This window comes from Antennarius striatus, chromosome 21 (genome assembly GCF_040054535.1).
Source record: "Antennarius striatus isolate MH-2024 chromosome 21, ASM4005453v1, whole genome shotgun sequence".
In the NCBI taxonomy this organism is placed as follows: Eukaryota; Metazoa; Chordata; class Actinopteri; order Lophiiformes; family Antennariidae; genus Antennarius; species Antennarius striatus.
The window spans coordinates 4,946,939-5,091,117 of NC_090796.1; positions in this window are offsets into that span (position 1 = coordinate 4,946,939).

The window sequence follows — 144,179 nt, forward strand, 5'->3', positions numbered from 1 at the left end:
TGTACGTTATTGCCTCTGATGCTCTCCGGCTATTCTTGCTGAAATAAAGGAAATGGTAATGTGTTGTGGAATGCAACCTGTACAAATAAATGACATATGAAATAGGCTTCTGCATCAGTTTGGATTTATTATCATCTTAATTTTGTGTATTTTTTGTTAATGGATGAATTTTTTCATTTCAAACATTTTCATTTATAAAGAACGGCATCTTTTTTTGGTATTAAAACATTGTTTGATTTAATTACAGGGAGCTGGTTATCTAGATTAACTTTTAATTAGATGTAGTATGTCATTCGCAGCTTGTCTCAAGAGTAAGAGTCTACAATTTGAGGCAGTAAGGAGACCAAGTATGGCAGGAATCTTCTCGAACATTATACTGGGAGGAGGTTGTGTAATAGCAGAGATTAGCCTTTGGTGCGAACGAACATGCATCCAGCGCTTCCCAAGTTTCTAGGATGAAATCAAATTATTTGTAAAGTAAGGGTGCAGTTTTCTTGCCAAGTCTTACTTTGTACAATACAATTCAGAGGCCAAACATCTGAAAGTCCTTCTGGTCTAATTCATTGGTTAAATCGCACAGAGGCAATCGATCAACCTCTGGAGAGACAAAGTGTTTCTAGAGGTTGTGAGTGCTAAGAATGAAATACAACTGGGAGACGCTGAACTGTGAAGGCAAGGGGATCCAATCAAATACATGTAGGAAGGAAAGAAAATATGACACCGACACATATTTGCACACATGGGCAGGACCTTTCAAATGGATTCACTGCATGTGGATGAAATTTGTACTCTTTCGTACACTGGTTGCCCATTTAGATAACGTTTGGGAGACAATTTTTTTTCTTTGTTTACCAAAAGCTGTGCTTTTTAAGAGTAAATTGGATGTAGTTTAGATTAGAGACAGGATATAAGCATATCCTTATCCTACTACTGTAACTCTATGTGCAAAAGCTCACACAGCAGAACATTTACTGATATCTACAGTTTGAGCTAAAATGGCCAAACAGGAGAAAAAAAAGGATAATTTGAATTCACCTCAGTTTTTGATTCAGCTGTAGATTCACTAGCCTGCATGCTCGATAAGTCCAAAACCACACACAAACATTGAAATGCTTTCAAAGTTTGAGAGATTAGCCACTTGAACTCCAGCGACAGTCACAGACCAGTAAGTCTATTTGGGCTCATTTGTCACTGCGGTTGATCCTGTGGGGCCTCCTCGTTGTTCTCAGATGTGTTGGGGCCATGTAAAGTTTGAATCAGAACAGGCGCCCGACTAAAACCACTGGGGTAAAATTAGCCTTGATGACCAGCTTTCTTTCACAGATCTTTTTTTAGTGGATTAGATGACGCTTAAAGTTATTGGAGGACTAATATGCATGATTAAAACGTCTGATTATTGTGTAAAATAGCACTGTGTTTTAATGGGCTCACCTCAAGACATGGGGCTGCAGTTTGGGGGAAGGGTGGTCCAGAGGGCTTTGGGTAGTTTTACAGGCTCTCTAAAGGTCCAGGGTGGGATTATAATGCCTAATTTAATGCTCGATCTTTGGATAGCAGGCAGTGAACTATTTGTGAACCCTCAGGGAAGATATTAGAACAATGTGTATGAGTGGTGGCTCGCCATTTAGTTACCTTTCGTAGTCTTAGAGCAGTGTTTTCATAGAATGACCTTATGGCAATAAAAGTTACCCGTGGTATCATATGACAACAATGGGCCCCCAAATTAAATGAGGGCAACCCCAGTCTGTAAACTAGTCTCTATCAAGGTTAGTGGAGATTCCTCTGGACACACACTTCTGCCTTTTTCCTGTTTTCTTCCTTTTTGCATGATGTCCAACAAAATATTTTCATGTCAGCTTGATTGAAAGCAGTGTCTGAAACTGAAAACAGCCAGAAAAAGGTGAAAGTTGCTCCATGTTCCTGCTAGCTATCAAAAACATCTGCTAAACCAGAAAGTCTTGTTGGTGGCCCTAAATAATAATAATGATGAAAAAATAAAATACAAATAAAAAAAACAGTCTAGAGAAACACTTCTGTTTATTAATTGGGTCAGTAGCCGTGCTAACAGAGTGACATCATTTCATCATTAACAGGTGCCTCATCCGGTTGGCAGTTCATGGGAAAGCTTTAATTAAAGCCTCTCAGTCTCTCGTCAGCATCGGTGCATGCTAGCGATTAGTTGCTAGTTATGGGCTGTTGTCAATGTTTATGAGGTGGCAGGTGGACACAAGGCAGGCCGGTTGCTACTCTGCAGGGTCAAAGTCAGAGGTCATAGAGTGAAGGGATGGAGGGGGGGTTGAGCAGAGCAAAGCTGCAATAAACCAGGGGAAGTGATGCTGACTGTTGTCACAGCTATCCCTGTTAGCTTTACCATCAAGTAATAAGGTCAGTACTGTGTGCTATTCACTATCAAGTTATTTCAACATGTTTTTGCTGGTTGCATGTGTCACACTGTACTTTATTACAGGATAATTAGGTTTTAGTTTGTGTGCATGTGATAGCATTTTATGCATGCCATCTTGAAACATGTCCTTGATTTATGTTTTTCTTTGTGCATATAACTATGGAATGAAAGGGGTTCCTGACATGGTCAATGTCAGCTGTTCAATGTTGACAGGGACATTTTTATTATTTTGCTCATATCATGTATATTCTCTTTAGTGTTTTATGAAGACCAGTTTGCTTTGCTTCACTGAATGGCTTCTGCACAGTCCTAAATTGAGAAAATGCAGAGCTAGAATCCACAAGAGCACAGAAGAAAGATAGAGCACCACAAGATGGAAGGGACAACTCTTGTTGGCATTTGTCCTCTTTTCTATGAGGGGGTCTTATTTATCATGGTCAGAGCAGAAAGATAGCATTCATCAGAGCCAAACCCTGGCTCAGTGCTCTGTTTGCAGGGCTGTTGCAAACTCTAAACATCCCCTGTCTGGCTGAGCCAGTTAACAGATGTAAAAGGGGATCCTGTGACGCATAAAGAATACACAAATGAGCAATCTGACATCTTGCTGTGTGCGTCTGACTAACCCTTGTTGCATCAGCATTGCTCCTTTTTGTATTTATTTACAGTTTGAAGTCTTAGCTACAAACTCCGTTGGAGACTAAATCAATTCATGAGGACAGACAAACTGGGTCAGTCCTTTTGTTTTTGCCCTCCAGGATGTAGCTCATCCAATGAGAGTTTTTCTTATGCCTCCTAAATGTGCAGGCACACTCGCACTCAGCATTTGTCTGTCCTTCATTTGAGTCGGTTGGTCACTCAGCCACATCTCCTCTGTATGATCTTTCTCATACTCCCAATCATCCTCCTCCCATCCACCTCTAACCTTGCTCATTATATTTTATGTATTGCAGTAACAGATCCAGATTTCCCTGTAAATGTTGAATTTGGTCATTGGCTGATGTTAGCAATTGAAGCTAACCAAAGAAATTACAAAGCTTCAGCTTATTAAATGTGTGTTAGCTACAGTACACGTATATTACCAAACCAACAGTTCTTCAAAGTGTAAAAAATGGAATAATTTTTTCGGGTAAATGATGACAGTCCATGTAAACACAACACTACATTGTAAGCTACTACTATACAAGTTTTGTGAGGCAAAACAACCCTACATCAAAGTTATACAAAACGTTACCAACATATATTTACTATTAACTAGTTGGACAAGGAAGATTAGGATTAGGTGGTTCAGGCAAGAATCCATTAAGGTTATGTGTGGATATGGATAGAGAGGCAGAATCGACATTGGTCAAACATTTTCTTTTAGGCGTCAGGCAAATGGAGACTATCAATGAAATCCTGTTTATATAGTTTTGATATCTACTGTATATATTGTAACCCACTTCTAGTGAATACACCTCTAATCCAGGTTCGTAAGGAGCTGAGGGAGTGAACTGTAATAACCATACACGAAGGTACATAGACCAGATAAATTGTGCACAGTTTCTTTTTACTAAGACAAATAGAAATTAACAACAGGAAAATTACATATGAAAATACATATTGACAAAACAAAATTGGGCCCTTCAAATAATAAATCTTCTTTTCGTTGGTGATCACTTTTAAATCTACTTTCTGTAGATTCTTAAATGTTTTAACAGTTTCTGAAACAGAGTGCACTCTTTTCACTTGTGGGTGAAAGTCCAGACGACTGGCACCACCCTACCCCACATGGAGTATTTGATGAATCCCTTTAGTCCAGGTCAAATCATGCTGGGAGGCTCGCCATCAATAGAACTGGATCCCGAAGTGGTCCTCACTCTATCCAGACCTGACCTGTTTGGTTTTTTGTTACAAACAGGACTTTAAAATGTATTCTAACCAAGTTGTTCAATAGTTAAACTCGTACAATAAATTGCGTAGCACGTGTTGCTAGCTTACCGAGCTATATCACAATTAGCATGTTAAAATGTGTTGGTAGCTTACTGAGATATATTGTAGCAAGTCACAGGGACTTCTCAACTCACGGTGTCTTCTAAAGTGTTCAAATATCTTGCACGTTTATTGAAAAACTTGCAAAATTAAGTTTTAAAGTTTTTCAAAGCTGCATCAATTTGTTCTCCGCTTGTCCTGAGCACGTCACATCTCTCTCATCCCATCACACAGATTGATCTGTCAATCATGTCCACTCGTAGGCGGAACCTAACCAATAAAATACAATGATTGGCTTATCGGCTCTCTATTTTTAACCCTTTATTGTCACTGGGTTTTATATATATATATATATATATATATATATATATATATATATATATATATATATATAAATGTCCCTCTCACCCTTTCAGGGTGGTATCTGTGTGTCATCCTCAAGCTCGGGTCCTCTACCAGAGGCCTGGGAGTCTGAGGGTTCTGCGCAGTATCTTAGCTGTTCCTAGGATTGCGCTCTTCTGGACTGAGGCTTCAGATGTTGTTCCAGGAATCTGCTGGAGCCACTCTTCCAGTTGGGGGTCACTGCCCCAAGTGCTCCTACTACCACGGGGACCACATTAACCTTAACCTTCCACATCTGTTCCAGCTGTTCTTTCAACCCTTGATATTTCTCAATCTTTTCGTGTTCCTTCTTCCTGATGTTGGTATCATCTGGAATCGCCACATCTATCACCACTGCTCTCTTCTGCTCTTTGTCCATCACCACTATATCCGGTTGGTTAGCCAGTAGCTGTTTGTCGGTCTGGAAGCTGAAGTCCCACAGGATCTTAGCCTTGCCGTTCTCAACCACCTTCGGTGGTATGTCCCATTGGGATTTGGGTACTTCTAGTCCATACTGGGTACAGATGTTCCTGTACACTATCACAGCTACTTGGTTGTGCCGTTCCATGTATGCTGAGCTGGAGAGCATCTTACACCCTGCTACCACATGCTGGACTGACTCTGGGGCTTCTTTACATAGCCTGCACCTTGGGTCAGATCTACTGTGGTAGATATTGGCCTCTATTGCTCTTGTACTTAGGGCCTGTTCTTGTGCTGCCATGATCAGTGCCTCTGTGCTGTCTGTCAGTCCAGCTTTATTCAGCCATTGGTAGGTCTTCTTGATATCAGCCACTTCCTCTATCTAACGGTGGTACATGCTGTGTAGGGGCTTGTCCCTCCATGTCATCTCCTCCTCCTCCTCCTCTTCCTCCTCAGGCCTCTGCTGTCTAAGACATTCACTGAGCAGTTCATCTGTTGGGGCCATCTTCCTGATGTACTCTTGGATTTTTGATGTCTCATCCTGGACAGTGGCCCTGATGCTCACTAGTCCTCGGCCTCCCTCTTTCCGCTTAGTGTACAGCCTCAGGATGCTGGACTTGGGGTGAAACCCTCCATGCATGGTGAAGAGCTTTCTCATCTTGATGTCTGTGGCTTCTATCTCCTCCTTTGGCCAGCTTATGATCCCAGCGGGGTATCTGATGACAGGCAGTGCATACATGTTGATGGCTCGGACCTTGTTCTTGCCATTCAGCTGACTTCTCAGGACTTGCCTTACTCTCTGGAATTATTTGGCTGTGGATGACTTCCTTGCGGCCTCCTCATGGTTGCCATTAGCCTGTGGGATTCCAGGGTATTTGTAGCTGTCCTTGATGTCTTCTATCCTGCCCCCTGGTAGGTTGACCCCTTCAGTTCTGATCATCTTGCCTCTTCTTGATACTATCCGGCCACATTTCTCTAATCCGAATGACATCCCTATGTCGTCGCTGTAGATCCTGGTGGTGTGGATCAGTGAGTCAATTTCTCGCTCATTCCTGGCATACAGCTTGATGTCATCCATGTAGAGGAGATGGCTGATTGTTGTCCCGCTTTGGAATTGGTATCCGTAGCCACTCTTTGTGATGATGTGACTGAGGGGGTTCAGGCCTATGCAGAACAGCAGTGGTGATAGTGCATCCCCTTGGTATATGCCACACTTACTATTAACTTGGGCAATTGGCTTGGAGTTAGTCTCCAGGGTTGTCTTCCACTTCCCCATTGAGTTCTTGATGAAGGCTCTTAGTGTCCTGTTGATCAGTTCCAGACATTCCAGTATCCACGTGTGTGGCATTGAGTCATAGGCTTTCTGGTAGTCAATCCAGGCGGTGCACAAGTTGGTCTGCCTATTCTTACAGTCTCTGTGTACTGTTCTGTCCACCAGTAGCTGGTGCTCGGCTCCCCTGGTGTTACTACCAACTCCTTTCTGTGTCCCGCTCATATATTGATCCATGTGCCTACTCATCTTAGCTGGCATGATGCCTGACAGGAGCTTCCATGTTGTACTGAGACAGGTTATTGGCCGGTAGTTGGATGGGGTAGATTCCTTCTGTGGGTCTTTCATGATAAGGACTATCCTGCCTTCAGTCAACCATTCTGGGTGCGTCCCATCCCTTAGCAGCTGGTTCATCTGTGCTGCTAGACGCTCGTGGAGTGCTGTCAGCTTCTTTTGCCAGTATGTATGGATCATAATCCGGGCCCGGTGCTGACCAACTCTTCATCTTTGACACTCTTTCTTGGATGTCTGCCATTGAGATGGTTACTGGTTCTTGTTCTGGGAGGCAGCTGTGGTCAGTCTTCAGGTCCACTAGCCACTGGGCATCGGTGTTGTGTGATGCTTTTCTTTCCCATATGCCCTTCCAGTATTTCTCCACCTCAGCTCTTGGTGGGTCTGGCCGGATGCTATGTCCCTGCCACTGAGAGTACACCTTTGCTGGTTGAGTGGAGAAGGTCTTCTTTATTCTCCTGGCCTCAATCTCCTTGGTGTATCGCTTTAGTCGGGTAGCCAGAGCCGTTAGTCGCTGTTCTGCAGTTTCGAGTGCTTCAGGTATGGAGAGCTTGCTGTATTTCCTGGGTGCCCCTTTATTCACCATGTTCCCTTTCTGTAGCTCGGCTAGCTGGCTGACTTCTCTCCGTGTCGCCTTTATCTTGGCCTCTAACCGTCTCTTCCATGGAGGGTATTGTTTGTTATGCCCTGTGTTGATCTTATATCCCAGCATCTCAAGGATTACTGTTGCTGTGCTGTGGATCAGCTTGTTGGTCTCAGTTATGTTCCCTGTGGGGATGGTTCTTATTGCAGCATTCACATCTTCTAGCAGATCTTCTGAAGGTACTTGACAACTTAGCTTCGGTATTTGTCGGAGGCTCCAGGTTTCCATTTGGGTCACGATCTTCCTTCGCAGGTCAGGCTGTGTATGTCTTTTGGGGCTTGGTACCCAATCACGGATTGTGAGGGGGTGATATCCCCCCACTGACCTGGCGTCCTGGCTCCCCCTTGCCGTAGCATTGTTGTAGTATTTCATCGATCTCTCGTTGTGACAGCAGTTTTCGGTTACGAATGTTGGAACACTGAGCTAACAGCTGTTTCTTTGTTAGCCTTGATTGATGGCAAGCTCCGAATTCAGAAGCAGTAGTATGGGCGTGCATTGAGTCACAGATCAAGAGAGATGGCGAAGCGTGAAAAAAGCCAAAACAACCGCGGAACTCATAGCCTGGAGTTTACATGTTGCGTCGTAAGCGTGTCTCTTCGCTGACGCCATTGTCGGGGTCTTTGGCCAAGCAAATGTGGTGATGCAGCATACCTGCGGCACAGTACTGGCATACACTGTACTGCATACCGGGTACCTACTGGAGGTGTGCCGGATGTTGCCTCGCGTCATGTTCTCTAATTGGTCTATCGCTGCCGACGTACGTAGTGACATAATACGTCCTATGTCAGTGGACAATGCCCGATCTGGCGGATTCCTGATTACAATCACACAAAAACCTTTTTACAGATTTTGGAACTCAGTGTACACATAAGATGCTTAATGTTAAAAGGCACAGCGTTGATTTTTGAGAAATTTTAAGGCTTTTAAGCGTGTCTTATGGTGCACAAAATACGGCACCTACATATTTATATTTACAAGGTACGTTATTAAGTGGTTCAGGAACTTTATTTTTTTGTTCTAACCGTTTCAGGAACGTCAATTTATGGGTGCAACGCAAAACTGGAAACGTTATAATTCCGTTTCTGTTCGGAACGAACCGATTGGCAAAAAATTCTGGTTCAAAGCCCTGCTGTTAAGATGTTTGAGAAGTCACTAGAGCAAAAAATATTATCGCCAAAGTCTCTGTTCTGCTGACTCAGCTTTTCACAAAAAGCTTGTTTTGTCAGTTTTTTTGGTCAAATGTTGGTGCTCTTGGTGAAAAAAGCCTAAGTTCTATTGTTGACTGCCAAAGCATGGAAAGAAAAACTGGACAAAAACTTTTTATTTCCTGATGAAAGAAGAGATATTGCTCTTTATTTTGGTCGTTTTGGTGTTTGCACAGCATGTTACACAGCATTATGTAGGCTTTAAGACATTGTTTTAAATCATAATGGACATAATGGAGTGGACGCGAATATTCTCTTTTTGGGGGTCACAAGGACAAGTATCCTGAAATTATGTTTTGTGAGATGACTGACAGGATTACCACTCCTGAAAATGACATTTTCCACACTGTGGACAAAAATGCAATAAAATTGACAATGGGGATTGCAAAGCAGGGGAACATAGTGTGGTAGTGGAGTTTGGTTGGAACTCAGGGGCAGGACAGAGAGAATGTGGGTTGAGTTTGGGGAGGCGGAGTCAGTCGTGGAGAGTTAATTATAACAGGTGTTCACATTACACTAATTGGGGTCTCTAACTTATCTGCAGCCGTGTGCTGGTCTGAAGATGTGAGGCCAACTTGTTTGAGACAGAAGAGGCAAGGTAAAATAAAAAGACTTTAGATTTTATTGTCAAATTGAGATGTATTCTTAAGCAAGGACTTTTAGGACCAAACTGCAAACTTAAGAAATACTCCATAATAATCATATTATCCAATCTCTGAAGTCAAACAAATAATATCAAATATAATTGTACACCTGAAACAGCAGCTTATTTCAACAGACCTGTTGGACACAGCCAGCTCCTTATAGGGGTGAAAGTCATCCTGACAGGCCATGCAAAATCAGCAAGACACATCAGTGAGCAGCACACCAGTTTAAACCATATGTAGAGACAAGATCATCCTTTGGGATCCATTTGGCAACATGTCTAGATTTAACAAGACTGACAGAAAATATATTATATATATATATTACCTCTTGCTCTGCAGTCTAGACACACACACACACACACACACACACACACACACACACACACACACACACACACACACACACACACACACACACACACACACACACACACACACACACACACACTCCAGTGACTGCATGGGATAAGTAAGCAGATCCTGGTCAGAAAGGATCAGCTCAAATATTGATACGAAAAATTCATTTCTGTTTATTGATCAGACAGCTAGAGCTGAAAACGCCAGCTTTGAGCTATATGCCTGAATTTATAATTTATCTAATTCACTGCATTAATGAAATTGTGGTTCTGTTGTTAAAATATTGGGACTTTCCTTGTTCTCATTCGGATAAAGTAACCCTCAAAACCTACATAAGTTACATGACAACCAATGAGTTCTTGTTTCTTAGCTGTAAAAATAAAAAAAACAATTCATCTCCTGCAGTTGAAAGCAAAATTATTATACCATTTTATATCAGGTTTATTATTAGCATATGCTATTCATCAACTGTTTATAGCACAAAAAGGCAAGTGTCCCTTTTACTTTTTTGTCATCTGTCTCTATGATAACTTGAGACCAGAATTTAATAGTGTGTTCAAAGTAACTGTTTTCTCCTGTTTTAAATACCTTCACCTCACAAAGCGATGCCATTTTTGGGGGGTCAAACTAATTTATTCCATGCACCATGTTTGACCTGACTTCATGATTGTCCTGCTTACTAATAGAGTTATCCATAATTCAAAAGCTTGGGGAAAATGACTTCTACTGTTGCATATTCAAACCTCCACGAAGTCACACACACACACACACACACACACACACACACACACACACACACACACACACACACACACACACGCAAAAACACACACACACACACACGTGCGCGCACACACACACACACGTGCGCGCACACAAACAAACACACAAATACACAAGAGCAAGATTGATTTGTTCCTCCCACTTAGAAACCTGCTGGAAAGGTCTGCTGACCCTGCGCTTGCACATACATGAACATGTGAGCATGTTGGTTATGCAAACACTAGTAACCAAGGAAATGAAGGGTCAGCTGGCTTTGCTAACCTTTCCCTCTGCAGACTAGAAAATGTGCAGACCTCATCTTGATACAGGAATAAGAGAAAATATGCATACCCATGTTACGGATTTGGCTTTAAGAGTTCCTGGTTGGTGAAACAAGTCACCCCAAAAAACCTCTGTCCTCATGTGACCTTTATATACAGTAAACAATGGAGCTGTAGCCATCAAATGATTTTTGATTTTTGTTCGATTTGAATTATACCACTCGTAAGTTTAGACTTGTCAGGTGTTGTATTACTTTGGCTTATTCACCCACATCTCCACCACTCTCTTCTGAATGACCAAATGAACTTGCTTTATTGGAGTTCTAGCTGGATAAATTTGACATGGCCCAGGCTGATATCCGATTGGCCCTACACAGTGCCTCATAATGATTTTATAACTATTCCTATTGATTATCCGAATTATCAGTGTGTTAATGTATTTTTAGGTAAAAAATACCACCTCTTTAAAGTTTAAAAATAGCCATAATTACATCCTGCTTCAAAACAGTGATGTATTGTAATTGTCAGTGTTTGTGTGTTAGTCCATTCGTTTGTCTATTCGTCCGTTAGTCCACCAAATATCTTTACAACCGATGCAGATAGAAAGATGAAACAAAAAGTACATCCCAATTCAAAATGGTAATGTATTGTAATTGTCTGTGTTCGTGTGTTTGTCCGTTGGTCCGTTTGTATGTCTACCAAATATCTTCGTAACCGTTGCAGATAGAAAGATGAAACAAAAAGCACATTACTCGGGCGGCAAAGGGGATAAAAATGAGATGATGACCTTGGCCTTGGCAAAACTAGGTAAAGGTCAAATTTAAACTTTTGAACACTCAGGAACTGGATAAGATAGAAAGACGAGGGAGAAGGCCAGCCTGAGTAAGGTCATAGATCAAAGCTAGTGCTTTGATCTATTAAAGTAGGTCAAGGTAAAATTATGAATTCAGGGGCGTCATGGGATATTGTAGTCTCTGACTGCCTTAGTTCTAGTTCATACTGCATAAGTTATGCCAAACTTTAGTCATGCCCATATGTAACAACTTAGAACTGTTCACAACTCTCAGTTTATCTATGAGGTAACAAGTGTACTAATCAAAACTGACACACTCCCAGCCTGTCGCCCGTACTCCACTGGGATAGGCTCCAGCAACTCCTGTGACCCACAAGAAGTGGCTGTAGACGAGAAGAATATGGTCGCATGTAAGACTGGAGCTAGAGACACTTTTCACTGAAATTGTTATTTTACTCAAGTTCCATTAATGCACCATTGTTTTATTTGTTGCATGTGATGTGTCAAACACCATGAAGGCGTGTGTTTTTTTTCTTCACAAACATGACCAAAAAAATCTAATCCAACGTCCAGTTTGGCCTACTGTCATCATTAATCTGCAGATGTGATCCGTGTAGGATTTGGAGGTCTGTCCAGTCCACCGTGATGCACGAGGACAAGCAGCAGTCCATTGATATATAAACCATGTGTGATAAATCCTCCCAGACCACCAACATGACATCACCACACTCTACAAATCTCCAGACAGGCATGCACCCCCACCCCATCTTCCGCTTCTGTCTTCATCCAACCACTGTTGTCTTTTTTTAAAAATTAATTTCCCAAGAGGACACAGAAGAGGCACATATGTTCCTTCTCAGCATCATTCTGATTTACACTTACACAATACCAGACCTACATGTGCTGAAGAAAACAGACATGTCTCACTGGTTGCATGAACTTCCAGTTAATTATAAAAAGAACATCAACTTTCTATAAGTTACCTGTTCTAACATAATGGCAAAATGTTAGCTTTATACATATATACTGTATATCACCATCTCAAACACAAATGTAAGTCATTTACAACTTGCAAGCATAGGAAATGGAATGATTAATAGGGATTAGCGAGTACACCACTATCTGTATCTGCATCTGAAACTGACATGGATTGATCAAAAGTTTCTATATTTATTGTTTAACTTAAAACTATTTACAGAACAGCTCAAAATCAATGTTTTTGATCACAAAAGTAAGAGAAGTATTTACAGAACAAGTTTTTTTATGAACTCAGAACATGAAGTTAATTAATGAATACAATGTATGCAATAGGAAACAAGGCAGTCAGAGACTGCAACATCCTACAAAGGGTAGGTCAGGGTACCCTGAAAATAGTACCTGACAAGTGCATTGCTTTGACCATAGATCAAAGTTAGTGCATAGGTAGATTAAAGCACTATCTTTGATCTATGGTCTTAATCACACTAGCCTTCTCCCTCGTCTTTCTATCTTATCCGGTTCCTGAGTGTACAAAAGTTTAAATTTGACCTTGACCTAGTTTTCTCTAGTTTTCTGTTAAATCTGTCTGTGTCAGTGGTCCCCAACCACCGGGTTGCAACCCGGTACCGTGTCTTGGGACATTAGGTACCGGGCGGCACGGAACAATTGACTTTCTTTGTTTTTTATTGATTACCAGTCCAAAGATGTTTTATTTTGAAGTGTGACGTCTGTGCGGAATGACGCACAGATGAATGCATGCGTCTGTTCAGCTTGACAGGTCTCGGTCACGTTACAGGTTACCAGTCGTCACTCCTAAATTAAGCACCCACAACAGCACCAGTGTTCTGGATTAAAGTCAAGGCAGATTTACCTGAGATCGCCACAAAAGTATTGAAAACCCTGCTTCCATTTCCAACCTCCTGTCTTTGTGAAACAGGATTTTCTGAAGTGACCAAAAAGAAAACCCAAACTGCGGAGTAGACCGGACGTCCGGAACACACTTCAGGTGTCATTGTCTCCCGTTACCCCTAGATCAGCGGTTTCCAACCACTGATTCTCATTATTGTGATTAGTATTATTTGATTGACTTGTTCATCCTTTTATTGGAAATGATCAATATTTCTCCAATGTTGAATGCACTGATTGTAAGTCGCTACATTTCAAAATAAACCTCATCAGTGCAGTCAATTGAAATGAGTTTTTAAATCTAATCATTTCTTACAATTATTTCGTTTACAGGTTGTTTATTGTCTGTTGATGTCTGCAATTTACATAAAACCACTGCAAATGATTTATTATTAGACTACAGACTACAACTATTATCGAGCAAATGAAGGCAGGTCCGTGAAAACATTGTCTTAGATGAAACCGGTCCGTGGCACAAAAAAGGTTAGGGACCGCTGGTTATGAGGATTTCCCTTCAGCACGATCATTATATTGACGAGTTTTACTTGTATCATGCTCGTACTCGTCAAAAAGGCTTTATCCATACCGGATACTCATCTGAAACGAAAACCCGGCTCAACCCTAATAATTAATAATCTTAGAAGATGATGGACTATGCAGACATAATGGCATAATATATGGCATCTGCAGAGACCTACAAGAGTCTGTGAATGAAGTTTGTTATGGATATAGAGTTGGTAACAAGAAGTAGGAAAATTAAACCCAGGAAGTCATTTAAAACTCTTTCCTTCCAAATACTGAATGTACAGAAAAACAGTGTGCCAACCATGTAATGCACACCAGTGTACTTGTCATCAAATGCTTTATGAGATACTACAGTATAAGTAAATAAGTTTGACAGAAAAGTTTTTAAAATGTTCAGATGAACAGGTAGCAATATTAAATGTAAATGACAAGTTTTCTGCAAATTGGGGTAAAGAGAAAATTACATGTTAGACATTTTTTTAGTTACAGCTAAACCACTTGATGGATTAACAAGAAACTGGGGAAAAGAGTGGGACTTGTGCCATTGAGGAAATTATCAGGTTCATGGATTTCTTTCATTTCCTTCAACATTGCAGGCCACACCCCTTTCTATTTTTTTTTTTTGTAAAACATTTCAGGAAAAATGGGGGAACCCACTTTCGTGCCACATGTCTTTGAATTAGGATAGAATTTATTTCATTTATGGAGATTGTTGGGACTTGGCGGTGACATTGGTCCTACTGAGTATCCTTCTCGTTCATCTTTTTGGTTTTGGTCTCTCTTAAAAACCAATTGATTGATGACGTTTAACTGAGGTTTTACTCAAGTGTGAAAGGCGTATAACAAACTACCAACTAACACTTCACATACTGATCCAGACTGAAAGGAAATCAGTCGTGACGCCGACGACTATGTGACACATAATTTCAAAGTACAATTAGCAGTTTGCCACTTGTTTCCACTGACCTCTAGTGGTTTCTGGACAAGCAGTGTCGTTTCACTGGAAAACATGAGTAGTTGTCTTAGAGCGACTTCATTCTGTCGAATCTAATAGTCAACAAGCTGTAACCACTTACTGCCTGCATTGTCCTTCAGCCTACAGCACTGGTGCTTCACATGGAAGCCAAGTTTAGGGGTTTATTGTAGAAATTTCAAGGCCAAGAGTTGAGCCACTAAGCTAAACAGATGTTGCCATAAAGCAAAGTACAATGGTGATGCATTCAGCCTGTGTGTCAGGGAGGAGGTGGGGATAGATTGATGGATTGTAGAAGGAGTGGAAAAGATGGGAGGGAATTGATCCCAGACTGCCAGAGAAGTGGATAGATGGACAGACAGAAGATGGAAATGGAGGACTTTGAAGACCTGCATACTGTCATGGAGGAGGAAGGTGAAAAGCACAAGACCAGCAGACAACAAGTTCACCTAGGTTCTTCTTTGGGATTTTTTTTTCACAGGGGTCTCCTCTCCCACTGCACTCACAATCACACACACTTGCAGTGCTGCAGGCCACATTGAACTTTCTCCCCCAGGGTCATGCGGTGAAGGAGGACAAAGTGGTATCTGTGTTCTGCAGTTCATATTTGTGTTGGAGGCGCCACGCGGCCTGAGCTCCATGTTAGTTTGAGGTAATTACACCTATACACCACCAATATCCCCTCCCATTACTGCACACTAATGGGCTACGCTACTGCACACACACCAATGCAAATACAATCACAGTTACACACACCACTTTGTCCGGGTGGTAGGGGCCAGTGACAACATCAGTTAGCTTCGATCTGTCACGTCAACCTTGTTCGTGTTTTTCTGTGGTCTGCCTCAAATCTCCACCAATATTTCTTCAAGTGTGTGTGTCCAAGTGTATTTGACAGTCAAATGAGGGATTTCTGTTTGTCACCGTGTTCACAAAAGTTAGTTTTTATGTTTTTGAAGTTATTTCACTTGGAAACTTGGTCAAGAAATGAGACAAAAAGTCCCTGAAAATTGCTTGCCTTTCATAGACCACGGACAGCAAGGATGGATGACAGATTTTAATTTCTTTAAATTTCCAGTTTATCTTGCTGAAATGAAGACACCAGTAGCAGCAGAAATAGCCACGGATGCATATGTCATTGCTTAAATAGCACCAGACAGGTTGTTAATCTTGAGAAATTCATCATCTGGGAAAACAAACTGGAACAAACCCTCGTCTCCTCTTGGATTCCTCCAATATAAAACAATTTTAAGACTTTGTGAAGTATTTGCAGTGTGTTTTATGGCTGGGAAAGGTTTGATTAGGCAGTAAATAACTGATGGTTTATGCAGTTGGAACCCCTGTCTGCACCTCCGCATCTCCTCCACAAGTGGGGAATCAAAGCCAGGTATGTGCCGATGTTAACCGCCCCCCATCTGATACCCACCTGATCCACACTGCTGCAGCTAGAGTAAAAGATTGTAAAGAGATGATGCTCCCTGAGCACGTGATAAGTTTTAATGAATACGCGTACACACACACACACACACACACACACACACACACACACACACACACACACACACACACACACACACACACACACACACACACACACACACACACACACACACACACACACACACAGACTACTAATATACTCATATTCTCACAGATGGGAGTGGAGTTCTTAAGCTTTTGGATGGGAAAACAGTCTGGAGGTCAGATTTTACAAACTGTCTAATAGGAAATCCAGCTGACTATAGAACTCATCCATGCTGCATAGACAATAAAACTCACAAGCATGCACTTTTAGGATATGTGAGTGTGTGCATGCACCATGGAAATGTAGTAGAATCAGAGGCTACATTACTTTGTTGTGAAAATTGTCGTAAAACGTGTGCAGCTTATGCTCAGAGCAAAGAGGACATACAGTACACACAGAACAGGCACGTGGTAGCTTCTGTAGCCAAACATCAGGGTGTAAATGCAACCGGCCTGGAGCCATGATTGCGCATTAAATATAACAAAGTGTTAGCCCAGCATTGAAAGATCTGAGGCAGGGGTCTCTCTCTTTGGGCCGGCATGAAAAGGCCAACAAACACACTCCGTTGCTTAATTGAATGCTCATGTAAATAAATCACAGACATTAACAAACCAATGACGGTTTCTCTCCCTTCTGTTTTGGTTGTGCACCTCTGCTGGGAGTTCTGGTTAGAGTCAAACAGGGGATGGTGAGGGACATTCAGATTGCAATAACAATAATATAGCATGATCATGGAAACTGCACATGTATTTACTCCTTTGCAGATCAACAGCAGCAGGAAGAGGTGTTGGTGAATGTTAAGGTGGTAGCATAAAACAAATGATGTCATGCTATGTATTTATTTATTTGAGTAGACTGTGCTCTGTGTCTGCCTAAAAAGTTCTGTTCCCTGATTTACAATCATGTGATTGATTTAATTATTTGTAATTTGAAGTTGAGGCTTTTTAAAATTATTTTCATATTTTTTCTATCTGGGTCCATTTATTTTCATCAATCACCATTCCCATTCCCCCTGGAATATTTTGACTTGTCTTAACTTAAAAAAGGAACATTCTAAAGGGGTTTTCTTCTAATGGGAAGTGCACCACACCATTGGTCACGGCTGGTATTGATACCACTATAAGTTACTTTATGGTCATGAGAGGAACACTTTAGAAATGTCAGTATGGGTGTTTACTTATAATTATATCAGGTGTATATCAGGTCTCACATGTCGTCCATCTCTGTACTTGCATCTGCTTATCTGAAAACCTGGGTCAGGTTATATTCACTCGCTGAAAATCCGTCTCAGAACCAGTAACAATAAGCAGATGTTAAGCAAATGTGCATGTTTACCTTTGTTTAGTCACACAAGAAATGTTGGAGGTGGGCTGTGAGGAGACTGGCTTTAGAGACTTTCTCATCGAATCATGTGTCCTATCACTATTAGGTGTTTATTTCTGCAATTTTGTTGACATATGATAAATTTGGTAATATATTTAATGGATTTTAATGATCTCTGCAACCTAGGTGGTAAGCAATTATGGTTAGCACTGTTGCCTCATGGCTAGAAAGTCCTGAGTTTAGTTCTTGTGGCTGTTTTGTGAAGACTTTGATTGTTGAGAATGACCGTCATACACTGGCAGTTGCCTTAGCTGGAACACAGGACCAAACCGGAGGTGCTTCTGGGATAAGGTCATGCCACAGCCAAAACTAATAATACATAATAAGATTTCAGTCAGACAACAAAATAGAGCACTGCTTTCTTTTTTTTCCCCTCATCTCAGTCTGCTACATATCCTCTATCAACTTTTCCCTCGATTCCTTCATCTTTCATTCCACCCTCTTTCTTATGAATTTTAGTACTATACTCTGCAGTCCCAGGAGGTGCTAGAGTTCCCTTTATTTATTATTTTATTTATCTCAATCTCAAAAACGGAATCCATTTCAATGAATGAAAATGTTTTTATTCCAGAGGTAACACTGACTGTGTGTACATTTCTACAGGACATTCAAGATATCAACAGACATACACTGCTTGTTGTCACAGGAAGTGAAAATGTTTCACATATTGCAAATGACTGTTGTTTTGTCAGATCCTCTTGTGTTCACACCCTGCTGCCATTCTAGACTGGCCTCCTTCGAAGGAATGAGAGGTGTGCTTTCTTTCATTTTGTAGCAATAAGAGAAACATAGGTGTTAAACTAGTATCAAAGGTAATGTCAGGTTTGACCTACATCTGGACAACCTTTCCAAAGTAAGATGAAAGTTGGAAATGGTCGGTGTGGGTATAAAGTTGCCACAAATGGACCATTTTTATCTTCAGTTCACGTAGACACTAATTTCTCCCTGGACTTCACCATTTAACTTCTACTGTATTTGTAATGCTGCTAATTCTGAAATGTATTGAACCTCTCAGACTGATTTGTGCCCTCGTTTTTATAGCTCTCGCCTCACTTTACCTCATTATTTTCAATGGAAATAGTTCTGTTACTATTGGTTTCTGCCAACCAAGTACTTAAAAACTCTCAGTGTTTAACACCATAAAGTTTTTACAGTAGATTTTCTATAGCTGCTTGGCAATGGGAGCAGTGACCAGCACCTCCAGCACCTTGAACATGTTTCCTTTAAACCAAAAAGAGGAAATAAAAAGATCCCAGTGGAGAAAGTCTAGAGTCTAAAACTTCCTGTCGGTGACTACTGTCGGTGAAGGACGCTCCACGACCTGGAAAATCCAGGTCTTTGGAGTCTGGGAATGAAATGGACATAAAAATAAAGGGGAAACACATGCATAAGGCAAATATGAAATTTTATTGCAGAAAAAAACAACAACATGTTTGCCTTTTCCAAGAAAAATTGAAAACGACTTCAAGTAATACATGAGGGAAAAACAATATTCTATTCTTGGTATTTCAGGTTTTTAATTCCCAGGGAATTTAGATTTCTTATAATGTGCACATTAGAATTTTATCTGCAAATACTCCCAAGCAACATCCTTTACACATATCCCCGATGTCCACCACAATCATGTCTGACTATTTTTTCCCATATAATCCCAGCCTTACTTTCTCTCTTGTCCTTACAGCACAGTGAATGTTGTGTTTCAAGCTGCTGGAGGCTGGTGTTCATTTTGTGGCAGACGTCGAGATTTCCCCATTTATTTGTATCTAGGATAACTCATAAGGTGACTAAATCAGGGGATGAAGTGCATAAGTGAGCTTTATACTTGGTGGAGGTTTGTTCATAGGAGAGTACACGCACATATGCAACATAATCTGGCAGGATATAGCACTGAATTAAAGGGGATCCAAACAAGTGACCACCCGCTGTGTAGGTAGGAACCTGAATAGTTCAGGGAAATCTGCTGTTCACTTAAATTAATTCTGGTTTTCTTAGTGCCTTACACATTGTCTTTTTAATTGTGAATAAAATTGATGCTGTCTAAAAAAACACCATGTGCAAAGAGGAAAACAACTTGACTGCTAGTTTTTAAGAGATCACAAAATGCTAAACATTACACTGGTTAAATCTAATTTGTTAACATTGCTGTGGCAAAACACATTTTTATCCATTAACCTTTAACCTATACACCTGTTACATCACAGTAGCCTAATTTATAATAGCCAGATGTATGCTGATGCCGTTTTTAATTGATTTTCAGACTAAGTGAAGGTAGAATCATATTAGCAGGCATCTCTTATGTTGAGCTATTTTTGTATGAATTTGTTTATTACAAAAAGCAGATAAATAGTAAAATTATGAATTATTATTATGTTGCCACCAACGTACAGCCATTTCTCACCCATGCAGTTTAAGGGTCATACTGCACATCTATTTAGAAATGCACTAGCAATTCCTCCTCTTTGTGGTTTAATATCAACGGAACCTCTTTTACTCACAATTCACTCAAAAATTATAGCCATATCATATTTTCTAATGGCAAGTTGGCCGTTCTTGGAATATGTCAATTTTTTATCCTAAACATGGTGCATGGAAAAAAAACGTCAGCCATAAAGACCCTGATCAGATTGAATGGTGTCACTGAAAGCTGACCTGTACCTAATGATAGATAATCACCGTGTTAACATGATCGATTACATGATTCAGAAATGGAAGGTGACGAGGAAACCCAGATCCAAATAGAACCAAAATGCACACAGATGAAATATTTCCAAATGCATAGAAGCATAAATGAATGTATAACCATACCATGCGTCCACCACAATGGAGGGAACAAACGCGTAGGGTTTGCTTGACCTTCAACCTATCCATTGATTCAAAATGATGCTTTCAGTAACGGGCCTCCTCTTCCAGTAAACCCTCTCCTTTTCTTTCCCGTAATGGCTACTTTGTGTATACACGGTCTTCAAACCACAGAACGGCACGTGACGGAAACCAATGAGAAAAAAAAAAAAAAAATTCAAGATGGAGTGACTAGTCATGTATTAGCTGGGAAAAAATTGACATGAAGCATTTTGTCCAAGTCTTAAAATACAATGGTTAGACATGATGAACATGTTGAATCGATTATAACCAAATGTTGTGCTGCCATAAAAGGAAACTGTGCCATATTCCTCCCTTCTTAGATTTTATGCTGGAAAAGCAATTTGAATCTAGTTGGGACATTTTTTTTCCCCCAAAATATTTGAAAAGTATCAGAAAACAAAACAAATTCCATCATTTTTTAATCTAATGCTGCGTAAATGTTGGTCACCAGGCTGCGGTGTGACCTCAGCGGCAGGGTCATTAACAAGCAGTGTGGCTATTGGCTGCCGGACGCAGCAGCAGAGGGTTATGGCTCCTTTTAAATCTCTGGGGAGGGCTGTAACAGTGCAGAACAACAATAGGGCTGATACTGTGTTTAGTCTGCGTCTGCGGGGGCTTACAGCAGATTTTGCACTTTGAAACAAGACCCCAGCTCTCCACTAAAGACTTTAAGACTCTCTTGCAGCTAGCTTATTACATCTGAGTTTACTTTTCATCTGTGTCCAAGGTACGCACAAACACACATCATCATGATGGGGCCAAAACCAGAAGCAGAAGTTGATACGCAGAGCTTCCCAATCTCTCCTGGCCATCTCCTGATGCTGCTTTGCTCTTTTCAGAGACTGTACAGAAGTTTTAGGTGGGAAGAAGGGATTCAGTCTAATGGTTCAATTTTCAAGACCCTCCCCAGCAATATTAATATTTATTTTGGGCCCTACCCTTGACTTTGAAGAAAATTCCACAATTCCTCATTCGAGTATCCCAAGAATGGCAGTTAACCAGTGAACTCAATTTTCCTTTAGTAAAAAATATATTGCACACACACGGTTTAAACTGATTTAATCATTAGTGTATTTCTACTTTTTACAGGTAGCCTGACTACTAGCAGTGTGTTGTTGAGAAGAATTATGGGAAAGCAGATTTTACAAGATAGAAGAATGCTCGGTGATAAACAGACAATAAATCTTTTTTCTGTTGTTGCGTCAATTTTGTAGCATTTTTTTTCTATATGACATGAAATTTTTGACTCATCCATCCGTCCGTCCGTCCGTCCATCCATCCGTCCATCCATCCATCCATCCATCTTGAAAAGGACACAATTTCAGTCTTGTCTTTAGCTGCTAATCCACCCTGTGGGTAATGGGTCACACCAGAACCTACCTCAGCTCAGGTACAGTTTAGAGACAGGGTACACCCTAGACACATTGCCAGTACATTACATAGACATAGACAGACAACCAGCCATGCACACGCTCACACCGATGGACAATTTGGAGTGATGAGTTCCCTGAAGTGCTTATTTTTGGAGGTGGGAAGACGCCAGAGAAGTCACTGTGCCACAGTTCTGCCCATTTTTACAAATCTAATTTCTAAAAGTGAAAGCTGCAGGTAGTGCAAAGGAGAACATTTTGATTCTTAACTTTGACATTTTTGAGAATATTTGATATGTGCCACAAAATATTTTTCACCTGTGGTGGACAAAGGCATATTTTTTTGCTGATACTCTTATTCTTTTCCTTTCGGCTTTTCCCTTCAGGGGTCGCCACAGCAAATCAGTTGCCTCCATCTAACCCTGTCCTTTGCATCCTCTTCTCTCACACCAACTACCTTCATGTCCCCTTTCACTAAATCCATAAACCTCTTCTTTGGTCTTCCTCTAGGCCTCCTGCCTGGCAGTTCAAAACTCAGCATCCTTCTACCAATATATTCACTATCTCTCCTCTGGACATGTCCAAACCATCTCAGTCTGGCCTCTCTGACTTTATCTCCAAAACCTCTAACATGTACTATCCCTCTGATGTACTCATTCCTGATCCTATCCTTCCTGGTCACTCCCAAAGAGAACCTCAGCATCTTCATCTCTGCTACCTCCAGCTCTGTCTCCTGTCTTTTCCCCAGTGACACTGTCTCTGGACCGAACAACATCGCTGGTCTCAAAACAGTTTTGCACACCTTTCCTTTCATAGTATGACGTTTTTGTTTCTAATTTTTGAAAATAAAATAAAAACTGTAAAGATGAAAAATTAAGCTTTAACTCATTTCAGCGGGAAGAAGAAACAATAAAGTATAATCTTAGCTATTCTACTCAGTTATACATACCTAAACAATATAATTATATAATTTAATGTAGAAAAACTGGATTGTAATACAGTATTTGACATTCACACACAACACACACACACACACACACACACACACACACACACTCACACACACACACACACACACACACACACACACACACACACACACACACACACACACACACACACACACACACACACACACACACACACACACACACACACACACCTGCACACTCCTCTCCCTCATCTTTGGGTTTTGGTGACTCGTCGGCAGGCCAGAAGGAGACTTGTCAAAATAAATATCAAAATATGAGCGGGGTTTTGAAAAACCTGCAGCAATCAGCTTTGTCAATCATGTCACGCATCTGCCCCCTCAGGGTTACCAGAGACAACTAGGGTGGGCTTTTCCACATCTCATTCTCTCCATCCCTTCTCCCATTCTCCTGCCCTAACAATGGGGAGGAAAGTGGAAGTCCAAACCACACAAATGATCAGGTGGTGAACCTCCATGGCACTCTTGTCTTACAGCTCAGCCCACAGGCGTAACCGGGCAGAAGCCCAAACTCACCTTTCTGTGTAATTTTGGATACGTTTTTTTAAAACTGGCTCAGATAAAATGTACGTATGACTTCTAGTATAAACCCATATTAAATCCTACCTTCTCTTTTCCACTGAGGTAAATCAGGAGGAGATGGTGGACACTGTCAGCTATTAAATATGTGTCTGTCTTGTCCTTTTGTCCATGTATGTATAAAATAGAATTATTTGATATCACTTCTAAAAAGTTAAAATTGATTCTAACTGAAACTGACATCAACACTAACTCTCTATCCAAAAGAAAATGAATGAACAAATGAATGAATGGATGAATGAATGAATGATGGATATGTAACAAAATAAAACCATATGTTAACTATTATGTTATTCTTGCACCATAAAGATAGACTCAATTATTTATCTCAATTGTGTGGTGTAAAAAAGCAATTAGGCGGTTACGATGGGTGGGTGGATGGATGGAGGGATGGATGGATAGATTTGGATAGTTGTATGTACTTCCAAAATAAAAACTGCTGAAATGTGAAGTAACTGAAAACCCAGAAGTAACATTTTTTGGCATCCACTTCAGAATCTATGAATATATGAAATTGATTCTCGGTGATAAATGACTCCTTTGTAGTGCAAAGATTAAACATCATGTTAGGAAGTTCATTCTGTTTTCATAATTTTCCGAGCACCTCTGTCCTTTTTTTGCACAGAGAGTTGTCTTAAAAATGTTGTTGTGTACTCATTCTATTCTATTCCATTCTTTTTCTATAAGACAGATGGATTTGCTTGCACTCAGGTATACGAAGGGCACTACGTTGGTGTATTATTTTTTAAAACAGGGTTGCTCATCACAATCATATTGTGGAATGTAAAATAAGAAATTATAATGTCTGTGATGTATAAACTTTTATCTGTACTCTTTGCTATCAAACTTTCCTCTTATTGGGTCTTAATGTTCATCTTTAGTCTCAGTGCTGGACTAATCTCCAGAGGTGATGTGATGAGCTGCCGCATATTTCAAAAAGACATCAATCTGCTTTAAAGATCAATGCAAGTTATGTTCAGCTGCTTCAATCTATAATTCATTGGCAGTTTTATTACATAATGATAAATTACTACCAGGTTAACACCCTGTTTTGATGTGGTATCACACAACACTTTTCACCATGGCTGGAGGCCACCTTCCATTTGCTGCATTCAAACCCAACATCTACCTCACTGGTAACAGAGCGATTGTGGGTTCAACCATGTTGGCCTCTAAACTAAATAGGTATTTTCCTTGTTGAATACTCAGACAGGAACCCACACCACATTCTCATGCAGTCCAATACACTCCATGAATATGGCCAGTCTGGGTTTTAGTGATCTCTGATTAACGGTGTCACTCATAAGTCACAGGGTTGATTTCAGCACTAAACCAGACCTGAGGCTGATTGGGGAGGCATGAAGCAAATGACTTAAAGAGAGGGAGTGAGGGGTTGGAAAGAGAGTTAAGGGAAAAAGGTAGAGTGGCTAAGAGAAGAGGAAGAGCACAGAGAGGGGAAGAAGAGGATGACGGACCGCAGCTACATAAAATAAAATAAAAAAAATGAATGAGGCAAATGCACAAATTTAGCAGTAATAATGACAGAATTATTTCCTTTAACACATCATTTCACTGAAAACCAGCTAAATCAGAACACATTTCTCTGTGATGTTTCAAGATGTCAAAAAACATCCACTGCATGGTAAAAGTTTTCGACAAGAATCAAACTTGACGTCTTGAATTTAATTAATTTGTCTGTACACATGTTCCCACTTAATTGTGAACTCTGATGACCGCACTAAAACAGGCACAGCAATTGGGTCAAAACCAGGACGCCTAATAAAACTTGCCCAGGTAGAGAATGAGAGAGAGATGGTAGGTTTTTGTAGATTAACTGTTCATACATACAGAGTGAGGCCATCAATTCGATTCCTACAGAGCTTAATGGACTCCATATTTGAAGCTACAAGCTAAACGCTAGTTGGTCATTTTGTCCAGCTGATATGTTCCTGTATCGGAGATGTGATATCCGTGCTGTTTGGGAGTGCTCGGCTGGCTCACAATAGGAAATTTTAATGAAGACTGACAATTTAGTTCCCAGAGAGGAGTGGTGACGGTCACATGCATGCATTAAATATATAAAAGATGTTGCTGCAAGACTAAAATAAGCATTGACCTCATAAAAGGTTGACCCCCTTTTATGGGGTTAAACTATGAGAATACATGCAGACAAGAAGAAAAGAAAAGAAAAATGTCCTTAGATTTTCTGTTACGGGAATGTTAACCATAGATGACAATATGTTTAACGACTTGTTCAGTCTAATCTGGTCAACACAAAGGTGCATCTTTCCTTCTGTGTTAATGCTAAGATAGGCTAATCATCCCATAGTTACAGCTATTTATTAATGGACACTCACAGCTAAAAACCAAATAAGTGTACTTATTAAACCAGAGCTTTTATCAAATTCACCTGATGTCTTGAGCCAACAGACTAAATATAGCAATAATATAACTAAAAGCATCCCACAAGCTGGAGCAGTAAAACACTGTGCAGGAACAAAACTGACTTCTGTTTTCTCAAACTAAGAAAGGACTTGTTCTGGTAAAATTGCTGATGTCATAATGTTGGTCCCTCTGACAATCTATCCAAAGAAACAAAGTGAAGCAAGTATTGTGAGGCAGAGAGGTGTGAGCAGAGAGAATAACGGAGGGAACGAGTGAAGGAGAAAGTGCTAAAAAGAGAAAGAGGAGGGGAATGACTGGCAGCAAGTAGGAAACCTAGGTAAATGCGTCAGTTTGGAGGGTGACACCTCTGGACCTGTGAAAGTTTCCACTCCACAGACGCACAAGGTAATACACACTTGTATTTGGGTTGCTATGTGTGTTTGTTGGGCAGGGTGATATATGTGTGTGTGTGTGTGTGTGTGTGTGTGTGTGTGTGTGTGTGTGTGTGTGTGTGTGTGTGTGTGTGTATGTGTGTTTTGTTGAAAAGGAGTGGCAGACTTCTAGAAGACACGGTGACTATGTTTGTGGCATTGGGTGGGTATAGGCGGAGGCATGGGTGTGTGTGGGGTGGAGTGATTGCGTGTGTCAGGGTGTGCGAGGGTGTGCGAGGGTGTGTGTGTGGGCATGTGCGAGGGTGCGGTATGTAAAAGTTTGTGTTTATGTCCTGGTGGCACGCAGCAGCCGTCTGTGCATAAAAAGGTGCATGTCAATGGGCCGTAAAGTGACAGTGATGTCATGGGTATTTTTCCAATATGTGTGTGTGTGTGTGTGTGTGTGTGTGTGTGTGTGTGTGTGTGTGTGTGTGTGTGTGTGTGTGTGTGTGTGTGTGTGTGTGTGTGTGTGTCCTGGTGATTTTGCAGCATCATTTAATGTTCTTGTTTTCCCCTTTCTTTTTGCCAGGGCCAAAAACCAACCTCATCCTCATCTTTGTTAAGAATATAAGTCTCAGTCAAATCAGACGTGCAATGACTGCCTCTATGGTTTTATTAGGAGATAAAAATGTTTCAACCAAAGCAAAACATTCGCACAAAATCACAATGTTTTATGACTTCTGTCATAATTATACAGCAACAAGGTGAAGAAAAACGGTGGTGTGGCATAAAATCAGAGAAAACACCCTATCATCACATTCTAAAGGAGAAACCGATATTACATGTAAAATAATTAACAAGTTGTCATTAAGAACAAGATTATTCACACTGAATATCAGACCTAACGATCAATATGTAGTGCATAGAAAGCCATATTCTCACTCACTAGGTGAATACAAAGCTGCAAGGTCAAACAATTTCACACCAGGCAACATATACAGCATGAAAAACAATATTTGTTTTTATTGCCACTTTTGCCCAAAAATGAGATTTGTATTTCTACTTTGGTGAAATATGCCTGTGAACCTTTCTTATTAAAAAAAAAAAAAAACTATCAGTGTTGAAATTCTCCAGATGTCGCATGTCTGATGGAGAAGGTGATGTCATGAACCCAACTATGGCGGCATTCGGTTTTCTAACATTTCTCTGACTTCCATAATATGTTGCCGCCAAACGAGAGGTGGCAGAAGTCTGTAGGGCTTGAGAATCAGAGAGTGGCTGACTCAAGTCCAGCAGGGTCCACAGAATGGAGTGTGAACTTTTAATTCCTGGACAATGCTTAGTTACCCTTGAGTGAAGCACTGAAGCCACTTCTTCTTCTAAAGAAAGGTGTGTTTGTGTGTTCTTCAGCAGGATAGAAAGAAAGAACTTACATAAATGTCCATAATATCCAAAAGGGAAGACCAACTATTTTTCCATTTGTGGAAGTCATGAAAAATGAAAATATCCCGCTGTGAAATTCAGGTGAGTGTTGGGCGTAACATTGACTTTGAACATCTTGAATGATAAGATGGAGTCCTTGAAAACACAATTATCTTTGTCTGCAGTTTCACAAACTCATAATATACAATTTAAACATGTTTGCAGGACATATCGGAGTGTTGTTGTAACCTGTGAGAATCTGAAGTGCCTCTTCTTGTCAGGCTGGCATGGCACATCTAATCAGCTGGCTGTAAAGCTGTCAGTCGGACCCTGGAGGTGCACAAGGCTGAGCCCTGTTGAAACTCCACAGATCGCCCTGCTGGCTTTGTTTCCGACAAAACAGTTTTTACCTGCCCAGGGGCATGTGGTTGTGGCAATTGAGGGGGATTAAAGGAAAGTGTGGAGGAAGAGACTCAGACAAATATGTTGTAGATGTTGCGTGTAATGCTGCTAATCCCCTTTTATAAGCCATAAATCATCACGTTTTCTTTCCGTAAAACAAAAGTAGCTCCCTTTCATTGTTTACCACAAGGTTTTTGAGAGACTTTCTACAATGTGAGGCTATTACCTCAGGTTTCAATCAGCACTCTCACTGGTCATATTTCTCTCAGTGAATAATTGTGTCTGCTTGCAGCTAATGATTTGTGTAAACCTGAGCAGGCTACTGCTGCTGGCTTTTATAGGACATATTACTTATTTTAAATGACGTTGAGCGCAGCAGGAAAACGGTAAAGGCTAGTTAAAAAAAAAAAAGGCTGACACACTGTATGTGTGTGTGTGTGTGTTTGTGATGTTTTGGGGTAAGTTTGAGACCATTACACACCAGCAAGCTAACAACGGAGAGTTCATTCAATTGTATAGCCAATAACCTGGGGATACAAAGCTATAGACAGTCTGTACATAAATTGGGGGCAATTTTTTTTGTTTTTCGCTTAATATAACTGCAGTAGTTTTGAGAAAAAACAAAACAAAACAAAACATGCAAACAACAAGTTCAGAAGTAGCAAACAATACAATAACATTCTGAAATGTATTTTATCATGTTTTTGTTGAATAGAAATTTCAGCCCCTAAATCTTCCATTACTTTCAATAATTTATTAATAATAATAAAAATAGTTATTAAAAATAATAATAATTATTGTTTATCTTTAGCTGTAAAACTCTAGCTGCTCTCCACACATACTGAAGGTCAGTATGGCCTCATTCAGACCGGTCGCCTATATCCGATTTTTAGCCCATCCAGATTGATATCAGATATCTCTTTTGTAGTCTGAACAATCCCATACCACATAATATCCGATGTTTGCAGGATGGATTGAAACAACATTCGGGAGGTAGTTTCATATTGGTTCATCAGTCTGATCAGCTCCAAACACTCCAGTCGAACATGGCTGACCTTGACGTCATATCCGCGACGAGACAGCAAGGTGCCAAAAGAACGAGCATCTTGCATTGCGGAGCAGTAAAAAACGGAACACATTACACGCAATGAACGACGACTCCGCCCCTACGTCGTTGTTACGGCAACCTGTCAGATGAGCCGATAATGTGGCCCAGTCTGAACAGAACCAGATCAAAATTGAACACTTGCTAAAAACAGTGTGAACAGTATTAAAGGTATATTTGAGGAAAAAGTTCGACAGTGCTTTTCTACATGGAATAGATAGATATTGGTGTGTTACAGTTTCCACTTTTTTCAGCTATTTCAACCAAAACTGTCAACAGGAAATTCACGTAATATTGTTCGGATAACCCAAATGCCTGTGACGTCCTCAAAAATATTAAGTTAATAAATATAATTTGTTTGCACATCATTCAGTATGTCCTAAACACAGAGGTTTCTCTATGTAGTGTTAACATTGTGTTGATGAAGAAATTCTAACATTATTTCCTTTCATTTATTTTACTTTCACACATCAATCAATTTGTGACAGTAGTTGTTCCTTTTCCATGTGGTGAATATCTCATTTTGAAAGGAATTACTTGTATATACTAAAAATATGCATATGAAGTTGGAGAGTTGTTGCTTTTGTAGTTTTGGTGCAGAACAGAGGTGAAGTCAAACAGACAATCTGCAGAACACCGCCGCAGAGCACAGCATTACTCTGCCAGGCACTTTGATCAGGGTTGCAGAGAGACCCTGAGCAGCGCCTCTCGTGCTGCTTTTATGGGCGTAGGTCCCACTTGACATAAAGACATTAGCAGTTATTACTGCTGTACCAAAACCTGCAATGAAATGGCGCCTCTGTGTGCATTTATGTGCTTTACGATTAGTTCATCAGTCCTTCTTTTACTGTAACATTATTCACAAGTAGCTGAAAGCTCTGAAACTGTGAATTTTTCGTTAAGTGTGAGCTCTTTGCCAATTTAAATGCACACAGCGTTGACAGACTGGGAACCAGCAGGACTGAATGTTTAGCCAATGTGGGAATTTGAAGGTCAACACTGATATGAATACTTCTGTGTTGACATGTTTGTATTTTGTACAGACATACACTCATTAAAATCCTTCAGAGATTTTAAAATCCTTCAGACATTCAAGTAATAAGTCAAACATCAGGGAGTCCAACCTTTTCATCTGATTTTACTGTACCATGAAAGACATACATTAACCAAACTACAGCTGGAAAATTTATGGAGGGAAAGTTGTAAATGTGTTCACTAAATCCGGCACACATTACAGCAGAATCGAGCTGAACTCACCTCAATTCACCCCACCAGGGATCTGATCTGGAACTCTGGTAATAAGACGTTTACATATTGAGCCTTACATCTACTAATACTGTCATGAACTTGACATGACTGTCCCCAAAACATCTGATTGTGAGATCAGATATGGATGCTGATACCAGTACTTTCTGTGTGTGTGAGAGAGAGAGAGAGAGAGAGAGAGAGAGAGAGAGAGAGAGAGAGAGAGAGAGAGAGAGAGAGAGAGAGAGAGAGAGAGAGAGAGAGAGAGAGAGAGAGAGAGAGTACAGCAAATGAGGTCTGTTTGTGTGCTGGGAGTGTACTAAAAGTCAACAGTACTTTAGTTATTTCATTTAGCAATTTAAAGGTCCTATATTATTTATGCCCTCCTTGAGTCGTCACCTTATCCCTCCTTGAGTCGTCACCTTATTGTGGTGGAGGGGATTGTGTGTCTCAATGATCCCAGGAGCTAAGTTGTCTGGGGCTTTCTGCCCCTGGCAGGGTCAACCATGACAAACAGGTCCTAGGTGAGGGACCAGACAAAGGAGGACTCAGAGACCCTTAATGATGACCACAAACAATGGACCATGTTTTCCCTTGCACAGATGCGGGTCACCAGGCCCCCCCTCTGGGGCCAGGCCTGGGGGTGGGGCTCGAAGGCGAGCGCCTGGTGGCCGGGCCTATACCCATGGGGCCCGGTCGCGCGCAGCCCGAAAGGACAGCGTGGGTCCCCCTTACCTTGGGCTCACCACCTGTGGGAGGGGCAATAGGGGTGAGCTGGGCGGTGGCCAAAGGTCGGGACTTTGGTGATCCGATCCCTGGCAACAGAAGCTGGCTCTTGGGACGTGGAGTGTCACCTCTCTGGCAGGGAAGGAGCCCGAGCTGGTGTGTGAGGTAGAGAAGTTCCGACTAGATATAGTCGGGCTCACCTCTACACACAGCTTGGGCTCTGGTACCAGTCCTCTCAAGAGGGGTTGGACTCACTTCCACTCTGGAGTTGCCGATGGTGAGAGACGCCGAGCATGTGTGGGTATACTTTTGGGCCCCCGGCTTGGCGCCTGTACATTGGGGTTCACCCTGGTGGACAAGAGGGTATCCTCCTTCCGCCTTCGGGTGGGGGAACGGGTCCTGACTGTTGTTTGTGCTTATGCACCAAACAGCAGTTCGGAGTAGCCACCCTTTTTGGAGTCCTTGGAGGCGGTGCTGGAGAGCGCTCCCACTGGGGACTCTATCGTTTTGCTGGGGGACTTCAATGCTCACGTGGGCAATGACAGTGAGACCTGGAAGGGCGTGAATGGGAGGAACGCCCCCCCCCCCCAATCAGAACCCGAGTGGTGTTCTGTTATTGGACTTCTGTGCTCATCACAGACTGTGCATAACGAACACCATGTTCAGACATAAGGGTGTCCATATGTGCACATATGGGCACCAGGACACCCTAAGCCGCAGTTTGATGATCGACTTTGTGGTCGTGTCATCGGACTTTCGGCCACATGTCTTGGACACTCGGGTGAAGAGAGGGGCGGAGCTGTCAACCGATCACCACCCAGTTGGCTCCGATGCTGGGGGAAGATGCAAGTCCGACCTGGCACACCCAAATGTATTGTGAGGGTCTGCTGGGAACGCCTGGCGGAATCCCCCGTCAGAAGGAGTTTCAACTCCCACCTCCGGCAGAACTTCACCCACGTCCCGGGGGAGGCAGGGGGCATTGAGTCTGAGTGGACCATGTCACTCGCCTCCATTGTTGAGGCGGCCGACCGCAGCTGTGGGCGTAAGGTGGTCGGTGCCTGTCGTGGCGGCAACCCCAGAACCCGTTGGTGAACATCGGCGGTAAGGGATGCCGTCAAGCTGAAGAAGGAGTCCTATCAGGCCTTTTTGGCCTGGGGGACTCCTGACACAGCTGATGGGTACTGGCTGGCCAAGCGGAATGCAGCTTTGGTGGTTGCTGAGGCAAAAACTCTTGCGTGGGAGGAGTTCGGTGAGGCCTTGGAGGACGACTTCCAGACGGCTTCGAGGAAATTCTGGTCCACCATCAGACGTCTCAGGAGGGGGAAGCAGTGCAGCATCAACACTGTGTATAGTGGGGATGGGGCGCTGCTGACCTCAACTCGGGACGTTGTGACTCGGTGGGGAGAATACTTCGAAGACCTCCTCAATTCCAGCGACATGCCTTCCCATGAGGAAGCAGAGTCTGGGTTCTCTGAGACGGGCTCTCCTATCTCCGGGGTTGAGGTCACCGAGGTGGTTAAAAAGCTCCTCGGTGGCAGGGCCCTGGGGGTGGATGAGATCCGTCCGAAGTTCCTAAAGGCTCTGGATGTTGTGGGGCTGTCCTGGTTGACACGCCTCTGCAACATTGCGTGGACGTCGGGGACAGTGCCTCTGGATTGGCAGACTGGGGTGTTGGTCCCCCTTTTTAAGAAGGGGGACCGGGGGGGGTGTTCCAACTACAGGGGGATTACACTCCAGCCTCCCTGGCAAGGTCTATTCAGGGGTTCTGGAGAGGAGGGTCCGTCGGGAAGTCGAATCTTGGATTCAGGAGGAGTAGTGTGGTTTTTGTCCTGGCCGTGGAGCAGTGGACCAGCTCTACACCCTCCGCAGGGTCCTTGAGGGGGCATGGGAGTCCGCCCAACCAGTCTACATGTGTTTTACGGACTTGGAAAGGCGTTCGACCATGTCCCTCGGGGGGTTCTGTGGGGGGTGCTTCGGGAGTATGGGGTACTGAACCCCTTGATAAGGGCTGTTCGGTCCATGTACGACTGATGTCAGAGTTTGGTCTGCATTGCCGGCAGTAAATCGGATTCGTTTCCAGTGAGTGTTGGACTCCGCCAAGGCTGCCCTTTGTCACCGATTCTGTTCATAACTTTTATGGATGGAATTTCTAGGCGCAGCCAAGGCATTAAAGGTGTCCGGTTAGGTGGCCTCAGTATTGCGTCCCTGCTTTTTGCAGATGACGTGGTACTGTTGGCTTCATCAAGCCGTGATCTTCAACTCTCACTGGAGCGGTTCGCAGCCGTGTGTGAAGCGTTTGGGATGAGAATCAGCACCTCCAAATCTGAGACCATGGTCCTCAGTTGGAAAAGGGTGGAGTGCCCTCTCCGGGTTGGGGACGAGATCCTGCCCCAAGTGGAGGAGTTTAAGTATCTCGGGGTCTCGTTTGCGAGTGAGGGTACGATGGAACGAGAGATCGACAGGCGGATCGGTGCAGCGTCTGCAGTGATGCGGACTCTGTATCGGTCTGTCCTGGTGAAGAAGGAACTGAGCCGAAAGGCAAAGCTCTCGATTTACCGGTCGATCTATGTTCCTGCCCTCACCTATGGTCACGAGCTGTGGGTCGTGACCAAAAGAACGAGATCCCGGATACAAGCGGCCGTAATGAGTTTCCTCCGCAGAGTGTCCGGGCTCTCCCTTAGAGATAGGGTGAGAAGTTCGGTCATCTGGGAGGGACTCAGAGTCGAGCCGCTGCTCCTCCGAAACGCCTCCCTGGTGAGGTGTTCCAGGCACGTCCTACCGGGAGGAGGCCCCAAGGACGACCCAGGACATGCTGGAGAGACTATGTCTCCCGGCTGGCCAGGGAACGCCTTGAGATTCTCCGAGAGGAGCTAGACGAAATGGCTAGGGAGAGGGAAGTCTGGGCTTCCCTGCTTAAGCTGCTGCCCCCGCGACCCAACCCCGTATAAGCAGAAGAAGATGGATGAATGGATGGATATTATTTATGATAGTTGGTGTGAGAGAAGAAGATGCTGAAGACAAAGTTAGATGGAGGCAATTTATTTGCTGTGGTGACCCCTGAAGGGAAAAACCTACAGGAGAAGATGATGTTAAACTCTTTTTAATCAATTTTGACCCCATGTTACTAACATGAAACTTGCTTAAAAAGCCGTTGCAGAACGGACTGGAGTTAACTAATTAGCCAAATACAAGCTGACTTCACCATACTCACAGGCAAGATAAGATTGTTGCAACACTTACCTGTAGCCCAGGTGAAATTATTGGGTCACATTTTGTTGGAAGTGATCAATTTATGAGGGTTAGTGTCGAGACAAAACCACTTTTATACTGACCTTCATTGCTGAAACACACACAAATTTACAGGGAATGTAGCTGGCACTTTTATCATTAACAATCCAATGCAACCATGGTCTGTTTAGTTTTTCATTGGATGGGACAGAACACTTATGCTAATTTTGTACAAACCAACAAATGAACAACTTGCGTTCTGAGACAACGACTTTGGGGGCCCAGGGTTTACAATCCACTCATTTCGCTATGTCACAAAAGGATTGATTCTGATCAGGGTGTTTGAGCACTGTTTCAATTTCTGGGCTGTACCGTTGATGGAGAACCCATCTGTAGTACCGATTCTTGGAATTTGTGGGATTAGAGAGGAACACAATATACATAGAGACCAGAAAAAATGTGTTATTCATGACCTGTCATGGCTCGAACAAGACCAGTGGTGAGAACCCAAAAGCACAACAGTGAAGCAGACGGGTCCAGTCCAAAAACAGGTTTAATAGGACAAGCAGGGGTCATGTACAGGCAGAACAGGAACAGCAGCAGAACCCGGGTTGGTCGGAGGCGCTGCAGGAAGTGATGCGAGATGTTCAGATAGCCTCAATGATGCGCTCCAGGCAGGCGTTGTTTGACTGCATAGCTTCAGACAAGAAGGAAAGGTGATGGTCAAGGAGCTGGATCTTGTCTGAGTCTATGGAGGACTCGGTCTGGGCGGGGATGCTGTCGGCTGGGTTCATAGTGGCCAGGTGGTGAGAACCCAAAAGCATGACAGTGATGCAGGCGGGTCAAGTCCAAAAACAGGTTTAATAGGACAAGCAGGGGTCAGGTACCAGGTAATCAGTCCAAACAGCAGACGAGTTAGGTAGACAGCAAGCAGACAGGCAGAATCCAATTATCGGGCAATTCATACACAAAAAGCAATCCAATAAACCAGGCAGACAAATCTGAGAAGGGGTAGGCAAGCAAGCAGGGTCCGGGGAAACAGGCAGAGTCAAACACACAATTGGAATACGCGGGATACAAATGCTGGAAGGTCAGGACGAACACTAACAATCTGGCAGTGAACAAAAGGCAGGGCTGGCATTTGAAGAGTGGTGGCTGATTAGGGGAGTGGCTGCAGGTGAGCGAAGGGAAGGCAGGTGCAGGGAATGAACTGAATGCAAATGAGACCGGATCTGAAATGATATGTTAGTGACAGGAAAAAACAAACAGGAAGTAGTCCAGAGACGTGACATGACCCCTTTAATATCTATAACTATTTTCATCATATGTACATATTAGACATTGAATCTCTTCATAACTAGATGTCACACCCTCTCCGTCTCAACAGGCTGTGTTCAGGCATGTCAGGATCCTGGGATTTGTGTTTGACATTTCCTGATTCATTTTTTTGTTGAATTCTTGTGTTATGTCTTCTGCTGTCCTTTTCCTGTGTTCATGTTATTTATGTTTCCCTCTCGATTTAACCTCTACTGTGAATATCTGATTGTTTCATCCTGACCCCGCCCATCTGTCATTGTGTCATCACTGTGAGTGTTTATTCTCTGTGATTCCTTTTCCTCCACTGTCAGTTTGTCTATTTGCCACATGATGTTCCTCATGTCTTTGTAAGTAATTTTCTTTGTGCGTTTCGTTTTTTGATGCATTGTTCAATTTTGTTTCATAGATTTATCATTTAAATACTTGCAATGGTCTTTCTTTTTCTTGTGTAGCTGTGTTTTGCAATTGCCTTTTCTCAGCTTTTTGTGTTTTCTGAGTCCTATCTTTGAACTATAAGTACACAATTTATTTCATCTACTTTCTATTTCTATTGACTGACAGATCTCCCAGGTATAGAATCTTCATGATATATCATTAGATTTAATTGGATTAAAAACCCTACAGTCATTTCCTAGTTAAAACAATGTCAAACCTCTTCTTGGTTTTGTTTTTTTCTGAGATGATGACAAAAACATCACACTTTTAAATCATATATGAAAGATATTTATCAGAGGAGGATTTCACAAAGACTGCAAATATTACATTTACATTCTAATGGGATTATGGATGGTGCTCCGCATGGATTCATAACTGAAGGATCACCTACTAGCAGCTACTGAAACGGATTCAAGCTTCTGTGTAACCTTTAAACTGCACAAAACTTTGTCAGTTACACAATCGCAGGATTATTCAGTGTCAGTTCTAGCATTTGCAAATTACTCTGATCGATAGCAGTTGCCAGGGTATTAGGTGGTGCTTGTATGCAAGTGAATACTAACAGATACAGTATAATCTGATTGCATCCATTCTGCTACCATACAGCACAAGAAGCAAACTGTTCCCAGGCAGAGAGCCACCTCAGATGAAGATGGATGTGGAGAAGTTTGCAGCCAAACCTGCACTGCCTGCAGGAGAGATAATCAGAGCTCCTGCTCCCAAACAATCAAGGACTTTCTGTTTTTGTGTGTGTGGGCAGAAACGGGCCAATGGTAACGGCTCCAAACACTCATCTGAGGCAGGCAGGGTGAGCACGTCTCTAAGTAAGAGTCAGATAAGGCCACAGAGTGTGTGTGTTTGTGTGACTGCATGTGAGAGTGTGTGCATGTACTTTTATAGGGAAAAAGTTAAGTGTATCAAACAGTGATTGTTCAGAGTGTGAGACGAGGAGAGAAGAATTTGATCAAACTAAGAGTTTTAACTAACAAGTAACTCATGACCTCAATTATTAACATTCGAGTAAAAGACTTACACATGCACACAGAGTACACACATCCATTCATGTGCAACTAGTGCAACAATGCTGTCAATGTTAGCAGTAAGACGGGCTTGGATGCAGCCTGATGCTGTCTGTCTGCCACCTTGTCAAATAAAGCTTTTACAACCCAACTTAACCGCGTATGGAAAAACGAGGATAGACGTTCCTATTTTGTGTGCACAGATGGTGTGAGGGAAGCAAATCCTAATTGACACCATATATACCCGTGGCCATCAAGAGCATGTAATCGGCCGTGTGTCTGAGCAGATACAGACAGGGGAACTGGGCCATTCAGGATGGTTCGAGATGCCAAGTGATGCACAGGGTGACTGCGTTGAACAAGAGATCAAACAGGAGTGAAGTTAAAATTGTTTCTTCTCCAATTCCCACAGTGATAATCGTTGATCATGTCTGATGTGTTCATACTTATAATTTACTGAAATCCAGTTTATAGTCTGAAGTAAAGGGAATGTAGTATCCTCCTCATCACCAAAACTCAGACTGTTTTATTTCAGGTATTTCTCTGAAAAGCTGTTTCAGTTTCTCACTGTTCTGTGAGTTTTGCTGGTGAAACGCGGATCTGATCATGAAGTTGTCTAATTTGCCTAAATGTATCCACTAGGTGTCAGCACTAGACATTTATCCAGTGCAGTGAGAGACTCAACTCCTACTGAGAGGGAGAGAAGTGATGCCTCTGCCTCAGGATGTCCACTGCAAAGTCAGCCCACTGTGTCCAGGAAGACTACCTCCACACCCTGTGTGGGTTAATAGCATGGGATGCTGAAGTTACTGCTTGATGATGAAATTGCTAATATGTGGGCTTTGGTTGTAGAGCGTATCGAATGGTTGGACGTTTGTGTCCCTTGCCACACACCCCACTTTGGTCCTTGGGTGCCTAACAGCCAGCCCACAGCTCCTCAGGAACTATTTTAAAATAAATATTATGTCAAGATATTTTAATAATAAGGGATGTTTGCTTTTAGTTACAAGCTTTCTGTTAAGTTCGTAAATTATGTGGGATACATTGCCTATAAATGAGGTATGGTATTCAAAACCTGGCCTATTCTGTGACCACCTGGATGAAGGCTGGACAAAAGATGAGAGAAATTATGTCAGCCAAATCTCCCTGACAACCCAACTCCACCAATGACACTTCTGGTGTGGGCCACCATAACTACAATAAGACCTGATAAAAGTTATGAGAAAAGCATGATGTCGTGGTTGATCAGAGTAATATCTCACTGCAATTTACATTTCAGTTCAATAAAGCATTACAAAATTTGATATTATTACGGACTAGTTACCAAGACCTTGAAGTAAAATATGTGTGTTTTTGTCCTGGAGAGATGGAGCTGTTACTGGGCACCTTGTCTGAATTGTGTAAATTTTCCTGCTACTGCAGCACTAATGTGGCTTTATGAGTAGTGTGTGGCGTCCCACAGGACAAATTAGGCCCCAGATCACTACATTTAAGGAATAAAAGTGGCATTCAAAAAGCAGATTGTTCCAATTTTGTCATTAGTTTTACTGCTAGCCATCGAGAGGACATCAGGAGCTAGCCTGTAAAGATTATATGTTAGAGGGATTTTAAAACTCTGTTTTAAAGCCATGCAGGGGGAAATAATGTCCCATTGAGCCCACATTTCAATAATGTTCTTTTCGATATTGATAATATCTGATTACAATATTTTGGGCTTGAAACCCCTTAAAACAAAGGTACACATACAGGCTGACCTGCATGATCAAACACACAGAGTCTGTCTTATAGATACACACTATCTAAGGATTACATTCAACTCTTGTACAAATACACAAAAAAAAGTGGCAGCAGGCTCCCACCAATGAACACTAATTGTGTGTGTCATTCCTCTTATAAAGAAGCAGTTCACCAATTCATGTGGAGCTGTTATTGCGTAGCTCGCAGTCCTTGTGAAAATGTTATGGTAGGGAGGCTCTGGATTAGGTGTCAGCACGGTTACTGGGGTGGCGGGGTGGTACTGGAGTGGTACTGGTGAAGGAAATGAATGAATTGTCAGTTAGTGTGTCATGGTGTGTGTATGTATGTGTGTGTGTGTGTGTGTGTGTGTGTGTGTGTGTGTGTGTGTGTGTGTGTGTGTGTGTGTGTGTGTGTGTGATGATGCCTTTGAACACATAGCTCTACCACACACTGATCGGTTGTATTCACTGTTTTTAATGCTTTCGAGCAGCAGTGCATCACATTGTGATTTTGTGTTCAGATGATGAGCTATACAAGGGAAATATTTGAGGTTAAAAATGAAATTGTTAGTAAGAACAGAAAATAATTAAACTGATCCAGTGATATTCACAGTCAGCATTGTGTGAGGATGAGATCACCGTTCTCCTGCATGACATCACTACATGATCTACTATATTCATAGGAACATTAAATGAAGTCACAGCTAATCGTACAATACAGCATGTCAAACACTGACAAAGAAATTATAGATTTTTTTCCCTCATCAGTTTTGTTTAAATCCTTAAAAATTAGTATAGTATGATCTGCTTTGATGAGCATAATAAATACAATTGCAAAAAAGTAATAAGCCTGATCCTTTTTTTTTGGAAAGTTGGTCCATTTGTATTGTTTTAAATCAGCCAAACTGATGGTCAAAGAATGTGATGTTGCAAAATCATCAACAATACTTGCAATTGCTGTAATAACATGTCTGGAAAGAAAAGTTGGAGTTGGAGGTGTTGGCTCACAGTTGGAGGTGTCAGCTCACCTCCCAGCCACTGCCGAGGCGCCCTTGAGCAAGGCGCCGTCCCCCTCACAAGCTGCTCATTGGGGCGCACCCCCGAAGCTGCGACCCGTCCCTCCACCTCCCTGTACTCGTCATTAACTGCATGCCTACAGGCCCCTAGTGTGTGTTGTGTTCAGGGGCCTGTATACAATGTTTGTGTGTGTATGCCGACTAACACATATATATATGCATGTACAAAAAAACTGGAGAGGAAAACATAATTTCCCCAATGTGTGGACTATTAAAGGTGGATTATTATTATTATTATTATTAAAAAAAACAACAACTGAATAAATAAACTGTGCTGTCTAGAAAGTTAAGTTGCTGACCAATGAACTATAACTTCCTGATTCAAGAAACTACTAGGATTTCCTTTGCAAGTCACAACTACTATAAAGTTGGTGCTATTCTGCAGTCATACAACACGCAAAACATGGACACTCATTCATTAGTTCACCAACACCTTAACTGTAACTGTAGTCCAAATTGGAATCTGGGTCCGACTTGTGGGAAATTAAATTACTAAATAAATATGTTTCAGTCTCAACGTAGATATAATATATTTAGAGTAAATGCAAAAACCTGTAAATCCGAATTAGCTAAAAAAAAAGTGGTATACATGAATGTTTGAGCCACATGTCAGCATATGGTAGACTTCTTTAAAACAGCTGTAACTGTATAATTAATGAAATCCTCGTCCTTAACTGAACACATTATTGTCCATCAACAGTGATTCTCTGCACAGCCTCACTAGCTGGCCTGTCAGCAGTCCACATGGTGGAGACGTCCCGTCAGAAATCTCCCCTCTCTCCTCACCTGTATGATACAGCCAGACTATCAGACTCCAAGAGCACTGGGACCCCCCAAACTTCTTCATTCCCCCTCCTCATGAGTCAAAGAGCCCTTCTTCTCCATGCCAGCTTACTGCAGGAGTGATGGAGTGGGGGTGGGTGTGAGGGGGTTCTGTGAAGTGATACAGTGCATTCATGTGCTCCTCAGATTATGCCAATGTGTATATGATCTAACAGCAAAACAATAGGAAGGCAAGCTGAATTTTACTAGCTACATGTTTAAACTGCACGTTTGTAGTTTGAAACATAAAGTAATTTGTCCCAATAGTGCTGTACCAGAGGGTTCTTTAAACACATATACATTCTGCTTTGCCTAATTTGTAATCAGGTTTAATGTTATTCACGTTTCAGATAGACAATAAGGCTTACAGATAATACCTCAATGCAAACTGAATTCTCCCTTCAGATAATTCAAATTTCAAAGTTTTCTGATACACTGTGAATGGATCATTCTTGTCAAGGCCGAGGTAGTTATTGTAGTTTAAGGGATCACAGTAAAGATTTAAGTAAAATATTCACAACTACTCTGTAATACATGCTGGTAGATTTGATTCTACCTCTAGAATCTCTATACTCCTTTTATTAGGTGAATTTGAACCTAACCATCCACAGACAATATTAAGGGACACATAATTAGTCTTATGAACTATTTCTGTAAGAGAACCAACCAAACAGTACATAACACTAGAGCTGACATGTTTCAATCTGCAGCAAAGGAACTAAACTATACGGGAAACGATCAGCTGAGGATGGTGGAGCCATTTCCCTGTCATGCTGCTTTCAGCATGAGATCACGTCTGTAACCATCAAGCCACATCACCCATCACGGATTGTGTGAGTGACAGCACATCTGAAGACGCTTGCATTCAACCTGCTTCCTCCTTAGACTTGAGCAGCACACATGCACATACACACACACACACACACACACACACACACACACACACACACACACACACACACACACACACACACATGAACACGCTAAGCCAATCATTCATTTCCATCACACAGCTCGTAACGCCTGAAACTCATAGACAAACAAACACACGTCCAAAGTGTTAAAGACGAGACCCACCTGCTAATTAATCAGACAGTGCAGCTACTATAAACTAAGACACACATAAAATTAGCAAACACACCAATTATGACAGTGCACACACTCTCCACGAGCACCTCACACACACACAGAGAGCAAGGCGACATTTCACCCCATGTTTCCTCCCCATTGGCTGGAACATATTTTGCAGCACAGTGCGCCCTCACAGCCCTTCCCTGAACAAGCACCACTATTTCTAATAAACCAGAAAAATAAATACGGAAAGTCAGATTACACTGACTCATATTGCATCGTGTGTTGAATTGTCACACAATAACACGTCATTCATACGGGCTACCATGTGACTAATAATGTGAACGTTGATTAATGAAATGGGATAAAAATACTCGTTCTGTGCAGGCTGTTCAGATCAACTTTCAAACTGACACACAATAAAAAATAAAATGAGAAAAGCGGCGAGGAGAAACATTTATTTTTGTGTAAAAAGTATGAGGAAGCTTATGAGTGGGCTTGTGTGTTTGGAGGAAAGGGATGTTGGAAGTTTGACGACTGAAACTCCAGAACAGGATGCATCAGGGATGTGTCAAACCTGAGACTGATGGAATAGCTGGCACCCTTTAGACATGTAGTAGCACAGGGACACACACCCGTATGCAAATACACACAGATACACGTTTAGCAGCTAGACGGGCAGGCATCCATCACTCATGACGCTTCTATCCTGCCTCTCAGGCCCTGGCATATTAGCAGGAATTTGATCAGGAGGGCTGATTGTTTTCTCTTAAAACGGGGCCTGTTTTTGCTGGGAAAGTCTCTCTCTTGCATGAATATTGTGAAAATGGAGGTGAATGGAGGCCTTCATAAGCTCCGAGGTGGCTGTGGTCTCGGCTGCCATGCTGCCAGCCACGCGTCCTCTCCCACAGCCTTTAAAACCGAATGGCCCACCTAGAGATGGGACTCTTCAGGGCCACAGCTTCAGCGAGCATCAAGCAGCTGATGAGTGGTAAAACAAAGACAATATTAATACGTAAAGTAATCTGTTCTGTCTTCTTTCATGAAGTGAAGGCTTACTTTTACTATAAATATAAGACAATAATTACCAATTTTTCATTACCCATGACCTTAACTCTCCTTTTTATTGGCATTGATGTTATATAATATACCCACAAGAGGGCAACAGCGAAAATGGTGAAAGAGGATCACGTGACAATTTGCCTGCTGAATAAAAAAGTGCCAGAAACACTTGACAAAGTTGACAAAATTCATTTTCAATGGACACTGGAGCAAATGTCTTTGTTGTTGTGTTTTAGTTATTATTCACTGTCTCACTTCTTTTATGGATGTTAAACCTGTTGGTTTCTGGTGGTTTTGCTTAATTTCGAGAAAACAGACAAATGAAAAGTTCTTACCATATCTATTACTAATATTGAGTATAATGGGCCATAAACCAGACACATTTATGGATATGAATCCTGATTTGTCACGGTACATGGTAGATATCACTTACATTAAGCAGAATATGTATAACAACTAAAATAAAAACATACCTATATATTTATTTGGGATAAACTCTGCAAATCATGGAACTACTCAAAAGGCATTACCCCAACACAAGCTCAGCTGTTTCAACTGTTTCAACATCAGATAACACTTTGTAGTGGCTAAGTAGTTATATAATAATATCAAGCATGATATTTGTCTCACTGATGTTCACAAATGTATTGATAAAGCAGAAATAGCTGCACAAATGTTTCTCAATATTTTGCTTGAAGTAAAGATGCAACAGGAGTTAGTGAATGCAGAGCAGAGAGATTTTGTGAATCGAAACAATAAGCGTAATTCATTAATTTGATCAAAGTATCTATGTTAAATTTTGTACTACTTTGGTGTTGTTTTATATCTTATTTCCGACACATTTACTTGTCTTTTTCTGTAATACATATCTTGTTATTAATTTTAAGTTTAATATGAAATTTATATATATATATATATATGCTGCATGAGAAAATGATCTTGTTTGTTGTTTTCAGGGTTTTTTTTATTTTTGTATAGTGTCAGACTGTCGGTAGAAACCTTCAAAACACAATGAAGTTCTGTCGTTAACTTTCAGACACTTTTTCAGTTTTGTTACAGGAATTAAATAAAGCTAATAATTCCAGAGCTGTATCGTAGCCACTATGTTGTCTGTTAGGACAAGTGGACCTCCCATTCTCCCTTCAGAAATAATGGTGATTCACGATCACTCAGTGACTCACATTCTCACCTGGGAGCTGCCCAGTAACCACAGTCCTCTGCACTTGGACCGTAATAGTTGGTCGACTGCCTTGCTTAAAGGCAAGAGACTCCCTTTAAACACACACATATACTTCACCGGCAAGGTTTTCGCTATTCTTGGCCTCTCATACTCACTAATTCAGGCCTGACATTTCTATTAATCACATTCACATCCTCACTAAATCTCCTTTTCTTCTGCTCTCCCTCTAGTTTTCCAGTAAGAGTTGTCTGTCCACTGTCATGTTCTCCATAGTGATCACCATGTGTGGCAGCTGTGTTTGCATGGAGGTTCTAATGCCGTTAATGAGAAAAGAATTAACGGAATATGAGAGAGATTTATGGATATTTTCCTTTTAATGTCAGAAACATAAAGTGGTGCACATGGATTTATTGATGTCTGAGTTCTATATCAGCTCTGAGTAAAACGTGTGTGTGTGTGTGTGTGTGTGTGTGTGTGTGTGTGTGTGTGTGTGTGTGTGTTTAATTACGGCCGACCACAGCAATAGCCATACATAATGTATCAGCTGTTTCCACCACATATGAGCCATGTGTGTCGAATTTTCACCATGCATGTTTGAAATATTTTTTCTATGTATTTTTAAAATCTATTCAATAACATAGCAGGAAAGAGCCTTTTTTTTTTTGCGTGGGAAAGGGATCACAGTCAGTAGAGTAGAAGGTAAACCATGGTTTGGATTGATTTTATATTCAGTGTAAGGATTTTTTTTTTATTTCACTCATTAAATAAAGGAGTTCTGAAATATGGTTCTGTGTACATAAGCAAAGAAAGGCACAAAAAGAGAAAAAATGTTTAAAAAATAAGTTTAAAAGTAAAATCCTCTGGTTTTGGATTCCAGAAGATTAAATAAATAACAATACTAAGATGCAAATAGTTCAATACACACTAAAAATGTAGAAAACACACATTGAACAGTCAAAGTTTCAATTGCATTTGTCATGTCAGGTGTGATGTTTCTCCTCAGCATGACAAACAAAATCAAAGTGAACATTGAGCAGCGCCGACATTTGCAAGATAATTTTTTTGTCATGACTGTGTGATCTTCACCACAACCTGACGGTGTGTCTGCCTCCAGGTGTTTCGCTGTGGCCCAGTCCAACCAGTGCCCAGTGTGGCAGCTGCTGGGCCACTACAGGAACCAGCTGTGGTGTGTGTGTGTTACCATCCCACCAGCTGTGAGGAGAGTGAGAGGCCTTTTCCACCATAGTCAGCAGCACCTGGGCCAGTTCAGAACAGCACCGGCGGCACGGCCAGGCCACCCAACTTATCCTGCGGCCCATTAGTCCCAGGCTGGGTATTGTTGTTTTAAGGAAAAATCCCCCTCAGGTTCTCATACACTGCTCATCAGTCTGCTATGTTTGCCACATTCCACGGCTTCATATGAGATTAAGTTGTGTAACTCACTCCTTCAGCTTCCTTCAACCTGCTCCTCTGTTGTCCTGCATTTACCAGAATGTCATTCATGATGTCACAAGCAGAGCCTAGAGGAAGGTTTAGGAATAAATGTCATGTCAGGTAATTAAAAGATTAAATGTTTCATCAGAGTCTTATTTATTAACAAAGATAGATGTCATTGGAAGCTGGCTTTTTAAACATTTAGATATTTAGTGATTATCAAAGCAGCTGGATGGAACTCTTAATGTCAGTTCAACATCAAATAAAAGAGGGCACTAGAAAAAAATCAACCCAATCTGCCTCTCAACACCGAAAATAATTAAGTTTTGTTCTCAGAAGAAAAACATTATCAGTTTCTATGTATCACCAGTTATCTCTATCTCGGTAAATAAGAGGTGGAGGGAGCTTTGTGTACTATTTGCTTGTTTTTCTTCCCATTTTTTAAAATCTTTTGTTTATATTGTATATGTGTTTATAAGTTGGATGGTGCCAAAATTTCGTTTGTGGAAAACTTTTCTTTGAAAGATAAACACGGAATTAGCTAGTGAGGCTTATCCAGAAAATGGTTTGGATTCAGCTTTAATTGTTTTTTTTTCTATAACTTTTATGGTGATGCTGTGACCCATCTTTCTCTGCTGTGACACCTGCCCTCAACTTCAAACAGTTTAATGAGAATCGGTTCAGTAAAGAATGTACATGTACACAGTGGTACCGGGATTCTTCTTTTGCCCTTGCTTGACCCTGGTGCCAGATTTTACTGTAATAGGCCGGTAAACCTCTTTGGCAGAGGTAAAAATAAAAACATTAGCATCTTTTATTGCCGTATTCTTGTCCACGTTATCAGCGAACTCCAAAGTACCATGGAAACAAAGGCTCAACGTCCAGCATAATTAAAAGAACTACTTTATTGAAGAACCAAATGTAAACTATTTAAAACAAAGTGTTGATGGTTTTGGTTCTTTAAATGAGATTAATTTGAATTTAATGGCTAATTCCTGGCTTTTAAACTGTTTGAAATCAAACAAATATGCGATCCTTTCGTCTCTGAGAGACTTGGACTTTCAAAACACCACCAGGAAGTAGCTGTTTCAGTTCTGCTGTCAACCTGATGACATATTGGCTTGACACCCAAATTCTCCACCATTAATTTATCCTGTATTTGCTGGCCACGACACAAGAGTGTTGAATCACTCCTTCAGTTGCAGCTCTAAAAGTATAATCTCATTTCTTCCCCCTTGGTGGAGAATTGGTGGTTCAACTGTGCAGATATCAGCCCAGGAGAGAATATGTCTGTATCTAGTGCAATCAAGAAGCCATGAAAACCCTTGCTAAGGGAGAAAGCAGTCCTACTGGCCCTCTCCTCTCTCTCTTCTTTTACCTTGGATAAACAGAACACAGCCTGCTATTCACGTAACACCTTGCCAGTAGCCATCACCTCGATGGGAGCCAGTGCTCCGCGAACAGTCTGGTGTTGAGTTCCACCAATAGGGACAGGTTACCGGCTCCCAGTGCCAACAATGTCCATGGAGTGCAAATGTTTATTTAAAAAGTTATGTTCGAGTATTGATTTTATTTCATTTTCCCTCTTCCAAGCCTGCCTGCTCTTGGCCCAGGTAAAGTGCCTGTCCATCATGAGGTTTTCCCACTGGAGCCAGGCGTGTTGTCTGTCTCATAAAAGCCGCTACTATAGTATAATGTAGCCCCGTGCCCCGAAATGTCCGCCTTCCTTCTCCAAGCACACTGTTCTTCCACAGAGGATGTGTGTCTGGGTGCGTATGTGGTGTGTATGGAGTGTGTAGGCACACTCCAAGAAAAATATGTTAGGAGGCCTCACTTCTTATAATAGTCTGGACACAGAATATCTCACCTACTGGTAGGGAAAATATAACAGTTAATATTAATACCTGATATGTCACTTTGCCCACTTTTCCTATTTTATGCCCTGACCCAATATTTGCATTCAATTTGTTTTAAAGGGGTTTGTGTTAAATATATAGAGTCACACTAGGATTAATAAAATATATCATCTTTCACTCTTCTTATGAGAAGGCCTGCTCACTCTCTGGGTGCTTACTGCTGGCTGGTTTCTGAAAGAGCTTTGTCGCCACACATGACGAGATCCAGACATCCTGTCAGGCTGCGCCACAGTCATAAAGCCTTACTCAGACAAAAGAGAAGGTTTTAATGTCTTGATGGATGAGTTTCTGTTTATTTCAGTTTTGAGTGGTAGATGAAAGTATAGAGTTCCTGAAAAATCCTCTAAGGTGACCAAGGATAGCTGGAGGTGAAGAAGCTGAAAGTGGGCAGTGGGACATCAAGAGATATGTCAGTGTAGCTGACTTCTAATGATTTAGTGCGATGTTTGTAATACATTTTTATTCAGAATCTCCGCTGCTCTGTTTCTTGGGTCACCACTACTAATTTCATCCGTCATTCATTCATCTTCTTTTTTGCATCTTCTGCTTTTGTGTGTCACTGTGGTTGGTGGAGCCCATCCCTGCTAACTTGTGGGTGAGAGGCAGGGGACACTCCGAGTGTGATGCCAGTGCTCTGCAGTGCCACACAAAAGACAAACAACCACTCACGCTCATATTCAAACCTATGGGCCATTTGGAACGATCCAATTAACCTGAAGCGCATGTTTTTGAAGGTGGAAGGAAGCCGGAGAACCTGGAGAGAACCCACACAGACACGAGGAAAACATAAAAATCTGCACAAAAAAAAAAAAAAATCGAACCCATAAACTTCTAGTTGTGTGGTGACATACAAATCTTTACACATGGTCCCCCTGTGGGCTTTACCTTCATTACGTGACCTTCATGGCTGTCCTTGTTTAACATCTTGTTTAACACAAAGGGAGGCACCGGGCCACAGTTCACACACTAAGCTACATCTTTATACATGCATAATGTACAGTGTATGGATGTGCAAGCATGCATTCAGGCAGAGCCACACTACATGCATGCAAACCTGCACTCATTCATGCATGCTGCACATTGAGATGGACAAATACTGAATGTGCCAACGCTGAGGCTAATGAGTTTGCAAACTGTTCTTTGAAAGCCAGTTTTCTTTTGAAAAAACCTCTACAGACATTTTATATATTTTTTTAGATATCACATGATCTCTTTTTAAATAAATCATTTCAAATGAAACCTAGTGCATTTGCAATCATATTGCCCCTTAAATCTGATTAGTTTACTTATTTTGGCATAAATATTGTTCACAATTCTCAGCATTGGCTCATAAATTGAGCAATTACAGCAGCAAAAATTGCTGTTTTTGTCTGCCACTGAAGTTAATAAGCCAATCAGACAAGCTTTTTAACAATTTCAGAGTCGCCACATTATGCCTTCTTTACTTCTCATTTTCCCCAACATTTACAGCAAAGACTGTGAGAGAATCCTTCAGAAACAATGTCAGATGAAGCTGCTACAGAGGTCAGCCTATATGGTCAACACTTCTGGCTTATGCTGCTCGTGTTAGACTCTGTTAGTACATCATCTTGGATCTTGGATCTGTTAATTCACCGTAAGACGTTACACTTGTTGCATAATAATTAGTTTAAATTTCACAAGTGTCAGACTCATTATACAGTGACACAATGCTATGTTATTGTGTTATAAAAATTTTAATTTTTTAATCAATATTGCAGGAAAAGAAAAAAATAAACGACCTTTAAAATGTGCATTATTCATGGCTATGAAGATCATAGTGGGGATACCTGCATTTAGACTTTTGGTAGAGATTGGGTTCGAAAGTGCATAAACATTTTTTCTGTTATGCTGCAACGGGGAATAAAAAACTTAAAAAATATATGAATACCTCGATTGAAACTGTCATCACACTACCATTCACATGCATCCTCCATTTCCTGTGAATCCTGGCAGGTGACAAAGTAATATTTTAGTTTCAGAGTAAGTAGGAATTACTCAAAGCAATAGTCATTCCAAGTGATCCCACTCACAGTGATGAGTGAGCACTTCCTGACAGTACGGTATGACATTTCTCTAAGCTAGAAAGACACAGAAGTGGTGATTAAACTTACAAAAGTAAGAAAAAGTAAAGTGGAGGTAGAGAATAACACACGTAATATTAGACAGAGTTATGGGTGGGACTTGGTGAATGGGATGTGGCCCATTGCCTGTAAATCAGATATTAGCCAGCCACTGATGGGAGAATTAGGGAGCAATTATGTGTGTTAACCAGCTGACAGACATCACTAGTACAAAGGAGCACAGAGTGTTCAGAGCTGGCACACTGGAGCTCTTTATAAGCACATTATATCTGATCACAAAGAAATACTCTCTCGCTCTCTCTCGCTCTCTCGCTCTCTCTCTCTCTCTCTCTCTCTCTCTCTCTCTCTCTCTCTCTCTCTCACACACACACACACACACACACACACACACACACACACACACACACACACACACACACACACACCACTTGCAACCATGATGATAATAAAGATGATGATGATGATGATGATGATGATGATGATGATGATGATCTTTAAAGATTCCATTTCTGTCTCACTGGATACAGATTATAGATCTTGAAGGTGGGTTCTGTTAGGCCATCTTGGTGACTTATGGGATTTGGAAAATGTATTATGTTTCAGGTATTTATCATTAGGTATGCAGTTAGCCTTAAAGGTAGCAGAGTTCATGGTTTCTCTCTGGTTATTGACTGTTAAACATATTTTTTGTACTGATTATGTTACAGTATATGTCATCCCATTTTAGTTATGCATAATCTGTTCTACATGTCAGCCTTGTGAAGAGCTGGTAACCTAACCAGGGTGTACCTAATGTTGAATGTCAGCAAAATAAAGAAAATCATCTGTGTCCCTGAATTAATTGTTCTGTCAAATACATGTGCAAAACGTAATTTATGAGTATTTTTGTTTGAGAAACTAACTTGTCCCCCTTTTCTTTTCCAAGACTGTGGTTTGGGACTAATTCATTTCTTCCTGTGTTCCACATCCTGATCAAACAATATAGGTGAATACGGTGCTGAATGGATTCTACAGTCTTTTAAAGACTCACATTTCCAGAGACTCAATCTCAGTTAGCTTTACCTATAGTTTTTAGTGGTTGGCTCAAATCCCTGAATGAGTTTATCGAATTTCTTACATATGTATACCCTGCCTATTCCACTTAAAAATATGGTACATCACTTTAAGTGGATCTCCGGTGATTTGGAATGGTTGTGTGAAGCCTTTGGTGGCTCCAGAGGGAGCTCTGCTGTTTGATAAATGGCTGACTCAATTGTCATCACTTGAGTCTGTCTGGGCTAAGTGCTGTAAGTTTTGTTTTTGTTCAACACATTTGATTCTGCGTCAATAGGCAAAGATAAATTGTGGGAAATTGAGACACTGATTTGAGTGATGAGCAATTTAACTAAAATATTGTTTTTAATTAATTAATTTTGATTTTTATAATAAAATATAAAAAACAACAACAAACAAAAAATAAAATAAAGTAACAACGCTATGTTACAATTACAATATTTAATACTTTATTTTATTTTATTTTATTTTATTTTATTCACAGTATACTTTTCCTGCGAGCAGGAGAAACTTTCTTGCAGAGGCATTAAGCGATTAAGAAAGAAAATGTAGCTGTAATACAGTTGGCAAAAAGAGTAAGCATCACAATGTGGTGCTAGAGGCCCTATTATGAAAATCACACTTTTTCAGGTCTCTACATATACATAGAGGTCCTCCCTAACCCGACCAACTCTTAGAATCTGGTAAACAAATGCTCCCTGCATCAATAGATATTTGAAGTTTTAGGAAGTCATGACTCTGAACAACTCAAATCGATCATATTGCGGTAGAATAGCCATTCTTGACGTCAGACTAGACACTCAGTGCTTTGGACAGAATATTGGACGATATGGATTGGTCGACATGCCCAAGGGCGTGGTCATCCTCAAGACGGAGTTCTTTGCGTCAGACGTGAGGCAGCAGTCTGTTGACATGGCGTCTGTGAGAGGGAGACATGAAAGTTGCTCAGTTGTTGATTGTACAAATCAACACCAGTGTTAATTTTCATCCCATCCAAAGAAGAACAGAAGAGACTGTGGTTGCATTTCCTTTTTAATGGCAATGTGCTGGCTACATCACCTGCACATTTGTTTGTGTGTGCGAACCACTTCACTTCAGCCTGTTTCAGCAATGAGGGTCAGTCCAGACGGGGCTTTGCCTCTCATATTTTCTTTCCTATTATCTTTCAGCATAAATTAAGTCAACTTATGCTAGGCTAAGTAGGGAGTTGTGCTTTGTTTCGTATTGTGTGTGTGCGCGCACGTGTTAGAGTCGATTGTTTGTTCGGCGTCATAGCAACGCACACAGGTCTGTCCTCCTTATCCAAAATCAGAACACTGGTGTCCTGAAATTAGTGTCCCTCTTCCTTGTGCATCCATTCAGCCAGCAGCTCCGAAGGACGTGGGGTGCCAAACTGATGCAGTGGACACTCATACTGTTGGTACACAGCTGTCCTTCAGGACTTTTCATTCCCACTATAGAAGTAACGGTATGTACAGTCATATTAAATGCAATATGTCTTAATAAAATTTTTTAAATAGACTCATTTTCTAAATATTGTTGTCTATAGGTGTTAGTGAGTGCACGTGTTCATAGTACAGTAGTTCAGTAAAAAATAATAGTGTTGTGTATTAGAATATTCCAGCAAGACAGTAAGTGAACTGAAGAGTTTAGTATACAAATTTTGAGACAGATTCATGTATGTCATATGATATTGTTTTGGCTCCCTATTTTGTTACGTTTGGTCTACCCCTCTACAAGATCCACTTTCTGAAGGCTTTTGAAGGGACAATGCAGAGTCAAACCTCACAAGACAGAGCCAACATTCTGTTAGTGTTACAATATTTCAATATTTCAAACAAACATGTTTTGAAATTCTGTTGGTAATTGCTCACAACAAAACACAGTAAAAAGTAACCATACAAATAAATAAATCAGTAGCAAGTACCAGGATGTATTTTGAGCACAATTTTTCTAAAAAAAGAAATGAATCAAACAATATCAATAACAGTAAATATATATATATATATATATATATATATATATATATATATATATATATATCTGTCCACAAGAATCTGTCTGCTCAGTATGAGCGTCCGGACAAGGAGGAGGTCATTGCCACCTACATGATCAGGTTCAAACGAGACCCAGTCTAAATCCAGGGTAGTGGCCTTTGTCTTCGGGAACCCCCGGCGTATGCGAAGGACCACACAGGCTGGAATGACAACCCGGATTCTGCAATCTAAGTAGCCCCAGCACCAGCCAACAAAGGTGCAATAGGCCAGATGTCTGCACCATCTACAGAAAAAGGACACAAATTTATTCATGTCGCAATGTTTTCAATCCTGAGTGAAAAACATGGTAAAGGTCATTTGAATTTATAATTGAAAAAGTAGCCAAATAGAGACATAACTTTGTGGTTTAGCTGTGAGCTTGCTACCTGTGGTATCTCCAAACAGCAGATGTTTTCTGCTTCTGTTGGCATCCGTTCAGTGTCCACAGGAACACCTGTACAATAAACAGAAGGTGAAGACATCTCAAAATAGAGTAGATAAAGGCATCACTGCAATATGGCTACATCAATTCACCATTAACCCAGTGTGATGGTGGCAAGTGTTATCTCTGTGTGTCTTGTCACAGAGGACTGCCTCAAGTATTTTGCAGCTTAGTAACGCATTAAATCAATGTCATATAAAAATAAAGTAACTTAGCCGTGAGCAGAAGCTAGTATTAGCCACATAACTATCAGAACCACCATCAGACTTTACTGTCACTTATAGAAGTAAAGGAACATTTTAGCAGTCAACACGTCCTTATATATACAAAATACATAATAAGACAGATATGACATTATTACTGTGCGATAAGAGGCAGGAGTAGAAAAAAAGTAGCTACCAGACGATGCTCCCGTCCTGTGATGACGTAGGTTACAAAACAAAACACAATACAGAACCAACTAAGTAAATAAAGTTCACACGTACTAACCATTCAGAAATGTCCTGCTGCAGCCATACAGTCGGTGTTTCTTCAGGAGCCTCCGCTTCTGGGTCATAAACTCAGGGTCATAAATGTACGGCCACACGATGGGGCCTCCGAACGCCATAATGATAACAAATGTAATGCCGGTCAGTGTCCCGTTAGCCTAATGCTCTCCTTCAGAGGGGCGTGACCCAGGTGAGGGAGGCGTTGACCAGCGGAGCTCATTAGCATACTACAGCCGCAGGCCTGAAATGAAGCGTTTTGTTAGTAGCTCAGAGGAGCAATTTTGAAAAGCTGATATTTAGGACCACAGATCACTTTAGGTCAAAATATTTCGAATACAGCCTAGTTGGACATCTGGCAGCTGAATGACATTAAGTTGAAAATACATAATATGGGACCTTTAATGAAAATGGAAGTCTTCTCGAAATAATAATAATGTGTTTATCTTACATTTACAGTTTATTCCCTTTAAATAACTTGTACAAGTTAATGACTTCAAGATTTATCAAAAAAATATTTGTAAATGGACTTCTCCAGAATTCGTTTTAGTTCTTAAGTGACTGCGGCAACAAATGAAATCCATCTGTGATTAATGCCCCTGTAGTCACTTTATTAATTGAGCTGACATTAAGGGAAGATGAAAGCAGTATCCCACCAGCTGACAACCAGTGTTGACAGCTCACCGATCTTCTCATGCACCGTCTATAAAATACATACTCCTCAAGCTGATCTATGAGGATGTAAATGTGTCTGTATGCCTCAATGTGTTTCTGCAATAAATAACATATTTATCGCAGACATAAGCTGCAGTAGTCCTCTTGAAAACCAGCACTTCCTTTAAATAAACTCAAAGCAAGCTGAGAAAACTTCAGTCTTTTCCACAGCTGGGCAGCTCTGCATATTAGAGTTGACAAACGTCATTAAAATTCACCGCTCCAAATAACAAATCTTTCAGCAGCCGCACATACACACATGCGCAAACACTCACACAGGCCATATAACCCTGCACAGACACACATAGGCAACTCTCAGCAACTCAGCCGAAACAGGGATATGCTAACCTTGACAGAGGATGTCCGTTGGGACGTCGTGGCCAGACTTAGGTTTCTCTCCTGGGACCGACTCTGGCTAGCACACATGCTAATGTTTGGATGTCTCTCTGGCCTCTCCTTTCAGTTTTCATAAAATAATCGGCTTCATCTGGCCATCTGACCAGGCTTTTCACCATCTATTAGTTCTCAAAAGTGTGATGGCAACAAAAGAAGTGTTTTGACAAAATGCCAAAACAGATTGTCACAATGCACCCGTTTTCAGAAAAGCCCTTCACCCTACCAGATAACTATATCTGACAGGAGAGCTGATTAGGAGTCACTTGAAGAAACTAAAAGTCAGGAATGGTCTGCGAAGGATTTTGGTTATTCAACCCAGCAGACAGTCAATAACATAGAACGGAGACAGAGCAGTTTAGGTGTTCGAGCCACTGTGTCTCAAGAAGAGCTATCTGTGTAGTTGCACCACAATCTCTGAAAAGCCAACAACAGTCGAAGCCATTCTGCTTCAACCAGGGTGGAAAGTTGGCACTATCTAAAGTTAGAAAAAATAAAATCTACCTCTACACGCCCTACAGGAACTTTGTCATCATCGTACACTCAGAAAAATTATTTTGGATTGTCTGGTCTGGAACCATGGGCGGCACGGTGGCGCAGTGGTTAGCGCTGCTGCCTCACAACACGGTGGACTCGGGTTCGAGTCCCGCTCTGTGCGGAGTTCGCATGCTCTCCCCGTGTCTGCGTGGGTTCTCTCCGGGTTCTCCGGCTTCCTCCCACCTCCAAAAAGCATGCGCTTCAGGTTGATTGGCTGGTCCCAAATTGACCATAGGAGTGAGTGTGTGTGTGAGTGGTTGTTTGTTTCTATGTGGCTCCGCGGTACACTGGCGTCGTGCCCGGAGTGTCCCCCGCCTCACGCCCTGAGACTGCCAGGATAGGCACTGGCTACCCCGCGACCTGCGTTAGAGGATTAAGCGGGTTGGAAGATGAATGAATGAATGAATGGTCTGGAACCAGCAAATTATGTCAATTTTATTAAAATACATCTAACCTGCTAGGTGCAGCTTGCTCTAATGCAAGTTGGCCCAACAATTTAACTTGGTCACACTTCACTTATAGAAAACATATAATTCCTATGTGTGCCTGGCAAATTTTCCTAGGAGAGCAATGCATGTTACATGCAATATATACAATATATTTTTGAATAAATACACAGTTGTGCTGTTGTAGCAACTTAAAATATGAAAAGATACTCAATTAAAGAATGTTCCTTCAGTATTACTGATATTGTAGCTTAATAGCTACATTGAATCATCAACTATTATTTAATTGGCTTTGTAGAGAGAATACATTTTTCAGATAGTTATGACGCAGATATTAAGTGAATAAACTGTGTAATATTTTAGTGGTACTATGAACTATGAGGTAATAAGTTTTATAATTGACAATTAGCAAGCCTGTTACTTTGGATAGAATTTTTCTCTCTTCAGTACCTCTCTGTATGTAATGAAATGGTTTCAACATGCCAGCAAAAACAGAAAAAGGATATTTGGAGGCCAATCAACTAAATAGCCCCAACATATACCCAGCTGGCTAGTAGGTTAGCAGCCGGCTCTCCGGTTATTATTTATTCACATTCTTAAATGTTGACACAAGGACCTTTTTTAAAGATGACTGTCACTGCTCCGTCAATACATTATAATACATTATATTCAAAGCACCATGCACATGAGATGGGAGGCACTGCTTTTATATTTCACACTATGATGTTGCTTTTTAACAGGAAATCTTGTCAGGTCACAGGAGCAAATAAAATCTACTGTGAGATTACATTGACAGAGGTTTTACATCTGGTTATACAGTATTATTTTGAGGTTTTCTGGTTTTTATACTTATTTTCATGAAAAAATATTTCAGTTTCTAGTTGTTGTTCAGTTAGGATTCTACTCACAAAACCTGTTTGGTTTAAAAAAGAACTGTAAAGGCAACAGGTACCAGCCAATCCCAATACTCCATTCCAGTAGAGCAAAATACAGCAGGATGACACCAGGTACTTGAGAGAACAAGTGAAAGCAGTTAGGTAAATGACAAAAGCTTTAGAAACAAAATCTGTTTCTTAAGTTAGTGTCATTGTCAGGTAAATTTGCACCATTGTCATCATTGCCAGCAAAGAAGTTAATCAAGTCCACAGATGCAGTAAAAACGGACTCCTGTAGGCCTGATTTGCTAATGCGGTAATTAAAAAAAAAAAAAAAAGACTATAGAAAAATTAACAAATTATTCCCAATTGAAACTATTAATAATCATGGTTGCAGAAATTAACCAAATTGACTTTCTTTTATTTATACAAAAATAGTGTAGTTCTCTGTACACATTTTACTGGCTGCTCTGTAACACAGCAGAGACCACAAGGCCCCCCAAAACAGTCAACATGGAGACTGAATGCTGAAATGGCAAAGGGTACACGCTGGATTTTGACAGATGTCCACATGTGTTTTCAATGGGGGGATATTACATTCCAGGCTGGTGCTGAGCAGCTGAGGTATATGTGTGTCTTTGGCTTCGCCTGCACATAGACAGAGTGTGAGAAGACACAAAATATCATCCAAAATGTGGACAGGTTGCAAAATTGGTGGCAAGGGTGTGTGTGTGTGTGTGTGTGTGTGTGTGTGTGTGTGTGTGCGTGCGTGCGTGCGTGCGTGCGTGTGTGTGCGTGGACAGGATTCAGGTTACTGTGTGGCTGCTGAATGTCTGATGAGTCTTGTCTGAGGAGAGGCTGTGACAATGAGATGCAGGGGAAAGTGAAACCTCAGCAGAAAAGATTGTGTACACATTAACTTTTTCGTTCAATGTAGCACTGTTGCAAGGTCCTTTTTGTAATTTTGCTGACAGCATTACGTAATCAGTGTTTTGAGTGTATTTTACTGCCCAGTGCCTGAAATATCCATGTAGAAAGAACATCGCTAATGACATACAATTGCATCACTGGAGCAACCAGGTAGCAGTTTGCTCGCTGCTAAAGTTAGGATTTGTGAAAAAATGAGCCGTTGTGTCAGAGCATTTTAGAATGAAGACAAGTTTAATTGCATAGCTGGTTCAAGAGAAAGTTCCCTTAAATTTGAAATTTCAAAACAACAATAGCTATCGAAAATCACAAATATGACAGTTGACCTCCCTCAAATTAACTTAAACATATGATTTGAAATTATATTTTTTGTGTCATACAGGGATATGGTGTAACTTCATCTATGAGTAATATCTGCTAGGCTATACATGTCCAAATTCCCCGTCTGTGCTCAACACTGAGGCATGACATAATTCTTTTCTAAATGTCTGCATGCTTTCTGCTACCATCATGTGTCAACTTTTCAATACATTGGTGAAAAATGGAACTGCAGTGTACAGTTAGAAGTTGCGAATGTTTCATCCATCCATCTTACACCACTTATCCAGGGCCGGGTCGCGGATGGAAATCTGGGCAGGGATGCCCAAACTTCCATCTCCCCAAACATCTCCTGTAGCTCGTCTGGGGGAATCCCATGGTTTTAACAGGTCAGCGGAAGGAGACGTCCCTCCAGCGTATCAAAGCCTCGAGGCTTCCTCCTGGTGGGACATGCCTAGATCACCTCCCTAGGGAGATATCCAGGAGACATTCGAAACAGATGCCCGAGCCACCTCAAGTGGTCCCTCTCAATGTGGACAAGCAGCAACTCCAATCCAAGCTCCTCCTTGGTGAATGAGTTCCTCATCCTATCCCTGGAGGTGTGCCCAGCCATTCTATCAAGCAAACTCATTTCTCATTAGTAATAATTCATATCCAAGATCTTGTCCTTTTGGTCACAACCCAAAGCTCATGATTATAGGTGAGAGCAGGGACATAAGATGATCGATAAATCAAGAACTTCACTTTTTGGCTTAGCTCCTTGTTCAATGAGACCAACCAATACAACAACCACATCACTCAATCTAATTCCATCCTTTTCCTCACTCATTAAAAAGACCCCAGGATAATTGAACTCCTCCATTTGCTGCAAATACTTGGATCAGATCATCTTTCTCTCATTGACAACCATAACTGGAGATGTGGAGGTGCTGATTCTCATCCCACTCGCGGTGCAAACTGCCTCAGTACACACTGAAGGTCCAGGACAACATCATCTGAAAAGCATAGATTGAAGCCTGTTGTCCCTACACCAGATCCCCTCCTGCCCCTGACTGGGGTTAGAAGTTATGTCCACATGGATTATGAACAGAACCGTTGATATACGGCACTGGGGTCGAAGTCCAAAGGGCACCTAAAACGGGTCTAACTTACTGAACCAAACTTCTGCTTTTGTCATACAGAGACTTGACAGCCCTTAGAAAAGGGCCCCAGACCCCATATTCTGAAAGCAGTTCCTACAAGATACCACAAGGTTGTTCTCAATGTTCTCCAAAATATTTGTGTTTCTATGCTTAATGCATTGAGACTAACATGTTAAGAATGTTAAAAGGTTCATTCAATGCAAAATTATTTTCGACATGGGTCTCTATCAGTGACACTACAGGGACATAGAAATCACAGAATACAGACATGCCCAGACTCACCAATGATAGTCCCAACCCTCCATCCTCAACACCTTCCATGGAAAAAAAAAAAGCTTACATTCTACTAACACACAGTTAAGTAAAAGTTTATGTTCTCAGCGACTGACAAAATAAATGAAACAGAGAAAATGTGAACATAGGATACTGACGTTTAGAGTTGTTTTTATCCAAGCAGTCTGGTGATGAGGAAGTGTAGTGGAATTATGTGTGTGTGTGGGGGGCGGGGGGAGTAGTATATTTGTACAGACCTTAAGTCTTGTGATGTCATCTTTTAACTGTAAACATTTTTTCAGTGTTTCATAATGGCAATCCAGATCCAGGGTCATTAGTAACCACAGAGTCAATAAGGGAACCCAAAATTTGAACCTGGCCCACGTTCCAATGTCTGGAGGTTCTGCTGGTCTGTTAAATTTATTGAGACAAGGATGGTTTATTCAAGGAGCTTGTAATGAGTTGTTCTTGGTATCCTTTGGTGTCAAAAGGTCAGGATGAGGACTCTTGTCTGAGGTTTTAAAGCGCTGTAAAGTATACTGATGTGATCATGAAGAATCTACTCACCAAATGTTGAACTTTTTAAATCTAGTCAATCATTCATCAGCAAGTAAAAGAAAATGTATTCAGTGTTGAAGGTGTTGGCTTGTAATAATTTCCTGCACCAATTATGATACCCTCAGTTGGTTGTTTATACTCTTCTCTTTCAATCTTTAGGCATAAAAACAAGCTTTTAAAAATTCAATTAAATCTATATTTATAATATTAGAAGATATTTTGAATAACGAATACAGGTATATAGTTATGAGTAAGGGTGATTTTGTCTATGTATTTTATTTTTACATTATAATGTAAAATCTAGAGATCAGCTGATGCAAATGATTTAGGCAGAGAAACCAGAATCTTTTTACTATGAGGCAACATCAATATTTTGAATCTTTTTTGTGTGTACTTGTTTGAAATTTTCTGTAGGAAAATTTGTGAAGATTCTTGTTGTGGGTGACAAAACCCAATAATAAATATTTTTAAAAGTCATTAAAAATAGATCAACTCCTGAAGTTCATATTTCTTCATCTGCTTGAGATTTGGGCAGTACACCCATTACAACAATTCACATGATACCATTTGTAAATTAATGTGAAACAGACCTTAGGCCTAGTAGACTGTAGCCTTGCCAATCCCCTTTATGATGAGACAAAGGAGAAAAAAAGACGTTTTACCGTAATTCAAGATACTTCACGGTCTGCGTAGAGGGGTCTCGCCTTCTGAGGGTGGCCAGTTGTCGACCCCTGAGGTAATGCAAATGAAGCAAGGCTGCAAATTCTGTGTCAGATACAACATGCTGCAAGTTTTCCGCAAATAAAAACTTTTAGTAAGTGGTGGAACCTATTTTCAACACCTGGTAGAAACATTCAAAACACCCAATTTGCTGGATAAATTGGTCACACGAGAAAAATGTTATGTGCTTTAATGCACATAACATTTTTCTCAATAATAGACTCTCTATGTCACTTGATGATTCAGTGTCAGTGTTCACTAGTACTGGAATTTTAATTACTATTTAAATGTGTTTAAAATCCATTTATTACAGTGATATTTGTGATTCTGGTGCAGAAAAAAATAAAACAACCTTTGAGAAATGTATGAGAGGATGATGCACATGATTTCTGTACTAATCACTAATTTTGTATTTTTCATAATCGGTGTTCTTGTGTGAATTAACTAAGCAGTGTTTTACCATGTTTTTCTTCACCAATCAAATGCATAAGCTGTCACTACTATTTTCCACTTTCTCTTTTAGTTTCTCTTACCATTTAAAAAGCTGGATAAGAGGTGATACTGTTTTCCATACCAATGCTGCTTCACATTTTCAGCCCATGTTGTTGTGGTATTTTCTGTTATTTTCAAATTGTCAACACAATTGACTAACCCAAATCTTACACATAATGACTAACCAGTGTTTGCACTTGGTGTGAGTGATCACGGTATGTTGCTTAGTCTGGAAAGCCTCTTGACTCTTGTAAATGACACATGTTTGACGAGGAAAAATGCTCCACTCTATCCATTTGTGGAAACAGTCAGTGAATTAAAATGGTTAGCGACAACAGAGAGCAAAATCAAAGCTATGCAATGCAGATTAAAAGTAAAAAAATACAAAAAACATTAATTCCAAAAGAACTTTTTTCATTTGCAGATGAACTCAGTTTGCTGTACTATTTCTGCGAACGTTCAGCCAAAGAGTGACAACTGCTCTGGCTCCATCTGTATACATCATGATACCAAAGAAGTACTGACCAATCAGCAAACATTGTAGACTTTTTATGGCTCATGAATGATGAATTCTGGTTAGCAAGTCACCCAGATAATGGTGCGGAACCTTCCCATACAGTCGGGGGGGTGGGGTGGGGGGGGTACTGGTGTTGTTCACACTGCTGACAGTAGTTCCGCGACCGGTCTCAGCGGGGGTCTGGCCCACACACAGCTTTAGTATAGTCCAAGCATGGAGAAGGTAAACAGTGATGAAGCCCTTGCCTCCCTCACGCAGCATGCCATCTCACCACAGACAGAAAGAAAAACAATGAAGCCGATGTGATGATCCATGTGAAGGTTTGGACCAGACAACTGTTGCTGTGGGTCATGACAGGTAGCGGGTACAATTCTGGATGAGTTCCAGTTTACTCGACATCTGCTTTTGAACATCATACAAATCTCTCACAGCACATAAGGTGCTATTTGATTTTGTGGTAGAACACTGAATCTTATTTTCTCTAGAGATGACTAAAATTTATTTCTACACTTTGAATTACGAATTAGGTATGCCTGCCTGATTATCCCTTTTAAAGTCACATGACTGGCCTTCAAATTCAATATTTTTATCGTTTATTTTATTTAATTTTTTTTCTTTTTGCCTTTTTTTCCCCGTTTAATTGTTTGTAAAGGATTGTGCTGACTGTAACAGATTTTAAAACTCTTTCAACTAAGGAAGAAGCAGTGTAAAAAAAAAAATGTCCCCAGCTGGACTCAAACCTCATGATGTTATAGTTTGTGGTCAATTCTGTAAAGTACATTAAATAGTGTACAGTCCTCATAAATGCCATTGGTTAAAGTTTAGTTCTGGCACATCTGAAGTTTGAGACATTAATGAAATGAGGAGTTTCTTCTTAGGACTTCTGATTCACTCTTGGCACTGACACTGACTTATCTTATACCATATCTTATTTTTTAGCTCCATCATCCAGTAGATGAAGTTATTGATTACCAAGCATCCTTCCTCTCCTGCCGATTTATGAAGTTTGATTTCTGTCAGATACTGATTGATCCTGAAAACAGACATTATGTTTCTTGCTCACTGGGCTCTGTACATGGAGGGATTGAGAAAGTAAGTGCAGTCATAGGACCAGAGAGACAATGGTTCCAGTTTTGAAATGATAACATTAATTTGCATCAAGAGGTATACATGTTTCATATCAAAGTCCACAAATGCTCATGGATAACAATTGACATGTGGAATGTCTGTGAGGAGAAAAGTTAGGTGTTTTCCATCCATCTGTCTGCAACTGGCTTTAAAAACTAAAAGACGGCTTTTAATTCACAATTTTTTACAGTTGAAAGGTGAATTTAATGACATTATGCCGGATGGTTGTTGGTGTGCTTTCATGACTTAACAAAGAGAAATTGGTCAACCAACAAGGTCAAGGGGGCAAAAAAAAGGAAGTCACCCCATAGGGAAGGACTGTTTCTGTTTCTTTGACACCTCCATAGTTAAATCTGATAAATAACATTGCAAGATTTACCCTCGAAGGAGAGTCTGGGTCTGAAGAAGAAGAAGACGGAGAAGAAGAAGTAGAATGAGAAATTCTCTTTTGACTCACCAAAAACAGTTAGGCAGACACATATACCTGTATATGTTGTATACAGACCCTTGAACAAACACAACACAGTAAGGACCTGTAGGAATGCGATTAGCATATATATATATATATATATATATATATATATATATATATATATATATAGAGAGAGAGAGAGAGAGAGAGAGGCAGAGTGAAGGGTTGCGTGAGGGATCGCGCCCGAAATGAGCAGCTTGTGGCGGGGACGGCGCTTTGCTCAAGGGTGCTTCAGCAGTAACTCGGAGGTGAGCTGACACATCCCACTGTCAGCTCACACTACGGAGGATCTCTTGGGGAGAGCGGGAATCGAACCACTGATGGCTGGGTGATATCCTGTCTTCAAGACGTCTGCTCTACCGCTGAGCCACTGCCACCCAATTGTCGGTAGTCGGGATGCTGGCTGGTATGATGTCTACGAGGATAGAAGCTTATTAATGCCAGTGAAATGGATCATTTGTGCCATATATTTAGTGATATAATGCATACTACAGATACAGTATTCAGTTTGAGGATGTTGATAGTGAAGTACAGAGAAGGCCAGAGGGAGCTGCATTGTGTTTTTGTAGATCTGGACAAAACTTATGATAGGGTCCCCAGAGAGGAACTGTGTTATTGAATGAGGAAGTCTGGAGTGGCAGAGATGTTAGAGCGGTGCAGGACATGTATGAGAACTGTAAGACAGTGGTGACGTGTGCTGTAGGTTTGAGGAGTTCAAAGTGGTGGTGGGACTGCATCAGGGATCAGCTCTGAGCCCCTTCTTGTTCGCTATGGTGATGGACAGGCTGACAGACGAGGTTAGACAGGAATCTCCAAGGACTATGATATTTGCAGATGACATCGTGATCTGCAGTGAGAGCAGGGAACAGGTGGAGGAGAAGCTAGAGAGGTGGAGGTTTGTCCTGGAAAGGAGAGGAAAGAAGGTTAGCCACAGTAAGACAGAGTACATGTGTGTGAATGAGAGGGACCCAAGTGGAAGAGTGAGGTTACAGGGAGAAGAGATCAAGAAGGTGGAGGATTTTAAGTACTTAGGGTCAACAGTCCAGAGCAATGGAGAGTCTTGAAAAGAGGTGAAGAAGCGTGTACAGGCAGGATGGAACGGGTGGAGGAAAGTGTTAGGTGTGATGTGTGATAGAAGAGTTTCAGCTAAAATGAAAGGAAAGGTGTACAAAACTGTGGTGAGACCAGCGATGTTGTTTAGTCTAGAGACAGTGTCACTGAGGAAAAGACAGGAGACAGAGCTGGAGGTAGCAGAGATGAAGATGCTGAGGTTCTCTTTGGGAATGACCAGTATGGGTAGGATCAGGAATGAGTACATCAGAGGGACAGCACATGTTAGAGGTTTTGGAGATAAAGTCAGAGAGGCCAGACTGAGATGGTTTGGACATGTCCAGAGGAGAGATAGTGAATATATTGGTAGAAGGATGCTGAGTTTTGAACTGCCAGGCAGGAGGCCTAGAGGAAGACCAAAGAGGAGGTTTATGGATGTAATGAGGGAAGACATGAAGGTAGTTGGTGTGAGAGAAGAGGATTCAAAGGACAGGGCTAGATGGAGGAAATTGATTCGCTGTGGCGACCCCTGAAGGGAAAAGCCGAAAAGAAAAGAATATTTAATGATATGATGACTGAATGAGGATTTATGACTTATTGAGGACTGATTGATTTAAGTGAAAAGAACAAATTATTAAAATGTTCTCATTTGACCAATTATAAATGCGTTTAAGTGTGATCATTAATAGACATGCATACACTTCCTTTTTATAAGTAATTAGTTACATCAGCAATGACAGAATATGAAAAGAAACACAAAAGGCACAAGCACATATGGGCTACATTCTTACATGGTGGACAACACCTGGGAAAGAATGAGAGGCGGCCTCAGCTGATGTTGTATCCATCCGCCAACTAGCGGTGGTGTCCCAAAGCCGGACTCATAATTTGGATTTTTGCTCGTATTTCGAACAGAAATATAGACCGAGCAATGTTTTGTATCTCATATAATGTTGAGTCGCTCATATCTCAAGGTACATTAAGGTATAGAACAATGTCTTTATATCACCAACACTAGCAGACAGTTTCCTGCTGCTAAGTTAGTGGCAGTGATTCCAAGAGTTTTGATGGCTGGATAATTATTTATAAGGCTCTTGGATATCTGAATATTGTCTTCTGAAAACAAAGCAAAGATGCTCCACAAAGATGTGGAGCATTGGGCTGTTTCATGTTTATGCATGTCAACTTTCTCCTTAAATTAAAGATTTGATGATGATGATGATGATGATGATGATGAATTTTGTGTAGTATCAAAGACCAATATGTGTGTCTGTGTTACATACAAGCTCATATGTATCTCTGCAGTTCTGTTTGTGCATGTGTGTGTCTCGGAGGTTTTGGTTCAAATGAGAGGCAATCAAGCAGAGTTTGTGTATCTAGGCAAGGCATGACGAATCTGGCTAAGTTTCAACTTTGCGTCCCATAATCCTTCTATATCTGTCTCCTCTTTTCTCTCCCACAGAGAAACACATAGCAATCCCCCACAGGCTGAAATCCATTCATATGATCTACGTTCAAGGGTAAAGACTTTAAATCTTAGCCTTGACCCCAAGATTCCAAACTTGTCCTTTTAATCCCATCCCATCTCACCTACAACCCAGTTTCCTCTCTTCTTGCTGTCCCAGAATTTATCTGTGGATCAGACGGAAAAACATACATTGCTTCCATAACCTGAACACACACACATGCACACACTCACGTACACACACAAATATCATTTTTCTTCCAACCCTTACCCCTTCCTTTGGAATCCCTCTTCCCTTTCTCGTTCTCCCTCACTGAACTTTTTCACCCTTAATTCTTTGTTTGCTTGTTAGATCTCCCAAACTCTCACTCCACCCTACTCTTAACCCACTTATCAATATGTTGGTGTGTCTTTTTTTTATTTATTTGAGTACCATGTTGGGTCAAATTCTAGCAATTCATATATCTTGACTCATTTTAGTTTCCTTTGAAATACCTTTGTGATATTGTATCTATGCTCACATTGATTGTATTGTGAAGGAATTTGAAACACAATGTAACAAAATATGCTGTATGTCTGTCATATAATTACCTTTCTATTGTCTTCCTATTAGGAATCCAAATAACTTTGGTAACTTTGGTAACTAGTTTTATACTATCCCATTAAACACAGCATCTACAGCAATGACACATTTTGGGTACAGCTTCATGTTCTTCAGAGAATGAACTTTTCCTAACTTGTCCGGTGAACACAATGAGGTTTTGTTTTGTTTTCTCCTGAAGTGCTGACTAACAACAACTATAAGGTCAAAAACCTTTTTTTTCCAAATAACATTGGGTTTCCGACTAAATCCATTAGCATGCTTATAATACAAGGTTCACATGGTAAAAATGGTAAACATGATAAACTTAAGAATTCTATAAACTTAATTTCTATCAAATTTGAATTGTCCTTATCATCTGTCAGTGAAAACTGTTGCGAGAGAAGAGGATGCAGAAAACAGGGTTAGACGGAGGCAATTGATTCACTGTGGCGACCCCTGAGGGGAAAAGCCGAAAGGGAAAGAAGATCTGTTCTCAAACCTCCAACTCCAACATTTACTAATTTTAAGAGGTTTTAATCAACCAACCTTAAATTTTACATACAACCTTCTCTGAATTCCACTGTCACTGATGCTCTGTTTTAGATGGGTTTAGATGGGTACATTTTAAAATAAAACTTTTTTTTTTTTTATTTCAACAAGAAACAGAAATACAAAAGATTCTATTTATCTTGTATGAATTCCAAAATATTTGGCTTGATATTGCTGTTAAAATATTCCAACATTCGCAAAATTCTCTTCAATATATTTTGCACACTCACAAATAGTGAAACAATAGGACACTCTCAAAGGTCTAAGAAATATTTGAAGGCCACAAGCAGGGCAACAAACTAATTGATATAGATAAGAACCTTTAAAACTATGCTTGTGTCCACTACAAATGTCATGATAAACACTACAGATGTAGCGGCAATGTTCCAAATGACTTATTTCAGATTCCAAAGTGTCACGCCCCTTCTTATTACCTTCTTCAGTGTTGACCAGCTCATATAGAATGTGAGCATGTTTTTTAACGGTGGTGTTTGGGAACTGTGGCTTTCACACTGTGTTCTGGACCGTTTCAAGCATATACCTGAGATGCAAGTTACAGACTCTCTGTGGTGAACGGGGAATGAAAGAGCGTCCCAACAAGAACAAACTAGATTTCCAAATAAATTCCCCCTACTTTTGAATCCCAAATCCATTAATTGCAATAACAAGTCACCAATGAGGAGTAATATGTGCCTTTTACAATCCCGGTGTTCATTTTTACCAGCAGGTAGCTTTCTGCCCTCGTCCATCATCTGCTCTAAAAGTTGACGTTAAAGCTATGCATATAAAAGTCTGGTTTCAGCACAGTGCCAGAGTAAACTGGGTGGTATATGGTTTAGAGACATTTCCGTCTTCAAGACCGAGGGTCCCAGGTCCTTGTTTGTGATGGAACAGCCAGCTGCTTGCCAAGTGCTGGCCATTTCTTAGCCCTCTTTGTGGCTCTGAGGAACACTTCAAAAACCGCAAGTTATCATTGGAGCAAAGGAAGCCTGTGGCGCTTAGGACGAACATCGGCATCAGCCTCCACCCCATTATACTCCGCTTTACTGACCCCACACACTTTTCACGAACCCTGCCTGGCACCTTCCATCTGACCGTCTGCTGCCAGTTTACGCACCTTTCTCCTCCTCATCTCCTCCACCCATCTGGCAGTGCCAGTCCCTGCACCTTCCATCTTTCTTTCCTTCCTTCCCTCCCCACCCATTCAACTACGCTGTCAGCACTCCATCAGTCTTGTCCAGCAGAGCTGCCAGGATTAATGGCAGTACTGCCCGCCAAGTACATGCTGTTTCACAAACATGGCTGATCGCTCGGGTCTGCTTTGTGGCAGTTGCTACTTGCTATAAGAAGGTTTCACCCCTGACTCTTCCTCAGTTCAATGAAGTGGTTACATTCACTTCTCCATTTTAAAACGCTTTTGCATAATGGTACATCACAAACACATTTTAAGTTTAAAGCAATGTTCATATCATTTCGATCGTTGTTCTACTTGATAATGCCCTTGTATATCTGCATTCAACTGAGGACATTCTGTATGGGGTATGTTACATCTGTGCTCATAATTTTTTCTGAACAGGATGTTGCTAGGGTAGCCAGCTATGAATCAGTAATGCTTCTGTAAATTTTAGTTTCAATTAATTTACTTACATCTTTGTTTTGATTTGATATAACACATAGATAAAAACAGTCAATTAAAATATTAATTAATTACAAATGTTTTAACAAAATCAATTCTAACTGCCCCGACATGTCCCAAGTGCATCGCAGGGCTACACAAAAGACAAACAGCTACTCTACTGAATGAATGAATGAATGGTTTAATAGATGAATGAATATTGAATGGAAGAGGATGGACAGAAGTATCTTGGAAAATAAACTCCAATGTTATTGAATATACATATTAATTAACTGATTTAATGTAAAATGGAATTGGTGCTTTGTAAACAAGAAATTCTGAAATCTTCCTTTTCATGAACTCCATGATGTATTTTCAGACTGAGGCTTTAAGAAAACACCTATAAAAAAATCATCTTTGTCCGTTTTTCTTGTGTCACCCACTCACACTTTCATGCAAGTACGGTGCCCTCAGAAAATATTATGATATGGTTTTTCAGTTATTTTTAGTAGCCTTTTCCTGGTTTGTTATTTTTTAAACATGTGGTGCACCTTGTTCCACAATACATCTCTGATTTCTTTTTTGCAAGAGGCTTGAATCATATGTGATTTTTTTTCCAGATAAATGCGGTCATCATCTCTTCATTTCAACATATGAGTTATTGAGATAATAAAAAGTTTAGCTCACAGAAATAATCATTTTCATACATCCCGACGTGTTAGCAATAGATTCAACAATTCTGTCAAAAACATTGTGATCATCATTAAAAGAACATTGACTTAAAACTGAGCTTTTATGCTAAACTAATAAGCAAATAGCAGCCATTACTCACATTTAATTTTCCTCATTAATGAGTTTAGGTCAGAACATCATGGTCAATGATGGGACAAAAACATCCCTTTTACCAAACTGCTGGCAGATGAAATATTAAAGTTAAGTGATCCAGAATTTACTGTCCTGATTAGACAGAGCTTGCTTTCACAGCAGCTCCCATGGTGCTGCTGTAGAAAAAAAGTAAATATAACCAAGATCTGCCATGTCGCAGTTCGGCTCCCAGAATTTTGCTGACAACCTTGTTCTATTGGCAAGAAAGTTGGTGATTAATACCATTGCAAGTCCTGCCTACTAATTCCGGAACACATAAACGTTTGGAAATAAGTCCAAGAGCAAATAGTGTGTATTTATATAAATGAAATGATTTGCATTTGCAGTAAGATGTAGAACTAGAATTAGTCACACAGGTTTGAAGCTGATGTTAAATGTATTGATCATCACTTGGACATCAAAGCAGAGCAACAAGTCAATTAAAGAGCATGGGACTTTTATTTCCTGACTCAACTGAAAACTGTAAATGGGTATATTTCATTAATTTCATTCATTTTTTTCCACCGCTTTATCCGCCGCAGTGGGTCACAGGGAGCTGGAGACTATACCAGCCGGCTTAGGGCATAAGGCGGGGTAAACTCCGGGTGTGACGCCAATGTGCCGAGGAGCCACACACAGAAGACAGACAACCATGCACGTTCATACTCACACACTAAGGGAAATGTGAAACGGGCAGTTAACCTGAGGCGCATGCAGGTTGGAGGAAGCCGGAGAACCCGGAGAGAACCCACACAGACACGGGGAGTACATGCAAACTCCGCACAGAGCAGGACTCAAAATCGGAGCCACCTTGCTGTGCGGTGACAGCGTTGTGCTACCGTGCCGATTTTAAATGTGTATATTTGTGAATTAGGATTTTTTTTTTTACCTGCATAACTCTGATCCTCAGAGGTTAATGGATCAGTTTAACTCATGACAGGACACAACACATAGCTTCACATCTCAAGTGATTTATTTGTAGAGTATAAATTGGAATTAAAAATTTGTAAACCACACAAAGTACAGATTCAGGCGCTTTGAGTGATTTTTCTCAAGCAACACTGAAAAATCAGTGTGTCTCTATTACTTGATCTCACCTGGGATCCTTTCATGCAAGTACAGGAAGACCTGTTGATCTTCTACATGCGATCACTGAGTGAACCTACAGTGGAATGTACCTGTTAAAAAGGGGAGCTGAGGCTGCTGTGGCTGGGCCTCAGTTACATATGAAACCCGAGGTGTGCTGTGGACTCTGCATAAGTGTGACTGCTTTTGCAATGAGCATGTAGGTTTTGGCCCGGATGTTGGAATGATTTTATTAGTACTATTTTTTTAATCTCCCCGATCCCTCCACTGTTTAAGTCCTCAAAGTACCCAGTGCTCAAATGCTATAAAAAGGCTGTGTGTATCCAGTCATTGTTTAATAGTTATATAAAATGCCATTAAGTGCTATTGCTGGTTAGGTTACATCCACTGTAGCTACTAGAGGGACTGTGGCCTCTCACCCTACATCTGCAATTCCTCTACCCTCCTGGCTCCATTTCAAACACAAATCTCCTCATATTTCCACCTTTCTCCTTCTCTGGTCCTCAAATCCTTTTTCCTCAACCTTTATTTTTACACCTCTCTCTCAGTTATCTTCTCCTCTCCGCTCTTCCATCCCTTCTTCTATCCATCAACATTCACCATGTTGGCAATCTGCCTCTTGACCGGTGCGACATCTGTAGCTCCTCCCTGGCTTGTCAATCTGCAGTACAAGAGTCAGTCGAAGCGCTCATACAGCCCTGGAATGTACAGACCCAAAACCCCATATCCCATCACCCATCATCTCAAGACCCTGAAAGGGGAGAAGAAGACCACACCTTCCTGTATGAGGTCATCACTGCACTGCAGCTTCCCTCCCACAGGCAGTTTATGCCTTCCGCTCCTCGAAAGATCTTTGCACCATTCTTATTTCGGCTCCATTAAAAATAATTGGTGAGCTGCTCCAGAATAAATGTTGAGGTGGAAACCGTCGCTGGTCATTTCGGCTTAGTTCAACGTATGAAGAGGATGGAGAGTATCGGCACATAGTGTAAAAGTTCACAATATATTTATTTTTTCCCCCGTATCACTTATCCAAACAGGTCAATATTTGCTCTGGTCATGATCGCTTCCAGTGGCTAATTTTCTGAAAAGGATATCTCTTTACTTTGGTGTCGGATCCTGCCAGCTCACAGTACAGAGCACGTTGAAAGCATTATCCTCATCATTTCTCAGTTCCCCTCTCAATCCACCATACTAATGATATTAATGAAAAATTATTCTAATCTGAATTGCTCTTCTCCCCGATCAGTCTCATTTCACTCTCCGCTTTCACTAATTTGTGGCTGTCTGTAATAGGTAATAGATATTCTCCAAAAACACTGCTGGCCTTTTGAGCAGGGGCACCATGAGATGAAGAAATTCGAGAAGAGTGGAATTCCCTGGTTATGTTTGACTGTTTTTTTCTGAAGCACTGGATGTCTTTTCCATTATATTCATTTATAAGGACACTTTCTGTCAGACCAAGTACAGCCTCTGGATACTCAAGAAACTGAGATTTAAAACTGCCTTTTACCCTCATATGGATTTGTGTCAAATAATGTGTCATTTACGTTTATTCATAGTACCAAGCTTTTTTTTTTGTCATTTATTAACCCAAACCCAAACCCATGAACTACAAAGTCTTCACCCTTTACAATGTAAAGACCCATTAGTGGTCAATAAAGTTATGCCTCAGATACATGCAGTTATCCATTTGATAATTTTTGAGAACAGGGCGTGTGAATTGATATGTTACCTACTTCTGGATAGTAAACACCGATAGGTTCGTAAGTAGCAAGGCCAGCAACACCACAGGTTTCTATTAACTGCACTGCAAGTTTTCAAATTGAAATTAAAAAAACAAAAAAAACAAAACCATACCACAGGAAAAAGAAATGACATTAGTATGTAAAATAAAAAAAATGTTCCCCTTAAAGAAATCAAATGTTCCTTTTAGGTTTTTGGTCATCTTCAGTCTAAGCTTTTAAAGTCAGTCAAAATAAAAGAAGTTCAGATCAGAAGGGCTCTGTTATGTCTAAGATTCGTAGTAAAAAATTCAAAATGTTCTAAAGGATTGCTGGAATGCACTTATTCTATCATGTTTTCAAGTTGGTGTCCTCACAGATGACTTGTACTGTAACGAGTGTTGTTTGGACCCAAATGCAGTACTCTTTTGTAGAGGAGATAAGATGTAGCTTACTTCAGCCGAGGCAGGACGCCCTGAGTTCTGGAGAGCAGGCAGCACGAACTGTGAGGCCGATGAGGAGTGAGCCGAAGATAGGTCGGGGCAGGCAGGGAGGTCGAAGCCAGGTGAACAGTCCGTGAAGGCAGAGGTACCGTTTAGGAACAGGCAGGAGAAGAGACGAGGCCAGGCGGAGGAGTTGAAACCAAACGAGCAGGCAGATACCAGAGGTGCTGAGGCGAAGCACGAGGTCAGGGACAGAAGGCAGGTGAGTTTACCGGGAGGCAGACGAGGATGGCAGGTCAGGGACAGGCAGAGTCGATACCGGAAAATCAGACAGGGAATAAACGCTGGAAAGTCTCGCATGACGCTGAAGAACAATCTGGCATGGAGTGAAGGTGCTGGAGAGACTAAATGCAGGCTTGATTGCAGTGATCAGAAGCAGGTGAGCAGTATGGGCTGAAGCAGTAGGCGTGGCCGGCAGGTAGAGTGGAGCAGAGTGAGGGAGAGTGGAAAAATACTGCAGGGGTGTGACAGGAGGGGAATGAGAGGCGGAGACTGTGACATGTACAATCCGACCACAAGCAGACAGCTCGTTGGCTAATTCAGAGGAAGTGCAGATCCTGCTTCTGGGATTCATGCTGGGTGGCTTACCATCTACTACAGTCTTCTGGAAGTCTTTGGAAATGGTCCACAGAAATATTTTCAATCCAAATGACAAACTTGACCGAGTCGCAGTACGAGTTGTACCACAGCGCACCTTCGTTCTTTGCGATAATTCATTCCAGGAATGAATTCCGCGATCTAGTGACGAACTATTCATCTTATTATTTATGGCAATTTAAACGTTTGTGACCCCATACTGATATTAAACCACCTTCTACCGGTATTACCTTTTCCCACACTCTTATCGACTGTTTAAAGCACTTTTGTGTCCCACAAAAGTCCGAGACTCATGGAACCAAGTGCACTTCCAAATGCCGTCTTCCAATAGAATGCGCGTACGGTATCACATGACTACCAAAAATTCGCAATGAGGTGAAGTCACGAGTGTAAATGCACGAGGACGCATCAAACGTATATGAATTTCTGCAATAGATAAAAAAAATGTTTTCTTTCTCTATAAAGTTTGAGTAATGAAGAAATGAATACTGTGTGTACGGGCCTACACAAACACAGTCATGAAAATGTATTAGTGAGATGACCACATAGTGTTCTGCAGTGGGTGTCCCATCTTCACAGCAGGTTGATCTTCTTGCTCTTATACCCTTCCATTAATCATTGGACTAATTTGTTTTCACAGCGCCGCGCTGACAGCCAGCGGTTCTTGTTACACAACTGTGGCTTAAGGAGACTGTGTGTCCGTGCATGGGCATGAGTGTACATACTGTACATGTGCAATGCAGGACAAAGTCCAGCTGGGTTAATCGTCTCCTGCCGTTAAGTGGCCTAGACTATCAAATTGCCTGCTTTAGTATAAACATGAGTGCAAACAAGTTTCTATGTCATAATAGTCGAGTGTCTGCATCAAATGACTTGGAATTAAAAACGACTAAAGTCGCTCTGAAAAGAATTTTGAATGATGTTAGCTTCAACTTCTGTGTTAGCAGCAGAGCAATTACTATTGACCTTATAGGAATCAGAAAGAAAAATCCCTTTGAACTAAGAATAAAAAGTAAATTTAAGCATAAAACAGCATTCAATTGTAGTTTTTAGCTTTTTCAGCTTGTCAGTTTGAAATATGAATTCTATAATTCTATCGCAGATGAATTAGACTACCCAGTAAGTATATGACTATGAGTCACTAGTGATGTGAAAGTCAATGTAACGGTCTGTGTTAAAGCTGTAAAAGCAAGTCCGACTGCATAAAGTAGGACCTCAGCAGGCAGCATTCTGCTCTGAAAATTAAAGATCAAGACAGAATTATAACATCTGATCCACCTCAGGTCATCTCTCAAAGAAGATAATGTAGTTCCAGTGATGTTTCCAGAGATAAAGATGTGTTTGAGATCCAACCGCTTTAGTCAGTACCGTACACCGCGGTACCCTGGCTACATATGTGTATGTGTTTTTAATGTACATATGTATGGATTCACAAATGTAGCCACAAGAGGACACAAGCCAGTGTCTTATTGTGCCGGTCCCAAGCCCGGATACATACAGACGATTGCGTCAGGAAGGGCATCCGGTGTAAAGCTTTTGCCAAATCAAAGATGCGAATCAAACCTATGACTTCCATACCGGATCAGTCGAGGCCCAGGTTAACAATGACCGCCATCGGCGCTGTTGAGCTACAGGGCGCCGGTGGACATTGGATAACTGTTGGTCGTCGAAGAAGGAGAGGAGGAAAGTGCGTTCGCTCGAAGAAAGAGAAGAGGAGCGCCAAGAGTGTAGGACTAAGAGTAGGGACATTGAATGTTGGAACTATGACAGGAAAAGGTAGAGAGTTGGTTGACATGATGCAGAGGAAGAAGGTAGACATACTGTGTGTGCAGGAGACCAGGTGGAAAGGTAGCAAGGCTCGAACTTTAGGAGCAGGGTTCAAGTTGTTCTATCATGGTGTAGATAGCAAGAGAAATGGAGTAGGAGTTATTTTAAAGGAGATGTTTGTTAGGAATGTCCTGGAAGTAAAAAGAGTGTCAGATAGAGTGATGAGTCTGAAGCTAGAAATAGAAGGTGCGGTGTTCAATGTTGTTAGTGGGTATGCTCCACAGGTAAGATATGAGCTGGAGGAGAAGGAGAAATTCTGGTCGGACATTGATGAAGTGATACAGAGCATGCCTAGAAGTGAGAGAGTTGTCGTTGGAGCAGACTTCAATGGACATGTTGGTGCAGGAAACAGAAGTGATGAGGAGGTGATGGGCAGGTTTGGTATCCAGGAGAGGAATGCAGAAGGACAGATGGTAGTTGACTTAGCAAAAAGGATGGAAATGGCTATAGTGAATGCTTTCTTCCAGAAGAGGCAGGAACATAGAGTGACCTATAAGAGTGGTGGTAGGAGCACACAGGTAGACTACATCTTAGACGGTGTAACCTGAAGGAGATCAGTGACTGCAAAGTAGTAGTAGGCGAGAGTGTAGCCAAACAGCATAGGATGGTGGCGTGTAGGATGACTCTGGTGGTGAGGAAGATGAAGAGGGCAAAGGCAGAGCAGAAGACGAAATGGTGGGAGCTAAAAAAGGAAGAGTGTTGCATGACTTTTAGGAAGGAGTTGAGACAGGCCCTGGGTGGCAAGGAAGTGCTCCCAGATGACTTGAAAACTACAGCTAATGTAAACAGGGAGACAGGTAAGATAGTACTTGGTGTGTCATCTGGAAGGAAAGTAGATAAGGAGACTTGGTGGTGGAATGAGGAGGTACAGGAATGTATACAGAGAAAGAGGTTAGCTAAGAGGAAGTGGGACACTGAGAGGACTGAGGAGAGTAGACAGGAGTACAGGGAGATGCAGCGTAAGGTGAAGGTAGAGGTCGCAAAGGCCAAACAAGAAGCTTATGATGACTTGTATGCTAGGTTGGACAGTAAGGAGGGAGAGACTGATCTATACCGGTTGGCAAGACAGAGAGATAGAGATGGGAAGGACGTGCAGCAGGTTAGGGTGATTAAGGATAGAGATGGAAGTCTATTGACAGGTGCCAGTAGTCTGATGGGAAGATGGAAAGAGTACTTTGAAGAGTTGATGAACGTGGAAAATTAGAGAGAACAAAGACTAGAAGAGGTGACTGTTGTGGACCAGGATGTAGCAAAGATTAGTCAGGATGAAGTGAGGAGGGCACTGAAGAGGATGAAGAGTGGAAAGGCAGTCGGTCCTGATGATATACCTTGTAGAGGTTTGGAAGTGTCTAGGAGAGGTGGCAGTAGAGTTTCTGCCTGGGTTGTTCAACAGGATCTTAGATAGTGAGAAGATGCCTGAGGAATGGAGGAGAAGTGTGCTGGTGCCCATTTTTAAGAACAAGGGAGATGTGCAGAGTTGTGGCAACTACAGAGGAATAAAGCTGATGAGCCATACAATGAAGTTATGGGAAAGAGTAATGGAAGCTAGACTAAGGGCAGAAGTGAACATTTGTGAGCAGCAGTATAGTTTCATGCCAAAAAAGAGTACTACAGATGCAGCATTTGCTTTGAGGATGTTGATAGAGAAGTACAGAGAAGACCAGGCGGAGCTGCATTGTGTTTTTGTAGATCTGGAGAAAGCTTATGACAGGGTGCCCAGAGAGGAACTGTGGTATTGTATGAGGAAGTCTGGAGTGGTAGAGAAGTATGTTAGAGTGGTGCAGGACATGTATGAGGACTGTAAGACAGTGGTGAGGTGTGCTGTTGGTGTGACAGAGGAGTTCAGGGTGGAGGTGGGACTGCATCAGGGATCAGCTCTGAGCCCCTTCTTGTTCGCTATGGTGATGGACAGGCTGACAGACGACAGGAATCTTCATGGACTATGATGTTTGCAGATGACATTGTGATCTGTAGTGAGAGCAGGGAACAGGTGGAGGAGAAGCTAGAGAGGTGGAGGTTTGTCCTGGAAAGGAGAGGAATGAAGGTTAGCCGCAGTAAGACAGAGTACATGTGTGTGAATGAGAGGGACCCAAGTGGAAGAGTGAGGTTACAGGTAGAAGAGATCAAGAAGGTGGAGGATTTTAAGTACTTAGGGTCAACAGTCCAGAGCAATGGAGAGTCTGGAAAAGAGGTGAAGAAGCGTGTCCAGGCAGGATGGAACGGGTGGAGAAAAGTGGCAGGTGTGATGTGTGATAGACGAGTTCAGCTAAAATGAAAGGAAAGGTGTACAAAACTGTGGTGAGACCAGCAATGTTGTTTGGTCTAGAGACAGTGTCACTGAGGAAAAGACAGGAGACAGAGCTGGAGGTAGCAGAGATAAAAATGCTGAGGTTCTCTCTGGGAGTGACCAGTAAGGATAGGACCAGATTGTTATGATGAAATAAAAGACATGCTTGCCTCCTGAGGCAATGACACCATTTCACAATGCAAAAATCACTTTTTGGCTAGCCTTTTCACAACTTGCAGAAACCAGGGGAGGACAAAGTTTGTCTATGAAATGGTCTCAGGCCAGAAACCATTTGACCCTTGTACTCCAAAAAAATCCCATTTCTGGATTTCAATTTGTTAAAAGCTTCCCAACTGATTTTGTTTGCTGCCACCTGGGGCTACCTGAGCAAAAAACTGCATAATGAAGCTTAAATATAGACAGTACATCTTTACTGTATGTGTTTACACTGTGCAGAGCATGCACAGAATGTGGCTGGCATGTTTTCCTCTACGTTCGTTTGATTATGTCTTTGTCTGTCATCGGGGGGCTTTTAAGTGCAGGAGCAGAACCCCTGATCCCATGGTGACATAATGTTAATACTCAGACTCCACAGGTAATGTATGAGGCTGTGTGGCTTTAAATAAGCAAAACATGGACAGAACCAAGGAAAACATTATATATCTAAAAGCTATAAATTTGTTAATGTGGTGGTGGAGAAAGAGAGAATGAGACTGCATATGAGGTACTAATTTGTATGTCACAGACACAAAGTGCGATGATCAGTAAAAGGTTCAAATGGCCTTGGCGAGGCAATGATTTATGAATAGTCTGCACCAAGGTGGAAGTCAAAGGTCTCATGGAGGTGGGGAATAAAAAAATGCAAAAAGAAAAGTGGATATTGATAAGTTTTCATCCTTTATAGAAAATAGACATAACTTGCAAACTCTGTTACTCATGAACATACGTAGATGTCCTCCTCCTGCTGAATAATTATTGGTACTCAGTGGTGATTAGTGTAAAGCCAGCTGATTTATATAATAAAGTCTTTACTAACCTGTTTGTTATTCCTGCCATGACGCCATTAACGATTAATTCCAATCAATAGGGACCCTTAAGCCTTTCCACATTTGTTTGGTTGATTTTGTTTCCTCTCTCTGAGGGAGTACAAGGCTTATCCAAGGTACACAAACAGGTCATGGCACACAGAGGAATGGAACCTAAACCCGTGTCCTACTGGTGGTTTCAATATCCTGTAATGAAAGAGGGCTTCCTCTGACCTCTTGCCAACTGCAGACTCTCTGTGCACGTGTGCTAGATACCACTTGGTTAATGCTTTGTATTCAAGACTTATGTAATTACAAACAAAGTGCATGAAATGAACCACACTGTAGATGTAGACCAGGTGTTGAAAGTTGCCAGACCCCTTCTCTTCTTTTGGTTTGTCAAATGATGGGTTGCCATAACGTGTCACCCTTTTCCATTACAAGCCTATCTTCTTTATCCTTCTTTCTAACACCAACCACCGTCATATCTCATCCATCCACCTTCTCTTTGGTTTTTCTCTTGCCCTCTTGCATGGTCGCTCCATCCCTCTCACCCTTTTGCCAATACACTCACCATTTCTCCCCTGGATGTGTTCAGGGTATCAAAGTCTGATCTCTCCAACTTTGTCTCAAAAACACCTCACCTTTGCTGTTTGGTTATGACTCATTTCTGATCTGATCCAACTGGAGAAACTCAACATCTTCATTAATGCCACCTTCAGCTCAGATTATTGGCTTCTTTTCCTGGCTGTCATAATCTTTGCCGTTTTTTCTAGCAAAGACTCTTGTGTCACATAAGACACCTGACACTTTGATCCACCGATTTTATCCTGCTTGAATCCATTTCTCCACCTCCTTACCACACTCTGCATTGTTTTGGACTGTTGACCTGAAGCATTTAAAGTTCTCCATCCTTGCTGTTTTTTTCTCCCTGTAGTCTAACTCACCAGATTCCATTTAATATAACATGACTAACATATGACATCTCTGAATGGTGATCAAATATCGAAAAACAATGAGAATAAATAAATGTAAATTAAAATTAAATAATAAATAAATAAATACATAGCATGAATAATAGCAACAATAACATAATAATAACATGATTTATTGTGAAACAGAATATAGTCTTTGGCGCTTAGCAGGTAGTGTCCCACTAAGGCAGTGGTTCTTAACCTGGGTTTGAACGAACCCCAGGGGTTCGTTGAGTCAGTCGCAGGGGTTTGGCGGAGACGGAGGTCAAGACAAAACACCCGTCACATCGTGTTGGGTCTTTTTGCCGAACATACACGAATCACTGTGTATGTTTGACACATCGTGTCAACTCGTGATGACACACCCCCCTTAGCCATCACTGGCTGCAGGTGATCACACTACATCCATTAGCCTACCTGTGCTACAGGGGATTTTGCGCACTCAGTCGTCGATTTATGCCTGTCATGATGATAGGTCATCTGATTGCTTTCTTAATATTTTAATTCATAGTAACTATGTTGAGCAAAAAAAGAAACTGGTCGGACGAATATGTGCAACATGAATTTACATGTACTGTATAATCCCTTCCTTGAGTGGTCACCTTATCGTGGTGGAGGGGTTTGTGTGTCCCAATGATCCTAGGAGCTAAGTTGTCTGGGGCTTTCTGCCCCTGGTAGGGTCACCCATGGCAAACAGGTCCTAGGTGAGGGACCAGACAAAGTACTGCTCAAAGACCCCTCATGATGATGAAAAACATTGACACACGTTTTCCCTTGCCCGGATGCGGGTCACCGGGGCCCCCCTCTGGAGCCAGGCCTGGAGGTGGGGCTCGAAGGCGAGCACCTGCGTTGTGAGCTGGGCGGTGGCCGAAGGCAGGGACCTTGGCGATCCGATCCCCGGCTACAGAAGCTGGCTCTTGGGACGTGGAATGTCACCTCTCTGGCAGGGAAGGAGCCTGAGCTGGTGTGTGAGGTTGAGAAGTTCCGACTAGATATAGTCGGGCTCACCTCCACACACAGTTTGGGCTGTGGTACCAGTCCTCTCAAGAGGGGTTGGACTCTCTTCCACTCTGGAGTTGCCCATGGTGAGAGACGCCGAGCAGGTGTGGGTATACTTATACCCCCCCGGCTTGGTGCCTATACATTGGGGTTCACCCCGGTGGACGAGAGGGTAGCCTCCCTCCGCCTTCGGGTGGGGGGCCGGGTCCTGACTGTTGTTTGTGCGTATGCACCAAGCAGCAGTTCAGAGTACCCACCCTTTTTGGAGTCCTTGGAGGGGGTGCTGGAGAGCGCTCCCACTGGGGACTCCATTGTTCTGCTGGGGGACTTCAATGCTCACGTGGGCAATGACACTGAGACCTGGAAGGGTGTGATTGGGAGGAACGGCCCCCCCGATCAGAACCCGAGCGGTGTTCAGTTATTGGACTTCTGTGCTTGTCACGGACTGTCCATAACGAACACCATGTTCAGACATAAGGGTGTCCATATGTGCACTTGGCACCAGGACACCCTAGGCCGCAGTTCGATGATCGACTTTGTGGTCGTGTCATCGGACTTGCGGCCGCATGTCTTGGACACTCGGGTGAAGAGAGGGGCAGAGCTGTCAACCGATCACCACCTGGTGGTGTGTTGGCTCCGATGGTGAGGGAAGATGCCGGTCCGACCTGGCAGACCCAAACGTATTGTGAGGGTCTGCTGGGAACGCCTGGCGGAATCCCCTGTCAGAAGGAGTTTCAACTCCCACCTCCGGCAGAACTTCACTCACGTTCCGGGGGAGGCGGGGGACATTGAGTCTGAGTGGACCATGTTCCGCGCCTCCATTGTCGAGGCGGCTGACCGCAGCTGCGGCCGTAAGGTGGTCGGTGCCTGTCGTGGCGGCAACCCCAGAACCCGTTGGTGGACATCAGCGGTAAGGGATGCCGTCAAGCTGAAGAAGGAGTCCTATCGGGCCTTTTTGGCCTGTGGGACTCCTGAAGCAGCTGATAGGTACCGGCAGGCCAAGCGGAATGCGGCTTTGGTGGTTGCTGAGGCAAAAACCCGGGCGTGGGAGGAGTTCGGTGAGGCCTTGGAGGACGACTTCAAGACGGCTTCGAAGAAATTCTGGTCCACCATCAGGCGTCTCGGGAGGGGGAAGCAGTGCAGCATCCACACTGTATATAGTGGAGATGGGGAGCTGCTGACCTCAACTCGGGACGTTGTGACTCGGTGGGGAGAATACTTCGAAGACCTCCTCAATCCCGCAGACACACCTTCCCATGAGGAAGCAGAGTCTGGGTTCTCTGAGGCGGGCTCTCCTATCTCTGGGGTTGAGGTCACCGAGGTAGTTAAAAAGCTCCTCGGTGGCAGGGCCCCGGGGGTGGATGAGATCCGCCCGGAGTTCCTAAAGGCTCTGGATGTTGTGGGGCTGTCCTGGTTGACACGCCTCTGCAACATCGCGTGTACTTCGGGGACAGTGCCTCTGGATTGGCAGACTGGGGTGGTGGTCCCCCTTTTTAAGAAGGGGGACAGGAGGGTGTGCTCCAACTACAGGGGCATCACACTCCTCAGCCTCCCTGGTAAGGTCTATTCAGGGGTTCTGGAGAGGAGGGTCCGTCGGGAAGTCGAATCTCTGATTCAGGAGGAGCAGTGTGGTTTTTGTCCTGGCCGTGGAACAGTGGACCAGCTCTACACCCTCCGCAGGGTCCTTGAGGGGGCATGGGAGTTCGCCCAACCAGTCTACATGTGTTTTGTGGACTTGAAGAAGGCGTTCGACCGTGTTCCTCGGGGGGTTCTGTGGGGGGTGCTTCGGGAGTATGGGGTACTGGACCCCTTGATAAGGGCTGTTCGGTCCCTGTACGACCAATGTCAGAGTTTGGTCCGCGTTGCCGGCAGTAAGTGGGATTCGTTTCCAGTGAGGGTTGGACTCCGCCAAGGCTGCCCTTTGTCACCAATTCTGTTCATAACTTTTATGGACAGAATTTCTAGGCGCAGCCAAGGCGTTGAGGGTGTCCAGTTTGGTGGCCTCAGTATCGCGTCTCTGCTTTTTGCAGACGACGTGGTGCTGTTGGCTTCATCAAGCCGTGATCTCCAACTCTCACTGGAACGGTTCGCAGCCGAGTGTGAAGCGGTTGGGATGAGAATCAGCACCTCCAAATCTGAGACCATGGTCCTCGGTCGGAAAAGGGTGGAGTGCCCTCTCCAGGTTGGGGATGAGATCCTGCCCCAAGTGGAGGAGTTCAAGTATCTTGGGGTCTCGTTCACGAGTGAGGGTACAATGGAACGGGAGATCGACAGGCAGATCGGTGCAGCGTCTGCAGTGATGCGGACTCTGTATCGGTCCGTCGTGGTGAAGAAGGAGCTGAGCCGAAAGGCAAAGCTCTTGATTTACCGGTCGATCTACGTTCCTGCCCTCACCTATGGTCACGAGCTATGGGTCGTGACCGAAAGAACGAGATCCCGGATACAAGCGGCCGAAATGAGTTTCCTCCGCAGGGTGCCCGGGCTCTCCCTTAGAGATAGGGTGAGGAGTTCGGTCATCCGGGAGGGACTCAGAGTCGAGCCGCTGCTCCTCCGCATCGAGAGGAACCAGATGAGGTGGCTCGGGCATCTGGTTAGGATGCCTCCTGGACGCCTCCCTGGTGAGGTGTTCCGGGCACGTCCTACCGGGAGGAGGCCCCGGGGACGACCCAGGACACGCTGGAGAGACTATGTCTCCCAGCTGGCCTGGGAACGCCTTGGGATTCTCCCGGAGGAGCTGGATGAAGTGGCTAGGGAGAGGGAAGCCTGGGCTTCCCTGCTTAAGCTGCTGCCCCCGCGACCCGACCCCGGATAAGCGGAAGAGAATGGATGGATGGATGGATGGATGTATAATGGAACATGATGGGAGTCAGCGTTCTGCATGATTTGCAATGTCAAGTTGAGCAACTCTAGTCTTGCACTGGGGGAAATAAAGGGACACTTCCTTAAGCTGCATGGAAAACAAAAGAAACAGACTTTGCTGTGGAAATGACATAAGAGTAGCACTTGCCACGGTGAAGCCACGCATGTCTGAACTGGTCTCTCAATAACAACAGCAGAAGTCACACTGATTTGCAGGTAGGTCATTTCAGTTTTGGAACATCAACAACAACATCCAAAAATAAATAAATAAATAAAGGGTTGACGGGTAGAAGCCATAGGCTTGTAAGATTTCTGTACCCTGAATTGACGTCTCTCTCATTACAACACATCATCAACCAGATTCATACATTACATGTCCCATTTAAATTTTTTGATTTTGGTACATTGTTGTTTTGAATCGTCCATTCAGTCCAATAGACGTGTGTGTTTGCACACGTCTTTATCAGTCCATCGTCTCATTTGCTGCACTAAGGTCACAGTGATATTTTTCCATAGGCATGACACATGTAGTTTAATAAGCCATAACAATCTGAGATATTAATCATCATTTGCGTCAGAAATATAACCTTGCAAAGTTAAGTTTTTGAAAGCTTTTTTTAAAGGCAGATAGAGTCCCTAGACTCCTAACTCCGTTTTCCAGTTTATTCCAGAGTTTGACACCAGTAAACGATAATGAAAATGTTTTTAATGTAGTTCTTACTTTCTTCTGTAAAAATGATGTGGTTCCTCTTAGTTGATAGATGGATCCGTTATTCTGAAATTGTGCTAATACATTTTCTTGAAAAACAATTATTGGCTGCTTTATATACGAGTCGAGCAGTTTTGTAGCTTATGATGCCATGTGATGATGTGATTTCATGTGAGTTCATGCACTGTCTTGGTTTTGTTCATTGAAAAAGGTGACATTAATATGCACAGTTCATTAAATGTACCAGTAAAACATACACTTATGCCTTAAATTTGAAAAAACAAAACAAAACAAAACTTTTGTACCAAAGAAGGGTTCGGTGAGTGAGCATATGAAACTGGCAGGGTTTGGTACCTCCAACAAGGTTAAGAACCACTGCACTAAGGGAACCTGTCCAACAATGTAGGGATGAAGTTAGCAACAAGCAGATGAAGCTACTGGAATTTGTAACTGATAATAGCCACACATTTTTACTGACGTTTACAGAGACCAAATCTAAACTAATGGAAGAATAAATATGGATTTAGGTAATTTCATCAGGTAACCACAGAGACATCGCCAAGCAAATGTTAACGGTGGTCCATCACCGTTGAAATATGTAAATAAGAAACATATTAGTTTTGTTGTTATTTTGTGTTGACCATGTGTTTATTTGTGTAATGTACAATATTCAACTCATCCTGATGTCATCACTTACTGTCAAAGGCAGACTGAAAAGCTGCAAATTGGTATTTTTAATTACAACACAAGTTAATAACCCTTGTGGTATAACCTAAATTAATTAATTTGAAAAATCTGACCTTTCACTTCTTTGTACTCTTTGGAGGTAACACAGCTGATACTTTTATTTGAACTTGGTACAAAAGTGTGGAAGAAAAATAAAGCAAAGCACCTGGATCAAAGTCCATCAGTCTACAAGGAGGCAAGAAACTATCAGGGTCTTCCCATAACAGCGCTCAGACCAATCATCACTTGACCACAGCTTGTTCCAACTTATTTTCCATGGTGGTTCCACATGCTGACCTAAAACCTCAAATCACATGGCTGTGGACTGTCAGGCAGCCATTGGAAGGCGAGCTCATTGAAATAGGCCTGGCACATCTAACATTTGCTGTTAAGTCTGGTGTCTGTTTGCAGACCACTTGGTTGTTACAGGGCACCATAAAAGTAATGCTAGACATTCCTTTTAATGGGGCCAAAGATATGCAAGTCTCTGAATTAACTGCAGGGCGGTACCTTTACCCTAGGAATATGGACTATGCTACAACAATCAGCCTCATCCGAGAAGTGCAGGGTGCATCAGCACCCTTACAGAATGAAGTGTCAGCCATTATCACATCTATGTTGCCCCTCTGGTCCAATTTATCAAGCCTTCTCTGCAGGAGGGGCTTTGGATGATGTCAGACACTCCCACTGGTCCTTACTGGGGGCTTGGATTCAGGCAAGGTACAAACCTTCTTAAGCACACCGGACATCACTAAAGGAGTAGGAGCAATTCTGTCCTTTTTGTGTTTTATTCACAGTTGGTTTTAGGAAATATGATAAAAGTTTGTTTTTGTTTTGTTTTTTTGTTTGTTTAAGTCATGTCCTGCTGCTGTAATTATAATAAAATCTTCTACTGTGCAGTTCTGTCTGTAATTGTCAATGTTGTATATTTGTAACCCCGTTAAATGTATTAAGCTCCCTGAAGTGTTCTCACCTCTGCCTCAACTGGGCAATGTTTTTTATCATTTGCTATTCATACATAGAGTTTACATTAATTTAAGACCATTTCTAATAATATGAAAATATTTGTGTATCTGGAAAAGTGGGCATACTATTTCTGGCAAAACAAATCCAAACAAATTTTAGACACACACACCATCCACCTCTGCCTATGAGACTCACATTATTTCTCAACTGTGCTTTACGTAACATGTTTTTCCGACCAAAGCATCCTGTGATGAAACCACACAGGAAAGCAAAACTTGAGATAAACACACATCCAGGCTGTGGTATGTAAGGCAAATCCAAGGTATGTACTTACATCATTTGTTCTACATTGATATGTTGGTGTTTTTATTGTTTCTGCTTCTCAAGTGAGGTGCTAGTGGAAAGCTAACCAGAGTTGAGCTTTAAGTTTCCCTTCTAGTGTGTCTTTGGGAGACAAATAAAAAGTGAGCAGTCTCTATGGACATAAAAAGTCACTCTAGCTGAGTTGTTAAAATATTAAAACTTGATATGTATTTCCAATGCAATGATGTTAAACATTAAAATACAGGGTTGACGCCTGAAAGTGATAGTTGCTATATTTATAAAAGTCGAGTTGGTAAAGAGATTAATAATCCCTGATACTGCTTTAGTGTTGCCAAGCCTTTAGTGGAAAATAACTTTCTGACTTAGTCTTTTGCCATTTAGCTTCAAGAAAAGAAAATCTGATGGATGTTTCTACAAGTGGACCAAAGACAAATGAATACATGCTGCTGATACCTTAGGGGACATACTTTTCACATATTTGGCCAGGGGTGGTGTAAAATGTACGAAAAACAGTCTTAATCCTATATTGGCTGAGGCAATCTGGGGGAGAAAACTCTTGGCCGTCAGATTTATAGACAGAAAACAGGCCTTGTGTGAGGAGAAACTGAAGCTAACAGCAAGCAAGTTCACAATTCTTAATCACCAGATTGGGAGTTATAAATTCAGTGTTTTGTTAATATGCTGTCAACACAGCAGTTTACCAGTGTGTGTCTGTGTGTGTGTATGTATGTGTGTGTGTGTGTATATATATATATATATATATATATATATATATATATATATATATATATATATATATATATATATATATATATACACAGTATATGACATCTCATCCTGCACGCTCCTTCTTTACTTCAGGTAAACGGAGCATTCGTTCAAGCCTGTGTGGCCCTGTAGTCAATGGCCCATTGCATTTTCCCTCGCTAGCCATGAAGAAGGGAAATGACCTTCAATATGCCCAACCTTCTCCCCGAGTCCATATTAATGTTAATCTATCAGACTTGGAGTCTCCCCTCGCCACACAACGCCGCCAATGTTCACAGGGCCTTGGGGTGCAATCAGTGTTGTCGAACCAAGCTCTGTTCACTGTAACGGTGGGAATACAACTAAGACACACACACACACACACACACACACACACACACACACACACACACACACACACACACACACACACACACACACACACACACACACACAAACCACACTCTGATTTATTTTTCTAAATAAACTGATCCTGTAAAGGATATTGATGTGCTCCCAGCACAGATTAGAAGTTTCCAAATTCTCTGATAGAGGGGAAAATAGTTAGGGGGGGCAGAACTGTGACAACAACACAGCAAGTGAGTAAAAAACAGCTGTAAAATTGTTTTCAATTTTCTTTGTTCTTTGTCATCCGTGGCAGGTTGTCATAACAATTCCTTTTTTAAAGATTCCTTCTTTTTATTTCTATATTTGTATCTTTTCATCATCTTATATATGTGCAAAATCTGTTGAACGGAGCTACCAAGTCCTTCTGACTATCTGATTGGAAAAAAAATAATCAAATGATACAACTGTTGCAGGCCAGCTGGCCAGAAATGCTAGCATTTGAAGCTCATGTTAGATAGTAAACATGCAACCTGACACTTCATGCACTTTTCTTGATGCATTTTTTATTGCGAGAAGCAAAAATGGTCACCAACTAAATCCACCTCAACTCTTCTCTCAACATTACAAATCGAAATTAAGGAAGGTTTTCAAAATGTAAATTATTGTAGTGAAGCTACACTTGGGCATTGATGTTGAACTGTTTTTTTTTTTTCATGGAAAAAAAAAAAGTTTACCTGTGTGAATATTTACTCCAGAATACTATGCTTAAGGAATAATGAATCAGAAGTAACTTCTGTCTAAGGTAAATATGTAAATGAACAAAATGTCTTTATTGACAAAGAACCAACATGGAACAGCTGTTTCTAGTTTAAAGTCATGAGGTATTTATGATCAAGTAACACTTTAATTTAATTTGAGTAATCAGTTTAGAAATATGCCTAATCTTTCTCCTTCATCAAGACTGATTCACGATGGATCTCTGTCCCTCACTCACTGCTGAAATTGAATTGAAACGGGGTTACAGGATGGGGAGCATGGACATAAAGATATATACAGATATGAAACTAATAACGTGAGATTAATGGGCTAAGACCAAGAATGGAGAGAAGATTCACAAGAAACATTATCCGTTGTCGGAAAAATATAAGAGTAGGGTGATACCAAGAAAAATAAATAAATAAAGGGAAAATATGAGCAATATGAAGAAGTGAGAAGAAAAGGAAGATAAGAAAATACATGGGAGGTCTTTAGGTGCCATTCAAACAGCATTATGAGTCCAGTGGTGGATTAAGGTAGAGGTATGGGGTAGAGGTGGTCCCAGAGATGGCTTTGGTCCTTTGGGTAATCTCTGTACTGATCTGGCCACTTACTTGGAAAGTATTTCCAAGTGCGAGCTGGGAGCAGCAGTTTGCAGGCAGGTTTGTGGAAACAAACTGCTAATGTGTTTTTTATTTGTAGTGGGGAGATCTTATCGAGATGCATGGCATAAACTGTTTGGACTGGTCAGAAATGTTGCTACATTTCACCCTCTACCTGCAGTGAGATTACTCCCCTTTTCCCTCTCAGACCCCTTACTCGTGGCTCTTGTAATCTACGTGTAACTGTAAACCTTTGTCGTACTTCTGTCTTGTTTTTTCTTAATTAGTCAAGCGACAACTCCATAAGAATTTAGGATGGCAGAGGTGATTGTGTTTATGTGAAACACTATATTGATGAAGTTGTCCATCTTTGGCTTCTACGCACATTCATATTTGTGGATATATTGGAACCTTTAAAAATATCTGAGATTCCCTGTTGCACCACTTGAAGACTCTTAAATTAGGCACTGGAAATTATAGTAATTTCAGCCTGACTAAATGCAGCTGAAGTCAGGAGTTAGACAGTTTAGCAATTTGCAAAATATAGTTTCAGCATCCCTAAAACCACAGATTGTGGTTTTTAAATTTCAGTTTATGTACAGAGTAAATACATAACATGCAACACAACATTAAGAGATATTAAGAGATCCTGCTGCTTTAAATCCACAAATGTGAGTGAGGTACTCAATTTTTATGTAACGTTTGAGGACGTGAAACACAATAATTAAAATTATTTGTTTTGCTGTTGAAAAAGTGAACTCTTAATTACAAAATCCATGCAGACACTAGGTTATGTTCAGACAAAGCTGCTTAGCATGATGCACTTGACTCAACCTAGACTCAACGATCACACATCCTTGGTCTCCTTGCAATCTGTTGTCCATTTTCTTTTCATTTCACACATTATTTACCTTGTATGTTATTTGTAAAAGACAAAATGGGACATTACCCTTCCTGCTTTGCACTTACAATCCCATCTTGCACGTGTCAAACCATCCATCCAGATGGTTCAATTCATACGCTCCAATCACGGTCACTCCGCACCTCACCACTATGAGTGTTACTGTCTGGTTGTCATAGAAACCAGAGTGGCAAGTCCCATTTAGCGGGGCCTTATGCACCATGTGTTTGCGACGGCCAGGAGCCGTTGGTTTGTTATGGCATGTAGCCACCCTCGGCGAACCACATGGCCTCCTGTTTGTTTGAACAAGGCCCCCAATGCCTGGTCATTCTCTCGCTATGGCGGAGAAAAAATGAAATGTAAAAAGCTGTCAAAGCTCCGATGGCAAAGACAGAAACTGGTCGGAGAGAGGAAGGGAAGAGGTATGTTGCCTAAACAATGGGATAAATGCAAAAAATAGAACTGATGATGAGGAAGAAGAAATTCAGATGCTGAGCGGCAGAACAGAACGGGCTTGTAGCAGCAGAGGAGAAGATTTGCATATATATGTCAGGAGGACAAGTGAAGTCTGTCACTACTGCAGCAGGGTGGGCCACTCCTGTTTCCATGACTAATTGAAATCTTCCACTGGACTGTTGAGGCCATGCTTCTTTCTGACGCCACCCGTCTCTTTTTTTTTTTTCCCCTCCTGTCTCTGTTACACGTAGTCTCCTCCACCATCACCGCATGGCACCAATGGTAGTGTATGTGTACAATGAGAAAGAAATTTGGATCCACAGCCAGACATCCATCAAATAATCTGAGCCAAATGTAGGATTGCCCCAAATACGATTGTAGTATATAGAGAGACACAGTTTCCTGAAGGCTGTTGGGCACAAGCCTCAATATTTATCACATTGCTGTATAAGGAATATGGTATTAATTATTGAATAGAGTATTGTTTCACAGATTTGATCCAAAGCATCAACCAACAGGTGGTTGATTTCATTTATTTATGCTAAGGTTTCCACGACACAATGCACTATATCTCTGTTTGGGGACTAAAAACAGGCTTGGATTTTTTTTTAAATAAATGTAACCATGTATGTCGATTTTTTGAGGTCACTGATTATCTGGATAAGACAAAAACTGGTTATGTAGCACCCAGTTTTACAAGGGATCAAAACTTTGAATCTTGATCCATCAGTTGCTGACACTTGAAAACTAAAGTTGCACCATAATCATGTTTGTATGAAAAAAGTTAAATTCATCACATATAAGCTCCGACTGAAGATTCTGCACATGTAAGTTTGGAAGAAGAAAAATCGAGGAAAAAAAATCCATGATTTCCTTCTGAAATTGATCATAAACTTTTTAACAAGGTGTTTTACGTGAGCACGGAGCCACACAAACATGTTGGACAGCTGGAGGATGTGTGTATGACAATCCCAAAACCATCCTGGTACTATATGCTAGCAGGCAACAGAAGATGGGTCTTGTAACGGGTCAGAAGCCTATACAGACACAACGGGTCTATGTAACACACACCCCTCAGAACACAATTTCACTGGGGCACAGCTTCAGTTCAACTCTGCCTGCTCCAATGACTAAGCTACATATTTATTACTTACCTCAATGTGACTCTGGTTGTCGCACCAAACTTGTCAACCCTGCAATGATTCATAACAGCTATACACATTTCTCCACAAACCTGTGAGTCCTCACCTTTTTATCAGTCTATTAAAAGCCCTGTCAGAGACATATGAGCAGCCCTGCTTGCTAAAGCGAACTTGTGTGTCCACTCGCAGACCAGGTCGTGTTACTTCAGGCAAGAACCCACTCTGAGGTCAACGGAGCGCATAGAGGTGGAAACCCAAACTCAGATGATTTGGGAGAAGGCACAAGCGCATGAAACATGATTAGGTTCAGTGTGATATGAGTAAAAGATGCAGTTGTTTTACAATTCTTGATATGATTTTTTTTTTAATTGATTTTTTTTGGATAGATATTGATTTCATCTTGGAGGGGATAGTCAGCAAAACAGTTTGGGTTATTGGGGTGTGATGTGATGGAAAGTATGAAATCCAGCACAGTTTATTGAGTGTTCTCCTGCAGTTTATGGCTACATCTTTGTGCAGCCGTGAAGGGTTTTTGAGAGATGGATAAGCTTCACAGTGTCACAGTCACACAACTTTAAGTGTTTCAAGTACTCAAATTCTTTTGTGGATTGTAGAGTCATGCTAAAATGTATCCATACCTTTACAACTTTTACTGCTAATTTTAATATTTTCTTTATTCCGCAGAAAAAAAAAATCCCTGAGTACATATGGGAAACTACTCAAATTATTGAAATTTACTTATTTAAACTTGATGAGACATTTTGTCATTTTCCATGGCTTAGGATGTTCCACAATGTCTTGTGTTTCCCAAGGACAGCATCAAGGAGACTTCAACATGAAACAAATAAAGATCGAACAGTAAATCTTCTGATAAGTGGGACCACAAACAGCTCCAAAAAAGATAAGATTTTTATTACTTGTTTTTTTCTGTCATCCATTTTGCCATCACGTCAAATCAACAGAAAGACTGACAATGTAAAAAAAGTTTGTCAAAAAAATAATCAAACCACTAACTCTCAAACCTGTACCTGGTAGTTTTACAAAGTTTCCTTTTGTATTTAAAGAAAACATGTTAAGGGAGTTTTTAATTTCTTTACTTTAAAAATCTTTTTGATTAAAAAAAAAAAAAGGAACAGGAATTGGTCTAAAGAGAATCGCTAGCCCCACTTTCCTAACGGACATAGACTCCTTCTTTTCCTTTCGGCTTTTCCCTTCAGCGGTCGCCACAGCGAATCAATTTCCTCCATCTAGCCCTGTCCTTTGAATCCTCTTCTCTCACACCAACTACCTTCATGTCTTCCCTCATTACATCCATAAACCTCCTCTTTGGTCTTCCTCTAGGCCTCCTGCCTGGCAGTTCAAAACTCAGTATCCTTCTACCAATATATTCACTATCTCTCCTCTGGACATGTCCAAACCATCTCAGTCTGGCCTCTCTGACTTTATCTCCAAAACCTCTAACATGTGCTGTCCCTCTGATGTACTCATTCCTGATCCTATCCTTCCTGGTCACTCCCAGAGAGAACCTCAGCATCTTCATCTCTGCTACCTCCAGCTCTGTCTCCTGTCTTTTCTTCAGTGACACTGTCTCTAGGCCAAACAGCATCGCTGGTCTCACCACAGTTTTGTACACCTAACGGACACAGACTCTCTTGCTGAAACACATGCTGAATATAAGTCAACATACACACACATGCACTTCCCCCCCGGCCGTGTGCGGCAACGGGGGCCTAGTTACATTGCTTGTGGAGCTACCTCAGCATCCCCCCTCCAAACTCTGATTGGTCAGCAACACGTGTGTGTGTGTGTGTGTGTGTGTGTGTGTGTGTGTGTGTGTGTGTGTGTGTGTGTGTGTGTGTGTGTGTGTGTGTGTGTGTGTGTGTATGTGTGTGTATGTGTGTGTGTGTGTGTGTGTGAGAGAGAGAGAGAGAGAGGAGAGAGAGCTGCGTTAGCATGTGGCAGTGCGTGAGTTGTCATGACGTGGTTTGCACAGCTCACTGCTCACATACTAAACTGAACTTGCCACATTATAAATCTTTGTAGAGAGAGGTAGAGAAGGTAAATAAGAAAGGTAAAATATGGCAGGCTGGAGATGGAGTCAGGACGTATGCGCATTATTATGTGTTGCATTTGGTTTTATACAGAGGTGTATCATATTCTTGAATTATCCTGCAACAAGCAGGTGGAGGCTTGTCAGGCGAGGCGGTTCTAGTCACACTGGACCAACACAGACATCAGACTATGAATTCCAGAAGGACTACCGTTAGGTCTTTTTTTTTTTTTTAATGTTTTATTTTCCTTAGTTGCTCACTGGAAAGTATTCCTGCTTCTACCTGCCTCGCCTGCCGTGCAATGAGGTGAAATTATTCTCCGACCTGACTGACGACAGCATCATTTAGTCAGTCAGCGTTGCGGATCTGGCTCCACGTCTGGGAGACGCTCAGCCTGTGTTTTCACTCAAAATATTTTAAAAAAGCAGAAATGGGGCTCTCCAATTAATTGCCATTTACATATTCCTGGCTAGAGTTTCCAGATGGGGCATAAAGGTGGAGTACGGGGTAGAAGCGAGGAAATGAGACGCCATTTCAGTCACCACGTCGATTATTTGTTTAGGTCATTAATAATTCCCGGCTTGCCGTGATTAATTTTGAAATTAGCTCAAGAAGTGAAATTGCAGGGCGGGACAGAGAGAGGGTAGCGGTGTTCCCACCAAGGCTATGACACACACACATACACGTTTATGTTTCCTCTGTGGTGACATTTACTGGTAAACAGTCCCCAGATTAGTTGCAGTTTGTTTGCCTTCAGATGACTAATGCGACACTAGGCTTGAGCTCCCTGGATAACCTGCCTCACTGTGTCACCTGCTTCACAGACGGAGAAGAAGGGGGGGAAGTAAAAACAGTTGTGATGGGGAGATTTAGGATGAGAGGTAATGTGAGACAGAAGATGGAAAAGAAGAAGTTACACCTTGTAAAAAAAAAAAAGACTGGAATCATAACTTTTAGCATCAAAACCAGTCTTGGATGCAGTTTGCTAGAAACAAACAACACAGTGGGAGAACCACAAAATTCCATCATCATTTTGCCCATTAAAGCTTTTTCTTCCTAATAGAATAGTGTCATCAACACTGGAAATAAATAAATCTTAACTTTATCTGGTCAAAAACTTGACCTGAAAAACTTGACCTGTCTTGCATGTCTCTAAGCTGAAGAGAGAAAGGGTGATGTTGTCATAGAGCACGGAGTCAATAAGAACCAGAAGGACACAGACGAGGGAGGAGGAGGTGAGCAAAACATGAAGTCATGGCCCTCACAGTGAGATCTCAGTTCTCCTCTCCAGGTTTGATTCCTGTGGGAGCAGAAGACAGCGACTCTCCGGCTCCACGGCTGACTACTGTGCGGTGACTGTGATGTTCCACATGTGGCGGCAGACCTCGTCTTCCGTTGCCACCGTCGGTCGGAGAGGGCCATGCTCCTGCGAGGGAGAGACGCAAAGCGGGGGCAGTGACGGCCAAGAGAAGCAACTGCAGATGTGTTGACAAGCAAAATGATAGTTTCCATTTGGTTTTTTTTACTATTGTAGGCGAGATTGCGCTGCGTTGGCAGAGAGTACAGTTAGAATAAGTATTTCCACACACTTTCAAGACTCTTACCCATAGAACAGCTTTGTCTACAATCCCTGACTTGACAGCAATTTGTCCTAAGTAGCCACATCTTAGGAGATGTTTTAATATACTTACACAACTGTCTTTTCTCAGGTCTGGTGGCAGGACACTACAAACTGTCATTAATAGTCGTCCAACCATCCTGTCATGGCAGAGCTAAGAATAAACCTTATTTGGGTAAAGCCGCAGCAAACAGTGCTAGCATTATTGTATTAGCAGTGTCAGAATAGGTTTATAATTACAGATCATAAGCACAAACAGGAGTCTGATGTCCAATGTAGCTTAACATCACCACCAGGCCTCTCATATGAACATATATGGAATAAATATTTGATATCTAGGCAATAAACTCATCCTGTCCACAGTTCATTCCACAGAAGTCACTTAGCAGTGACTAGAGTGCAACCTTTATTTGCCTGACAAATGCTACAATAAACATGCAGCAAACATGGAAAAAAAAATAGTAAACACGTGGTTTTAAGATAAAATTTAAGAAAGGTTTGTGATATTTAGAGAAATGCCACCCTTTTTTATTTTCTAATTGTCACCCATGAAGCCAAACTTGCGTTAGGAAAGTTCTAAATCATCTCAGCAGCAAGAGATGTATAACTGTGACAAAATAGAGCTCATGTGTTTGCAGTTGTTTTTGTACTCCAAACAACAAAGATTACTAGTAGTTAGTGGAGAATGTTTATTATGGCCCAGATTAAGTTTTTTATGTCATATATCTGGTGAAGTTATATGTCTGTAAACCTTTTGGCACAGTTTATTTATCAGCTGGATACTCATACCAGTGTCAGCCTTTAAAAACTAATATCAGTCATCCCCTGTTGGGAGCAGCAGTAGTGGCGGCGGCGATTTCTCTCCACATCCACAAAAGCACTTAAAACGAAGTGCCTGCTCAAGTGCAGCTCCAGCTGAATTGAGGTTCAAATGTATTTAGAGCAAAATTAATGTAGTCAGCGCACAGAAACACACTTTAGTAGTGAGTCATCTGCTTCCCTGAGAGGCAGTGCCATTGCTCTTGGCCGACCACCAGGGAGGCCGGCTGGGTTGGAGCTGTAAGACCCTAACAGCACTCCTGTGAACCTTATAAACACGGCCGGTCCTGTTCTCCTCCACTGCTGCACCGACGAAGAGCGTGAGACCAGGCCCCTCCATCGCCCCATTTAGGTGACTGATAGCTGGGCAGATTTTCTTAAAACACCCACCAATTATCAGGTGCAATTAAGGCCCTATGCACAATTACAACACCCCTCCCAGTATGCATGTGTGATGGAGTGTGTTCCACTGTTTCCCATGCCAAATGACTTGTAGGATGGGGGAATGAAGAATGATTGTGAGCTGTGATGTTGACTATAGTCATAATAAAGTAACATAGTAAGAAGGGGAGGGGTTCTGATTTAGCATCATGATTTAAAGCAGTTCACTAACATTGACTTTAATGTTAAACACAATTTTTTTCTGGCTTTGTGATGCTAAAAACAGATGTTATAAGGGGTGTTATGTGAAGGGGTGGTGTAGCCTACACCTTACTTTAATTCAACAAGAGACTTGTGATGCCATACTCTGTTATGTCCTTAGAAAATTTTGCATCACAGTGTTTAATCAATATGGTGGATGACGGCTTAAATCCAAACAATTTACTGCTCCTGTGTAGAGAAAATGTGCATAATGTAATATAGCATGTTCTGTTCACTTCAATGTGGGCTGTAGCTTATATTTAATTCATTTGTTCTTGTGCAATCTCTGCACTACTGCATCTTTTTCATACTTAAATACTTTGCCAACATTTTCCCAGAAGTGCACAAATTTGCTTGTTGATTTTTTGACTTGTAATATATTTTTTCTGTCTGCCTCCGTGTCATTTTTGTCTTTCCCTCTCGGTTTTGGTACGGTTTCAATACTACAGAAATCTGGTCTCCTCTCTCTTCATCTCTTTCACGTCATCTGCCCTGAAGACTTGTACTGTGAGTGCAGCACAGGGATTGGCAGTCTGTGGTTGTTACGTCGGTGCTGGAACCTGAATAAGGACCCCAGGTAAATAGAGAGATGAAGCAAACAGATGCGTCATGTTCTCTCAGTCAGAACTTCGATTAAAGATGTTTAGTTTTCCATCCCGGTGGAAGGTGAGAAGACAAAATCAGGGGCGAAAATCCTTGGTGAGTAAGTAGTGGTGGGAGAGATCACTGAAATAGTAGAATGATAATACATTTTTTTGCACTGCTTTAAATGTTGAATGGCGTATCTCAAAACAGTGAATGTACTATTTTGCAAGTGTAGTACAGCAAAATTCAAACTGCTCAAGGACATAATTTTGACAGAAAAGCCTTTGGAAAAACTCCAACTTGAATAAAAAAGTTAAGCTTTAGCTCCACAAGAGGGGGCAAGACCTTCATGGGGCAGCTTGATCACCAGGGCAACAGCTCTGATGAAACAAACATTTTGAATAGTCATGAAAACAGTGATCCAGTCCGGTCCAGCGTGGGCCAGATGTCAGTGATGATGTACGGTTTCCTGTTTTTATCATTTTTTCTCTGCATCTCTTTGTAAACCCTTGTCCTTCCTTACCCACACACCAACTCCAGGTACAGCCCCTCTCCTCCCCCACTCTGCCTGGTGTGTGTTTCATCTAATTCTCTTTAATGAGCCTCATTTCACTGTCAGGAGTCTAATGATGACAATTAATTAATCCGCCCACCCGTGGTGGAGAATATCCTGTCATTCCTCCTCAAGAAAAACAACATACAGTACTTGTAGACCTGTTATGGTCCAGCAATTAAATCATATTTGAAATTAGTGTTTATATGTGATCCGGGTTTCTGCATTTACATTACAGCATATCAATGAACATAGAAAAAACATAATTCTGGACGATACGGATCATAAACCAACTGTAGTGGATTGCCACTTCAACCATAGTCTACCTCTTCTTCATCAGATTCTGTCCATGATTTGTTGAGTGATCTTGCAATCAAACAAACAACGGGCGGACAGGACGAGGGAGAGCGGGAAGAGGAAAGGAGGAGGGCTGGCAGTGTTCGTGAATGATCAGTGGTGTAACCCTGGACACATCACTGTGAAGGAGCGGCACTGCTGCCGGGACATAGAACTGTTGGCGATCGGCGTGCGGCCGTACTATCTGCCGCGGGAGTTCTCACACGCCATTGTGATAGCTGCGTATGTCCCCCCCTCTGCCGACGCGGACGCAGCCTGCGACGTCCTCCTCTCCCTAACGAGCAGGCTGCAGACACAGCACCCACAGGCCCTCATCCTCATCTCAGGGGACTTTAATCACGCCCCCCCGTCCTCCACTCTGCCCACCTTCACCCAGTATGTTACTTGTTTCACCAGAGACAGTAAAATACTGGACCTATGCTATGCCAACACCAAGGAGGCATACATATCATCACCCCTCCCCCCCCTGGGAAGAGCAGACCACAACCTGGTTCATCTCCTGCCCGTCTACAAGCCTCTTGTGGAAAGGCAACCAGCTGTGTCCCGCACTGTGAGGAGATGGTCCGACGAGGCTGAAGATGCTTTGAAGGACTGTTTCCACAGAACAGAGTGGGATTTATTCTGTGACTCTCATGGGGAGGACATTGACGGTCTCACAAACACCGTCACAGATTACATTAACTTCTGTGTGGATAACACCGTACCCACCAGGACCGTACGGTGTTATCCCAACAACAAACCCTGGATCACCCCGGACATTAAGGTCCTTCTTAAGGAGAAGAAAAGGGCCTTTAAGTCTGGAAACAAGGACGAGCTGAAGGCTGTCCAGAGGGAGCTGAGGAGGAAAATCAGAGAGGGGAAGAATATGTACAGGAGGAAGATGGAGGACCAGCTGCAGCAGAACAACGTCAGCGAGGTGTGGAGGGGCCTGAAGACCATCTCAGGCCATAAAGGACCCGACCGCCAGGTCACTGGGGACCAGAAGTGGGCAGATGACCTAAACAAATTTTTCAATAGATTTGATCAGGCATCCACGCCCCCCCCCAGCCCAGCCCTCCACGCTGTAGCCCCCTCCTCCTCCTCCCACCCTACCCCTGCCCCTCTCCAACACCACCACAGCTCCTCCCCCTCCCCCTCTACAACGATCAGCTCACGGCCACCCCCGACTGCTCAGGTCATATTACAACCACCCCCTACAGTTCACCTCTTCAACCCACCCCCCTCACCCACACCCCCCAGCACACAGTCCCCCTGCTCCACCCTGTCCCTCACTGAGTCCCAGGTGAGAAACCAGCTCCGGAGGATCAAGACGAGGAAGGCTGCGGGTCCAGACGGCATCAGCTCCAGGCTCCTGAAATCCTGCGCAGACCAGCTGTGTGGGATTGTTGGACACATGTTCAACATGAGCCTGAAGCTGGGAAGGGTTCCACAGCTGTGGAAAACGTCCTGCTTGGTTCCCGTGCCCAAGATCCCGCATCCCAAGGACCTAAACAGTTACAGGCCGGTGGCACTAACGTCTCACCTGATGAAGACCCTGGAGCGTTTGGTCCTCTGTCATCTCCGCCCCCTGGTGAGCCCATCACTGGACCCACTCCAGTTCGCTTACCAACCTGCCATCGGGGTGGATGACGCCGTCATTTTCCTCCTAGACCGAGCACTGTCCCACTTGGAGAGGCCTGGGAGCACTGTGAGAATCTTGTTTTTTGATTTCTCCAGTGCTTTCAATACGATACAACCAGCACTGTTGAGGGACAAACTGGAGATCACTGGGCTGGACCACCACCTTACGGACTGGATATTGGACTATTTGACCAATCGTCTGCAGTTCGTGAGGACCCGGGACTGTGTGTCGAACACAGTTGTCTGCAGCACAGGGGCACCTCAGGGAACGGTTCTGGCTCCGTTCCTGTTCACCCTGTATACTGCAGACTTTTCCTACAACTCCCCCACATGTCACCTGCAGAAGTTCTCTGACGACTCTGCAATCGTCGGCCTCATCACCGATGGGGACGATAGAGAGTACAGAGAACTGACCCAGGACTTTGTGGACTGGTGCCAGCGGAACCGCCTCCAGATCAACGCGGGTAAAACCAAGGAGCTGGTGGTGGATTTCCGCAGGCGATCACGCTTCCCGGTTACACCGGTGAAGATCCAGGGTACGGACATTGAGGTGGTGTCCTCGTACAAGTACCTGGGTGTTCACCTCAACAATAAACTGGACTGGAGCACCAACACCCACTCACTTTATAAAAAGGGTCAGAGCAGACTCTATCTGCTCAGGAGGCTGAGGTCTTTTGGAGTGCGGGGGTCACTCCTAAAGACCTTTTATGACACGGTTGTAGCCTCAGCTATTTTTCATGGGGTGGTCTGCTGGGGCAGCAGCATCACTGCGGCCGACAGGAAGAGACTGGACAGGCTGATTAAGAAGGCGGGTTCTGTCCTAGGATGCTCCCTGGACTCAGTGGGGGTGGTGGTGGAGAGGAGGATGACAAACAAGCTGTCATCAATGATGAAGAACCACTCCCACCCTCTACAGGGCACACTGACATCACTGGAGAGCTCCTTCAGCGATAGGTTGCTTCACCCGAGATGCGTGAGGGAACGCTATCGCAGGTCCTTCCTGCCCACGGCTGTCAGACTGTACAACCAGCAGTCCTCCCAGCAGACCACTCAAAGAACTCAGGGAACTACAACAACTCACCAAACTCAAAGAACACAACGTTCTAACTCCGGATGAGCAGTGTAAAAACCAGCCTGTAGTGTATATTCTTTTTTTGGTGTGTAAATATAATGTACATTCGGATAATATGATATATGTTAATATGTTTCCAATATGTGAATATGTAAATTTCATATGTTGCAGATGTTAATATGTATGTATATTATTTAACTATTTATGTTTGACCCCCCCCCCCCCCTGCTGCCACGATCGCACAAATTTCCCCACTGTGGGACAATAAAGGTCTTTTATCTTATCTTATCTTAAATGCCGACATCACCTTTAAGCAGAAGGACGTTTCTTCTCAGTTATAGCTTCAATTTGCTATTCAAATAGCTATTGGGGAATAAAAAGCAGCCGTGGTTCAAAATATTTTTCATATGTGTGACTTGTTTGCAGCGATCCTCTGAACTGACTAGACAAAAACGAGCACAGAATGAGAAACAATGGGTTAATTTGAATGCATTTACATATGAGTCTTCCTCCACTTTATGAAGTCGGGTGGTTACATTTTCAAGGCACTCAGGAACAAAGGACCATTGAAGCACCTTGAGCAATCAGGCAAAATATATCAAGCAACAGTACCTCTGTCAACTAGGACTTGGGCTGGGAACTGTGGGCTGGCCGGTTCAAGGCCCATGTGGACCAAAAATTCTGTGTGTGAACTAGCAGTGGAGAAGTGTCAGCTCATCTCCTGAGCACTGTCAAGGTGTCCTTGAGCAAGGCGCCATCCCCTTTATAAGTTGCTCATTGTGGGGCACCATTAAGGAGCTGCCCACTGCTCTACCTCTTATCTGCATAATGGTTACAGTCCCCTTCTGTGTGTGTGCGTGTGTGTGTGTGTGTGTGTGTGTGTGTGTGTGTGTGTGTGTGTGTGTGTTTGTGTGTGTGTGTGTGTGTGTCAAGGGCCTGTACACATTTATAGGCGTGTGACTACCAAGAACTAATACTAGAGTGGACAAATTATTTTCCCTATGAGGGATTAATAAAGCTGATAAAAAAGAAAGAAAATAATAAAAGTCACATCTGACACTGATATCAGGAAGTGTTCAGAATCAGAATCAGAATCAGAAAAGGTTTTATTGCCAAGTACAGTAAAAATTACTGTCGAGGAACTTGACGCGGTGTCGGTGCATAGAAAGGCGGAAGAGAATAGTAGTGAGTGAGGAATAGGATAAGAAAACAAAAACTATTTACAATTCACATTACGGTGTGTTTAGATACTGTATAAGGATGGTGATTGCGGGTGAAGAAAATAAGTCCTAACAGTAAACTGTCTTTGCAGAGTGGGGTTGAGGGGCGGATGGTTACCTGGGGGGGGGGGGGGGCATTGTTCATGAGGCTGTCTGCAGTGGGGAAGAAGCTGTTTTTATGGCGTGAGGTCCTGGTCCAGATGGACCGTAGCCTCTTGCCGGAGGGGAGGGTCTGGAAGAGGTTGTGGCCGGGATGAGAGGGGTCAGCGGGGGTCAGTCAATCTTTCCATCAAACAGTCACATAACCTGCAGCAGTCACAAGCTGAACACATCATTCCATCCTTTCAGATATACAGTATAAATACACTGTGCCCTCTTTCCTTGCGGTGAATGGGTTCCAGGAACCACACGTGATTAAAATGAATTCCGCAATAGAGCAACAAACTATTTATCTTATTATTAACAGTAATTTAAACATCGATGACCCTCCCCATATTGATATTAAACCACCTTCTATCTGTATCACCTTTTCCCACACTCTTGTCGACTGTTTAAAGCACTTTTGTGTCTCACATAAGCCCGAGACTCACGGAATGAGAGCACTCCCAAATGCCGTCAGCCAATAGAATGCAAAAATGGTATCACGTGACTGCCTGCCAAAAATCCGCAATGAGGTTGAGTTGCAAGCGTTGATGCGTGAATGCCCGAGGGCACACTGTATATAAACATACTACAGAGATATTGTAGACGTTGGTTTTGAGATTTATTAATGGATCCACATGTATTTAACACATTTGCTGATCTCAAGACACTTCACTGCGTGGGTTAGAAAGTAATCAGCCAAGAGTGGGTTAGGGTTGGGGTTAGGGTTAGTCTTTTTCTCAACCATCACAAATGGATTTCAAAATGAGTTTTGCTGATGAATTGTTCTGAAATAAAGCAAGCTGTGCCCTTTCAGTATGCATCAGTGGACATAGTGGGCTCCTATTTTACAAAAACATTTTTATTTTATTATTAAAGTCCAGGCAGGTTTATTTTTATGACGCGCTCCAAGAAAGTAAGAACGGACCAATTTAAACCAATAACATCACCCACCCATCATGATGATGTATTTCATTCAAAGGGGTGCTGCTGAGTGTTTCTTGGCCTCCTAGAAATCACAACTTTACAATTTTAAGAACATATATTTGTGAAACTGGACCAAATTAAGTGGTAAAGAATAATTTCCCTCTGATGCTGGCAACTGATTGGCCCAAAAACTCTGATTCACCACCTGTTGTACCGGGATCAGAAGCCAGTGGACACATTGGGACATACACCGAACCAAGACTTGTTTGAATATAGAGAATCCAGTATCATGTTTAATGGAGTTGTGACATTATATAACCCGCTAGTACACAGTAATTTTGTTCAACCTACTGCACCATTTGTTGGACTGTATTTGCTGTCATCACGCTGGTCTATGTATGTAAACAGGCAAATATACACATTTAAATGTGGAATTTAGTTAACCAGGGTGATTTTACTATGGTTTCTTATATTAGACACTATGAGAAGACAGAACAACAATTTTCCAATAAAAAATTAAGGTAAAAAAAATAGCAATCTTGCCATTTTAGCTCACAGCACCTGTAACATGCACATTAAGCATATTCCGTCTAAAAACATGGATCTTTTGCAGATTTACGAAGTAATCCACCTCCCTATTCCTAAATCCTTTATTTCATCATAGCTTTATAGAATTGTTTGATACCACCGAGACTATATGTCTGGATTTATGAGTACAGCAGAAATGCTGAGTAATACAGAGGAAAATCCCAAACATTCTCACTTACATCTGCAAAAACCTCAGGACATCAAACACATGTCAATACAAATCAATGACAAATGAGTCAGACCCACCATTTATTTTTGGCAATCAGGATAGACTGGCTTTTCTCTGCAGGTTGAAATGTGACATAACTAAATAAAGATTTTCTCCGTCCCAAGATTTATACATGATTGGTAAATTTCCAAAGAAAGGCATGCGTTAATACAAACATTGTACCTAATGTGGGTTGTTATCCCTTTTTTTATGGATAAATAAAGTAACTGAAGAAGACGGCAAGACCGCAACTGTGTGTATGTGTGTATGACGGGTCAAACAACTTCTACCGCTCATTGTTTTTGTTTGCACAGCAATTTGTTTGATTCTGCTGCTATTGAGACGAGACCTGCTCGCAGTCTCTACATCTACATGTGTTTAGGTGCGGGGCGCTCACGTCAAACATCTCCTACTGTAAGGCCCTGAGACAATTTTATGTGGTTTGATTGGTAACGGGTCGGAAGGCTCCAGCTACCCAAACTCTGTGTTATCCCCATGTTTGATTTCCTCTGACTTTGAAAATTTAGGCCCATTTTCTTTTCATTGCCTCTCATTTAGTCCCAGTGTGGAGAGGGAAGGAGAGCATGTCTAGTAACAAAATAAAACTACTATTTGTTAGAAATCTGACTTATTGAGTTATCTGTCTTGTTTGACATTTGTTTGGTGGCTGTCTTATTGATCATGACCTCAGCATGAATCAGCAGCACCAGGTGTATTCATGCATACGCACTGAACTAGATTACTATGGAAATGTGATAAATGAATGGTGAGCAATGTCTTTTTATGCCTGAACATTATTCCAAATTTCTTGCCAAAATTGGGGTTAAAAGAGTCAAGAAAAGTATTCTGATCAGATAAAAGGAAAACAAGCCAAATAAGTTGAAAAGTGGCTTAAAAAAATCACTCGTCACGTAATGTCACCCTGCTCATCTGAACATTATCTAGAGGAAAAGCAGGGATTTCGTGTAGCATTAGAGCATACAGTATTAAGAATGAGCTTTGTAAACAAATGACACCAGCTTGGCAGATAATCCTCGACGCCATCCAAGCAAATGTAAGAGGTGCTGCTTACATCATGGATCCGTCAATCATTCTGGGAATTACTATATTTGCAGAGGCTGACAGTGAAAAAGTAAAATGGTGATGGTGACATCACTGCAGCGGGATTTGTCTCCAATGGTCCTCCACGGAAAAACAACTCACTGGCCCAGCTTTGCTTTTGAGTTTGTTGTTTGGTTGAGGAAAATAAGTCGAGCAGAGGCACGTAGACCTGCTTTCCTGTGCGTCAGTTGCCATGCCTTGTCAGCGAAAACACAAATATGACGGAATCCAGGTTGTTACGTACATAGCAAGATGGCGCCACACGGAGTTCCATCCCAACATAAACACAGACAAGTCTCAGACTAATAGGGTTTTGTCTTACACACTCAAACAAGCAGAGGGATTAATAAGACATCGCTACTGGCACTGTTTAGGTGAAACCTGCTGAATCATAAACTGAGGGTTAAGCAGTTTTCAGAAAAAGGTATTTTTTACACAAGTTCATATAATAAAGCCCTTTGAGACATTGTTTGTGAATCTGGGCTATATAAAAATAAATAAACTTGAAACTTGAAACTTGAAAATCCTTCAAACGTTGCCATCAGAAAGGAAATGTATAAGATAAGAGATAAGATAAGCCTTTATTGTCCCACAGTGGGGAAATTTGTGTGATCGTGGCAGTGGGGGGTGTCATACATAAATACTTAAGTAATATAGACACATATTAACATATGCAACATATGAGATATAAAATATGCATATTCACATTTATTAAACATATTAACATATATCATATCAGAAAATGTACAGATTATATTTATACTGCAAAAAACTATCCATTACAAACTACAGAGCTGCGGATTACGTTGGTCATCACAATTTTGAGTGTTGTGTCCTCTGACTGGTCCGCTGGGAGGACTGTCCAGTCCAGTTTATTGTTCAGGTGAACCCAGGTACTTGTACGAGGACACCACCTCGATGTCCGTACCCTGGATACTCACCGGTGTAACCGGGCAGAGTGCACGCCTGCGGGAATCCACCACCAGCTCCTTGGTTTTACCCGCGTTGCACCAGTCCACAAAGTCCTGGGTCAGTTCTCTGTACTCTCTGTCGTCCCCATCGGTGATGAGGCCGACGATTGCAGAGTCATTAGAGAACTTCTGCAGGTGACATGCGGGGGAGTTGTAGAATAATTCTGCAGTATAGAGGGTGAACAGGAACGGAGCCAGGACCGTTCCCTGTGGTGCCCCCGTGCTGCAGACAACCGTGTTTGACACACAGTCCTGGGTCCTCACGAACTGCAGGCAATTGGTCAAATAGTCCAATATCCAGTCCATGAGGTGGTGGTTAACAGTGCCAGTTGTATAGTATTGAAAGCACTGGATAAATAAAAATTCATGATCCTCACAGTGCTCCCAGGCCTTTCCAGGTGAGACAGTGCTCGGTGTAGAAGGAAAATCGTCATCCACCCCGATGGCAGACTGGTAAGCGAACTGGAGTGGGTCCAGTGATGAGCTCACCAGGGGGCGTAGATAACAGAGGACCAGACGATCCAGGGTCTTCATAAGGTGGGATGTTAGCGCCACCAGCCTGTAGCTGTTTAGATCCTTGGGGTGTGGGGTCTTGGGCACGGGAACTAAGCAGGATGTTTTCCACAGCTTTGGAACCCTTCCCAGCTTCAGACTCATGTTGAACATGTGTCCAACAATCCCACACAGCTGGTCTGCGCAGGATTTCAGGAGCCTGGAGCTGATGCCGTCTGGACCCGCAGCCTTCCTCATCTTTATCCTCTGGAGCTGGTTTCTCACCTGGGACTCAGTGAGGGACAGGGTGGAGCAGGGGGACTGTGTGCGGGGGGTGTGGGTGAGGGGGGTGGGTTGAAGAGGTGAACTGTAGGGGGTGGCTGTAGGATGACCTGAGCAGTGGGGGGTGGCCGTGAGCTGATTGTTGTAAAGGGAGAGGGGATGTGGTGGTGTTGGGGAGGGGCAGGGGGAGGAGGAGGGGGCTGCAGCGTGGAGGGCGGGGCTGGGGGAGGGGTGGGTGCCTTATCAAATCTGTTGAAAAATTCATTCAGGTTATTTGCCCACTTCTGGTCCCCAGTGACCTGATGGTTGGATCCTTTATGGCCTGGGATGGTCTTCAGGCCCCTCCACACCTCGCTGATGTTGTTCTGCTGCAGCTGGTCCTCCATCTTCCTCCTGTACATGTTCCTCCTCTCTCTGATTTTTCTCCTAAGCTCCCTCTGTACAGCCTTCAGCTCGTCCTTGCTACCAGACTTAAAGGCCCTTTTGTTCTCCTTAAAAGCGTCTTAAGCCTCGTAGGACCATCTCCTCACAGTGCGGGACACAGCTGGTTGCTTTGCCACAAGAGGCTTGTAGACGGGCAGGAGATGAACCAGGTTGTGGTCTGATCTTCCCAGGGGGGGAGAGCTGATGATCTCTATGCCTCCTTGGTGTTGGCATAGCACAGGTTTAGTATTTTACTGTCTCTGGTGAGACAAGTAACGTACTGGGTGAAGGTGGGCAGAGTGGAGGACGGTTGGTGTGATTAAAGTCCCCAGGGATGAGGATTAGGGCCTGTGGGTGCTGTGTCTGCAGCCTGCTCGTTAGGGAGTGGAGGACGTCGCAGGCTGCATCTGTGTCGGCAGGGGGGGGGGGGGGCATACGCAGCTACCACAATGGCGTGTGAGAACTCCCGCGGTAGATAATACGGCTGCACGCCGACCGCCAACAGTTCAATGTCCTGGCAGCAGTGCCGCTCCTTCACAGTGATATGCCCAGGGTTACACCACTGATCATTCCCGAACACGCATCAGTAAAACACACTTCCATCTGTTGAATAAGACTGAATCTGCACGGTAAAATTTCTATTTTCAAATACATTAAAATTACTAAACTTTTCATTTCTTTCATTGATTCCTTCACCAAAGAGGTTATGTTCTCTGCTCTATCAATCGATTGTTGGGTTGGTTTGCCAACACTTCTCGAGAGATTTTCACAAGATGTGATAGAAACATGGAGGCATGGAATATGGAGAAAGATATGGTTTCATTGTTGGTTCATGCTCAGGTAAAGTGGCAGATGCAGGAATACTTGATTAATTTTGTGAATTTCAAAATTTTCCTAAATGATACAATAACTATTGAAATGTTTCCCAAAAGATATTGTGGAGGTGTAGGGCATGCCTGTGGGACAGTAAAATCAAATTTACATATGGTTGTTTGGCCGTGGTATAGTTTTTGTTTTTGTTTTTTTCTTCAACTGTAGCCTTGGAACTAAATAAATGTGTCTTTCTGGCCAGACCAGTGGTTGAGTAGTCTGTTTGTGTTTGCGTAGGAAGAGCACTGACTTGATGTAAAATAAGACACTTTAGGTCACACACAAATCAAATCTGAGCAGTTGCTTGACATTGAAGATGTGTACAGTGAATGGCTGCCCTCTGTAAGTGGTTGAGAAGACCCCAGTCTAATTTAATGTTGAGGGAGTCAATCCACATTCTTTGTAGTCATAATGTCTGTTAACAATCCCAAAACGCCTAACTTGCAAAAACCAGCTCATTGAAGTAAGGAGGGGAAATGGAAACACCTTCTGCTTTCAGTTCAGAGGCTCTGCTGCTGAATTCTAGTCAAAGTGTTTGAACTACTGTACTTTTGAACCAGAAGCTGGTACAAGCTTTAATTTAGCAACTGAACTATGACTAAGATATTTCCTTTTTGGGTTGTATAGAAATTATCCACATTCTCAAGGCTATCCAACATGGGTCTTCGAGATAACATGTGAAAACTTTGTTGATTATTTATAAAATTATTTATCATTGGAGTGTTTTCTTTCTTAAGATCACAGAGAAGAAATAAAGCAATCATATATGCTAAATAATACAGTAATATAATACACTAATAAACTTTGCCAAGGAAGTCATGCTTTGAATTATAGCTATTTTTGTTTGCTAGGTTGTCACTAAGAAAAACTTTCCATGAGCCTTGGTGGTGGATTGGGGGACTGAACTCAACCTTTTTAAACAATGATATGAACCAGATAAACACATGGATCCAGGGTTGCATCATTTTCAAAAATGTATTTAATTTTCATTGTAATTAAAAATACATCTTTATAAAAAATTAAATCTACTGTATATAGGAATGAGTATTTATGACCCTGGTGCATTAATAGGTTGCTGTCAATTTTTCTTTTCTTTTTATTTCCATCGATCTTTATATTTTTCTCAACCTTCTCTTTGGTGTCACGGTTTGGAAATGTCTTAGAACACATTTTCTCCAAACCAAATTGTGAAATGATCCAACAACATGATTGGTGAGTCAAAGCTTACACCAGACAGTTACAGCGACAAGCCAGCTCCATTTTAAATAACGACTCCCTCCTGTTGCAAAAAAGTTCAGCTCCTTCTTTCTGACTGAAGGTTTAGCCTTGAGGTGCAAAACATAGCAAATGGTTAAAGAACAGCTTTCAACCACCATTCAAATTGTAGCGACTTCCAAACCAATAAGTCGCTGAGAGGCTGACGACGGGGCCTTCCTTTGTCAGACGCGCTTCCAGGCAAAAATCACCACGATACATAAAAATACGTTTAATCCTTTATTAACGAAAAAAGAATAGTCAACTCATAAAAACTGTTCACAAACTCATATAAGTGACTCACAAAGACGGATCAATAAAAAACGTTGCGTGATGTGTTGCGTGTTGCGTGTTGCCACGGTCAACAAAAAATATGGCAACCCCGCTCACCCTCTCTCATCCACACAGGTGAGAAGGTACCCTATTTAACCTATATTGACGTTCACGCCCACATCCATTTGACCCACTTATTCCTTCAATGAGATCACAAAAAAAACAACATCACAAACAACAACAAATACAATATTCAAACCATCATCATATCATCTCATAATACAAAATACCTGTAAATTCATTCATGGCTCCTACACTCCAGCCCCTAATTATTAGGATAACACATAATAATTATCCACATTCTTATTATAGGAGACATGAAACAGTTAAAAGCTTAATATCAATTAAGTCCATAACACATATCTTGTCTTCTTTTTTCCTGTGTCAGAAGTAAGTAAAGGCAACAATCAGTCTGTCAAAAGAAGTTTTTAGCCATCAGTCTTTGGCAAGTCAGTCAAAATCAAAGTCAAACCGGGAGTCAAAGCGTTCCAATATTCAGCAGCTGCTCCTCATCCATCTTCAGCCTCCTGTAGTAGACAGATCTTTGTTATTGGATGATCCAGACAACTGCTCTTTGTTTTATTCCGCACCTGACGCACAAATCCTCGTCTGTCTGGAAAGGTTTGAAGGACTTTTCCCATGACCCAGGAATTTCGAGGAGCCGTGTTGTCCATAATGAGCACTATATCTCCAGGGACAATATTGCGCTTCACTCTGGTCCACTGACGCTCCTGTAGTTGTGGTAAGTATTCTTTAACCCACCTTTTCCACAATAAATCCAACATGTATTGCACCTGCTTCCATCGCCTGCGAGCATACACATCCGGCTCCTGGCAGTCTCCTGGTGGTAAAGATGGTAAGGTTTTTAACAGCAACAGGTGATTGGGTGTCAATGGTTCCAGGTTGTTTGGATCTGTAGATGCTTTGGTAATCGGTCAGCTGTTGATTATGGATTCCACCTCACAAACAACTGTGTGAAGTCCCTTCATCCAGATTTTGCACATTCAAAGTAGAATTTAGGACTTTTCTCACCGAACTTTTCTCACCGAACGGATTAGCCGCTCCCAAGATCCTCCGTGATGCAAACCAGCAGGGGGGTTAAAGGTCCATTTAATTCCTTTCTGGAGAAGTGCATTATTGATCTCAGACTGGTTCCACTGTTCAATAGCTGTTCTCAACTCACGCTCTGCTCCAATGAAATTTGTCCCATTGTCTGAGTGCAGTTCCTGAACTTGACCTCGTCTTGCTATAAAACTTCTGAGTGCATTTACGAAGGAGTCGGTGTCCAGTGAGGTTGCCACTTCAATGTGAATTGCACATATAGCCAGACAGGTAAAGATAACACCATATCTCTTCACAACACTCCTTCTGCTCTTCACCTCAAACGGTCCAAAATAGTCCACTCCAACACGAGTAAATGGTGGCTCATCTGGAGTTACTCTTTCAACAGGTAGATCTGCCATCTGCTGGAACAATGGCTGAGCGTTCAGTCTACGACAGATGACACATTTGGACCACCCCCAGTAATCCAGTACCTCTCCCGCAGTTTGGCTAGCATGTGGTTACGGCCGCCATGTCCCACCTCTTGGTGAATATGCCTCCAAAGCATGTCTGAGATATGGAAGTCTTTAGCCAGTATTAGGGGATGTTTAGCCTCCACAGGCATAGATGATCTACTCAACCGACCGCCAACTCTCAGAACACCATCTTCAACACGTGGGCAAAGTTTATAAATGTGGCTATGGCCTTCAACACTTTCGCCATTTTGCAGCCTGGATAATTCTTCTGGAAACTTCTTTCTCTGGCAGAACCTGATAATCTCCAGTTCGGCCTCCTACAGTTCCTCCACTGACAGACAACTTGGAACCATCTTCCTCTTGAAAGCATCCATATCTTCCTCTAAAGAACATCTTTGTTGTATCACATCCAAATTAGACTGTGAAAGTTCGGTGTTCAACTGTTTCCTCTTCTTGCAACAAGCCAAGAACCAGTCCTTGAATCTCAACATCCAAGCCACGGATCTTTTCAGACCAGTCCAAGATGAAAAGTAAGTGATCATGCGAGTCACAGCATCACTCTCTTCTCTGGCCTGTGTAGCATTCACAACAGCAGCTTTCTTGATCTCAGGGTCATCTAGTGGAAGCTGATGAACGTCCTCAGGATTAACAGGCCATATACACTCAGGTTGACAGAGAAAAGGCGGACCCAAAACCCATGTTCGATTCTTGAGGAATGCATCCACTTTCAAACGTCTAGAGGCTACATCGGCTGGGTTGCTTGCAGTGTCAACATACCTCCATTGAGAAGACCGTGAGACCTTGAGAATTTCTGAAACTCGGTTGGCAACAAAGACTTTGAACCTGGAAGTCTCGTTCTTGATGTATTTTAGCACGGATGCACTGTCTGTCCAAAACACAGAATTGTGAAGTTCCATTTGCAACTCTCTCCTCCACAAGACATCAATGCGGCTTGCCATGGTGGCAGCAATGAGTTCCATACGAGGGATGGTAACCGACTTAAGTGGAGCTACCCTAGCCTTTCCCGTGACAAAAGCACTGTGTACTTGTGAGTGTGTGCTATGTAACAGCAGGTAAGTCATTACTCCGTAGCTATCTTCACTTGCGTCACAGAAATGGTGCAGCTGTGCTGTAGTTGTTTGTCCAAAGTCTGGTGGTTTCAGGCATCGAATGATGTTAAAATTCTCTAAACGGCACAGTTCCTGCAGCCAAGTCATCCATCCATGAGCAACTGATTCAGGTATGATGTCATCCCAGCCAAGTGATTTCCTGCACAGGTCCCTTAAGATTTTCTTGGCAGGCAACACAACAGGGCTCAGGATTCCAAGAGGATCGAAGATGGAGCTGACAGTTGAAAAAATTCCTCTCCTGGTGAGTGGTCTGTCCTTAATGATGATCTTGAACTTAAAACTGTCAGACTGAATGCACCATTCCACACCAAGCACTCTCTCCAACGGTAGCTGATCCTGATCCAGGTCCAATCCTTTCGTGTCCTTAGCTCTGTGACTTTCAGGTATTACAGTCATAACTTCACGTCTGTTGCTTATCCATTTCCTAAGCTGGAAACCACCCTTCGCACAGATGGAGACAAGGTCATGATAGAGAGATACAGCTTTGTCTTCTGAAGGCACAGACACCAGACAATCATCGACATAGAAGCAATGTAGGACCTTATCAATCACCTCTTGGCTGAACTGTTCTTTATTATCTTCTGCACATTTCCTGAGAGCAAAGTTGGCGCAGCTGGGAGATGAAGTCGCGCCAAAGAGATGCACCAACATCCTGAAATCACTGAGTTCTTGATTTAAATCTCCATCAGGCCACCAGAGAAACCTCAAGAAATCGGCATCCTCAGCTGGCACCCGTACCTGGTGAAACATGGATTCAACATCTGCCATGATTACCACTGGTTCCTTTCTGAATCTGGTCACCACCCCAATCAATGAACTCGTCAGATCTGGACCTTGTAGGAGCTGAGCATTAAGAGATGTTCCTTGGAAACTCGCTCCACAGTCAAAGACAACTCTTATCTTCTTCTTTGTTGGGTGGTAAACGCCATGGTGGGGGATATACCAGACCTTGCCATTGCAGCATTCCAACTCCTCTTCAGGCACCTTTTCTGCATAACCTTTGGCAACCAGATCATTCATAAAGGCTGTGTAGTCTGAATAGAACGATGAGTCCTTCAAAAGCCTTTTCTTCAGGTACTTGGCACGTTGCTCCACAATTATTCTTATTATTCTGTTTGGCATGTTGAGTTCCTCATTCCTTAACGGTAAGCCAATCTGGTAATGGCCATTCACTTGCTTTGCTGAGTTTGTAACCAAGTCCATAAACCTTTGATCCTCTCTTGACATTCCAGGTTGCTCATCCACACTGCATTCAGGGAAATCCATCTTGAACTGTTGCTGCCAAAGTTCATTCAAATTCACAACTGACACTCTGTTCACTGACAACTCTGGCTTCTCACAATCCATTGCTTCCTCACTTTCTGCTTTCAGAGGTCCATTCACAGTCCATCCCAGCATCGTTCTGATAGCATAGGGTCCTCCATTTACACTGTGAATGATTTGCAATGGTTCCAAGGCCTTAGGAACATTTGTTCCAATCAACAGTTCAATCTCTGCATCTATTTCAGGCAAACAAACTTGTTTTAAATGAGGCCATCCCTGAAGATCCCTCGGTCTTGGAATCTTCCCACTGTGGACAGGCATACGCTCCTGTGTGAAAGTCTTGGGCTGTTCACAGAAATTATCATACTTTAAGCCAGAAACCTCCAATCTCCAATATACTCCAACCTCCAATATACTCCAATCCCGACATGATATGGCTGCTCACCACCTTTTCTTGGCCCATTGTCCGCAAAAGAATACGTGCCTTCTTTCCTCTGAGGCCAAGCTTGTGCATCAGCGCCTCTGTGCAGAATACTGCTGTACTTCCTTGATCTAAATAGGCATATGTGGTAACAGTTTTGCTGCCCTTTTTTGACTTAATTTGTACAGGAACTATATGAAGTTTACAATCATGATCACCAGCCCCAGTCAGACCACTTGACACTAGGGTGCTGTCCACTGTTATCTCTGATTTCTCTTTTTCTTGTTCAAAGTCCTTTGCTTTTTCCTTTGGAGGGATATGAAGAATAGTTGGATGTAGGAGACCACACTTTGCACAAGAAATAAGTTTTCTGCAATCTTTGCTGATGTGTCCTGTACACAAAAAGCCAAAGCAGACACCTTTTTCTCGTAAGAAGCCTATCTTCTCTTTGTGGGTTCTTCTCTCCAACTGAGGACACAAATCCAATGTGTGTCCGCCTTCACAACAAAGACACATCCTCCTTGCAGCTTGAAGTTGTTCCTTCTCTTTGGTTCTGGGCTGAGTTTTGATTCCTACTGGAGCTACAGTGGTGGAAACGTGTGTTCTTTTCATCCCAGTGCGTGGCTGTTGCTTGAGTTTGTTCACACCTTTATTAAATGTTGCTGAGGGAACATCCTGGATATTTCCAAACACTGGGTCAGTTAAGATTTTTACTTGTCTCTCAATAAAATTGGTGATGTCACTGAATGTAGGTCTCTGATTGCGCATTCGTTTTACTCATTTTCATAAGTTTCACTTTACTTTTTTTTCTTTCAGTTTGTACCTTTTCGATTTATATTTATTTTATTTTATTCAATATATATTTTTATGCATTTAAACCACATCCACAGACGAAAAAAGGGGTCCATGCAGTAATCATCATCCCACACAGCAGCAGCGCAGCAGCAACGTCAGATCGACAGAACGGAGGTTCATACATTCATTGCATGGAGATAAGTTTGGCATCAGAATGAACAACGATAATGATAACACTGATGCGCCGAAAAATCCAGTCACCAACACGACATCGTTCCCAATGAACAAACAGCAGTCAATATGGAAGCCACATTCCTTCCATCAATATTCAGCCTCATGCGTGCATCTACAGGTGTGGCTCACCTGGCTGTAGTTCATTTTGCCAGCAGCTCCAAATCTGTTAAACAACCAGCTCCTACCTCCGTAGTTTATCTCCGATGATGGTTGTTTGATTGGAGTGTGGCAAAAGAGAAACTAAACTCACAGCCAAGGCCTGGGCAAATAAAATTGAAAAACTTCAGCATGAACGCAAAATCGCCGTGAATAAAATAAAAGGGTTCATACCTGAAATGAAAGCACTTGTGAAAAGCAGGGAAAATGTTTCACATGCTCAACCTCATTTTGAGAATTTAATTCAACTTTGTGAAAATGCTATCACATCACATAATGTGTTGATTCCTCTGCTCCCATCAATATTCAGCCTCATGCGTGCATCTACAGGTGTGGCTCACCTGGCTGTAGTTCATTTTGCCAGTGGCTCCAAATCTGTTAAACAACCAGCTCCTACCTCCGTAGTTTATCTCCAATGATGGTTGTTTGATTTGATCCACTTCCTCCTTTTTCCCTATGGATCATTTGATCCGTTGCACTGTCAGATGATGTTTCCTTTCAATGCTTGACTTTTTTGTTGACAAAAATGTAGCGACTCCCAAACCAATAAGTTGCTGAGAGGCTGCCTTCCTTTGTTAGACGCGCTTCCAGGCAAAAATCACCACGATACATAAAAATACGTTTAATCCTTTATTAACGAAAAAAGAATAATCAACTCATAAAAACTGTTCGCAAACTCATATAAGTGACTCACAAAGACGTATCAATAAAAAATGTTGCGTGATGTGTTGCGTGTTGCCACGGTCAACAAAAAATACGGCAACCCCGCTCACCCTCTCTCTCTCATCCACACAGGTGAGAAGATACCCTATTTAACCTATATTGACGTTCACGCCCACATCCATTTGACCCACTTATTCCTTCAATGAGATCACAAAAAAAACAACATCACAAACAACAACAACTACAATATTCAAACCATCATCATATCATCTCCTAATACAAAATGCCTGTAAATTCATTCATGGCTCCTACACAAATGAATACATATACAGTATATTTAGGCCTCCTTCGCCAAATACTACACATGCACAATTCATTAGTTATCTTTACCACATTTTAGTGGTCGAGATAACTAATATGTCTGTTTTTTTTAATCTTGTTTCAGTGGCTGTATTACTATTTTTATCTTAGATCTTTCATTATTTAGCATAGAGAACTTTAGTCATTGTTATTATGTGTTATATTTGTCTATAACTTGGAGGAGTGTACAAGTGAGTGCCAAAATGGAAGCCATGTCTAATTCACATTGCAAACCAAATCTCCCGACAGGAATAAAGTAACCTTTACCGATGAACCTTGACCTAAGTTCTCTACTGTGGGTTATGGTTACAGGGCTTTAAATTAGATTTTGCATCATGCTTGACTGCACTAAAGAGAGCCGTGCATATAATTATTGTGGTATGAAATTACCTTCTTCTTCTTTTCCTTTCAGCTTCACCCTTCAGGGGTCGCCACAGTGAGTCAGTTGTCTCCATCCAACCCTGTCTTCTGCATCCTCTTCTCTCACACCAACTACCTTCATGTCCTCTTTCACTACATCCATAAAGCTCCTCTATGGTCTTCCTCTAGGCCTCCTGCGTGGCAGTTCAAAACTCAACGTCCTTCTACTAATATATTCACTATCCCTCCTCTGGACATGTCCAAACCATCTCAGTCTGGCCTCTCTGACTTTATCTCCAAAACCTCTAACATGTGCTGTCCCTCTGATGTACTCATTCCTGATCCTATCCTTCCTGGTCACTCCCAAAGAGAACCTCAGCATCTTCATCTCTGCTACCTCCAGCTCTGTCTCCTGTCTTTTCCTCAGTGACACTGTCTCTAGACCAAACAACATTGCTGGTCTCACCACAGTTTTGTACACCTTTCCTTCCATTTTAGCTGAAACTCTTCTATCACACATCACACCTGACACTTTTCTCCACCCGTACCATCCTGCCTGTACACGCTTATTCACCTCTTTTCCACACTCTCCATTGCTCTGGACTGTTGACCCTAAGTACTTAAAACCCTCCACCTTCTAAATCTCTTCTCCCTGTAACCTCACTCTTCCACTTGGGTCCCTCTCATTCACACACATGTACTCTTACTGCAGCTAACCTTCATTCCTCTCCTTTCCAGGACAAACCTCCACCTCTCTAGCTCCTCCTCCACCTGTTCCCTGCTCTCACTGCAGATCACAATGTCATCTGAAAACATCATAGTCCATGGCGATTCCTGTCTAACATTGTCTGTCTGCCGGTCTATCACCATAGAGAACAAGAAGGGGTTCATAGCTGATCTCTGATTCAGTCCCACCTCCACCTTGAACTCCTATGTCACACCTACAGCACACCTCACCACTGTCTTACAGTCCTCATACATGTCCTGCACCACTCTAATATACTTTTCTGCCACTCCAGACTTCCTCATACAATACCACAGTTCCTCTCTGGGCACCCTGTCATTCTCCAGATCTACAAAAACACAATGCCGCTCCCTCTGGCCTTTTCTGTACTTCTCTATCAAAATCCTCAAAGCAAACTTAAACTCAAACTGGCCTATCTGCCACTCTCTCTCTCTCTCTCTCTCTCTCTCTCTCGCTCTCTCTCTCTCTCTCTCTCTCTCTCTCTCTCTCTCTCTCTCTCTCTCTCTTTCTCTCTCTGTCTCTCTCTCTCTCTCTCTCTCTCTCCCTCTGTCTCTTTTACTTGACCTATCTCTTTCCCCAATGTACAGTATTTCTCTTTCCCAGCCAACAGGTCAAGGCGGATGACCGCCCTCCAGAGCCTGGGTCCTGCCCGGAGTTTCTTCCTAAATGAGGGAGTTTTTCCCCGCCACCGTCACTTATGCTTGCTCTGGATGGCATTGTTGGCTTGCTATCTGTAAAGTGCTTTGAAATGGCTTCAGATGTGATTAAGCGCTAAATAAATAAAAGCTGATTGATTGATTGAAATACTGCATCTGTAGTACTCTTTTTGGCAAGAAACTGTACTGCTGCTCACAAATTCTCATTTCTGCCCTTAGACTAGCTTCAACTGCTCTTTACCATAACTTCATTGTATGGCTCATCAGCTTTTTTCCTCTATATCATTGTATGGCTCAACAGCTTTATTCATCTATATGAAAGTCCATGATCATTCTTTATAATATGTCATGTGAGCAAGTCAGATGTTAAAAACAGGCTTGCTAATTAATTTCTTTTTGAGACTTTTACCGGAATAAAAATACACCAGCTGTAAAATATGACATCATTTCTTAATAGGACTTTTACACTAGGAGCTCAAGTGCATTTATTAAGCTATTACACTGGGAACTGTGCGCGCTGGAGTATCTAAGACCACTCAGGGAGCTTTACTCTGATTCCCAGTCCAAACTGGAGGAGCCGTGAGTCACTGCTGAAGCCTGCCATCAATCTCAGTTGACTCTGCAATCCAGCTCTGGGTTAGAGTCAGCAGCTTCCTGTAAGTGCTGTTGTTTCACTCAGAGAGTAATCACTGCTGTCAAACACAAATCACCAAATACCCACCATTTACAGTACATCTCCATTGTAGTTTCTTCCATTCTGTCCATCTCACTTTTTCCTTTATTCACTGGAATCACAGTTTCTTAGCACCACCAAATTACTCTTGCATTGGACGATCTGTGTTGTTTGGAGTAGGTTATAAATCTGGGATTTATGGTGGACAAAGTGCGCTGGGATTTAATTGGGCTGCTTTCAACTGCAGTGCTTTACATAGGGAAGAAGTGGGTATTTTTAAAACTGATTTTGGAATTTACTAACAATGCAGGATGACCATCTTCTGCAGTATTCACATTTATTCAATTCTATTATTACAGGCATTTTGTTTTATACTGAGCAAGCTATTTCTAATAATGTGGAAGTCATTGAGAGAACTTATGAGGCTATTTACCCACATGTGTGAAGGTGCACACCTTTCTGGGCTATGATCTGCAAATGGAAGCATTTACATTTTATCGCCTGCTTGCTCTGACAACATGGTAATTTCAATGGTCTAAGAAAATAACTGACCAATTGTCGATAATTGTTGGAGATGGCAGTACCATTGAATGAGGGGTTAAAGGTCTGTGGTGGCAGGCTGCTAACCAGCTGTGAACAGGTCAACAGGGATTATGTTTGAAGGATGGTCAGCAACAGCAGTGAGCTGGGACAGATGTACATGATAGGGGTTTAGTTTGGGTCATTTGTTTGGTTACGTTGGAAAAACAAAAGTCTGAAATAATGTGAATTTAAAAGTTGCATTGATACTTAACATTGTTAAACAAATATATTCATAATCCTGACTTTATGATGTTACATTTAAGGAATAAAGTTCTTGGAACGAAACATAGAATTTAACAATAAATAAGCTAAAACCAACAGACTTTTTTTCTTTCGTCAAAGTGATAAAATGTGGAAAATAATATTTTGAAGGAGTAACATTGTGTATTTTTTGGGAGTTCAAAGTGAAAAATTGGACCAAGAATCCAAGACAGTAAGACTCCAGAAAGACTCAAATGTACTTCTTGTCAGGATGTTTGAGCTAATTTCATATAATGTGAACATTATTTAATATGGCAATAAAATATTGTCTGTGCCAAGTTCTAGTTTGGTTTTACACTTACATAAATTAAATAATCTAATCATATTTACCAACCAGTAAATGTGCTGAGTTTTCCAGCACAGACATGCCATATAAAAGAGTCAGGGAGGCCAGCAGCTCCCCTTATTGAGTGCTAAAAAGCAGAAGCAAACTAAACTCTTTAATTCCTAAACCATCTCAACCACACAGCATTCCTTCTGACATTAATTGACTGAAATAAAGTTGTTGTTTTTTCTCACCGAAGCATTTTAACATAGAAAAATATCTTTCAAACTGTGTTTTATAGCTGAATTAAATTTTCAATAATTCATTTGAAAACAAGAAATGGTAATACACATGAAGTTAAGGTGAAACATTTTTTCCTGCATGGATGGTGGTAACTTTGAAATGTTTCCTGTGAAGAGATCATAAATAAGTTTATGAGAATAAATTCCACGTTTGTCAGATTGCGGTGAATCACAACATCACCCACAATGTCTTTCAGCTGGTTGGAAGGCACAAATATATATATATATATATATATATATATATATATATATATATATATATATATATATATATATATATATATATAGTGAGGAGGATGAAGCTGAATAAACGAAAAGCAAATGTGACAAAACTACCTTGGAAAAGAAAAACTGCTCCCTTTCTCTCTCTATTACTGTTTGAATGCGAGCCACATCTGACCAACATGTGGTTGTAGGAGTAATCCCACACTGTGCACCACTGCAATCAGTGTTTCCATCAATGCAGAGGAAGAGAGTGTGAAAAGGATTTTAGTATCTCCTCAAAAGCTTACAGTAGATTTGAACGTATAAACAAGACAATGGGTGATGCCCTGCAGTATCAACATTTCTCAGGCTTTCCACGGAGAAATCCCAGATTACCAATTAGGGATGGCCACTTTACATAAACGGGCAGGAACTTTTAATTCTCTCCATTGCCATTTGAGTGTCAGTCATCTCTGACCACTGAGTCTGTGAGGCCAGGTCCATAGAGAACTTCGGATTCTAATCAGTGCTTTGATTTTCCTCTCACAGCGGCGTTTAATCACAGACTGTGGTACCGCAGCGCGGTCGCCTCCCTATTTCCCACTGACAGCTGTGTGACAACTAAATACGCAGGTCCGTGTACTCCCATTAGTCTCTTTATGATTGGCTGGCTTGGTGTGGTTAAGCTGCTCAATTCCACATCATGTCTGAGTAGTTGGCCAGGCCCTCGCTGCTCTCTGTCATGTGGTAACCAGCGTAGGCATTAGAAACAACAAACAAACACACCAACACAGGGTTATGGTACAAACAGTGACGCTCTAAATGAGAAGACCTCGATATACCATCCAGGAGTTACTATTTAAAAGGACTTATTTTTACATTCTTAGAAATAAACCATCCATCTGTCCTTCCATCCATCCATCCATCCATCTCATTCTCCTCTTCACAGAGGAGCTGAAGACTATCCGAGCTAACATTTGTCAAAATACAGAATAGACCCTGGACAGTTTTCCAATGGTAACACAATTAGGAATGGACAACTGTTCACAATCACATTCAGACCTTTACATACATCTGTCTGCAAACTGCCTTTTCATTAGCACCTCTATTGGTGATAGTTAGAAGAGATTGTAATGCACCTAGAAAATACAAATGCAGCCAAAGCAGAGGTACTTGTTGGTGGTCTTTCATGCCATCAGGGATATTGAGACCTTAACTGTAGCTGCTCTGCCATTCAGCATGTTCAATGTATTGTCCATCCCATCTGAATCCTTGAGCTGTCTGAAAACATTCAAGTATTCAGAGGGTGGACTGGATGCAAGAGACAGCAGGAATCTTATCACCCACAAGAACTCTTGGGGAAGAAAATAATGGAAGAAAGGAAGAAATCCATACATGCCAAAACCTATAAATAAACCTGCAAATATCAAAAGTGCTGATTTTAAATTTACCCAAAAGGTAAAGAATTGGACACTGTCAGGTCAGTCAGGTTTTGTAATCCTGGGCATTAAAATGAGGATATCCTTATTGTTTAGCTTGGGTAGATGGTGATACAAGAGTTTGCCCCAGACCAACATGTCCACTTATACAATATAACCACCTGCCCTATCGAAGAGATTAATACTTAAATCACATTGATAAGATCACCTGGACACAGTTGTGACACTTCATAATTTATATTGTTAAACGGTTAAAAAGAGCCAGTTAATTGTGTTTTCTATGGGGGCTCCACTATGTGCTTCAGAAATAAGTGCTCTTACTATGCAAAACAGATTGAAACTAAAACTGTCTTACTTCGTGCTGCAGAAAATGGGCCCACCAAGGCTTAGCTGCAGGGGGTCCATGTGTGTTTTTGTTACGGTGCAGCTCATGATGGCATCAAGCAATCGTTCTCTTCTGGTCTTGTGGTTAACTGAGGAAACCCTAACAAAGCTTATGCATCTGCCCCAAAGTTTTCATTCTTGCTACATTTAAAGTCTGCTAACTCATGCAAATTGCAAGACCATGACATTCAACACACTGAAATTGTCAAGTTCAAGTGGAGCTGTTGTCTCCTCATGAAAAAGAGGAGAAAAAAAGTCAATAGCTGATCCAGACTGACTGGTGACAGACTGCTGTTAACACCATAGCAAGCTTTTTTTTTTCTTCAAGATTTCCATATGAGGTTTTGTAACGTTTTCTGCCTGTGAGGTATTATCCACAATGGCATGGAGATTTTATAAGAAATCACAAGTACATTTCTCCACACATCTGTCCACACATGCAAATTGTGGGCAAAATTTTACCTGAAAGTCTCCTCAAGACTTGGATTCTCTAACCTTTTGAATACAAGTCTTGAGGAGACACCCAGATATGGATGAGGCAGCTTTTTGGCAGTCAATACCCAGTATAGGTGCCTTGTGGACTGAATAGCTCCCAGACTTTTGGCCTCTGTGGCTCCAAAGCTTCCAGGTTCATGTCAGGACTCAGAAAAGGAACAAATTACTCAACCCTTCATCTCTCAGACTGAAAAAAGTGGTTTATATGTCACAGAGAAGAAAGAATAGAAAGGAATAGATAGAATTAATCTTGTACTACACATCATGCCTGCTGGCACTCGTGCCACAGATGTAGACACTCGATAGAGATTTAGTCTCGCTGGTTAGTCACGGCTTGACTCACCTTGCTGACAGGAAATCAAGAAGCAGCTACACTGCTGCTGTTGTCAGGCTGGCTGGTCTACTGACAGCACCACTGCCCATGAAGGTTATAAAGTCACAGCTTCTGACATGTAATTCTAAATCTAAATTGGTCTCACTGCTCAACCATGCGACTGCAAGTCTGGGAAAGCATTAATTCAATGTATTTCTTGCATTATGCCATGACAAGTCATTAGCTATTAGTCGTCTGGATGAGTTGTGAGTCATATCTCCTGTTGAGTAGCCAAAGGTACAACTGTATCCATGGCTTTATTATGAAAATGGTTGTTACTTAGCATAACATTTACCATAGATTTTTTTTAATGCTGTAATATTTGGAAACTGTGGAAAGAACAATAATCTCTGAGGTAGCAGTTTGATGACAAGTTGGTGTTAACAGTGCCAGTATGGCTTAATTGAAGTGCATGGCAAAGCTCTGGAGGAAAGATTCTCATATTTAACTGATCCACTTTCCTCTCAGTGGTGCACCCCTATTACTCACCCCTCGTCAAAACCCATTTCCCCACTCAAAGGAAAATTGGATGCCTCCAATTATGAACTCCCCAATTATAGTGTTTGGAATGTCAAAAGTTTGATTCTGTATGTGGTGTGCTGCCTCTGCTCTCCACCCACTGTTATAATGCATCACACATTACCCATCCCTGTTGCATTTTCATTGCAACAGGGATGGCACACAAAAGCCAACACTCCACTGATGGCTTTTGTGTGCTGACATATCAAAGACCACAATGCTGAGCTCAGTGAACATTTCTATCCACAGTTTTATTTATGTGCCTCTTGTCAGGTTAAAAATTTGAATATTTCATATCCTTTAATCATATGAACACATCTGTGTTAGCAAGGTCAATTCAATTCAGTTCAATTCAATTCGATTTATTCATTCGTTCATTCACTTTCACAACCGCTTCATCTGCTGTGGCGAGTCGTGGGGAGCTTGAGCCTTTCCTGAAGCACATGTTTTTTGGAGGTGGGACAAAGCCGGAGAACACAAAAAAACAAAAAAACAAAAACATGCAGACACGGGGAGAACACGCAAACTCTGCCAAGATTTAATTTTGTTTCATTTCATCATTTCAATTCAATTCAATGCAGCTCATTCATTCATTTTTTCATTCATTCATTCATTCATTCATCTTCATGACCCGCTTCGTCCATTGTCGTGGGTTGCAGGGTGCTGGAGCCTATCCCAGCTGACTGGGATTGTGCGTGAGGCAGGGGACACTCCTGACACAACGCCAGTGCACCACAGAGCCACATATAGACAAACAAACACGCACGCACACACCCACACCTACAGGCAATTTGGGACTGGCCAGTTCACCTGATTTGATCCAGTTCTATGCTGTGGAAGTGAGGCTATTATATTCAGATTTTCTTATTATCATGTGACCTATTAAGACAATTGTCTTCACATCAGCTGCAACATTATTGCTTTTACTTCCTTTTTGCTTGGGTCACAGAAATTTAAAATGTAGTTTAGGTCAATTACGTCAGAACTTCTACTGTTTTGACTTTAATATTTGTGCTTTGTTCAGTTATTTGAGCCAACAAAGTTTAAAATAAGGATTGTTTGATGTTCAAATTCAATTTCCTTTCCAGAAACTAAAATTATATGTCAAAATTAATCGTATGTTGCTTGCAGCACAACACACAATAATGTAAAAATTACAGTGTTAGAGGTGTATCAGATCAGCTGAGTGGAATCCATACAACCACATCACCTACATTGTAACCACAGCAATCCATGCTGGTAGGTCTGGTAATGTCTGGAAAAAGAAATTTGATCTGATCACTTGCAAATAACAGTGTGGACAGTCTGCTATTTGCAGGTTCTCATATAATTTGCTTGCAGTCTGGACAAAGCCTCAGTGTTTAAGGGATTTTGGCTCATTATTGTGGACTGTCTCTCATTACAGCAGCTATATGTCAGGAAGGCATGACTATGTGTAGGTTGTGAGTTACATATTTACTGCTTTTTCTATAGTACATAACCCCCTGTACCCCATTGTCATTCACATTGATTTAATTTTAATTTTAATTTTGTTCTTTATCAAAGTAAATGTGACAAATGATAATAGATGATGTGGACACTTACAATGACTGCTATACACCATTTGGTGATTGTACCTTGAAGAATGACTCTGCATTTTCCTTCTTTTCTCCTGAGGTAAGACTTACTGGTAGTGATATTTTTGCAGCTTTGTTTGTTTAAGCCCAGTATTTCCCTTATTGTCCCAGGCGTTTTCACATCCATTGTTTTTTTGTCTCTTTAAATAAGACCATGACCCTTCACACTTTCTTGGATTACTGTGTTCTGGGAATTTACACCTTTTCTTTTTTCCATCTTACTTTATATTAGTCTATTTTTGATTAGTCGTGACAGTCCATGGCAATATCATTCAGACTACATTTGCAAACGGAAAACGCTCAGACATCAAAAAAATTATGAGCTTTGAAAGTAATAGAAATTTGGTGAACTGGTAGCTCCCCAAATATCAATTCACACTCAATACTTTTGTCCATGCTGGACTTGAACCAGCCACCCTCCGGTCACCAAGCAAATCCCTGTGGACTGAAAAGCCAAAAGGAAAAGAAGCAGAATGTCCTTACTTGAAGCCAAACCACAAACTTTTTCTGACTTGAACCAAACTGTGAATATGCCCAAAAGCAAACTAATTTCAGTTGTTTCCCTGTGTTAAACCTAGTCCAAAAGTTGAAATACTTGAAAAGCTTGTTAGATGCTTTATTGTGGCGGTCTATTGCATATTTCTTAATATCTTATTGTTCAAAGCTGACAGCAAAAACTTTTATGTCCAAAACTGGTGCTACAGGGACGAGTCATAAATCTGGAAGTGAAAACATGCTGGAATTATGCATGTCACTTCAGGTATTTATGAAAACTGAAAATTAATATATAGCTTAATTTATTCAGAAAGCATTTTGGGAGGATATGATAAATCACTAACTTAAAATGCAGATGTTTTCAATTAAAAAGGAAATAATGTTTATTGGCCTTTAAGCAACTTGTATCAGTCATGTTGTACATAAAAAAGCACCTGCTTGAAAAACATCAGGGAAACCACAGACAACTGTAGAAGAAAATTACACAATAAAACTGATAATTCCTCAACAATGAAAAACAACGAGGACAGCAGTCTTCACTTTTGAAATATGACATCTACTCCTCAGTTAACACTTTATTTTAATGAGCCCTCTGGTCATTCTTAACAGCAGCTTTGGATGACAAAGTGAGTGCTAGAGACATATGTAGAAAAATTAGGACAGAGGTGAAAAATATAAAAATCACTTTAGAAAGTGACCCCAGTGGGCCAATGTGTTCCTGATCTTACGACACACTGCGTTCATATGTGTTACTCATGATGGGAGGGAAACAGGGAGACCCCACAGTTGGAGGGAAAATGTTTTCCCAGAAGCGAGACATGCGGAGAGCTCAACTGGAACAGCTGCTGGAAACATCAGGATGCTTTTTTGGACTGTCCCACAGGTACCCTATACATGCCCCCCATATTCCGATTTATTTAATATCTATACTATATTAGGCTGTTTGTAATGGCTTTTTCATGACCGGTGTTTAGTGAAGTCAGGGGATAAGAGGACACATTTAGTTTAAAGCCATATTTGTCACACTGACGAATGATGCAGAAGAAATGGATGGAGGGTAGAGAAGGGAAATGAGAGAGAGAAATGATGAGTAAAAAAGGTTGTGTTTCTTCAAAGACTGAAGTACACTTGTACAAAATAACTATTACACTGTGTAGAATTCAAATTAATTTAGGACTACATAGTATATGTTAAAATTTTCAATTAAGGGCTGTCATTATCAGAAATTTTCACGTTTTATAAAAACCACTGCAACCCAAAAATCAATAAATAATAGACAAAAATGCAATCATTTAATTTTAATGAACAAATTCTTATAAATTTTGTCATTTAATTCTCAGAGAATGTGCAGATTTTTCCAAGTGTCAACATTATCTTGGCTGCATTTGTGAAACATTACAGCTATAGAGGTTTTGAAGGCCTCACAACCACATCATGAGCAAAATACTTTGTCCAAATGGTTCTTTTCTGTTGCAATGTTATAGATCTTAAAGTGGTAAGAGGAAATACTTATTTTATAAAGTGATGCTGTACCTATAATTAAAAGGCAAGTCGGCTCTAACAAAATGCTCTTTCTAAGTACTGAGATACAAACCTTGTGAAACTAAGAGAGCCTCTCTAAAACATAGAAATAGCTTAACAATCTGCTTGAATAGAAATGGTGATGTCCCACAGGTTCTTCAAGGAGAAATGATTTTCCACTTGTTGTGAAAGAGATTACCCAAAGGCAGCCGTCACAGTCCATTGATGAGACAATTCTGTCTGTATCTCTCAATTGGCAACGATTTGTGGGATTCTCCTTCCTGGAGATGAAATCTACCTCAGCATGGTGGATATGGGTCAAAGAGGGGAAGAAGAGAGGAACTCTAAACTATCCATCCTTACTTTTCTACCTTTAGTCTCTTAACTTCTAAAACAATAAGCACTTACTAGACTTCCTAGTGTGGAATATTTGGATTTTGATAGGTGACTCAATCTAACAAGGAACAATATTTATTCAATAACATGTTTTTCTTCAGAATCTTATTTCTGCATGCAATGCAAAATATATTCCCATAACATGGCTCATTTTTCTCAATCATCATCCGATACATCATCATCCTCCCAACTTGCATATTATTTAAAGGGCATTAATTTTTATCTCCCCATCTGCCTGAACCTTCTGCATTCATCTGTAGACTCTGGTTCTGGGTTCCAGGAAGTTTGCATATCACTCCCTAAAGCCTCTATGTAAATAAGTGTGGGGAGGAATCAATATCATAAGCTAGACATGAAATTCATTCTGTGTGTCGTAGTATTGCAATAAAATAAATAAATAAAGTTGAAATATGCAAAGTAACAACATTAGGCTGTCCTTTCCTATGTTTTCCCCTTTGCAAATGACTGTTTTCTTGGGAAAAGTACAAAACAACATAATGATTTTCTAAAAAGGAAATGTTGAATCTGATCCAACCAGTTGTGGGGTTTTGTTTGACATCCAAATTAAATCTGCACAACAGTTCTGAAGAACTTCCATCAAGAAACTAATGTTCATGTACAGTATATGAATGTAAAAGAAAAGTAAAATACCAAATGGTGTAACCCATTCTGTTCAGACAATGAAATAAACATGATCTTAAAGATCACTCCATCATATCAGATTCATCAAGTAGATCTATTTCCCATTCTCTTTTATTTTCATATAAATGTTGATTTATTTTATTCTTGAGCCTTTGTGGTAACAGGAGGCTGAAGGCATCAGGATTGGAGGAAGTTAGTCTTTTGTCAACTTTTATGGGAACTCAATGAATCAAATAGGACCATTACAGAAGATCCATCAGTTCCCTGGACACCTTGGATATCTAATTCCATAACACCTTGTAAACCTGCCAGTCAGTGGCCACCAAAAACCTGCCTCACTACCTTAACCCAATAATATGTACCTTCTTTGCCAAAATCGTCTTTAGAGTTGAATGTTCCAGACATCAAATCATCAGATTGGGATATTGCATAGAGAGCTTATAGATATTGTGTTGCACCATTTGTCAAAATAAACTTATTTTATAGATTTGTTTGAATAGTTTTTTATTCCTTTCACTGTATAACGTAAAGCTCAGTGGACGAATTTGATATCAAATTGTGGACCCTACAATAAAAAACAGAAACTCTTGGCTAAATCTACGAAGATGTCATGTCAGGTGTAGCTGACACATGAAGTGTTAAAAGAGTGATGTCACATCCTTGATCAGGTGGGAATACCATGATGAAGATATGCAAATTGTGTAATGCATCAACACAAATAAAGATGAACATTGGACTTGGACTGTATTTAAAGTAGTGGAAGTATAATCACTAAATTAGGTGATGGGACCAACTGGTTATCAGGGGTAACAGATTGTCTGAAAATAACTACAAAGATAAATGACTACAAGTTAAAGCTGGAAATCATCATCTAGGGGCAAAGAAAGACATCTTTTAAAGTGTAAAAATACTGAATATTATGCTTCTTTTCTCTCCTTTTTCTGAGTATCTCTTGGCAGTATTCATTCTCTTTCCATCCAGTCAAGCATTGTCACTGTAACATCTTGACATGTCCTTGGTCATGAGCACCACAAACAATCTGAGCTGCACAAGTCTATTACTGTAAGTGCCAAATCAGCATACACAAGCAGACATGGATATAACATTTTTATTGGCATACATGCAACTGAAATGTAATAGGTGACTGACTCCATAAGTCCACCAGTGTGAACAAAAAACTGTGCAAATATACTGACGTGCCGAGAACCCACTATAGCACTGAAGGCATGTGTAGTCTTTGGACAATCCTTGATAACAATCTGAAATGTAGCCCTCCTTGCATGTGCAAAATAACGTACCCACAGCAGACTCCGCTTACTGGTGCATTTTATGAGCGAAAGGCTTTTATTTCGGGTTGCATGAAATCAAATCTATGAGACTATGAGCACATCTGTCTCTGAACTATTGAACAAATATTTTGAAATGAAAGGGTTTTTTTTTCACTGTCAAACATGGTATGTCAAATGAAGCACTGGCCAGAGATCGGCGTTACAGTGCAAAAACTGAACAGGAGACTCAGCAGTCAGCTCGACTGTGCTGACTGTGCTACAGTCATTTAATCAGTTTGAATTTAGCTGAATGTTGGCTAAATTTGCCTTGTGTTGATGTGTAATCACAGAAAACTGTTATGCAGCTAGTTGTGACACTTTTATGATGCTGAAGCATCTCGTATGGTACATTTGGTGATGGTTGTTACTAGCGTGTGGGAGTAAAGGTATACCCTTCCTTTCCTGTGGGTTTAAAAGCAGATTGTTGTTAATAGATAGTGACCCCATAAATTTGTTCATATGCCATGATTCAGTCCACTGCCTCTTCATCTCTGCAGACAGCCTTCTTATGTAAATCTATAGGCCAGCCGAAAGGAAGGGTGAGTGAAGGGGTCAGATGTAAATCAGTAGGCTCAGTAGACTTCCACTCAATTTGCATGGGCATATAGCATTGATGCAACAATTGAAGGGATAAGAGTGTTTTCAGGCCAAACCAGATTTCCTTGCAGTTTCTTTCAGTGTTTTCAGTGACATCTCAGGTGAGGTAAGCCTTACGACTGAAAGCTGAGGGATGACACTTGAATAATTTTGTTGCTCACCACATTTGGTGTTGGTTTCAGTTAATTTAGGACAACAAACTGAGACTAACTAAAAGTAGAAAGAAACTTATAGTTCACTGTCCCTTGGAAAAAACAAAATCTGCCTTCTATCTGCCCATTGACCGTTTCTATTTAGCAAATAACTGCCATAATTTCTGATTGCAACTGTCTAATTATCAACTTCCACAAAAATTCTGGAGGGGTGGGATATGGGCTAGCCAAGTGGAACCAATAGGAAAATAAACATGCCACATCAGAGCAATTGGTATTGGTTAATTCAGAGAAATATACATGCAAATTGCTTGCTTCTTATTAACTGCCACATGTTAAAACAGCCAGATGCTCTTGACTACATCCTCCACCAAATGTTAAAAAATATCTTCAACAATAACAATGATTCAGCTCATGTGGAGTAAAGTGTGGATCAATATTTGATTTAAAAAAAATAATGGGTAATGCTCCCTCACATGTAATGTTATATACAGTATATATAACAGGAAGCATATCCTGTATGTCTTTCTGCATATATGAATATTAGCACCAGTGAGGAGAGACTCAGAAGGATCTTGGCACCGATATGCATCTCAACCTTAATGAGGTCCAGATTCAGGTCTGGATGCAGTAGCAGCATTAGGCTGACGCAGCTCCCCAAAGAGGGGTTGGTTTGCTCCTGTAGATATCCTGCTGCGAAAGATATTTATTAATATTTACATCTGAGATGTTAAGTTGTGTTTTTCTCTTCCTTTTCTTTTTTTTTTTTCAGAGTAACTTACAATGAAGCAATGTGTCAAATACTCAGATATCTAGATCAATTATCCACAAAGACAGCAGTAATTTTTCCCTTAGTGAGACAGTCTTGATTTCCTTATGAATGAATGAAATGTAACCCCCTACCAGTTGCCAGCTTGGTAAATGACATTCGTTGTGGCTCTGGGAGTAAAATGATTCATAGATGTATGTTTATATTACACACTAACCTTTGCCCTTTGCATACAACAAACAAAAGGCACTTTCACACAGCAGGGAGTGGGACCACACTCATGCCTGACTTGTCTAATTTCCAGTGGGGTTCTCTCTCAGTATTTGTAATAGATAAATTACAAACATACATTCTCACCACAACTTCTCAAGAAGGTCAAATTGGCCTTGCAACCGACACATTAAAGTTGTTCCATGGACGCCTGAGCGCACGTCTGCTGGAGATTCAAGTAAACACCTCCCGCCACAAATGTTTATGTGGCACAAAGATATACTGAAGGACAGCTACACAGGTCCGCTGTTCTCTTTAATGGTTAAACACAGGAGAAAATGTTTTCTTTGACATGCCAAATATTTGTTCATTGGGCTTTGCCTACCACTAAGCTCTTAAAATATGCAGCAATTGATTGTATGGTACATGAGTTCCTGAACTTTAATTATAATTAACTCATGATTAGTAGCTGTTAGGTGTGGCTCAACTGCAGTCATGGCCGCAGGCTGTACGATTTTTAAATATGCTTTAGCAGCATCTTTGCTTTTAAAATTGAAGGTGATTTTGATGTGTGTGTGCGTGCGTGTGTGTGTGTGTGTGCTCCTTTCTAAAATTAAAACTGCATCGCTTTTTGATTAAAAAAATGAAAACATCTAATTTGGAAGTTAGATGCTCTTCCACACTGTAGTCAGCCCAGAAAAGTAAATGTTTGAAGTCTTTTTGAATTTTTATTAAATATGAATGTTCACCTGTGCTGAATTTACACTCATAGGGCCTTTCATTAACCCCAAAAGGGTTACACCTACTAATTTTCTCAGGATTTAAAAAAAAAAAATCACATTCTGAATGTAATGCAATTTTGACTCTTTGCACCTATGGATTACCATACTTTAAATGAGGGTAAAACATTTTTTCTTTCATCTATTATTTTAAACGGAACTTATTTGGCTGGTACCACCTTTTCCAGGGATGCTTGTGAATTTTCTCCTAAAGACCACTCAAGATACTCTGCATATATAACTTAATATAACATTAAACAAATGAATCTTCATTATACTGTACAAGTATTGAGAAAACCAATAACATTTTGTCTAAATATTTTTGCTCTTTTATGACCATCTTCACAAAATATTCATAAGAAGATTAGATGTTGCAAACAGCGTCAACAATATAATTAAAATCAAAACAAAAAAGCAATCACTATTCTGTGTTTTTCAAGTTTGCCTAATGCTCCAATCAAGAGGATAAAATCTTTCATGTTTGGCTGTTATGCAACAAAGTGAGCTTAGCAGAGTGTGCAATCAGACAGCAAGATTGTGAATATTAAGATTCCCATGACTGTTGAAAGGAAATATTCCAGCTCGTCTTGTTTATGACGTGAGCAGCGCTGTGGCCTGGTTAACCATGACGCAAACATGTACGGTCGGCAACCTAAGCCCCCGACGACTCTCTGCAACCATTGCAGCGCATTTTCTTCCACTTCATCTTTGAAAATTAGATGGAATTATTTGGAACGCGTTGCGAGTGCTGATGAGTTTACATGCAAGCAGGCATGTTTACTTCAACATAATTTCCTTCGTTGTCAAAATCCCTGTGTTGTTGGCAGGCAGCTTGGACAAATTTGCTTGGACAGATCTAGGAACACTGCCTTTCTTCCAGTTGTGTGTCTTTTAAACACTGACGGTGTGTGTTTGTGAGAGAGAAAGAATTAGGAGACCAACACTGAGAGGTACAGATGCTCCTGTGTATGAATCCGGGCTGTCCATCATAGCCAGACCTTATATAGAAGTGGTCACTCTTGACAGCTCTACAATCATAGATTTTCCAGGCTATTTGAGATGAAGAGGGGCCACAGGAGGTGTTGGCCTGCTTGGTAGCTAATGGTGGCAAAGAAAACAGAGTTATCGGCACTGAAAGACTCATCCATCTTCTCACCACTTCAGTGGCAAAAAGCAAACACATGGAACAAGACGGCCATACAGCATCCAGCACTCACACTCATGGCCAAATACTCCAAACAGAGATAACAAGATGCTTAAGAGGCAGTGGAGGGCTGGGAGTTACCCCTGGGGGTCCTGCGTAAATAAATCCTACTTGTTGAATAAAAAATAAAGTTATGAGGAGAAATTCAGTAGCTGTATATGGAAATATTAGATGTCCTTCTAAATCAACATGCAGAATGGATACTTTGTTTACATGTATGTTTTTTTTAAAAAACATTTCTAAAACATTTGTTCTCTTTCAGTTTAATGTTGAGGACATTTTTAGGCCCCATTGACTGTTTTGGATTGTAAATGTGATATGAATTCATTTTAAAATGAATTTATTTGTTGATAATAATCAGTGTTGAAGTAGATGTGGAAAGTAAATCTAATACATACTAAACTTAAACCCTAGTTTCAGTCTTTTCTACATGATTGAGCTTTTAATACTATGTCACCATATTGTATCTGTATTTTTCTTGACTTTTTGCCACATTTAATTGTCAGCTATTATTTTGTCAGCTATATTTTTTTACTTACGTAGTTTTATTTACTTTAAGAGTTTAATAGAAATGATTTTGTCTTCAAAATCATTTCTCTTAAACTCTTATATTACAAACATGATGGGCTGGTTGCAATTCCACTTCATCACAAGACATTGACAAATTAACTACTCTGTTTCTCTGAAAAAAAATTCTGTTTCACATGGAGAGATCTTTGTTTTGCATTGAGTATTATAACATTGTTGCCAACTCCCTGAGGCATCATTCATTACTAATAAAAAGTGATAATATTTATTTGCCCTTTTCAGGCTGTCATACTTCACTGCAAGATTAAAAAACATGTTAAAAGCCTTTTCTACCACCCAACAAATCATTTCACAGCCACCTGGGTGAATGATGGCCTCAGGAGAGAAAGCAGGTCATTATATCGCCTCCTCCTTTTCTATGGTCCCTCCACACTTTCCAACCACAGACAGATTCTCTCATCGAAGAACGTGCCGTGTTTTTAGTGGCTGCTGCCCCATATCAGGACCCACAGAAGCGATTCCAGTTGATGGTGATAATTTAATCACTGTCTTCCAGCTCAACGGACCACCGGGGACCCACTCAGGCGTCCGGACCAGTATGTGTGGGAGTATTTGTGCAACAAGGTTTAAGAGCTGTAACTATGATATATTCCACCAGGGATCGTCCTCATGGTTTGCCTCCCATGTGTGGGAGGATATAGAGGATCAACATATTGTACTACACTGAGCCACAGTTCTTTTTGGCACTCAGCCTGATAAAGCAGGATGTCTCTTATAGGTTGTTACACACAGACCATTTGAATATAGGTTAAACAAAGAGTCAATCAGTTCAGAAAGAGTTTTTCTGCAGTGGATTTGTGTCATTAAAAAAAAATGGAAACACTGTTAATTTATCGCAACTGCTAGCTAATAAAAAATATCAGTTGGCCTCTAAAACCCTGAACATTGACTGTCCTAAATGTACTTCTGTGGCTACGCCTGCAGATCAACACTGATAAAAATTACACACAAAACAAGCTGCACAATCCAGCTTAGTGTTCAGCCCCTCTGCCATCAACAGAAAATTAAATGTTTCTTAGCTTTATTCATAAATGGTAAGTTGATACCATCTGAGGTGGAGTTTTTTTCTCCACACGCTTTTCCAGGTGCCATTGTCGTTGCTATATTTAGCAGAAGAGGGAGGACACATGTGCCACTCATGAAGTGGCATACAGGACCTCTGTTTCATGAGCCACAGTCACAACAGGCCAGTGTGCTGCCGCTGCACAGAGGCCTCTGTGTCCCACTGACACTGTTTCCTAACAAGACAGCAGGTCACCAACCAGTAGACCACGGGGGAAGCCTACTTAATGCTGCTTCCTGTTCAGAAGATCCTTTTTCACATTGTGTAACAAGTGATAAAGCAACAGCTGGTCTAAGACAGGACTGATGTTCAGTTATATATTGTGAACCAAAGACCTTTCAAAGCTTCTTTATTCCATGGGTTCTTGTTATTGAGGTAAAGTAGGAGACTTAGACGATCGTCATAAGTTTAAAAAGTTTATTCCTGACAACAAGTCTAATGTGGTAGAGCCCAGATATCACAGTCCCTGACTGCCGGTACTACACGGGTCTTATACCAGACGCAGCTGAAGAAGAGCAAATTCTATCTTGGCCCGGTCAAATTTAAACAATTCAGATTAAGAATATGCATGAGGGGATGTGGTGTCTTCTGGACCAATCCAATCGTGACAGGTTTTCGGCCGCATCTTCTCGACGTAGTTTCCGTCTCCGGTCCCATCCTGTAAACAATCCTGCCTAATTCCTGATCACCCCATGAGTGTGAAGACTTCCATAAATGGAACTGTTACCTTGGGTGTGTGGGGGGGTGTAGGTGTGTTTATGTGTGTGTGTGTGTGTGTGTGTGTGTGTGTGTGTGTGTGTGTGTGTGTGTGTGTGTGTGTGTGTGTGTGTGTGTGTGTGTGTGTGTGTGTGTGTTATTGTTCAAATGTATACAGACTTCAAGGGTGAAAAAAGATTAGATGACTTCTGTGAGCTCTGTGTGTACTGGGATAGGGTTCAAATGAGAGTGTGATTAAAGTTGACTACTGTGAAGCTAGCAAAAATAGCAAATAGCATTAGCAAATAACACGTGTATAATGTCTAAATCTCGTCAATTGTCAGCCACAAACAAGGTGAATGAAAATTATATGGTAGTCCTGGTGACAATGACAATTGTTCTAATATCCCATTGTTCCAAAACCCCAAATAGTCTGGACTTGACAGGCAATTTCTCTGATATCGCATTATCCTGAAAGTAAAATTACTCTAGAAGTATGCTGCACCACTTTTTTATTTGGGTGCAACATTGGGAGGTTTACACTGATTAAAATATGCCATTTATGTATATTTTTTTAATTTTTACACGCAGATACCAATTTGTTCAGAGGACCTTTTTGTTTTTTTTCATTAGTCAGAATATAATGTTGCTGAAACATTGGCTTGGAAGTAAGCAATTTTTAATGCAGAAATCCTTTTGCAGAAATATCTTATTTGTTGTAGTTTTTTTCAATGTAATATTTTATTTTATTTTATTCACACTCTTAATTTAAGAATTCAAACAAGACTGAACTTCTGTAAACGAATAATTTGAGTCTAATGTATCAGCAGCTATATAAAGAATACATTTTAACATGACTCCTTCCTATCTAGATAGAGCAAATCACGCAAATAGCTATATGATTAATGACATGTTTATGTCAGGGGAGGTGTTTCCATGAAAAGTTGTGAGGTATTAAAATGTTACAGCCCCATTTTGCAGTGATTTTACTGTCTTTCTTGCACTCTAGAAAAGGTTCTGTAACTCTTCTGCACACATCTAAAATAGAGGTTGTGCCACAAAGGTGTCCCTTTAGCTTTCCTGTGTGTAAATTCTGGTTTGTCTAATTCAAGCTCTAGAACCCACATAGAGAATGGCTTTAGTAGAACCGGAAGGATAAACTGTGTGACTGGGAGTGGAGGAAGGCATAAGAAGAATCCAAATTATAGGAAAAGGGGAAAATCAAGTCAAAACAAACATTATGTGCATATTTTTTCATATAAATAGTAAGGAAAGTGTGGCCCTGCTGCTCTGGAATTGAGGGAAAGCTGTTATTTTTGTCAGTCTCCACTCTTATTTGGGAAAATTAGTTTACCGTCTTCAACAATGAATTCAAACTCAGTGCACTCTGCATTTGGACACCAGACATGTCATCTGCTCTCACTCTACCAAGTTTTTAATAAGAAAATATGAGACAACACATGATAGCCAACTCAGAATCTGGAGCAGCGGTTCTACTGAATAAAAACAAGTTGAAGAAAAGAGACTATGTTTGCAAGCAATTATACAATTACAATTCTCAGTAACAAGGTGTAGAGCTGGAATCCTAGCATGAGAAAAACAGGTACCATAAAAGTAATTCCAAGGTAAAAATGGACACAATATGCAAGCTTTACCTTCGACACATGTATATGTTTATTTGTGAAGAGAGGCAATGTATTGGCTTCTAATTTGTCCTGTTGCCAAACAATCTTGTTAAAGATGCCAACAGAAGGACAGGAAGTGTCCTAGCATCATATGTCTGTTCTGCATATGAAAAAGTATTATATTGCCATGCTGGTTTTTAAATTTTAAAATCCACAGTGGGGGGATAAAATTGAAGGTAAAGCTCTGGTTTAACATGACAAAAGTTTGTGAGGGCCCTAGCAACTAGAAAGGCTTTTCCTCAGCAGCTGCATCCTTTTTTAATTTTCAAGCCTCTTTGCTATCCATGCTTTGTATTGGTACAATTTGTATTTTTCATTGGCGAAAAGACATTTGAATGAAAAATATGCCTTTAAAAAATGCCACATCTTTCTGTTATCAAGATTCCAATAGTTTTCCAACGCCGTTTAAATCAATTCAGTTCTGAAGTAGCCTCTTGGAGGCGAAACATCTTCAAGAAACTTCCTTAAAGTTCAGGGGATGGATTTAAACAACTTTGGATGAGCATGATCTGGATAACTGAGAACCTACCCAGACAATTCCAATAGTTTAGTGAAACAAACACGTAGTGTCTAACTGCAACCGAGGTAAAGATTGGATTGTTTCTGATACATTTAAAAAACTTAAAATTTACAATTTCCAGTAATTGACCAAGAATTCCGGTGCGAAATGTCCAACTTTAAGGTCATCTCCCTGCCATCATATGGCAGCATAATTTCTGCTTTTCCAATCAGTTCAATTACCTCAGTGCAGGGTCAAAGTATGCTGCAGTGAGTTGTACAACAAGCAGGCCAACTTTGACTGATTACACCATGTGGCAAGTTGCCTGCATATCTCTAGACTCAATAGTGCACATCATTTCTGTGACACATTCTTGAACCGATTTAAAACGTCCCTTCAAAATAAATCAGCCCTCACATGCTCATGGAACTAGTTCGTCATTTTAAGATGTTTGCAGTAGTCTACATTTGCAAGCAATTATATGTAAGTGCTTTACCAGACCAATCAGATGTATTCCTAATATTACTTTATACAAGTTACAACTGCTCCTGATTACAGGCATCCGCACTGAACAGTGTATCATTACGCTGTAATGAAACATAAAGCTAGGTAAGCGTAACCAATCCGGTTCAGAGATCCTGTCATCTCTGTTAGTGGTGTGTTCACATTGTGTTACAAAGACTTACAAATTCTATTGTTCACCATCCAAAAAACAGAAAGAGAATGTGATGGTGCTGCAAGCTGCATTTCCATCACCTAACACCCACCATGTGTCTATTTGTGTACATCACCAAAACCAGAGGAAGCACACACACACATTCACACACATTAACGAACAGTCTCAGTATCTACCTTTGTTTAGTTTTATCTCTAATCTTTTACGAAGCGCCAATGGGTGCTCACTGTGCTAGCCTTTGTGAGTAGTGCAGATTGTGAAAGACCATCACCCAGCTAATAGGTACGTCCATATTTTTTTCTGTTTGTGTAGATGTTTATAACTTCTGTTTGACCTCTTCAGCTGCACCTCTTGAGCATGAGCAGTTCTGTTCTATGAGTTATGAGAGGAAAAAAAAGACATTATTTAAACAAAATTCACACATTTGTTCTGTATGTCCTGTAATGTTATGTTGTTTTATCAGTCTGATGCATCATCATACACATCTCATAACAAACCGTTATTATAAGTACTCTTGTTTTGGCAGATTTCATGCATTGGAAAGTATTGTATTACAATTCATCTCAAATATGTTTTAATATTCAGTTCCTCTCAATGCATCTCCTGCGGTTGGACTGTCAGAACATTTGATCATTTTTCAACTAAACCAATATTCTGAAATAGTAAAACAAATTTTTATCTGATGTGTTGATGGCTGAAAATGAAAGTTTTTTTCTACCAGTTTTTCTCAAGAATATTGAACACCATTAGCAGTATCTTAAACAACTGTTTCCCACGCACTAATTTTGTAAAGTTGCTTGCCGCAAACTGAGAATTTAACATAAATTTGACAGCTGACGATAAGTTTTTGGATATACACTGTACCATTCATTGTATTATGTAACAATAAGTACTTCACACTGTCTGTAGTCATTAACATGGCCGACTAAATTTTTAATTATTAACAAAGTTTAAACAACTTATTCAAACATATTTGTTGGCTAACGTCCACTCATGCACTCTGCTCCCAATTTTGAGTGTTAACCAGGCGAGACAGACTAAGCTTTAATTTCATGGGCACTGTATTTTCTCTTTGAGTCATCAAGTTGACATTACTCTTGGAAAACTGCTGTGATGCAAGTGTTTTGTTTTCCTCCAGATGAAACAAGACATTGGCCCATTTCCTCTCCATCCTCCCTGCTGTTGCTGTCTGAAACTGGACTCTCTCCATCCTCGACCATCTCATGTTCAGCCTGTCCTCTCCTCTGATCTCTTCTCATTCATTTCCTGGCATATGTTTCACCTTTGGAGATCCTTGCCTGGGAGGCCTCTGGTTATAGTAATGTTTTACTAAACTACAATGTTTTACTAAACTTCCCTCTCAAGACAGACACAGCCCATATCTGGTTTCATACTGAAGTCCATTAAGCTGGTGACTCATCAGCGCTACCAAGACTGTTTAGTTTTTCTCTGTGTTCATAGCTACAACATCTGGAGGACCTGTGACCAAAGGATGATAACACCCCTTGAATATATGAGGTGCTAAACCAATGTCTACCAGGAGCATGAACACACAAGATATTAGACAAGTTAACAAAGTAAAGAGCCAGTGCAGAAACCAGAGTCAACACAAATCTCCAGTGAAGTCCAGATATTGTTGGTGGCTGATGACTCTGCTGAGCCGCTGATAAGGTGTACGAAGTGACGAAGCTACAAGGACCCCGCTGTGATGGAATTGTTGAAGGCATAAATAAAAGCAGCACAGATGAAGTTAAGATAACTAGAGAATTATAATTGAAAAGATAGCAGCAGGTGACAAAGGCTAGCAATGGAGGTGTGCAACTGTGCAATTTGATAGAAGTAGCCAGCTAATATAAATGGCTGGTATACAAAGTCATGACCCCACGCAACCTAAACATTCGTTAAAGCTTCATAGGTCAATCAGACAATCACTTAATTTTGTATTGATGCTGATGAAGAGAACTATCTTCCGTGCTATACGCAGGAAATTTAAATTAGAATTGTGCATCTGTGGATTTTGTCTTCTTTAGAGTCATTTGCATATCTCATAGCTAGCACATGTTAATCAATGCTGAAGCTAAAACACTACATCACAATATATATTTTTTGCGACATAATCTGAATTCAGCGGCATGGTGACGCAGTGCCGTTGCCTCACAGCAAGACGGTTTGGGGTTAGAGTCCCGCTCTGTGTAGACTTTGCATGTTCTCTCCGTGTCTACATGGGTTCTCCGACTTCCTCCCATCTCCAAAAACATGCACTCCAGGTGAATTTGTCAGTTCCAAATTGTCGGTCAGTGTGTGTGTGCGTGAGTGGTTGTCTGGCTCCACAGTACACCGGCTTTCCATGAAGATAAAACCCCCTCCTATCGCCTGTAAGTCTACTGGGATAGGCTCCAGCAGAAACAATGGTTGAGAAGATGCAATGGATAAATGAATAATCTGAATCATTTTTAAGAAGTTGCAACGGTCAGAAAGCTACTGCAATTGGCACACTAATAAGTAATCAGATCAGATAAACACATGTATATTTGCATCATGGAAATTAAATTCTAATACAGCTGTGTCTTGCTGATACAAATTTGGATTTAAAAATTCATAGCCAAAAAATTGATGCAAAGCTCTTTGAGCCTGAATAACCCACCACACATAATTGTACATGCTGCAGGCCTGCAGTAAAATAACGAACCATACCAACATCAACAAATCAGCAGTGTTTTGCAGCAATATCCAAGAGACAATATAAGACATATACTCACATAATCTCCCTCTATATTTTCTTTCCGTACGTCAAAAGGCAAGCTCGGCACATAAATTGTGATCAAAAGACAAGAATCGGCAACGGGAACATAACTCACACTCAGGGGGATCACGCGTGGTGATCTTCTATAACTCAACCAGGGATGCTGTTCTCTGCTGCCAACAACTGTCACAGTGGTTTACAGTTTGCCTGAGTGATCCAACAAGCAGCTCTAAGCTGGAACATGGTGGAACATGAACTGTGATCTAATGGGCAGAGAGTCAAGCTTGTGGTTGGAGAGTTGCTAGTTTGACTCTATGGTGGAAAAATCTTTTGTGGGAACCTAAATATTGCGTATTCGGGATATGACCATCCCGGAAAGCAACATCTGCCATTGATTAGCACTTCAAACAGTTTTCTACAGAAAGAAAAGTTCAGGTAAAACATGTTTTCACATTGAAAATGATCTCATTGCTTTATCTGTCAGTAAGATGATAAACTCTGAAAGCACTTCATGCATCCTTAAAATTTTAAGCAAACACTTCAACCGATACAGAATCATTTTAAGTCTGAAATCTCCTGCTGGGTAGGTGATGAAATTCAGTTTTGGCTTTGCATCGAACAAATGAGACATAACACCAATAGCAAACCTTTAAAGGATAGCATGAGATAATTATTACAAATAGATGACAGCTGGAAAAACTGAACTTTAAAACTGGCTAACATTTGTCTAATGTAGAAACATTTTAAAGACAGAACAATAGCTTGTACGGCTCCAATGAGATTTTATAATGTCATGCCATATAGATGTGACCCTTGAGATCCTGTCACAAAGGTCATGCAGGGTCACATTTAGTATCCAATTTAACCATTGAACTCTTATGTGGCAACAGTTAAAGGAGAAACCTCAAAATGAAAAAGATGAAGACGAAAAAGAATGAAAAGAAGTGTGTAGTTTTTAATTAGATATTTAATCCTAAACATGTTACTTATATTTAATCCCGATGCATATTCACCCATCAGTACATCAGATAAAAATTAGACACACACCAGTGGTGTTGCCAGTGCATGTCAGGGCCACACAAAGACATAACCACTCATACACCCACCCACCCACACACACTCACACACACACACACACACACACACACACACACACACACACACACACACACACACACACACACACCCTCACACCTACGGACAATTTGGAGTGATCAATTTACCTAAACTGGGGTTTTTTTAGGGGTGGGAGGAAGCCGGAGAACCCGTGATGCTCCCTTGGAGAAATATTTGTATGAATACAAATTTGATCACATGTGATTTCTTTCCCCCAAATAACCTTTCTTTAGGGGCCAAAGTGCGGCAGTGACTTGCAACATATACATAATATAAAAAGTGAGAGATGTGCAGCTTGACTGCACATCTCTCAAGGCCGACTACGCACCTATCCAAACAGCATGTGTGGATCCAGTTCAAGTTCACAGGATGACCTTAGTTATTAGTTTCCAAATCAAGCGTATTGATATCTGAGCCAGAACCGAATCAAAGAAGATGGGGGAACATGAGAATGAACGCAACAGGGGTGACAATTTGGCCATAATGTTTTCAAGTTCCCACAAAGTTATGAGGTTTACATTTGGAGATTTACACTCTTATATTATGTTGGTATTCATCTTTTATAATGCTATAAATCAGTATCCATAAGAATAAGAAAAGGTTTTAGTGCAATGTTTTATTTTCCTTGGCCCTTTTTTGTTGCATTTAATTTATTCAATTATAGCTAACCTTATTAATGATTTCCTTTTCTTGTGTGGCCACCAGGATTAAGCAATAAAGATGTCTTAGAAACAGCATGCTAAATATTTTTTTGACTTTATCCTTTGCGTAGCAATCTTTAACCCTTTCTAGGGCACTCACTGAAATGCTGAAATCAAATAATGCAGCCTAAGGGTGTTAGCGGATATAATATAACTTTATTCCTGTTGTAACATCTAACATATTTAATGTCATGTCGAAAATCAAATTAGCAAACAATAGTCACTTGCCCAATAAAGGGTTAAATCGGAGTGTGTCTGAACATTTTTAACGAAGGGAAAAGGTTAAGTAACTTCCAAGAAGCTGACTTTGACTTGCTTCAAGTCAACACCTACTGCACATGCATCCACCCAGCTTGGAATAATGAAAGATGATCACCAGGAGGGATGCAAGACTGCTTACTCTGATACATGTTCAGACGCACACACAGCAACAGATGCAGCGGAGTGAGTTATTTATGATTATGGTTACAAATATGTCATCACTCTTGGAATGAATTGAGCATCATCAGCCTGCGATTCAGGCTATAGCGAGCCAGACTGGCAGGCAAAAAAAAGAGAGAATGATTTCTCAATAAAGTGTGTTTAACCTTGGATGTAATATCAATCAGTGCAGCTTTTTCCATGTCTCAGTGTGTGTTCTTGATTTTCAACTGGAAACAATAAGATGCATACATGACATGTGGAAGGTTATATGTTTGATTATTTGCTGGAAATTCATGCTGCAGACCTCTGCAGCATGAATTGACCCTGGGAAGAAGACAAGTCATAAAAAGTCTCTGTCACCTCATTTAAGATTTCCTCTCATTCTGTTTATTGCCAGCAGGGTATCCCATAATGCACAGGGACTGCAGATATATCCCGGCCACATGCGGTTAGCGGGGGTATGAACCAGACATTCTGTCTTAGCAACCTGTTTCAGTGTCGGCTGGCTTGTGTCTGGTTTTCACTTACACATGCACACACACACACACCCACACCCACCCACCCACCCACCCACCCACACACACACACACACACACACACACACACACACACACACACACACACACACACACACACACACACACACACACACACACACACACACACACACATAACCAGATACAGTGGGAGAACATTTACCTATGCTAGTTAGGCCTTGGCAGTATTTTGTGTGACTGTAGAGAATCACCTAGAACAACGCAAGGAAGAACATTATAACCCTGTGTAATAAAACTAAGTGGGGGAGCTGCTGTGGTCAGTACACATGTACATCCAGACACCCCAGAGAGGTGTTATGGTAAAAAAAAAAAAAGGGTTCAGGATCAAGTTCGCTTAACTCTGCTGAGGATTCAGAATTTAGCAGTGAAATGATCTTTTCTTATGTGCCTGTTTTTGTATACATCAGTCCTGCCCTTTCTAAATTGTCATTTAATGGACAAATTATATAATGTAATACCAAATCACTCAACATCAATGTTGTTCACAAAATTTCAAAGTGTGCAATAAATAGGCTGCTTATAAGGGCTTGTTTATGACTGATCTGTCTGATTTGAATGTTATTCACCAGGGTGACCTTATAAACCGTTTACTGACGCCTAAGCTCAATTTTGAGCTATTTTTAAAACTTTTTTTTTGTTTTATAATGTTTTCAGAGTGTTTAAAAGACCTTTGGGATGTCTGCTGGAGAGTGAATGAGGGGGAGGCGCGGGCCAAGAGAGCTGACGTTGAGGAGTCATCGACAGTTATCATGGTAACAGCTAAACAAAGCAGAGGGAATGGAGAACATAGGCAGGAGGGTCAGACACAACATATGCCTGTACGTCAAAGGGGGCATTGATTCATGGTATTGTGTGATTGTTTGGATTGTGCGATGAATCAGCCATAGCGCCTCCTGATTATCACTTGCAGCAGTAACCCATGCTGGTAAATTATGAGCTTTGCACATTGTCATTATACTGTATTAGTAACTACGGAGTGGTTTTTTTAGTGACAGTTCAAGATATCACTATGTAGAACTTCT